General features: G+C 41.2%; 7 protein-coding genes and 1 long non-coding RNA gene across 16 annotated transcripts in view; 5 read left to right on the plus strand and 3 right to left on the minus strand.

The window, feature by feature from the left end:
• The first annotated feature begins 485 nt into the window (after positions 1-485).
• On the plus strand, positions 486-9,246 carry enpp6 (ectonucleotide pyrophosphatase/phosphodiesterase 6). Its single transcript, XM_010898441.3, has 8 exons — positions 486-770; positions 5,474-5,653; positions 5,976-6,087; positions 6,208-6,349; positions 6,578-6,757; positions 6,879-7,016; positions 7,934-8,060; positions 8,457-9,246. The coding sequence occupies exons 1-8, from the start codon at positions 533-535 to the stop codon at positions 8,648-8,650; spliced, it is 1,311 nt and encodes a 436-aa protein (XP_010896743.1). The 5' UTR covers positions 486-532; the 3' UTR covers positions 8,651-9,246.
• A 3,023-nt stretch (positions 9,247-12,269) lies between these two features.
• On the minus strand, positions 12,270-74,642 carry LOC105026767 (storkhead-box protein 2). 5 transcript variants are annotated; one of them, XM_010898453.4, is made up of 4 exons: positions 73,706-74,642; positions 25,879-26,031; positions 18,331-20,644; positions 12,270-12,786 (listed from the first exon to the last, which is right to left on the minus strand). In XM_010898453.4, exons 1-4 carry the CDS (start codon positions 74,031-74,033, stop codon positions 12,582-12,584), a joined length of 3,000 nt encoding a protein of 999 aa, XP_010896755.2. In that variant the 5' UTR covers positions 74,034-74,642; the 3' UTR covers positions 12,270-12,581. The 5 variants fall into 5 exon arrangements, with proteins under 5 accessions (XP_010896755.2, XP_010896760.2, XP_010896768.2 ...); XM_010898458.5 differs by lacking the exon at positions 73,706-74,642 and adding an exon at positions 48,619-49,275; XM_010898466.4 differs by lacking the exon at positions 73,706-74,642 and adding an exon at positions 35,664-35,775.
• Positions 26,443-30,157, plus strand: LOC109615727. Its single transcript, XR_002196705.2, has 4 exons — positions 26,443-26,578; positions 27,197-27,362; positions 29,492-29,637; positions 30,029-30,157. It is a non-coding gene; the product is annotated as an uncharacterized LOC109615727 (long non-coding RNA).
• Positions 74,643-76,739: 2,097 nt separating the features above from the next.
• Positions 76,740-92,623, minus strand: LOC105026785 (solute carrier family 22 member 5). Of its 2 annotated transcripts, XM_010898488.2 has the most exons (10): positions 92,083-92,623; positions 91,891-91,994; positions 86,381-86,535; positions 86,034-86,205; positions 83,192-83,333; positions 82,934-83,022; positions 82,334-82,548; positions 81,718-81,900; positions 78,683-78,818; positions 76,740-78,551 (listed from the first exon to the last, which is right to left on the minus strand). In XM_010898488.2, exons 1-10 carry the CDS (start codon positions 92,440-92,442, stop codon positions 78,464-78,466), a joined length of 1,644 nt encoding a protein of 547 aa, XP_010896790.2. In that variant the 5' UTR covers positions 92,443-92,623; the 3' UTR covers positions 76,740-78,463. The 2 variants fall into 2 exon arrangements, with proteins under 2 accessions (XP_010896790.2, XP_010896799.2); XM_010898497.2 differs by lacking the exon at positions 78,683-78,818 and having other exon boundaries at positions 78,507-78,551.
• An 8,560-nt stretch (positions 92,624-101,183) lies between these two features.
• Positions 101,184-116,923, minus strand: trappc11 (trafficking protein particle complex 11). Its single transcript, XM_013133505.4, has 30 exons — positions 116,658-116,923; positions 114,771-115,001; positions 114,510-114,679; positions 114,342-114,412; positions 114,089-114,203; positions 113,383-113,482; positions 113,160-113,233; positions 112,954-113,050; positions 112,687-112,820; positions 112,448-112,595; positions 112,216-112,309; positions 112,009-112,088; positions 109,377-109,455; positions 109,196-109,250; positions 108,804-108,949; positions 108,648-108,709; positions 108,425-108,557; positions 108,132-108,262; positions 107,846-108,001; positions 107,430-107,617; positions 106,979-107,127; positions 105,553-105,674; positions 105,240-105,359; positions 105,064-105,129; positions 104,729-104,885; positions 104,380-104,491; positions 104,175-104,266; positions 103,915-104,048; positions 102,611-102,778; positions 101,184-102,466 (listed from the first exon to the last, which is right to left on the minus strand). The coding sequence occupies exons 2-30, from the start codon at positions 114,975-114,977 to the stop codon at positions 102,422-102,424; spliced, it is 3,405 nt and encodes a 1,134-aa protein (XP_012988959.2). The 5' UTR covers positions 114,978-115,001; positions 116,658-116,923; the 3' UTR covers positions 101,184-102,421.
• Positions 116,924-117,463: 540 nt separating this feature from the next.
• abhd18 (abhydrolase domain containing 18) lies at positions 117,464-125,920 on the plus strand. Its single transcript, XM_010898510.3, has 13 exons — positions 117,464-117,570; positions 118,254-118,362; positions 118,459-118,543; positions 119,072-119,172; positions 119,344-119,419; positions 119,649-119,733; positions 121,261-121,288; positions 121,385-121,523; positions 121,626-121,715; positions 121,881-121,982; positions 123,359-123,722; positions 124,826-124,988; positions 125,081-125,920. The coding sequence occupies exons 2-13, from the start codon at positions 118,271-118,273 to the stop codon at positions 125,133-125,135; spliced, it is 1,380 nt and encodes a 459-aa protein (XP_010896812.1). The 5' UTR covers positions 117,464-117,570; positions 118,254-118,270; the 3' UTR covers positions 125,136-125,920.
• A 2,313-nt stretch (positions 125,921-128,233) lies between these two features.
• Positions 128,234-132,412, plus strand: rnf103 (ring finger protein 103). Its single transcript, XM_010898525.4, has 4 exons — positions 128,234-129,046; positions 129,158-129,306; positions 129,717-129,832; positions 129,964-132,412. Exons 1-4 carry the CDS (start codon positions 128,821-128,823, stop codon positions 131,489-131,491), a joined length of 2,019 nt encoding a protein of 672 aa, XP_010896827.1. The 5' UTR covers positions 128,234-128,820; the 3' UTR covers positions 131,492-132,412.
• A 4,014-nt stretch (positions 132,413-136,426) lies between these two features.
• immt (inner membrane protein, mitochondrial (mitofilin)) overlaps positions 136,427-144,179 on the plus strand; it is a 12,910-nt gene continuing 5,157 nt past the window's right edge. The window contains exons 1-9 of one of the 4 annotated variants that reach the window (XM_020046087.2): positions 136,427-136,631; positions 137,483-137,556; positions 137,722-137,908; positions 138,850-139,012; positions 141,289-141,411; positions 141,854-141,973; positions 142,081-142,214; positions 142,507-142,610; positions 142,812-142,947. In XM_020046087.2, the coding sequence (XP_019901646.2) occupies positions 136,590-136,631; positions 137,483-137,556; positions 137,722-137,908; positions 138,850-139,012; positions 141,289-141,411; positions 141,854-141,973; positions 142,081-142,214; positions 142,507-142,610; positions 142,812-142,947 (1,083 nt within the window). In that variant the 5' untranslated portion in view covers positions 136,427-136,589. The remainder of the gene's footprint in view (positions 136,632-137,482; positions 137,557-137,721; positions 137,909-138,849; positions 139,013-141,288; positions 141,412-141,853; positions 141,974-142,080; positions 142,215-142,506; positions 142,611-142,811; positions 142,948-144,179) is intronic. The other 3 variants (XM_010898538.3, XM_020046088.2, XM_010898547.4) reach the window with 3 other exon arrangements.

The raw sequence follows: 144,179 nt of genomic DNA on the forward strand, positions 1-144,179 counted from the left end.
TTTGTCTGTCTAATAGCCTAGTGTTTTTCGTTTAAATCTGCATTTTAACTGTTTTGAAAACGTGAATTCTGCATGGAGAAAAGTCCTTAGGTAATCGAGAGAAACTGTAAGGATAGCCTATAGTGCAGTCTGCTGGTCATTATTCGTATTACGGATTTAGTCACGATGTATTCCCGTTTTCGTGATTTCGAAGATTTGTGGACATGACACGTCCATATAAGACAAAGGAAAAAGTGGTTCAGCTTTTTCGGGACCGAATGGTAGTGTAGCCTAATAATATAGCCTACATTTGTTAAAAAGAGTTAAAGTTTTTGAATTTCCCCCTGTACAATGTATAGTCCTACATAAAATAGCGTACAAACATATCGTGTTTTTTCTTAAGACCTTACATATAAGTTTTACTCTCAAACTGCATCCCTACAGTAATGCTATTGGCTCCTCCCATACTCATGTGTCTGCCTCTGTCCTCGTCTTCAAAGGCCCACGGTTACATGAGTTTCATCAAACGGAGCACGGTCATAAACGAGGAATCATGTTCAGACCGACCCTAACGTGGGCTACTGCCATTCTTACATTGCTTTTGTCAGTAAACTGCCTTGCCAGCCGCAAACTTTTAGTTTTTCTAATTGATGGCTTTCGATATGATTATATGGACGACCTGCAAAACTTGCCTGGATTTAAAGAGATTGTGGATAACGGGGTCAAAGTGGATTACTTGACCCCCGACTTCCCCAGCCTCTCATACCCCAATTACTACTCACTAATGACAGGTGAGATGGTTTTATTTTTGGCGAATTGCATCTCTCAAAGTTGGAGCCAAGACAAAAAATATGTATTACTGCAGGAAACAAAGTTTATGAACATGATTGATCAGCAAATATCATTGAATGTACTAGGACCCCTGGGGGTACTTGGCCTCTCCACAGGGGGTACTTGAAAACACTCATGACACCATAGACTTACTAATGAAATTAACATTAGGGGGTACTTCAGGGGTACTGAAAGCAGTGCAAAAACATTTTGGGGGTACAGTAACTGAAAAAGGTTGGGAGACACTGTTTTAGACATACTGGCTGAAAAAAAAAATCCACAGCTGGCCTATATTTATTGCTTTTTTAAGTGATAGTGGAGTTTGAGCTTTCATGAACTCTGTAATGTGGCCAAGTTCTTGCAACACTGAAAAAAACAATAAATGGTAATATACAGTCCTGGCGAAATATTGTCACCTTTGCACTTTCTTGAAATATGTCACATTGTCTCCAAAAAATTATTTGAAATTGATCAAAGTTATTCATCTCCAGAATTCTTTGTGTCACTATTAATATTACAGAACCTTTTTTTTCAGAACCTAATGTATCCTTTAATATTAGAAAGAGATTGTGGCGTGTCCAGTTGTGTTTTGGCAAATAGCAATTTGGCTTTCTTATGTCTCTCCCCCAGTAAGTGCTGACTAATTCTGAACAAAAGACTGCAGGTTGGACAGGTGATGCCTTTTACTAATGGGCCCCATGCATTTTAACCATACCACCTGCTAGGAATTATGTATGTGTCTGTCATGGATGTCACCATATGTCTATGAATATACCCGAGGACACAGGTACTCCACGCTGATTGGAGGAGAACAGACTGTGTTTCTCTGACCGCCTCCCATGTGTTCTGGCATAAAAGACTGTGTTAACTTTGTAATTACTGGAGAACATGTATGACCTAAAGATCAACATCTTGGACTCATGCTAATAAAGAAACCTCTCCCCTGACCTCCGGTTTTATGATTTTGTTCATGGATCAAACGTGGTCCCAACATCTCCTCAGACTAATCTCCGGTCTGGATAATATTCTCTGTGCTCGTTATGCTACACACAGTGACAAACAGGAGAATGAGTGCTTCACAGAAACCAGCCCTGAGCGTTGTAACCAGCCCAGTAACATGTACGGCTTGCCAAAAACGTCCCAAGTTACTGTGGGGGTTTCTCAGAGATAGTGCAGTGGATCAATCTAAGAGAGGGCCAGCCAACTTCCAACAATTTTGTTGTCAAGTGATTTGATAACTTGATACATGATTAACACAACAGCCACTAACATAAACCTTTACACCATGGAATGGAAGACAGACCAAATACATTTTTATAAGAGAGCCATACTCTGTAATGAATAATACTTCTATTGATGGACAAGAGCCTGGCACTGCTGTCCTGGGTCCACGCACGGGACTCGGCCTGGTCAGTAACAGAGCCTCGTCCTCGGCAGCCACACTGTCTCTATTGTCTAACTCACAGTGTCTGGCTGAGAACAAGGGAAAACTAGTTATGTTTAACTCACTTTACCCACTGAAAAGCAACAAGAACAGTAGGAATTCCATACTCAATCCATCAGTGTCGACAATAACAATAACCAAACCACACATACACTGCTTTAGCCAGGGTTGGTTCTCTCAGCCCACAACTGGACCTCTTCAGAGTCCTGAAAGCAAACGACGTGACTACAGACAGTGTAATAACGGGTGAGTGTGTAGTGGTGGTCTTATAAGCTTAGCAAAAACCAAACATGCTCATTTAAAAAATTGCCTACTCTCTTCAGCAATATCAGCCCTAGCCTGTAGTGGCCCATCAGTCAGTGTCTGTAGTGGCCCATCAGTCAGTGTCTGTAGTGGCCCATCAGTCAGTGTCTGTATGGCCCATCAGTCAGTGTCTGTATGGCCCATCAGTCAGTGTCTGTATGGCCCATCAGTCAGTGTCTGTAGTGGCCCATCAGTCAGTGCCTGTATGGCCCATCAGTCAGTGTCTGTAGTGGCCCATCAGTCAATGTCTGTAGTGGCCCATCAGTCAGTGTCTGTAGTGGCCCATCAGTCAGTGTCTGTAGTGGCCCATCAGTCAGTGTCTGGAGGCCATCTCCACTCCAGGCTGAATGGACCTCTGGCAGGGAGAGAGCAGAGCACCAAATCCCCAAACACAACAGCTTCTGTCAAATCCCTCCCGATCACTGGATCACGGTGTGGCTGATTTGCTGATGTACGTTGTTTTGGTAGGGCACATTCCCCTCAACAAAGCCACAGCCCCCGCTAGCACCAGTTTGTGCACTGGCATTAGCAATGTAACCAAAACAAAGCTAACAAAGGGTGTCTGACACTGGGCCCTCTAGTTACCCTGTCCTAGTCATGCAGAAGAGGCTATTTTCAAAGCTGATGGAGTGTCAATGAGGCGCTCATTTGCAAGAGGTCTGGAATGAAGGACACTGTTGTAGAGCCAAGTCACGCAACTGATAGAATTATCTGTGACAATACATATTGTACAAGCCGCAGAGAGAGAGTGATATTGGTAATGTAGTGCCTTGGCTCTGATGAATGGCCTCATTTAGATATGTTTTGGGAATGTGTATACTTGGAAATTTGGGAACAGAGGGGATGCTCATTATTTGGAGAAAGAAACACGCTGTACTGTGAATGCATACTGCGAATTGCAGGAAATTCTATTCACCATACTTTGATCAATGGGTAATCTATGAAGCACGTGATAGAGGACTGATTGAGTGCGGAGAGGTTCAGGTGTATTGGGAGCTCAACTTCAACCAAATCTCACATGCTTGGGGTTACCCATGATTTACTATATTGATTCATTAAAGAATGTGTTCCTTTTTGCAACTGTTATATATGTGTTTGTGTGTGGGTGTGTGTGTTGTGTAGAGATATCCACTCTATTAAAAGAGAGACTAAACCTATAAAGGTCTAAACCTGTACAGACTTTGAATCATCGTCACAGTGCAATTCAAACAGCACTAAAGTTATAGATCCTATTGCAGGCAGCTGCAGTTTTTATATATATACTTTTTTCCCCAGAGCAGATCTGTCATGCTCAGCACCAAAGGTTTCAGGACATTTATTATTTCTTTAATATAGTAACTCTGCTAACTACCTCTGGCTCCTGAGGCAAATAGTGAAACAAAAGCCTGCTACTACTGCTTTGCCCTGGGCTATAACCTGCACAACTATTCATCTGGACTGTTTAAGATTCTCTTGGAAGTCCTTGAGAATATGTTTGATTACCCTGGGAGTCTCAGAGGCCTTGAACAGATTTGCCAAGCCTCGTCAACAGATAATACCTTACAGTATCATTTATTGTTCACCTATAAAAAATGTTATCTTGATATATTGGTAATGGAATGAGGTGCCATCAACTAAACCATGTCTCAGTGAGGTGACTAACACCCTATATTTAGAGAGAATTTGATATATGCTCAGTAACAGTTCAACCAAATTTGAAAAGATCTGTCATAATCTCCTCCCCTATTTGGAACATTCCGTTCTAATAAGTCACGTTCTAGAATGTGCTTTCCATGAATTCATCTTCTTTTCATTTTATTTATATGTTTGTTTGTCTCAGTTCTTTCACCCAGTACTTGTGTTTTGTGTTAGTGTGTCCAACAAAATATTTGAAACAGAAAAAGCCACAATTACATTCCGGGTATCAGTTGAATTCAGAATCACATTGTTGTATGAAAGCTTATAAAAACAAACAGCATTGCTCAAATTAAAGATTTCTTTTTCTCATCTCTTAATAGAAAAACATACTGGATGTATGTATGTGTTTGTGACCTTGAGTCTTTGTGTGCTTTGTAGAGGTGGGGGGAAGGCACTCGCTGTCTAAACTGAAGTTAATCTAGATAATTTAGTACATTTAAAAACTTGCTTTAAATCAAGTTATTATTTTACGTACAAATCTGAAGCAATTAGCTTTTGTAGACTGTTGTGTAATTCGTTTTAGGTATTCCTGTGGTAAATATTTCCATGCTTCTTGCAGAATTTGTCATAATTCTTCTTTTAAATTTGACAGATTTTTGTTATTTTCCTTGCCCATGTGATTCTACCTAGCAATTACTGTATGTTAAGGTCGGGACTCTAAAGTGGCCAATCTGATAAATCAGGCATATCAGCAGGCAGGCCCTGCCAGTTGCTGGCCAAGCACTTTACTGGATTTCCTGTCAAGGAACTGACATTTAAGTTCTGTTTGTCAGGTGTAGACCACCTTTTGGGTCTTCCACTGCATTTTTCTCCTTCAGCTTGCCCAGTAAATTGTTACTTTTTATTGTGTTAACGTTGATTTATATTGATTGGAATGTTATATTGTTTTTTCCCAGCAAATAAACATTTACTGCCCAGATTAATAACTTTAAACAATGTTTCTCATGTGGCCTAAAGCTTTATCAGGGTAATCTACATAACTGTTATGTAGTTTTATGCCAACGTGTCAGTATATTTTATAGTTAGTACACTGATATCAATTATTCTGTATGTTGTTTTATTGAACATTTAAGCAGTGGGACCAGAAGGCCAAAGTAACATGACCTAACATAACAGCTGTTGTCTGTGTCATCCAATGGTTTCCAATACTTGAAATCTCTACATTTTCTTTCCACAGAAAAAGTATTATGAATGTACATGTCCAACTTGACAGAAATGTTAATATTTCTGGACTTTCAGGTCGGTATTGTGAAGTGCACCAAATGACAGGGAATTACATGTGGGATCAGGGGTCCCTGAAGGAGTTCATAATTGGCACAAACCAAGACAGCCGGCTGCCAATGTGGTGGGAGGGGTCAGAGCCCATCTGGGTAACCATGCAGAAACTGGGGAAGAAAGTCTTCATGTACTATTGGCCCGGTAAGAACAATTGCAGTACATTAAGAAATAAACAAAGCTTTAGAAGGAAATAATGACGGAAATTAAGGCCACCAGTGCTTTGAAATGCATTTTGATTAATATAATAATTATAATTATTCAAGCATGTTTTATTTTTTGTCAAATTGCCACTCATATCAAAAGCACAGGTTTCAGATGCTGCGGAATAGAGAGTTATTCTGGAAATCAGTTAATTGATTCACATTCCAATAGTAGATTAACTAAATTAGATGAACTCAAGTGTGAACCTTCTAAAAACATTGACTGGCGATGGAAAAAGTGTCATCTGCTGTTTTGTTACCAGGTTGTGAGGTAAAGATTCTGGGTGTAAGATCTTCGTACTGTGAGGAGTATGTCTACAATCCCACAGAGAAAAATCTATCAGACTCTATTGACAATGCTCTCAATGCTTTACGGTAAGAAATGGAGATGGCTTTGTCTCAGCACATAGACCAGGTCCAAACCTTGGATATGGAATGTAGTGGTATTCTGTTGTGTTGTAACACTGTGTAAAAAAAACGTGTCGACTTCATCAGTAGTGGCAAGGCAGACATGGCTGCTGTGTACTATGAGAAGATTGACGTAGAGGGGCATCACCATGGACCCATGTCTTCTCAGGTGAAGACCGCTGTTCAGAGGCTGGACGTGGCCTTCCAAGCACTAAACCAAAAAATCAAGGTTAAGCCCTATACTTGTTTTCAAAGTGAAGTAGAAAGAGGGTAGGACACAAATGACTGAATGTGGCAGCCATTGAAAAAAGTATTCTACAATGATTTGTACATAGCCTTTGCAGCTTATTGATTGTAGTCAGGATGTTGAGTGTGCCTTGTGCCCCGAGGGCCCTGGTTAATAGTGTGAGACCCAGGCCTTGATCTGAACAGGGAACCAACATCCAATGTATTTCAGGAGAAGAACCTGCGCGACGAACTCAACGTCATCATGTTCTCCGATCACGGGATGACGGACCTCGAGTGGATGGAGAAAGTAATTGAGCTGGACAGGACCATAAACATGTCTGACATTGTCAAGATGATGGATCGAGGTCCTGTCGTCAGTTTGTGGCCAAAAAAAGCCAAGTATGAGGAGGTGAGTTGTCATCCACACTGATCAACTCCGAGGCAGGCTTTCAACCAGCCACACACGCTGGAAAAACACGGGCCACAGCAGAAACAAACATGTGGCACTGACAGGCTTGTGTTGATGGCAGGTCTACAGAGCACTGAGCAGTGTCCGAAACATGAATGTCTACAGAAAGAATGAGATCCCTGATCGCTTCCATTACAAGGGTGGGAAGTTTGTTTCCAGTCTGACCCTGGTGGCTGACCCTGGCTGGTTCATAACAGAGGTATGGCCCCATCACACCTAGGCTGCTTTCCACATAGAATGCCTAATCAGCGCACTATTTATTTGCCTTGGTCAATAGTAGTGTACTACATAGGGGATAGTGTGCCATTCTGGATGAAACCTTACACATTAAAGGATCCTTCTCATCCTTTGTGTGTGTAATGTTCATGTGTAGTATTTATATGTGTAGTGTGTGTGTGTATTTTCTATTGTCTTTACACTATGTTGGTTTTATCTAGATGAACAAGGATTGTGACCAGATTTGTGTGCCACAATCTTAATCGTACCACTCTGCTTTTCTTGGGTTACATTGTGCAGCTACCAGGTTGACACACCCCGCGATGATGTCTTGTGTATTGTTGTGGACTGAGCGGTGACATGTTAAGACTGGTCCTTCTCTATGTAGAAACCAATGTTTGGTTGTTGGAAAGCTACTGAAAACTTTTTTCACTGGCACCTAATTAATTGCAGTCTCACCTGCAACAACACTTTTTTCAATGGAGAGTGCCATGTTTGTTACCAGGTAAACAGCAATGTAGTCCGAGAGTTAATTTGGCTTCCAGGACAGGAGGTTTGGAAAGGTGCTGTGGCCGCATGTGTTGAGCCTTAACTCTCACTTCTGGCCAAGTGAGAGTTTTGTTATATAGTGTGTATAGAAAATCTATCTATTATGTAAATGTTATTCACATTAATTTGTCATCAGGACATTTGTTGTTCTCTAAACGCAGTGGATGTGTGTAATATCAAAATAAGTAGTATGTGTGTGTATGTGTAGTGTCTGTGTAATATCTATTTGTGTGTAGTGTCTATGTTCATATTCTATACTGTACAACAAATGAACACCACTGGAAGAAGTAGGGCAACATCTCAGTGTCTTTTAACTCAATTCTGCTTTACCCTGGCTGCCTCTGTTTTCAGAGCAAGTCCAAACTGCCCTTCTGGCAGAACAACAGTTCACCAGAACCTGAAGGATGGCAGCATGGTTGGCACGGCTATGACAATGAGTTTGTGGACATGAGGGGCTTCTTCCTAGCACAGGGACCAGGTAACAACTCTTTGACCAGTAGGCCTACATAGTAATAATGACATATGTAAACTCCCAGTATCTTTGCACTGCATCACCAATCTCTTAAGTTTGAACTGAGCTTTACTGCCTAGGATTTTTGGATTATATTAAAATCTGTTTTATTATTGTCATTGTCCTGAGGCAACCACCTCAAATACCACATCCATATTTATTAGTGTCCCTGCAAATGTACATAATTTTTACTCTATGCCGCTGGGCAGTAGGCTGCAGAATTTTTGTGAGAATGTAAATTTGTGACTTGTAAACGAAGTATCCTGTTTTCTATATTCCATGTATGCTATTGTGTTTGTATTTGTATGCTGACATCACAATAAGATAGCTATATTTATGAAAACATTGTCATGCTGCCTTCAGATTTCAAGAAGAATGTGCGCGCGGCCCCTATCAGAGCAGTGGATGTCTACAACCTGATGTGTAAAACCCTGGGGATCCGGCCTCTACCCAACAATGGTTCCTGGTCCCGGGTGGAGTACTTGCTCAATGGCTCTGTGAGCCTGGCCTGTTCTATCTGGACTTTTATTCTACTAGTATTGGTATGGTCACTTTAGGCTTAGAACCACAGAGATTATATCGTTCTATTCAGGGGATGATGTCGTAGTCTAGTCCAGGGCCTGTTTTCCCAGAAGCATCTTGAGTTCATGGTTAAAACCATCGGAACCAATTGTGAAAATGATTTCAAGTCCAAAACAAAAATGTTTCTGTGTCATTAGAACTAACATTCCGTTATGAAAATGTAATAGCTCCTTAGAATACATTTAATTGGTCCTTTAGTCATGAACATTTCAGACCCCACTGAAGGGAGTGTCTGCTATTAGTGTTTTGAAAATAAAAATTGGTTGTAAAACCATTGACATGGTTTTCATCTGATGGAAACGCTACACAAGACAGGATCCTACCTATGAACTTAGCAATAAAATGCCTTTGGGAAATAAGACAAAGGGCTTTCAAACCCATTTACTTTATAAGTACTCTGGAAAAACCTTCCTAGTTACCTCTACCCTAATTCACTGCTGCCAAAGGATGAAACATGTCAGTTCCTCTATTCATTGTTTTATGTATGAAATACTTCCAAAATGAATTGTCACTTGGTCTGTTTAAGGGGGGTTAAATAAAAGGATGAGGTTTTGAATCTCTACACATTGTTCCGAACTGTCTTGAATCAAATGTTATGTAATGGAAATATAGTTTTGTAATTGTTGTTTCCTTTGTTTATGGAGTTTCTACTAATTACATTTATCAATAAAACCTTTTATATAATTCTCAGATCTGGTTTGCTGGACTGTGTGATAAACACAGACATTTATTCTGACACATTTATTGATTTTGGATAGGCTCACCAAACCTGCAAAGTAGTTTTGATTTCCATGATTTTCTGAATCATTGTTTTGGGTCACTCAAAGTTCACAGTGAACTCCCTTCCATATTCTGTTCCGTTTCAAATATATGGCCTTGACATTAGACCTTGGAAGGTAGATCATTATCTCCAAATCATGGGTCCATTGTGAGTACGTTAGTGCTTGTGAACTTTAACATAATCTAGAGATGTTTTCATATTAATGCATAAGCAACTCATGGGAGGAGTGCATAAAATATGCTCAGAACAAACCCAGCTGCTGTAACTTAAGTGAGGCCACACCTCCATCTAGTGGAGAACAGCTGAGGCATGTTGGAGACTCTTTGGCAGAGGGCTGTTCAGCAGCAGTCCAGGTACTTCATTGTATTCACCTGGTGTCCCAGCACTGACTCAGTCCTTTATTAGAAGAGGATAAACATCTTCAAGACCAGAGTTCAATAAGCCAGGAGCCAGATCTAAGCTCCTGGCTTATTAAATAAGCTCTATTAGGGGCATTATGTAACATTCTCTACCTGGGGCCTCATGTATGCATGCACCAAGCTCTATCTGGGGCTGTGTATGCATGCTCCCAGCTCTAACTGGAGCTGTGTATGCACGCACCCAGCTCTAACTGGAGCTGTGTATGCATGCACCAAGCACTAACTAGATGCACCAATGCATGCATCTCAGTGGCAGCCCCTCCAGTCAATATCATCATAATAATTTGGGATTTTATAAGTATTCCCATTATCAATGCTATGACAAGCAAACTGACTGCACCCAAGCAGCCTTATCTGATAGAAATAAGCCATAGTCTCAGATAAAAAAGATATTCAAAACATGTAACCAAACATGTTATTTTATTATCTTAAAAAGTAACACAATCCCCAAAGGGTATATCACATACACTACAACAACAGTAAACACCATTACTACACAAAAAAGGGACTTTCAGATATAGACATAAAAAATCCCTCTTATTAAATTATTTTACTAGGCATGACAGATAAACATCATTTACAGTATGACATACCGTCACAATTAGAAACAATGTTATTGAACTCCATTATAAATCCGCAATGTTAAGGGAAGACATTTCATGGACCGTCAGCATTTCATATGAAACACTTTCAATATAAACAGAACATCCTTCTTGGATGGATTTTTACAGCAACCAGAGACCAGGCATTTATTTCAGTGCAAACGTGATAATACAAGGCAGTCTTGGCTGCAATTCTCCCTTTTGATTTCAGAGGGAATTGATGATGTTGATCATTATTCGAAATGAGCTCACAAAAACCAAAAATGGACCTGGATCTTTTCACACCACTACACTACCTTCATAGGCTTGTGCCCCCCCCCCCCCCCCGTCTGACCTAGGTGGTGACGGTACGGAGTGCTGAGATGACCGAGGTCCATGTAACAGACGTCAAAAAAGGGTGTGCTAGAAGAGGTCACCACTGACTGAGCAGGAGAGAAACGACTCCCCTCTACTCGAACTGCACAGAAGCAATTACATTTCTGTTGAGGGGGGAGAGAGACAGAGAGACATCAGAGACAGACAGAGAGAGTGAATAAGTGAGAACTGTGTGAGAAGAACACCACTAATAACCATACAGGGGCCTAATAGACAAGTAGCACATACCGGTTAGCTCAGCTGTCTAAGAATGACAATAGGAGAGTAAGTCCAGCACTTTGACATAGTCTTCATATGTGAGTCATTTCCAGAGCTTTTACATTGACATTCACAGGATACAGGCTAATGACAGTGTGATCTGTAGGAGGAAAGCCACTACTCGTTGTCTTTTTGCTGTTGTGGAGGTAGTTGTATAAGAGTATCTGAGAACGCAAGTGTTTAAATATGAATCTGAAACTGAATGTAGAAATCAGATGGTTTGGGGATTGAAGAGGCCTCTGTAAAGGGGATGGTTTTCCATGTAGTCCATATTCAAAAGTCCCTCGTTAATTTGAACATCAAATGCATTCAACAGGAAAATACCACAGGTAATAGCACCAGGAGTCATGTTTCTCCATTATTATCCATGACTGCCATGTAGTGCCTCTTTGAAACTCTGAAACCCTGTCGGGCAGAGGCCTTTCACAAATCTGTATTTACAATGTGCAGAGCGACCTGATTCCTATGTAAACATTAGCTCTAAGAGTTCCCAGTTCTTCAAACACTTGAATGTTTTTAATCAAGTAATGCAAAAAGACTAAAGCAGCATTGGAGCTGGGTTCAAAACCATGAAACACTCGGTCAGTCTGACACACTACAGTAGCCTACAGGGGGAGGACATGGCACACCCTTTAACATCACAAGGAGAACATGTCACTTGAACCTTACGAAAAACTATAATATTATAGCACTGTAAACCCAGATGACAGCTGTGTATGTCTGCTTAGAGCACTTAAAAGAGGCATTACAAAGAATGACTTGCTAGCTGTATGTACAGACTATTTGCCGGCGCAAATAACGGTTTCCATTATGACAGTGATGAATCAGTTGTCATAAACTCACATCAGCTGTTATAATGGTTTATTACATATTATATTATCATGATGAGAGCATTATGTTGTCCTTAGCTAGCAGAGGGCTATATGCCTGGCACTGTTAGGACTCCATGTGAGCCAGTAGAGGGGGATAAAGAGTATGTTAAAACGCTGAACAGCCACACATAGCCAAACAATGGTAAGTGTAATTACGCGTGACCTGAGATTATAAGATTAAAAACAAAAAATTGACACCAAAATAAATTACAGATGTTAACTGGCAGGTTTAAGTCAAATCCCTCACATAAAAGAAAGAAAAACCTAAACTGACCTGTAGTATTACATTTTTTTTTTCCAAGGTTAAGAATGGGTTTGAAAAAGATCAATGCCTTTCAATCTTTTAAAAACGTCCTTGTGGGAGGAAGTGGTGTTACAATGTAGTGGTGAGTATCACAAATTCAACTATTACTCAACAGAAGATGAGGAAAACAAATCCATAACCATTGAATGACGGATTGAGAATGTAGTACCAGTCCTCGAGCTGGCTAGTGTATGTTGTGAAGATCCATCAGTTTGTATGCTGTAACAGTCCAAGTGAGGTGGAGGGTATACATCCAAACCCAACACTTCAGTACTCCGGTCACCCCCAGCCAACGTCACACACTGGTGATAGAGGCCAAACAGTTTGAGGGTTTCTGGAGTTTCTCAGGTTGGGCGGTGGGTGGCTCTGGAATGGTCCGGAAGGTGAAAGGTGGACCGTTGCCCGTGGCGACTCCCAGATGTCCTGGACTTAGAGCCAGGTTCTGACGTCTGTTGCTCTCCACGATGCTGGAGGTGTTCGAGGCCAAGCTCTCTCGTGTGCTGATTTAGAGGGGAAAGAGAAGAGGGAGAGAAAGAGAATGGTGAAGGAAAGGAAAAGAACGAGGTCGTTGCTCACAGAGGACCGAAACATTGGATGCTGTCTGGGTTTTCCATGCTTGTGTGGAATAGAGAAAGCAGAACATATTGGAGCGATTGTTGACACATGTCTATAACATTTCCCAGTTACTGGCAGCAATTTAGATTAGGGAGTTTCCTTCCAGGAAAACAAAACTGGATATCCTCTTTATATTTTAACCACTAACTGCTGTAACCAATGCCCTAACATAGGAATAACAAGAAGTGAGAAGACAGAAAAATTAGAAGGGAGAATGAGATTAGGGGCTCTGTATAAGATTGCTGTTTATTGTAAAACACATGTTGGTATTTATTACCTATTAAGGCTGAAAATAAGTCATTTTCTAACCACAGTGCCATGATTGGTAATTTGTGGATTTGATATTATTTGAGTTTGCTTGCATTAAGGTGCAATATCTAAGGTGTTCTTAAAATAATATATGCTCCAAAGTGCTAAGTGCAGGAGCCTTGTAGTGGAGTGGGGCGAGCATTGTGCTTGCAATGTGTTATGGGAATTTAATGAACTGTATTAATGAATTCTACAATGTATATTTCTAGTACAGTATTGAGACAGAGTCTGTGTTTAGACAAGAGGAATGCCAGATGGGCTGAGAGTGTCGTAAATGTAGGAGGGGGGACCAGGCCTTTGTTTATTTGTTCATGGCACAACATCTTTGAATTGTATCAGTAGATCATTAGGTCCTCTGTCAAAATGCCAGAGTTGTGGGTGATTCCCCCAGGAGGGTCAATACCGATACAAAAAAAAAACATTTAACTGAAAGTTGCTCTGGATAAGAGAATCTGCTAAATGATGAACTTGTACACATTTGATTCAAATCAGTGTTGGTGGGGATATTTAAGGCTCAACGCTGGTGTTAGCAGTATGGTAGATGAACGCTGAAAGTGGAAGCAGAGTTGGTACAGTCTGGAGACACTGCCCATATGAACATGAAGAGAATGTGCTTTTTGCGTCATAAACTTAGCAGTTACATCTATTAGCTAAAAATACATGCAAGCAGCTTTCCCTTTTTGGGCCCAATACCTTTGTTAACTAGTCAAGGTTATCAAGAATGGGTTTCTTATGGCACCGCTTTGAAACAATTTAATAAAAAAAAAAAGTTTGCATAATGTTTAGCTACCCTAAGCTTATTAGAATGGTAGGCATGTCCATGGCTAGGCCCAGCAATTGACTATGGAAATATGAATGCAGATTTCCCATGCAAAATTCCCAAACATAGTTTTTTTATCTGAGTAAACCTACATGTTAATTACAATTGGGCATATTACAGTAAATGTTCTTGATGTTAACATGATCCCTTCAGTAGTTCACTGTATTTGGAGGACCAACTATGCCTTCCTGATGAATTGCAATTGCAGAAGACAAGAGCATCAGTACAACTTGAATCCCACTAACAACTCGTTTTGTTATGAAAACTCACCTCTTTGTGCCCCCAGCAACTACAGCTGCTGCACCAGCAAAAGCCTATAGTGCCATCTCCAGATATAACTTACCGAACACTGAATCATAGTGGGGTACTCAATCATGGTGTCTCATGTTCTCACATTCAAACATTGTACAATAGAGAATAACAATCACATTATCAACAATGCGAGGTATAAGCCTATGACAAGACAGAAATTCAAAATGGTGTCTTTACTGGTTTATCCAGTGACAGCATGTCAGATCAGTTTACCACCAGCTAGACCAGGTCACCCATAAAAGGTAAATGTCCTTCTGGTCTGGGTCTCCATCTCCCTAGTTACAGAGCTGCGGACCGATGCCCTTTCCAAAAGCAGTCACACAGGAGATTATGGAGATCTGCCCTGATTGACTCCACATGGCTCATGGTTACATCACTAGTGTGATCCCAAGCCAACATTATCAGCGTAAAACCACATTTTATTTTCTTCGAAGGGCAGGAACGAAACGTTTGTGGGAGACGATGAAAAAGGCAACAGAGACTACAAAGGAAGACCGCCACTCCAATACAACCACAATTTTACATTTTCAGCAGACACGGTTTCACGTTCCACAATCACTTCCATGATAGGTTGCCCATCTTGTTTGAATAAGTTGGCTGAGGAGGAAGGTCAGGCTGCTGAGGAGCAGTAGCGAGCGACGGCCACATCTCTGCTGAACACAGAGATATTATTTTCCATTACAGGCCACTGGGGAGAGTGGGAGGCTGGGCCTGGAAACGTGGAAGAGGCTGAGGGGAAGGTGGGGTCTCAGCCAGAAAACAAATGAGCCGATGGTCCCAGATGTTCCGAGCTGCAAACCTAAGCGTGATACAAACCAATCAAAGATGAGCGGTGCTAGAATAGGCATCCATCTTGTTAAGAGGCTGGAGCATGTGGTCGGGGTTAGACACAGGAAGACACATGTGACCCTAATGAAGCATCACACACTTCTACCACGCCAGAGGGGACCGACTGAAAAGGATTTGGCAAAAACAGGAACAGCTCTCTAATGCACAACAGAACTTGGGGGTTAGTAACCATCAATGTGATATAGAACTTTAAAAAGACCTGGAATACAATTCATTACGTCATATTTAAGTGCATTTCAAAAACTGTGAGGTCAGATTTTCACAGTATATTAGATTCAGACATGCCCTAAAGACTTAATCCCATTTTGAACAGTGTTTATAGGTATGGCTTTTAGGACTCAAGAGGCCCAAGTGTTCTGTTATGAAAAGAAATGAGCACTGTGTGTCAGCTGGGATAGGTCTGGCTCCACAGATAAACTACATACACACTTTAACAGAGAAAAGCCTGAGCAGAAGTATAACTCTTTCAGCACCGAAAACGAAAACCCTCAATCTGTTGCTTATGGGACCAAATTTTTTACATACTTTATCAGCTGAAGGTAAAGCCATTTAAATGGTTGCCTTAAATGGACATTGTCCTGTCACAGACATGTATCAGGAACAAAAAAGTCTGCAAAACAAATGTCTGTTTATTCTCAAGAGATTCAAGTAAGGGGAGAGACAAATTGAGAGATTCTGGTTAAAGAGTAATTTTTTCAGGTTTAGCCCCACATTTCATTTTTAAATGTTAAATAACAACTGTATATGAAATGACTGTGTTAATTTCACCATTGAAATGCTGCCTTGGGTATTAGGCTATAGTGCAGAAACATCAATGTTGTCTTACCTGTAAAAGGAACCAGAAAATGACCACGCACCACACTCATGGAATGCCTGCAGAGTAACCTTAAGATAGAGGTCTTACCTGTGAAGAATTTTATTTATGGGTTTGTAATTAAAACCTGTCCGTTTGTCATTTCCATTTTTATTTGAATATTGCAGTAATCCAGGGAGATACGTCTCAGCCTCGACTAGTATAAAGATCAAATCCATAAATAAAAATGTGTTGTAGTGGTTGGGCGTTTAACATGCCGATCTAGTCCCAAAGGATTGCAAGTTTAACTTTTGTGAGGCCCTTGTTTTTCCATTTAATACATTCCCCAACCTTAAACTACTTTTGGTTTCACCTATGCAGACTTTGACTAAAAGCTTAGGAGAAAAGATTTAAATGCTGATTAGAATGTAATTTGGGAAACTGAAAGGTATCATAACTCTTTCCTGCACACATGCTTTCCTAATTTAAAAAGTAATGCTAGAAGTAATCTAGTTTTTTAAAGTACCTGTAGTATGATTGTAAGATTTCTGGTGGTAATGAAATAGATAAGTTAGATTTTACATTACATTAAGTTAAAAAAGAGCACCAGGGTGTAGTCTTAAAATAAATGTAATGCATTGTGCTTTGAATCAAGATAATATCAGTCTGACTGACCTTTATGAATTATTATTGGTCTACTGCAAACATGTTGCTTACTTTTGGAAATACAACTTTGTATCATTACACAGACCATCAAATGACCAAGTTATTATAAGTGCAAATGCAGGCTTTCTGGACAAGAGCTTGAAATAGGACTTCTCAGAGGGAAGTTACAACAAATACCTGCCTGAATTTGTAGTTTATTATTATTCCTGCTAGCTTTTTAAACATTTTGATTACAGAAAGGCTAATAAATTCAAAAATGGACCAAATTATGAAAATTCTCTTTAAACACAATTCATAAGATCTCTTCAGCCTTTGTTTACAAAATACCAAATTTTCAGGGTTCATCCAAAAACCCAAATTTATTTCAAATTCGGAAAATATTAATTATTTCAAGCAAATAGAGATTATGGCATTTGTTAATGCCTTTAAGTCTATGACAGTCAGTCAAAAATGGATATAGATGGATATCTCATAGTATAATGTACATGTGAAATATGGTTTGAAATGCACCAAAAAGATCTCGGGAATTTCAGACAAATCATCAAGCAATCATCTTAAAATTGTCTGTGTAGGCAAGATCATAATTATTTTTCTCCCCCCAGTACCTGGTTCTGTCCACTTTGTTGTAATAGGTATGTAGGATATAAAACCTAGTGCAATGTTGCAATTACCTTTTTGTCACAAAAGGTTTGGCTCCTTGTGCTGTGCTGAACATGGTTGCAGACAATCTTAAGAATTTGAAGTCCGAGTAAATAAAAAGAAAACATTCAGTGAAGCAATGTCTGCTTTTAGAACTAAAAATGATTATTTCACAGGATGTTGGATGCTAAAAGGCTAACTCAGTCTGACATGTTTTAAGAAAAGATATAAAGCGATTAGTAAGGGAAGACAACTTTTCTCTACAAATGAGACAAAAAACACTGCTATTGCCCTCTAGGGAGTGGGACCAGCAAGAATATTTTTTTACCCAAGGGTGTCCTACACTCTAAACATCTGATGTGACTTTTGCCCAGACCCATTTGATCTCCAATCCTGACCTGCATTTCTTAGTTACCTGTATCTGTCAACATCTTAACCAAAAGTAGCCAAAATGTCACCTCTTCAACTGATTTTATTTACATTTCACAATGTTCCCCAGGCGTTTATACTGCAAACAAAATGGCACTGTATTTTTAAATTGTGATAAAAAAAAAAAACATAGTTTAACAATCCCACATTAACAATCCCAATTTTGTTGAACTGCTTAAACGATCATACCCTTAATTCAAGACACTACGAAGAATATCGGAGTTCACACAAAGGTGAATTATTGACTGAAGAACAGACATCAGAAACTTAAAGGAACGAACAAAACAAACCAAATCCATTCAGAGCAAAAAGGTTGTCAGGTTTTGTAAACAGACAAGCATAGACATGAACGACAGCCAATAGGGTAACACTGCCCATCCTGTCTCTAGTACACGGATATAACCCATGATAGGTTGTTGCACCTCAGGTACTAGAATCAACAGCACCCGCAGGAATGAACAGTACCAGTCCATGCCCCCTCCCCAATGAGACAAATAACCCCACCATTAGTCTATTCACAAAATAAGAAGCCTCTCCCTCTTGTAATCACTGACCACACAGAGAGACTGGCTGTGTGTGTGAATGTGCTGTTGTGACCAGACCAAGGCTTACCGTGGAGAATTAAATCCACTGTCCACCGTAACGCTGCTGCTGTCCATGCTGTCCAGCCTGGCTGAGTGGGCCGACGGCTGGCTCTGGTGGTTGTGGTCACTCTCCTTGGGGTTAGGGAAGGTCAGGTTCCTCTCAAACCTGCGCTGGAGGTCCCTCTCCTTCTCCCTCTCCAGCAACCACTGCATGGTGCCCCCTCCTCCCCGGCCACCGCCGCAGCCCTCCGGCACCTTCGGCTCCTGCTCCGGCTGTTTGGCGGACGCGGCGTCCTCCAGCTCGTCGTCGTCCGACACGTTGTAGTAGTCGAAGGAGGCCTCCCCGGCCGGGCACGGTCCGGTCTGGTCCATCCCCGATGGGCTTGAGGACGGGGGCCGGGGCGTGGCCAGCAGGGGGCCTGGCGGCTCAAAGTGCTCCTGGCCGTCCAGCACCTCGGCCGACGACATGACCGGGGTCTTCCGCAGCGTACTTGACCTGGAGTAGCTCCCGTCCCCGTAGCCACCGGGCAGAGCGTTGGGCGGAGGTTTGAACAGAGTATCTTTGCTGAAGATCTCTTTCCTCTTGTCTATGCTACCGGGGTTGGCGGTGTGGTGCTGTGCTGAACGTCCATTCGGCAAAGGCTCGGTCATCTGGCAGGGGATGGATAAACTAACGCTGTTCTGTCCCTTTGGAGTGTCCTCTTTATACTCTGGGGGGTGAGGAGTCTGTCTGTCGGACGGACAGCCCACCTTCACCTTAGGCAGGCTGTCAGGATTGGGTTTCCCTAGGGGGCTGGGGGCTGTGAGGACCGACTCATTGCCGCACTGGAAATAGTCCTCGGCCGTGGGTTTGGGAGAGTAAGCCTTCAGGCTGCCGTAGGCAGGTAAACTGTCTCTACTTTTGCTCTTTTCAAGCGTCCTCCCTCCTTCAGGCCCACAGATGTCAGAGGTTAACTTAGCAGCAGGGGGTGTGGCCCGCGAGTGGGAATAGTGCGAGGCCTGTGCTGAGGCCCGCAGGGTCCCGTTGTCAGTGTAATAGCGGCTCCTGTCTCGGTCTCTTTCATCCGGGCTTCGCTCAAAGTAATCCGGGGGCCCAATCAGCCCAGCCCCCAAGGGCCCTTTGGAGTTGTCCATGGAGCGGGACCTCTCTTTGGCCTTGTTGTCCGAGTGCTCATTGCGAGACTTCCTCTCCTGCGTGTGGCTGTGGCTGCGGTGAACCTTGGAGTGGGAGGGGCCGTGCGAGGGCTCGGGGAAGGGCATCTCAGTCCTCCTCTTGGCCAGTTCCCCTGACACGTCCCACTCCGGGGTGACGGGCAGGTGGGACTCCACGATGTTGGGGTTACTGTGGGTCAGGTGGCGTCCACGGCTGCGCTCCACGGACAAGGACGCGTCCCGCGGCGAGCGCGCCAGGGAGGAGCTGTAGGCCCGGTAGTCCCGCTCCGCCGCCACGTCCAGGTTGGATCCCTCGGAGGGGTCCCCCCGGGAGGCGCGGGTCTTGCTGTGGGAGCGCGAGGGCTTGGCCTGGGGCTTGCGGTGGCCGCGGCTCCGTCTGCTGCGCCCGCTGTGCTGGGCTGACGAGCTGGCCTTGCTCCTCTGGGCCCTCTCCTCCTCCAGCCTCTTCATCACGGCCGTGTGCCTCGCCACGTTCTCCACCGTCAGGTCCGGGTTGATGCGCCGGATGATCTCCATCTCCACATCGCGCGGCACGGCCGTCGGGGTCTCTTCGTCGCGCAGGGGCCACTCCTCCGGGGGGAACTGGGCCGAGAAGGTGGCCAGCTGCTTGATCTTGTCCTTCTTGAAGCTCAGTCGGAACAGCTTGAGGCCAAACTTCTTGGACTGCTTCTCCCCGCTGCTGCCGCCCTCTCGGTGCTTGGTCAGGGAGTCCGACTTGAACGGGAAGCTGAGGGTGCTGCGCGTCTTCTCGGTTGACGTGGGCTGGGGCTGTGTGGGCGTGTGAGGAGAGTGAGGTGAGTGAGGCGAGTAGGCCTCTCTGTGCTCCTTGGGGGACTTCCTGGTGAGGGTGGTGTGGTGGCTGGGGGGGTCGTCGCGGTAGCTGTTGTAGGAGTCTCCGTGGTTCTTGGGATGGGGTCGGTCCCGGACACAGCCAGAGGTGGAGGGGGTGATGGTTCCAGACAGGGGGGAGGTACACTGCTGCTGGGACCGGTCTGGTATCCTCTCGTCCAGGTGGTACCATTTGGAACTGGTCCTGATGAGGGATGGCGTGATGAAGTAGGTCTGTGGCGTGACCACAAAGTAGCCCTCCGGCGTGGGGTAGATCTTCCTCTCTCGGACCAGCATGCTCAGCGTGTGATGGAGGATCTCTGCTGTTGGCGTGGGCACACCTACGACACAGAGAGGAGCATGTCAGAAATAGCCTATCTGCGCCTAAAAAAAAACCCTAAACATTATTAGTTATTAAGTCTGCAGACTAAACCAGTGCATTGCATAGTGAGCTTATGGGCCAGGGTCCAACGGAGGGACCTATGTAGGGAATAGGGAGCCATTTGGGAGCCAGAGCCAGAGGGAGATGGATGTTACAGCAGCTCCCCCTTCCACTCCTCAATGCCACACACAGCACAGCACTGAGCGGCTTCACTTCACTGGAGGTAGTATTACTCACAGTTACATCATGGTGCCCCTTCAGCCTGACCAGCATGACGCAATCCACCAGCCAGCCAGACAACCAGCCAGCCAGACAGCCAGCCAACCAGACAGACAACCAGACAGACAACCGGCCGCATATGCAGGCGGAGGCTGCAGCAAAACACACAGGCGAGGGAGTGAGCGGTCACACCCATCTCAGACACACAGCAGCCAACCACCACTACGCACTTCCCATACCAATACAACCTGCTCCAGAACACACAGAAACACGGGCACGCGCACACACACACACACACACACACACACACAGGAGGGAGCACAGACACAAACACCCAGGAGTACATACACAACTACAGGACACTAACACACGGAGGAGCGAACAAACAAACACACGAGCATGTGCACACGAGCGAGCGCACGTGCGCACACACACTCAGGAGCACACACCTTTGGCAATACTGGTTGGACTGGTTGCCCCTGAATAGTCCACACACAAACACACTCATATCTATTGGTAAACTGGTAGGCAGGCAGGCAGTTACGCGCCTACACACGTCTGTACGACAGATAAGCCTTGACTCGCTGGGGTTGCCTGCCATTACATCATACTGGTTTAGGTGCCGACCAAAGTGACGCAACTTCCTCCTATTTCTCTGAAGAGAGGAGGGAAGCCCTGTTCTTATGCTTCAAGTGTCTGGACGGAGGGGCAGTGTAGAGAATAAGAGTGCATCTGTGCCCGGTTTAAAAGAGATGCGCCATAAAAGGATTATGGCATGGCTCGGGCAAGTATCGGTCATGTCTGCTTGACACTGACAGAACATGACACCTACCACCTACATAAACCCACCACACAGTTCAACTAGTCCATGTTCCTCTGTGTCCACCCCTCCAACACACAGTCACACACAGGTCTGAGGTGAATGATAAGCTACCTGGTGGGAAGGGGCCATAGGATGGGGCAGATGTGATCAGTGTGGTGAGGTAGGTTACACATGACTGAGGGGCTTTTTGGTATTCAAATGTCTTTGAGGGAGAGGAAGAAAGAGAGGGGAGGAGAGGGAGTACGAGAGGGGATGAGAGGGAGTGAGGCAAGAGAGAAGGGCCGAGGCTGAGTTACCAGCTAACAGGATCAGCTCCTCCTCATCTTAATCCTCCCAGCACTGGCTCTGACCTTCCACAGGGGAGAGGGGGGCTGTGTCTGGGGGGCATGGGCGGGGTAGGGGCTGCGGAAGATGCAGAGTCAGCACTGAGATGAGGACCGGGATAGGGACAGGAACGTGTCCGGATCTGACGGTCGACGAGGAGGCAGATGGGGCATACCATACGATGGCTCAATACCCTGAACATCGCAGAATGTAATCCATTGAATAAAGAAACACAATACGCCAGCACTGCATTGGTGGAATGGAGCCGCTGCCCAGTACTTGACATTGCTATCTGCAGGGTCAGCTCTGAAGGGTCAAGGTTGATTAACCCTTGAACCCCAGGCATATAGTAGAACAGGTCATCTATGTTGTTCAAGTGTAAAGCCTGGATTATTTTGAGGTTTCTCAGTGCATGTGGATATCCAAAAGCAGACGAGGGGAGACTTAGCAATCGTTCAACACATTTACTGTCTGCCAATCATATCTGCCCAGGGAGGCAGCCTAGCACTACAACTAATAACAAACAATTAAATGACTGTCATATACTTTAATTTCCAAGGATAGTGAGACAGACACAGACAAAGACACCAAGAGACAGCCAGAGAGAGAGACAAGAGACAGCCAGAGAGAGAGACAAGAGACAGCCAGAGAGAGAGACAAGAGGAGAGACAAGAGGAGAGACAGAGACACAGAGACACAGAGACACAGAGACACAGAGAGAGAGAGAGAGAGAGAGAGAGAGAGAGACGGCCGCGGGGGGATTGGGGGGGGGGCAGAGACCTGTCATCATAAATAACAACATTCCCCACTCACCTTTCTCAGAACAGCAGACCTTTCCATAATATAATCAGAAGATAGTGTGTCCATCCCAAATGGCACCACATAATCAATTTAGGGCACCTCTTTTGCCCAGAGCCGTATGGACCCTGGTCAAAAGTAGTTAACTATAAGGAATAGGGTGAATAGAATGAATACCCTTGCTTGCAAGGAGAAGATTTAGTTGACCAGCAGCACGTTTTGCTGTGCAAGACACAAACAAGCTAACTAAGAGGTAAAACAGATCAATATCTGACAGTCTTTAGGATATTTTATTAAATATACAGAGGCCTCACACTTGACTGTATTCAACTCTATTTCACTACCAATAGCTTTCAATTCTTCACTAAACGCGTGCTAGGCCTATGTCATGAAAAAGACACTGTTATTGCAGGAGTAATGGAAAACAATAGCTAATCCATTATACAAATAACACTTCCCCATTCAACACTGATTGTTGCATGCCTCTTCTCGCTAAGCTCTTCTCTGAGCCAGCTTTCCATGATTTTAAGCTTTAGTAAAAAAAAAAAAATAATGCATATGTTGTGACGTTATTTTGGACGATACAGCAATATAACCCAGTTTTGCACTAGTTGTCTATACCTGCACACAAACTCCACTATTTTTAATTCTTGGCTTGTGCTAGAACCTTTTAAATAGGGTTTTCAGCACTTTCATCTCACTGCCCATTTAAAACCTGTCCCCCAAGGCTCCATTAATTCCAACTCCTAAGAAAAAGATCATGGTTCACAATAAAGCAGAGCCATATTTATTGGTCTTCACATATACCTTCAACTACTTAGCTGTGACTTTTAAAAGGCCCCTAAATCCCCGATTTATCATCCACACGTTAAATTTGTTCTAATTTATAAATTCAGACAGAGCACTGGGACATTGAGACTGACTAGAGCATTGACTGACCAGCAGACCAACCAATCCTATCAGTTGTACTTGTGTGATAGTGTCACCCCTGACCTTGGACCCCACGGCCACAACCGTGACACCCACACTGCATAAATCTGGTTTTTGCTCTCACCTTGTACTTGATTGACTAATTAGTTTACTAATTGGTTAGTTTCTACCCTCAACTGGTTGTGTAGGTGTGAACTGGGAACCAATTTATAGGAAAAACCCTCCGTGGAATGGTTTGGACACTCCTGGTCTAAACAATTTAGCAAACACAGTAGTCTAACATCGGTTGAGTAAGCTGTCTATGAGGAGCTGTCTATGACCTACTCAATGTCTTGATTTTTTCTAGGTTTCTAAGATAATATACACTAAGGAATAAAGGTTAAAGATCAAGATTCAATTTAACTTGTTGTCAACTGATCAAAGGTTCAATCAAAATTTGACTTAACCCAATCCCTCGAAATATTTCACTTTTGCCAAAACAGTAGTATTTAGTTACAGTAGCTGGTCTTTAAAAGTCTAACATAACTTTAAGTGAAGAAGAATACTACCAGAACAGCTCTCTCAACCAGTTGGTTTCCATACACACATAGAAATTAATGACCTACTACAACACTGCACATTTACCTGCTAGTCAAAGTTATTTCTCAAGTGAAAAAAAGGCAGACGGAAGCCTACACATCAAGCCCAGGTGAACATAAACACAAGACAGGATGCTTATTTCAAAGCAAAGCAAAATATGTTGCCTGTAACCAAGGCATTTTCAATTACCCAGTGTAGTATCAGGATACTCTGACTTAAACTGACTTGAAGTGTGTACATGGATCTCAAGATGTGTACAGGTTAGCAGGACCAGACCAATGGTCATGAAAAAACATCTGAACAGAGATATTCCAGGAGTAGGCCCCTTGTCTTCTTCACCAGAGTCAGTGGAAAATGTGTATACCATCTTCATGAAGTCAACTTATTTTACAAATCCCTTTTTACAGCAGTGGTTATCATAAAGTGCTTGCACAGATACCCAGTGCAAAACAGGAAGCAGTTATAGGTAGTTTGGCACACCAATTCTCATGAATATAATGAAAGCAGTGACTGGAAGCATGCTAGCAGATACTAAAGACATCCAGTGATTGGCCTTTAGTTAGAAACTGCTCTACAACTAGTTAGCAAACTTCCTTCATACACTATTCTGAAGGAAATATAATAAAGGATCTCTTTGCTAAAATCCTGAAGATTATCTTGAAACTCAGGTTCACAAAAACACAGAAGTGCAGTATCTGCCTTTATGTACAGTGCATTCAGAAAGTACCAAGACCCCTTCACATTTTCCCACAATGTTAGATTGCATTATTCTACGTTTTCCTTTATAATCTACACACAACAACCTAAGATAACAAAGCAAAAACAAGTTCAGAGCGTATGGCTGTGGGGATGTTTTTCACCGGCAGGGACTGGGAGACTAGTCAAGATTGAGAACATAGCAAGATACAGCCAGATCCTTGATGAAAACCTGCCCTAAAGCGATCAAGACTTCAGAGTGGGGTGATGGTTGAACTTCTAAAAGGACTAGAACGCTAAGCACACAGCCAAGAAAACACAGGAGTGGCTTCGGGACAAGTCTGTGAATGTTCTGGAGTTGCCCAGCCGGAGTCCAGAATTAAAACTGATTGAACATTTCTGGAGTGACCTAAAAATGGCTGTGTAGCCATGTTCCCGATCCAACCTGACAGACATCGAGAGGATCACCATACAAGAATAGGACAAACGTCCCAAATACAGGTGGGCTAAGGTTGTACCGTCACAACCAAGACTCAAGGCTGTAATCACTTGCAAATCTGCAGCAACAAAGTACAGAGTGAAGGGGTCTGGATACTTACGGAAATGTCATATTTGCACTTCTAAAACCTGTTTTGGCTGGGTTATTATGGGGTGCAAATTGTTGAGGGGAAAAAATCTATGAAATGCATTGCAAAATAAGGCTATACTGTCAAAAGATGGAGAAATTGAAGGGGTCTGAATACTTTCCGAATGCACTGTATGCTACTGGAGAGGAGAAATTAGAAGACAAATGTCTGTTTGCATTTAATGTGTATTGTTGTTACCTGGGAAACATGTTGCCAGGTGTTCTGTCAGGGCCTCCTGGGTGACAGGCTTGCGGGCAGAGTTCATGGCTGAGATTGCCAGGCACAGCACCTCCCCCAGAGGGATAAACTGTGACTGGCTGATGGGTGACATACTGATGGGAGACACATCACCTGAGAGATGAGGGAAGTAAACAAGAAACACAATCAATCAAATATATTTTATCAACACAGTTTTACATGAAATGTTGTCCCAATGGGCTTAACAATAACCTAGCCTAGACCCCAAAGAGCAACCAAAGCATAAGAGCAGAGTGGCCAGGAAAAACTCCCTAAAATGAAGGAAGAACCTTAAAAAATACAGAAAACGCTGTGAAATATGCAAAAAAGGTTGTCTGCATCTGATCAACAGTACCTAAAAGTAAATTCCTTGTGTAAACCATCTAATTTATACCAGCACATAAAAGGTTAATACTCCCATGCTGAAGATGATATGACGTTGTAATTGCCTCTTGTCACCCTAGAGGGCGCAGGAGAGCACCATATAATAAGGAGGATGGAGAAAGTTCTAGAAAAATACACCTAGCTACGTCATGTTTTAATAAGCTGACATTTTGAACCTAAGTAAAAGAAAATTGCTTTACTTCATACCCTTTCAACAAACATAAGTTCCAACATCACTATTTTGATCATTCTGTGTTTTTACCCTCCCGAATCTCTGGTAGGTTTCTTAACATTAGGATATCGTTTTGTTGATCTCTACAGCTAACAATTCAGTTAGCAAGCCATAGACTTCGTCTTATTTTAGAATTAATGTGAAATGTATAAGATGTAAACTGCATTAAGAATATCAAGAAAAATTCAGAGATGAGCATGTAGCTAAATATATTTTTATTTTACGGACCAATGTAATTGGAATTTTTTCAAATGGAAGTTGCAAGCCAACCTGTCGCATGTGAGGTACATGGTGTGGTGTCTTAGAATTGCACTCTTGTTAAATACGTCAAATACAGTCCGTGGTTTTCGAAAGATTCATTATAACTGCTTATTTCCAAAGCTAACACTTAAAATGTTTAGTGTTACAGTATTTTATGCTTGATATTTTATGGTCTTACTAGTGTTAGCCTAAGCGCAGTTATCAGACATTTTAGTTATGCCATTCTGTAGTCCTTTTGACCGCCACGTGTCGTTGCGGTGATACCATGGACATTGGATGGATGTTGGTAAAACTGATATAAAAGTTAGAATACCGAATTTGAGCTCAAGTAATATAGAAAGACATTGATATATGCATATATAGTAATTAGTAACTAATGGTGAATGTTATTACTGTATGCAGATTGGTTTTGTTTGTACCCTTTGATTCTACGATCTACTGTGAGCCAGCGATCCCAATTCCTCACTGACACTTCCCGTCGTTACCAGTCAATGGTTTGAGGAAGTTGGATTCAGATAAGACTTTCCCTTTTTTTTTGAGAGCTCCAACGATTACACACACTACCCAGGTAGACAAAACATGTGATACACTATTGACTTTTGTACATATTCCATACATATATTTTGTGTATTAGTAATTATTTTATTAATTGGATACTCATTGCGTTATTTCATTTTTCATTGGGATATTAATCCTTACAATAGATTTTTGTTGCTGTTGTGAATGAATATAAATACTCAAAGGGTTTGAACAGTGAGAATAAATGCCGGCCTGTTCCTACATTGTCTTTTCAGTCCAAGATCTCTGCCTAACATTATGCTTCCTTCCCGTACCTAGATGAGCAGTAAATCTGTCTACTCCGTTATAAGAGCTAGATCGAATCGGTGACACTTGCACAGCATCTGGCGCTAAAGTACACACGTTTGACTATTTACAAAAACTTTATCGCTATTATGACCCCAAACACTCAAAAGACAATTAAGACTCAAAGTACTTGAAGCGGAGGTCTGCAGATGAAACTCTCCCAGTATTAGATTGACCCCCTCAGAACTAAACCTCAACATACTTGAAGATATGTTGAATCAATTATGAAAAAAAATAAAAAGCAATTAAAGTCAAAGTAAGTCATGATAAATTTGGTAAAATGCATGTTTTTGGGAGGCCACATGAAATACACATTTATTACATTTAATTGTATTAATGTTTACTTGTGTTTACATTTTTCAACAACAACAGCAGCAGAAACAATTCTCAGATAAATGGCATTTAACAAATTTTCTTTACCTAAGCCTTGCACAGTGCAGTATGTATGGCTATTCTCTAAGTATTACAAATAGATTTTGCAATTTATTTGCATATTTGTTATCGTTGGATCACAGCTCATCTCGTTCCCAGACACTTATGCCCATATGCACCATGCGTAACTGCCTGGGGAGGAAGTTAGACCATGACAAACAGTTCAGTCGTGTTCCAGGCATATAGCTTACTGTCTGCGGCAGATTGTTTGGGCTCAGCTTTTAGTGCTACTTCACATTCACTTTTTGTGGGGTGGGGTGATACTCTATATTAATGTATAACTAATAAGAAGGAGGTGTCATGTCATATCTAGTGTATTAAAAACAGTCCGTAGAATTTGACCTCTAACCCCACTACTAGTATGGCCACAGATCGGTTTGGAACACACATGCACAGACGGCGACATAGACAGGATGTAAGCAAGCTATTTCCGGGTGAGGATGAAGCTGCTTGCTCTGCCAAGCATATAATGCTACATGAGAAAGGTCAGACGGACAGCAAGTGGAGGTACCCACTCGCACCTTGCTTTGGTCCTGCTAGTGGGGAGCCAGCAGAAAGAAGCGACAGCAAGTCAAGAAAATAAGAACTCAAACTGAGAACAACTGGAAAAGAAAACAGGCCATCGGACGTGGTAGTTTGGCAAAACAATTAACTTGACGCCGATCTGCATCTATGGAGACGTTATGCTAAACACTTAGCTTGTTTCTATGTGTTGCAATACTTATGCATATGTATGCATATCACTGCCTCATCACAGGATACAACAGGGTTGATGCAGGCCAAACACTGTAGGACAACAGATCTGATCTGATCCCCAAATGGCTCCCTGCACACAACACAGGAAACATGGTACCACTGTTGACCCAGATCATGTCACACAGGTGGTTTGAGTCCTCATTTCAACTGGGATGGAAAATGGCACGACTCATGACAATAAGTACTTATATTACTGATATTACAGATATTACGGCCAAAGCAGAAAAAGATGAACCACCCGAACCCTTTAATATATTTTGGAGACGGGTGTTGGGAATGTGAACCAATGAGATTCTGTTATATTAACATGCCACAACCCCCGCCTCACATTTTTCTGAACTAGTTTTTGTACTTAGAGATAACATTTTAGTTCCCGCAATATTATTTTGGTGAAATGTAGAATAGCGACAAACATCTGATATTGACCAAACATCATTATACCATTGTGCAATCCAAACACAGTGTTAAATACCACCCATGGAGTCCCCTCCACCCACACCAATTCCACTCCAACAACTAGTATACAGCATCAGTTCCTGCTGACAAATGGCGTGTCAGGCCTTTGTTATGAATTTCCCCGCGAATTGGGGAAACATCCCCTTTTGTCCCTTCATCTGAGAAATCCAGTTCTTTTGTCCCTTCCAGTTTTGGCCAATCAAACAACTAGATCCCAAATGCCGACCATTCAGACCAGAAGTGAAAAGGTATGCTCTTGTAAGCACCCCTGTGCAATTCAAAAGCTGCCCCACAGCTTCAGAATGGAAGCATCACTGGGTAGACCGCTGGTTCAGGTGAGATGTACATGCATGGGTGTATGAGTTAGTAAGAACAATGCATTAGTCCAAACACAAATATTATTTATTTAATCCTATCACTTTGTTCATTGTTCATATTCTATTGCAATGATTGCAGTTGCTACATTCAAAATTATATGGGTGACCAGTAGCTGTGGCAGGTAATCTCTGTTTGGCTGAAACACTGATCTTGCTGAATGACTCCGATGCATGAATTACACTTTTATGTTTTGATCAACTCCAATCCAGTGGCCATCATCAAAGCGGCACTCTGAACTTGAGCCTTTAGAATGTATGATCCACGCTGTCCCCATATTATTCATGTTACTAATTCTGGTCTATCAAAATATGTCCACTGTTAAAAACAGACCTTCCGTTTCTTCAACAGGATCTTCCGATCGCGAGAGTAGCTGTTTGAAATATCTTCGGACCTTAGTAACAAGAATTTATCATATCTAAGCACCATGTATCTCTGTTCTCTGTACGTCATAAACCATTGGTCAACAAGTGCATCTTACATGAGTAGTCCTTGTGTACCTTTATTTCATTATGCCTTAGATTACAGTGACATGTTGGTCTATTCTACACACAGTGTTTCATGATCCTTATGGGAAACTAGTTTGGACACAGATTACAGAACTTGAAAAACTACAGTGGATATAAAAAGTATACACACCCCTGTTAAAATGCCAGGTTTTGTGATGTAAAATAATGAGACAAAGATAAATCATGTCAGAACTTTTTCCACTTTTAACATGACATAATGTGAACAAATCAATTGAAAAACAAACTGAAATCTTCAAGGGGGAAAAATGAAAAATAAAAACCTTACAATAACCTGGTTGCATAAGTGGGCACACCCTCTTATAACCGGGAATGTGGCTATGTTCAGAATTAACCAATCACATTCAAACTCATGTTAAATAGAAGTCATTACACACCTGACATCATTTAAAGTGATGCTGATTAATCACAAATAAAGTTCAGCAGTTCTAGTAGGATTTTACTGACATTTTCTTAGTTGCATCTCAGAGCAAAAGCCATGGTCCACAGAGATTCCAAAGCACCAGAGGGATCTCATTGTTGAAAGATATAAGTCAGGAGAAGGGTACAAAAGAATTTCCAAAGCATTAGATATACCATGGAACGCAGTGAAGACAGTCATCAAGTGGAGAAAATATGGCACAACAGAGACATTACCAAGAACTGGACGTCCCTCCAAAATGTATGAAAAGACAAGAAGAAAACTGGTCAGGGAGGCTTCCAAGAGGCCTACAGCAACATTAAAGGAACTGCAGGAATTTATGGCAAGCACTGGCTGTGTGCTACATGTGACAACAATCTCCCATTTTCTTCATATAAATGGGCTATGGGGTAGACGGAAGACGGAAGCCTTTTCTTACAAAAAAAACATCCAAGCCCGGCTGACGTTTGCAAAAACAAACATCAAGTCTCCCAAAAGCACGTGGGAAAATCTGTTATGATCTGATGAAACTAAGGTTGAACTTTTTGGCCATAATTCCAAAAGGTATGTTTGGTGCCAAAACAACTCTGCACATCACCCAAAGAACACCATACCCACAGTGAAGCATGATGGTGGCAGCTTTGGGGCTGTTTTTCTTCAGCTGGAACCGGGGCCTTAGTCAGGGTGGAGGGAATTATGAACAGTTCCAAATACCAGGCAATTTTGGCACAAAACCTTCAGGCATCCATTAGAAAGCTGAAGATGAAGAGGAAGTTCACCTTTCAGAATGACAATGACCCAAAGCACACATCCAAATACACAAAAGCATGGCTTCACCAGAAGAAGATTAGCGTTTTGGAATGGCCCAGACCTAAATCCAATTGAACATCTGTAGGGTGATCTGAAGAGGGCTGTGCACAGGAGATGTCCTTGCAATCTAACAGATTTGGAGCGCTTTTGCAAAGAAGAGTGGGCAAATATTGCCACGTCAAGATGTGCCGTAGACTCCTACCCAAAAAGACTGTGTTGTAATAAAATCAAAAGGTACTTCAACAAAGTATTAGTTTAAGGGTGTGCACACTTATGCAACCAGGTTATTATGAGTTTTTTATTTTTCAATTTGTTTTTCAATTGAATTGTTCACATTATAGGTCACATTAAAAGGTGGAAAAAGTTCTGACATGATTTATCTTTGTCTCATTCTTTTACATCACAAGAACCTGGCATTTTAACAGATGTGTGTAGACTTTTTATATCCACTGTACATTTTGTGTCATAGGAATATTTAGCAGTGATCATTATGATTCATTCATGGATTTTTTTGTTAATCATGGCATTATAAGGATTAATTTAGAATTAAATCTCTAGTGAATAGATTCTCACGGACTGATTAAACAGTGAGAATTTGTCAAAACCACGGAATTGTATTACTTACAAGCAGCAGCAGTTTCTGGTTTGGGGTTTTTGTCCTACATTATTTGGACAAACCAGGATTAGGCAAAGGTGGTGCTTAAACTACAACAGTGATTAAACCAATGAGCAGATGATCAACCGTTTCTACTAGATTCCAAAGCAGCAAAGTAAAAATGGGCTAGCGTACTAAAACAAAAATTACTAACACAGGTTAAAAAAGTTAATTGGTAGGGTTTGGCAAACATATTCACATTTTAAGGTAGGAGACATTGCACGACAATGCTAACATTTTCACAGAATATGGAGACAGTACTTCCCTTTGGAAAACTTCAATACACTTCACTGAGCTAATACATTTGGAGGTTTAAATTAAGTTTATTTGTTGAATAAGAACTTTAGATACATCTGCTCAATAAAGCAATGAAAAGGGACACTTTTTGGCTAATTTGTTAAATTTATCTATAATTAGGGCTGAATTGTTTATTTTCTATTCATGGGTTTACAAAGTCTCTCTGAACCTTGTACATGTATAGAAAAAAAAATCTGTCAATATTTGTGCAGACAGACACCACCATTTCCACCAAATAAATTGACACAATTCCACCGTGTCAAAAGAAATTTGAACACAGGCGCATAATCAGATTTTGCCAATCACAAGCAAAGATAACCAAAAGCTTGCATACAAAAGAAATGGTGCAACAACACGGCAAGTCAACTAACTGAATTACTTCAAGGTGTGTGCAAACAGCTGGGAAAGTGCTTGTAAACGTTTCCCACTGATTTGAATAGCTTTGATCTCCACAATTTATCAGACAAAAATTACCCAACTTATATTTTAGCGGTCAGTATTACTATAAACAAACTCAAAAAAACAGTAAGGATCTTAAAAATCAATGGAGAATGCTGAAAATATGAAAGTATGGAACTGTAGGTCTATGAAAGAAATTCAATGGAAAGCCTTGCAAAATAAAACAAATGTAGAACTCGGCTGCCAGCCATTCGAATGAATGAAACCAACGTTCAAATGATCTGAGAATCGGAGCGTGTCAGTCGTTCACGTTCAGTCTTTTTTTAACAAAACCTCTGTTTACATATAAACATGTGCGTATCTTCACAACCAATCATCTGCATTCATGATTTCAACCTGAATTCAATTATCAGTTATATACATGTATTTATAATTCTGCTGGGCTTTATCTATTTTCTCTGTGAACGTAAAAAGCCGTTGGTCAGAGCTCTAGATGGAGGACAGCATACAAAACCAAAGATGTTGTAGAATTCCACAAACATTAAAAAGGACTAGTTACTCTCAAGTCAGTAAAACGTTGTTCAAAAAGAGCTAGCGTTACAAAACTACACATTAGTAGTGACAGCAGAGAATCGATTTCAGATCACAACGATAATGTTTTTTTTATCCAGCCCTACTCAGGATACTGTAGCCAGTTCTAGTCCCAATTAAATGTTTTCCATTTCAACCCTCTAATCAGGGACGGGTTTAGACCAAGGACACCAGGAGGGTGCAATAAATAAGGTAGGAAACAGAAAACCAGCAGGCTCTGAACACTGAGAATTCAAGCAAGATCGTAATATTTTGTAAGATTTTAACTGAAAACCATTATCTCTTAATTGTATTGTTCTGAAGTTACTTGTATTTGTGAAATGTGACCTAATATACAGCATACTGAAGGAACGGCATAGCATAAAGACAATACTTGAAACCTGGAAATAAGTAGTTGCCATAAGTCTTGTAATTTATCTTATACATGTTTTAGAATTAAAAAGAACAAATTAATATACTGTGATAATGTCAGACATAAAACCATTACACAAACTTTCTGTTGTGTACCAGCTAAATTGCTGGGATCTGTCCATTCTGTATTGTTATTATAATTAAAAACATGCCCAGCCTGTATTCAAAAGACTGACCTGAACAACACAAACACAGACAATGTAAAATGGGTAATCCTTTACCAACTGTCTCCTGAATGTTTAGGCATTCAGTTCCAACACCTCACATTGTGTCCACTTCCACCATGGGCAGTTTTTTGGGGGAGGGTTTAATAAAAATCATGAAAGTGATTGAACTAATATGGAAAAACTCAAACAATTAACAAAATGTATAGACAGAAGTTCAAGGACTAAGTTAGAGCCTATAAGGGAACCACCAATAGATCCCAAGGGGTTTGAAATGACTAATGCATTCACTTGAATTTTTTCCTATTTTCTTCCATCACTTTTCCAACTGGTTGTCCTTCATTTCATAGTTATTGGGTTGTTTTGAATCATCAGTGACCACAACCAAGGAAGCAAAGCACAACAATTTTAACCCAATTTGCACAAATCTTCAGCAATATCTTCTCCTGAAGCATTAACCGATCTTATGTCCTGCCCTTAAAACAACTCAAACCAGGTGCCAAGAATGACATCAGAATAACATTAGAAACCCCTATTTAATAACAGAAGAAGAAGAACCTTACAGTACCCTCATACAAGGCTACACTATGATCACATCTATCTGGGCTCCATCTTGCCAAGCCTCCGAGCTGGGAGTGGAGGAAGTGACCTCATTCCCATATACCCATAAGTAATGAGTGAGACAGCGACACAGAGCCAGAGAGTGAGTAAGAGAGAAGGGAGAACTGTGAAGATAGTCCTCTCTTGCTTCACTGTGATATAGAAATCAGCAGACATTTTTAAATAGCTGAAGTAATCGACACCGGGCTGTCACAACATCCCTGTCTGCCTGCCGCGGTGTCATGGGAAGCACAGAGCAAACAGGGTTGTTCCAGGAGGAGAAAGAGGAGTGAAAGAAAGAGACTGAGCAGTTGGAAGATGAAAAGGGAGAGAGCACAGCTGCAGAGGCCTAGTGGGAACAGCTTCAGCCAGTACCCCCACGGACAACAGTTGTGCAGCCCGCCACCCCCACTGAGAAGGTGACCAAAGACTGAACCCCAAAACAGACCAAGGCACAGTGGAAGGCATGCCTTTATGAAAGACGAGCTGCGTAAAAAGATGGAGTGTGACAATCCCAAAAATACATTTAAAAAAAGCATAGCGGGGCATTAAAAGTAGTAGCCTACATTCTTATTTTGAGAAACTGTAAGTGGAGCACTTCTTGAGTGACCAAAGCATTTACATTTTACTAATTTAATAGATGCCCTCATCCGGAGCGACTGAATACTCAGTGCATACATATTTTTTGTACTGGTCCCCCATGGGAATCAAACCCACAATTGCAAGCAGCATTCTCGACCAACGCAGTCACACAGGAGCCCTGTTATTACTATTATTAGTAGTAAGCTTCAGTATTGGGTCTGGGGTATTTCACAGAGAATCTACTAGAGCAAAAGTGGCTTGCTACTGTTCGTCCCTCCATTAACATGGACGCTGTCCTATGGGGGAGAGGAGGAACTCTCATGCCTGCCTGCTGCAGTGGTAGTAAACAATTCACTCAGCCAGCCAGTGAGAGACTGTCCTTTGTCCATGCACCTCCTGCTAAACCCCACCCCCTTCTTTTGTGATTCATTCCGGCAAAGCTACGCAACACCATCTACAGCATTTACACACGCTATCTAGACCAGGAGCAAAAAGAAGAGAGTGAGAACGAGAGAGCGATGGAGAGATAGAGGAATGAGATGGGCAGTACCTTGGCTGATTCTGTCGACTCCTCCGCTTTTATCCAAGCAGATTCGGAGGCAGCACTTTTAGCTGCAGCCTTCAGACAAATGAGCATTCACTCAAGGGCCTTACCCAGCATGCTCCACTCCACACAAAGACAAGGGGGTGTGACCAATCACATTGTGCTTCAGTATGCACTCTGCTTTTTACCCTCTCTCTCTCTCTGCTCCCTCCCCTTAATGCCCACTGACATACAAGCTTGTGGGCGGCCTGCCGAAAGCGTTGTTATGGCAACGCATCCCCAGTTGCACCCAGCGCCTGCTCTGCAAGCTTTTTCACCCTCCCCCTCTTCAAGTCTTTCTACCCCTCCGCTCCAATGAAAACTTAAGAGCTGCTCACCGCAGGTTGGGCTCAGAAGCACGTCCAGTCATGTGTCAGATAAGATGGGTGATACGCTGCTCTTCCCCTCTCCCTCCATGGGGGGGGAAGGGGGGTAGGGGGGGTCCTCTTTGTGACCCAATTAGAAAAGGACAGCCCAGAACGCTACATTTCAGGAGGTTTGCAGTCCAGGATATAGGGCAAGTTCATTTGAATGAGTAAATAAAACTGAACACTCACTAGGGGTATATACACATTTGGTAACATTCAGTCCATTCTAGAGAATTCTGTATGGTTCACTGAAAGGGGGGGGGGGGGGTGACTGCTCTAAAAGGAGCTCCCGACCCCTTAACAGCGCCTGTACATAAGTGACCAGCTCAACAAGTTGTTAATGTTTGGTTCACTTGGAATCCACGATCTGGTTCCCTTTTAACTGTCACATGAACACACATTTTGCCAGATACACTAATCCTTCCCCACCAAGCACACTGACTGTTTTTAATGCCTTCACCCCTCACTTTAGTGTCACTAACTAAAAACAGATGACATGCAGGTTGGCAGTAGAATTTTGGCTACATAATTTTAATTGAAAGGCTTATTTCCTTCTGCCAATCATTTAAAAAAGTAAACATATTGTATAGTACGTATTCCACTTAAAAATGCAAATCCTTAGCTTCTAAAATGTAACAAGTGACATCCCTAGCAGTCCGATAGCAGGTTCTGATCTTGGTTCATTTTTAAACATAGCAATGTGAACGCAAAGAGGAATGCGAAACAGGACGCAGAAGTGGCGTGAGTGCTGAGTCGTCACTCAAATGCCGGGGCAGTGTGAATGCATTTTGAATGATTTAAATTTTACGACCTCATTTTAAAAACAGCCAAGACTAGGACTGTGGGTGAAAACCACCCTTTGAGACTTCTCTGTACCTGGAAATGTATCTTATGCTGCCAAGGAAGTCTCTATTGGCAATGACGTGGTGCTGATCTTGATACAAACCTGCTAATGTGACAAGTAGGTGTAAGGGGGGGTGGGACATTGTGAATGGGGGAGGGGTAGACATTCACAGGGGCCTCCTTGGGTCCCACAAAATGGAACTGGAGTTGGTCCAAAATTAGATGCTATAGGTTTCACTAACAAAATAAGCCTTGTTAGGCTCCATAATATCAAATGAAAGTGACACGTCCTATGCCAGACTTCTGAAATCATCTCTTCTGACTGGGATTAAAGATTACCTAATCAAAGTCCTGCATAAAGTGTGTATTTGTATATTAATCTTCCTTATAGACAATGTTTTTTATCAGAATATTAGAAGCTCAAGAGGTAAGACACTGGCAAGAGAAAAGACTAATTCAAATTAATTGAACTAACTTGCAGCTTCCTCAAGCATGCCTGGCTTTACAGAGTGGTATCAAGTTTTTTGTTATAGTCCATTTGATGAGTTATTAGGTTACACTTCTTCACTGAAGGTTGACAGCCAGTACAGTTTTAAAAAGGCAAAATAACATTACTTTGTAAACAGGTGAGCTGTTGAAAGATAGAGGAACTACAACTGCCACCTTGTGCAATTGTAGTTGTAAAAAAGATTCTCATAACTTTTTGGGCTTTTTGCTTCTGCTTGCCCCTCAAATACACTGAAAAACAAGCAAATAAGAGAACTTGCACAGGAACAAACATGTATTAATATAGATGATGTGAGTTTTACTACACAAATTTCAAGCCTTGATCTATAAAGACATGATCCAAGACACAGCATGATTATCAAATGATAATTGTAAAACTGTATTTAAATGTAAGCAATGTAGCTCTTTATCCCAAGGGATTGACAGTACAGTGTGCATATATGTTCATATTGATATTCCTCCAACTGTAGGCCAAACTATTGACCTGAGAGATGTGCCTTTAATAACGTGTTCTGTTGCCAACAGCAAGTTCCCAAGTGAAATATGAGAGACCAATGTCCAGGTGGCGCTGCTGTAAATTCACACTCCAGACCACCCTCCAGGTTCTGGGAAAGTACCACAGAAGACCACAAAGAATGTCAGAAACCTTTCACACCGATACAGGTGGCACGTCACAACACTGAAGAAACAGGCCATACAATGGTAACAGGTTAGACTTATGGACACAATCATTTTATTTAAACTACTTGTTACTATAGTATGACCATGCAATCACACCTACAACAAAATTCATACTTTGAAAGAATAAATAACAACAACAACAACATCTCAGGGAATAGGTTTGTATGAATACTTAATATTCTCAAACCCTGATTGACATAAGCATCAGGTCCCTTCTCATTGTGACCTGCTAGAGGGTCACTGAAAGAGGCACTTGCCAATGACCCCCAGGTCAGCTGGGCTGTAAATTCCAACCCTGCTTTCCCTGGCTGCCTTATAAATCTGGTGACAAAAATCAAGCTGTCACAACACACAGAAGCCCTAACACTGGACTGTTACTGACCAAAGATGCTATTAGGCCACCACCTGTTTGTTAGGCTACTTCACATGCCTTAACACTAGATGGGGGTAAGAGACTGACTGAAAAGTGCAAATTGGAGACAAAAAAACAACACTCAAAACCCCACCTAAAACCTACATGTCAGAAAGTTTAAAAACTCCAGCTATTTCTATGAGGAGGATGAGCTGGCTAATTAGTCAACGTACATGAACGTTTTTAATGACCAGTATACGCCCACACAACTGCACCATCATATAAGTTATTTAATGCATAAAAACAAAACAATTGATGGATAAGATACTTGGCTTCATTAAAGCTACAATTCTTGCCAATCTCTAACGCTACCTGTGAAATAGACATTAACAGATACTGGAGAAGTTAATAAGCAGCAAAACCTGCTTTATGTCTCCATCTATACTCAGATACTAGAGCAGTGGGAGTAGCGTTTTGACTATGGTCGTCCAAATTACTTTGCCACATCGGAATGAGGTATCGGTTGCTGCTCAGGGGTGAAGTATGCTGGTTACAGTGAGAGGATTCATACATCATAAACTAGACCGGACGATAATGAATTAGTCGGTCTACCTTCAACTGTTACTTTTTGAACTTTCATTAGCCTTCAATGTTTTGTTCTGGTTAAAGGAATGTCAGGTGAGCGGCAGCGGTAAGCCCTAAGATACGGCCATAAATGCCCCTTGGTAATTCAAGAGATCAGCCAATATGTTGCAATAAATTACAGTATTTACCAATGTTTACAGGAAACTATGAGTTGAAGAAGATCCAGCCTGGGTCTAACGCCTCAGGAAGTTGCCAGTGCGGGATGAGACAAGAAAATCCCTGCTGCCGATGTCAACCCCACCCCATGCAGTGCCTGGCTAATATGTAGCATCCGATGGAGCTCCCGGCCACTCCAGCCAGCGGCACCGTCACGGCTCATACCTAAACTGTGGTGGAGAGCTTTGCACTATGGGAAAAAAAAGCACCTTAGGACAATAATTATTTTATTGCGTCCTAATACTTTAATTTGACCTTTTGCTATTACACTAGTACACAGTCATTTTGTAGAAACTCTCATCCAGACCTACCTATAGGAGCAATTAGAGTTATTATTAATATTATAAATACAAATGAGATCATAAACACACATCTAAGACCAGGTAATACACAATAAGAAGAGGGACACTAATCCATGAATAGGGCCTTTCCTATTTACCTGCATTAACATGAAATCAAACTTAGCAATTTGACAGTAGAAATATGTGATTGCAGAAATTTCAATGCTTAAAACAGCATATCAATTCCTGTTTAAAGATTTTAACCTGCAGTAGGCTATTATTTATTTTCTAATGTCAGAGCAGGTGGTTGAGCCTGAAAGAAACGTATAATAAAAGTTATATGTAGCAAATTGACAGCAACCAAACCCCAAAATAAATGCTATGTCAATATAATGTCATATCTTGATTACATTGACACGATCAGAATGCATCATTTTATTCCGAGGAATACCTGGGAACAGATTTCCTAAATTAAATCCACTTCTCAGAATCTCTGGTGATTTAACAGCCCAAAACGAGAGCCAGGCAGTATTGAGCCCCGGCACTTACAGATATGCAAATTCTGCCTAAAAAGTAATATTTGATTATGTGCTAAATCCACAGATTATGAAGCACTTTTGAAGAAAGCACACATTTGTTATAATTTTCTCTCTATCATGAAACAGGACATCGTGTATCAAGTTCAGCCTAAATCACAAGTGCAACAAACAGCATAGTGCTGAGTTGAGGTCCTGAAAGAAGCCTTTGCAATATACAGAAACACAATCACAGAAAAAATACTTTGAAAACAAAATACCAAGAAAAATACCATGGGAAATTAATATATTAGCAAAACCTCCATGTTTTCCCACTGTCACCATTAATAAAGCATGAAAAATCTATATACGCAGTAAATATACAAACATTCACAGTGGTGCATATTTTGAATGCTGAAATTATTTTTAGCCAGGCAAGCAACAGGGGGGGATCCTTTTTGGTGACTGACCATCACATGAAAACACCATGATAAAAAGATATCCCAATTAGAGTGTTAGAAGTGGAGCCCCATGTGTGACTGGCCCTTTATCAGCAACTATCAGTCCTGTACAGAGATCGAACAAAATCACTCTAAAACTAGCAACAACTAAAAAAGGTTTTATGCACAGGGCGAGGGGGCACAATACTTACATTTTGGGATAATCATTTTGACAATGTTATGTTTTGAAATTATTCAAATAGTTGTTTGTGCTAGTGGGCGGTACCTATACCAAATGTGTCTTCATCATTTTAAATAAATTGTTTTTTAGCTCCTTCTTTTCCCCTCTTAACATCAAAAGATTGCAATAGCATCGAAGAACCGAATCACCACACAAATACAATGAGAACTGCAGCACATTTAGTATCGGAATTCCCAGCCCTAACATCTACTATTAGCATATTGCTTTAGCCAAACTGAACTGATGCCTTGCTGACAAAAAGCAGCCTAAAGCTTTATGAGTCAGCAGGTGGTCTGGCAGTAAGGCCATACGCTACCCTAGTGCACAGAGCAGAAACGGGTGTAGTTTTGTTTCGTCAACTCTCAAGTTCTTATTTATTCAATTTCCTACTTAGCAACAGTTTGTGTCTATCTACAAACACCCATTTGCCTGTGGCCCTGCTGCACACGCCAGAGATTCTACAGAGGTTGGACACTTAAGTTCCACAGCACCTGATAAGCTAAGAGAACACCCGCTAATGAATAACAACATTGTTTAATGGGATTCTGGATTTAACCAAAGCCAGTGTAGAGGGGATGGCAGGGGTGTTGCGCGTTGTGTGGCTGCACCCTTAAGCACAAACCATCAGACTTGTCCTATTATGAACTGATAATAAGCCATAGCTTTTTGGTTTAAGCTCCATTATTTTTTCCAGAATTTAGGATTATCAAGCCAACTAATCTGGGCTACTAATGCCTCTTGTTTTTTGTATTTTTTATTAACTCTGCCTTGAGGCCCCGGCACTTTGATAAGCAGCAATCAAACAGCCAAGTGCATTACAAGCCGGGATGTGCCTGAGGTTTCACTGAGGTTCACTGCTGTAGAGCGAATGTTGTTGAGAGATTTGTCTTTAAAGATCCTAAGCTGCATTAGCCTATACTAGCATTCACTCTCACTCATGTGCCAGCACACGCACCCACACACGCACACACGATTTTCATACATCATTAAACAAACGTGCCACAGTGTGTAAAAGAACAGAAATAGCCCTGGCCGAGTCAGACGCCTGTGAGTACTACTAGAAGAGGATCCGCGAGGAAAACCAGGCCGGGGCTCCTGCACTGCAGACAGGTGCAGAGTTCTGTGATTAGCCACAGGAGAGCGAGGAGCTGCGACCTCCCTCAAGGTGTGGAAACCAGAGCGACCATGACGACCCTTCATCCACATGACTGCGTGGCGGTGGGCATCCCAGGCCAGACGAAGAGGGGAGCGTGACTGACTGGGTTTGCGTGAGGACGGACATTGTGTGGGGGGGGGCACAGAATTGTGTCAGGCAGCCAGGCGGGGGGCCACGGGGAGCAGGCAGGGGCGCTGCTTGACTGTCGAAGGCACCTGGTTAACGAGTTCACACGGGTCCGTGCATGCCGCCAGCCAGGGATCAGACAGGGAGTTCCGGTGACACTTGTTCCCGGGCCGGCCAGCGTGTCAGTCCACGTCAGGGATGTGTGCCAAGCCAGAGAAGCAACAGCAACATATACAACCAGTACAATGCAGAAGGCTGCTCAACTAAAAGATGGCTGATCCTCTGACCTATTCCATGGGATAGCTGAAAACCACACTATGCAGTCGCCATAGAGATTATATTGCCAACACACACACACCCACACACACACACACACTCAAAGGAGTCCTTTGGACTCAATTAAGGACTTAATTAACTTGAATTGTTCCTGACAAAAGGAAAATAGTTTATATACAGTGCAAAAATGATTCACATGGAACTACATGGATAAAGAAATCCAATGCCAATTCCAATGTCTCACAAAGTGAGCGGGGGCCCAGTTCATAAGGCCTCACTAGAGGTCACCAAAGTCAAGTTGGTCACATACCTTCTCTGACCCTTCATGCCAAAACAACACAGCTTTCATAACAGTATCACCACCACCTGAAGGAACTGGGAGAAACCTTCCCAAGGCGTTAAATCTGTAAGTCAGAATGGGCTCTGGGTTCTGACTGATGAAGCCAGTCTAGCCAACCAGCACGTTCCGTAGAAGCCAGTCTAGCCAACCAGCACGTTCCGTAGAAGCCAGTCTAGCCAACCAGCACGTTCCGTAGAAGCCAGTCCTTCCACACAATAAATCTGCGGTGGAAATAGAGCTTAGCGGCAGGCTAGCCGGCAGACAGACATACGTGTCGCCCGTTATTGGCAAGCTCCACAAGAAAGGGTGGGAGATAGAGTCTTGACCAAATAACACAAGTCCTTGCCAGGATAAAGACCAGGGGTCTACCTGGGGCCCGGTTAGTCTGGTTTGGCCTGACAGAGGAGATGGTTGTGCTCTCCCACTGAGGAACACACACAGAGGAGAGGTGTGAGGCACAGGGCCCAGCGTCAGGCTTACAGCAGGGCTTTGTGGAACAGTATGTACAGGGCCATGTGTAGACTTAAAAAGGTTGTGGGGCTTAAAAGCAGCTTATCTTGAAACCTAAAGTTCCTCTGTGGGATCCATTAAGTTCAACACCTTGATACCTCCAAGATGAAACAAGATACCGAGCACATGACAAACGGTGGGAGTCCAAGTGTGATAAATCAAAATGGCTTCCTAGACTTCCATCCTAGAGGCTCAGTATGATTTATGATGTGACAGAAGCCTGCAGGTTGACAGTAAGACAACAGGGGTAAAAAGAGCTCAGAGCTACAGGGCAGGAAAACAGCGAGAGGATGAACTTTTCTGAGGATATGGGTAGAAAACACAAAACAGTTAAGGCTCTGTGGAGCAGTGTACGTGACAGTTTTATGACGCCAAGGTCAAGAATATGTAAAAGGTCATAAAAACCACTAGATGTCCAAACAAGTTTATTGGTAACAAAGCAAATGCTTAAAATTACTTCCAGCTGGCCGACAGGACACATCCAAATGCTGAGAAGAAATGAATAGGTGGGAAAGTCTGAGTTGGGAGATCTGGGTAGGGCAAAGATTTCAGTAGTTTATGGGTATATTGGCTAGAAGGATGGAAGAGGAGTTCTATTAACTAAATCTCTAGACCTGGTTGACCAAGAACCTTTAGCTAAACCCTACATGCTGTTGATGGGGCTGAAGGTCGGCGGGGGCTAGTAACTCCATGAAAACAAGACAACACATACTTCACAAGAAGAGCTTCTCTGAATTCTGGAGAAGTAAAACAGTACGCCCTTATTTGGCTTCAAATAATACAACAGACCCAAAAAATAAGAAGCCCTTCAGTGGCTTATCAAAAAAAGTATTTTGAGTCACAACAATTAGCGCTCTGAGGATTTCTGATTCACGATAACATTGGAGATCAACAAATACCAGACTTTCAAGGCAACAATCTGAAATATTTTATGGCTAAATAGCATTTCCTTTTTTACAGTTTGCTAGTTGTTAGTGAGGGAAATGGTTCTGAGACATGTATTGATTATGAAAATAACGAAATGTTATAAAAAGTAATAACGTCTTACCCCTTAAAGAGAGAATCAGCATCTAGCATGCCTTCATGGATATTCATCTTCAGAGATCTATTCAGAAAAGCCTACTGTGTCATTTGAGTTGTTCCACCCGAGGCAAAGTCAGTACAGACATCCTCACTGACAGGACATTAATAAAAATATCAAGTCAAGTCATGCCAATTTTATTAAAACCATTTATAGGGACATGTTTTCTTTGACAATAGCTTTGAGGTATTTTTAAAGAATGTAGCTTTCGAATGGGTTGGGGATTTGGTTTGGTTTAGTTTCTTTAAAATACTTTGTAACGCTTTAGCTATATGGTTGGTATTGCTCCTTGACATCACATGCTTGTATAAAAACAGATTATGTTGCTGAAAAGAGCTAGGTATAGACTATGTTGTTGCATTATTGCTAATCATCCGGTTGTGACAGAAAGGCTTAAGGCTCGATAGATTGCTGCTTTAAGTGAGTTTTCTCCAAGAGCAAGCCTAGTAGGCATAGGGTAGTTTAGCACACTAGATGCTCACATGCTCCATTTTCCCCAATCATCTAGAGTAAATCTGCTAGAGCCAGTTTGTGATGTCAGCATCTGGGATTCCAGAAGGTGACTGTTTATTTTTAGCTGGCACAATGCGTGTGCAGTGCAATGACAGATTACGTGTGTATGTCAGCGAACGATTCAGTTAGCGGTGGAAGCAGAGAGGAGAAACAGGGGAGGGAAAGAGAAATCTATTACATTCAATCATATTAAAAAAGAAATCCAGTGGCCTAGGGTGTCCCAGCAGTCTAGGTTGTTGCCAATGCTGTACATGTACTGCTGCAGCATGGGTTCAAATCCAGTTTCCCACTGTCTAAAAATGCAGTTAACGCATAAAGAGAAATCCACAAGTCTGTTGAATATAAAATAAAAACAAGTTCCACTGATAAAGAAAAGCTAATAGAAGCAGTGATATTATACAATACCAAATTCAACTAGATGTGGAGATATTAAAAGAAGACAACTATATTTGTTGATACTGAAAGAGGGAACACTAAAAGGGCTGAAGATCCAGCAAACATGCTCTATGAGCATGTGTAACCACACACCATGCAAATTTGTGCGTCAGTGTTGTGGGACTGCCATGTATCATCATGCATACATCATTCTCTACATCCAGCCAACAAAAATATTTGTTTCAGGGAAGTTTAATCTTTAGATACGCACGCAAGACCAATAAATATACAAATGGCAGATTGGGAACATTACCCACAGAAAAAAAACCAGTATTGTCACTATCACCATATCTTCACTGCTTCTGAGGCTACATAACAGACTACATCTGGCAGAAAATAATACTAACCGCTAACCACTGTGACGGGTTAACTTGCCAAGTGTTCTTAAAGCGCTCCTTATAACAACAAGCTGACATTGCAAACCAATGAACAAAGCAAAATAAAAGCTTCTCTTTAGAGGTTTTTATATATTAGCCTCATTGACAGTTTACCGACAATGACTTATACCTCGGTTCACCAAAAACAAATTATAATTATATTTTGCTAATGGTGAAATAGTAAAAAACTTCAACAAACCCCAAACCCTTCCTAATTCTTCATGAATGTTATGATTTTCCACTTTAAAAAAAATAAGAAATTGGAGAGGCTATTTGTGTTAAGGTCCTAATTTGTGTGAAGGTCAATGACATAATTCCTTGGGTACAAGGGATTTTCACAACAACTTTGCAACCCAGTAAGAACCAAATTAACAGACCACAAACAGTGCCATCCTTAAGTATCTGAACAGCAACATATTTTGTTGTTTTGGCTACTCCAGCATATTGGATTTGTTATTAAAACAAAGGAAACAGTCTGAAAAAGGACTTGGCCAGACAAGAACATGTTGGAGTATTGGTCCTGCTGCATGGTGCCATCCAAAAGGACGAGGCGTTTAGTTGGACCAGAGGAGATAAGATATTTCTGCACAGTTCAGAATTTCCAGATGCAGCCATACATATCCAAGTCATGGCACCACCTCCACTATGTTTCACAGATGAGATGGATCCCTAAAATGGCCTTTCCCACAGGCCAAATGGAAATACCCTTACAATAAAGCTGAGAAAAGAAATCGGATATCTTAGTCATTGTACATCTTTGGGCTGGAAAACAAAATTGAAAACACAAAAGGCATGCTTAGGAAAAACCCTTGAGAGAACTAATAACATTAGAGAACACTGATAAGACTGAGCACAGGGTGCGGCTTAGCTGCAGGTCCCCCCCTGCATCCAAAATGGCACCCTATTCCCTACACAGAAAACCTCCCTACATTGAGAACATCTTTTGGAGTGCACTACATAGGGAATTGGCCGTCATTTGGACAAGGCCTTAATCTGAGGGTGTTTATCTCCAAACAATGCCTGTGATTGTGAGTGAACCCCTAATGCAGGAGCTGAGATCCCCAGCAGTGAAAGGCCATACGTTAGCCACTTACTACAATCCACCATCTTATTATTCCTACTGGTTTACTAGTGCTAGGCTACTAATCCATACATCCACATGCCGTCTTCACACCAGAGAATATGTACCTCAGTTTGCTGAGCATGTCTCTTGCAATGCAAGGGTTTTCAGTTCGATTCCCATATTGCACTAGCATGAAAAATTAGACCAATGTATGTAGTCACTACCTTAAGTTGTCCTGGATAACAGTGTCTGCTAAAGGACATCAATAGTTTTGTCACGGTTGCTTTGTCAAATGGCTGAGATTAGGCCTTGTTGATATCCATGAAAATGCTTCACAGTAAAAAAATAAAAAATCTAACCATCCTTAATAAATAAGGTACATTTTCTTAACAAGGTAGAGTTGTATTAGATAATACCGATTGGTTTTAGAAATATGCCTTGAATATCAAATAATTTGTCTTGTTCCACTGGCAGATTATTTCACTTATTTCAATCAAATATCTCCTCAAATATAGTTACATTTTCTTATTTTTTATAAAGACATTTGCAGTGTTGTTATTATCTAGATGGATCATCTGACTGAACTGTTAGGATGTACTATTCTTCCAATTGGAGAAGCTAACTGTTAGGATGTACTATTCTTCCAATTGGAGAAGCTAACTGTTAGGATGTACTATTCTTCCTATAGGAGAAGCTAACTGTTAGGATGTGCTATTCTTCATATTGGAGAAGCTAACTGTTAGGATGTACTATTCTTCCTATAGGAGAAGCTAACTGTTAGGATGTACTATTCTTCCTATAGGAGAAGCTAACTGTTAGGATGTACTATTCTTCCTATAGGAGAAGCTAACTGTTAGGATGTACTATTCTTCATATTGGAGAAGCTAACTGTTAGGATGCACTATTCTTCCTATAGGAGAAGCGAACTGTTAGGATGTACTATTCTTCCTATTGGAGAAGCTAACTGTTAGGATGTACTATTCTTCCTATTGGAGAAGCTAACTGTTAGGATGTACTATTCTTCCTATTGGAGAAGCTAGTTTCTGGCTCTTTACTGCTGACACACTGAAAACCATTGACCAACAAAATTGAGCAGAAATGTCCCAGGCACTATCTCCCTGGTCATTTATTCTAATTTGAGGTAGTTTCCTCCAATTCATATTCATTTCCAACAATGGCCATATCATTTACCCTCTGACCCGCTGTGTTGCTAGGAAACATGAAGAGGCCTTGAATCAATGCGCGGCTGTGCAGTCCACGGTTCGGCCTCCATTCAGCCCTTCTCTATGGGCTTCTTCAGGCTGAAAATACTCCGCCTCTCATTTTCTGGTTAAGCAAACTGACATACATGCATCCCATCTTTTGTGGGCTGGTATCAGTTCTACTTCCCACATTAATCAACATTAATAAAATCAAGCATTAGGTTTGGTACACTTAAATGATTTGGATGGAGGAAACAAAACAGACCATCCTGGAACAGCTCGATGCGTCGTGGCATTGCATTCTGGGATTTGTGGTTCTCTGGGGACTAAAATCTTATACAGAAAAAAATGCAGAAGACTGACCTTTTCCTTTGATTAGCTATAATGAGGACTACTGCTGAATATTAATTAAACTAGGTCAATATTGCCTTTTCACTCGGTCTTTTCATGGTCAAATTCAGCAGTTTTATCAACAACAAAAGACAAATAATTAAACTCCTGCATATTTTAGTCTATTTTCTCTCTGGCACAAGTGAGTAGCAATCCTGACTGACGCTCAACCGACTGTCTACTCATGGTGGTCAATGAATCTATACAATGATGTCATCATGTGACATATTGCTAGGCCCAATCTTGAATAATGGAGAGATATTGTAATACACATAAAAAAATAGGCAACAAATTGAGACCAAAAAGCACCAGCTTTTCCTGAAAAATAATCCTGTCAACATCACAATATAAACAGTGATACACACAGAGGGTGCCATAGAAACAGGCTCCATGGTGACCAAACAGAGTGGAGACAGAGACCCACCTGATGTCATGTAACCCCGGGGGGACTGGCAGATGTACTGAGGGGGGTAGTGTTTGTGGAGGCGGTAGTCCTTCTCGCTGCGGGACCGGGTGCGCTCCGAAGCCCGGTCTGAGAAATCTGAACTGGGCCAGGCCCGGCGCAGGGTGGTGCTCCGTGTCTTCTTCATGGGGAGGCTAGGCTGACCTCCGGAGGGGGGGTTGTTGTTACCCCTGTCCCCACATCTACCCTTGGGGAGGGCCCTCCACCCACACCTCTGTGGTCCAGATGCACCTCAGCCGAGGTCAGGCTGGAGGCATGGCAGCAGGCAGCTACAGCTAGGACACTGACGTAGTATTACGCTGCCTGCTCTATCGCGCCGCCTCCCTCCCTGCTATACACACGCACACACACACGGCACGATCTCAAACACACACACACACGCACACACTCACACACAGTGGTGATGCTAGCACTGCTGCTCCGGTAGAAAAACAAGCCTTTGGGAATGTCCCCTTCCTATTCTTTTACCCGAGTGATCCAAAAGCAGAAGCAGCGTCCAGTGATGCATCACCCTCCACCGTCAGCCATTAATCCCAGCTTACAGCCTGCAGCTTCACGTGCGACCAAAGACAAACCCGTACTCCAGAGCGGGAACGATAGGCAGGGGGTGGGGGTATGGGGGGGGGGGGCAGCGTGAGACCCCGAGATCTAGACAATAGCTCAATTCAGCGTGGGAGTGAAGGCTTGGCTAACCACAAGCCTAGAACACAAGAGGCCAAACAAATGAGAGCTGCAGCCAAGGGAGGGCTGTGCTGAGCCTGTGTCACTCACCGTCTCCCTGGGCTCCCAGAGGAAGGGAAGCTCCGTGCTATGCCGTGGGCCCTGCGCCAAGCCAAACGGCAAAGGGACAAACAAAAAAAAAACGCCAAACCCTCCCTCTAATCAAAATCCAATCAGGGAAATCAGCGAGGCAAGAAAGACAACAACAACAAAACGTTAACGCTCCATCAATACCACGCTATCCTCGGTAAAAAGCGGCCCATCCGTGGACGCATCTCCCTCGTTCAGAAAGGGTGTGTAGTGAGCGAGCGCCGCGACACTCTCAGTGCGTTTGTGGATGGATGGATGATGGAGGACGGGCGCTTGATTCCAGCGAGAGGATAATAAAAAATAAAAAAACACACGGTTGCGCAGGAAAAAAAACAACTAAAAAAAAAAAGAAACACCCGGCCAGTGTGCACAAGCTGAAAGCGATGCGTCTCCTTCCCTTTGTTTTCCGGTTTTTCCCTCCTCCAACCGTCAGTGTGGTGGTCGTCCGCTCTCTCCACCGCTGCTGGCTTGCCGGCTGTGCCGTAGTCCTGAACGTCTCCTCTGCTCACAGATCCGGTGCTCTGGAAGCAGAGCGGGTGAGGGAGGGAGGGGGGAGCAGGAAGCCAGTCCGTCAGCCCCTCTGTCCCATGCTAATGGAGGAGCTGTCTCACGTTAGACACACTGATCCTCTCAGGCTTTGCATTTCAAATGTTGAAACCTCCTTTAGGCTTCCACAGCCCACCTGGCTCCCGGCCCAGGCTATGAGTGAGGAGCTGGCCGTTTATTTACATACAAAGCCACACAATTTATGGCAGCTCGGCCTCGAGTCGCAGCCTCTTCTACCTTAGGAGAGTGAGAAAGACAAGGTCTTATCAGTTGCTCTCGCTACAAGACAGCGTCCTGTTGCTTCTGCTTTCTCTCCGCCCTGAGCGCCAATGCTCTTTTCTCTGCTCTTTCTCAACTTTCTCCCCGTTCTTCATAACCTTCCTCCGCAGTGCAAGGTCATCCACAGGGTCCCCAAGATTTCCACTCACTCGTTAAGAGTCCGACAGCTGCAGCAGTGATTCCTCAGGAATGCAAATTCGAAAGCAGACAGCAAGACGGGGAGTTGAGCGGGCTGGTTGGAAAGAGTTGGAGCTCTCCTCTCCCTCTCCCCCATTCCCCCTGTCTCCGTGAGCTTGATCGGTAACCTCCTGTCCCCAGGATGTTGTCTCCCAGCTGTTGAGTTTGTTTTGTTCCAGCCAGCCCACAATTTCAGCGTGAGAGCAGAATACCTCCAACTCTACAGTCGCAAACCAAACTCTCCTATCTTCCCAACCATGTCGGGAATAGGACCACAGCTATTCAACCATGTCGGGAATAGGACCACAGCTAACAAGAGACAAAAATAAATTAAGAATGCTGAAAATATAAATCATTGTGCACCTAAGTGCACAATGTTCACAGATGTTCATATAAAAGTGCAGCCAGGACAGGGTAACTTTATTTTATTTTTTTACAGAGGGGTATTACAGAGTTAGCCTGGATTGTGGGATAGTCCGTGTCATTGAAATCCATTGAAGAGACATGAGAAACTGTTATTATTATTTTCCCCTCTGAGCCGACCATTAATCTCTCTCCCTCTGTCCAGCTGGAGGTGACGAGCAATGATGCCAGAGAGTAATGTTTTTCCAATAAAGTTTAGGTCAGAGGTCGCTAGTTCGGAACAATGACACATCACCTCCACCGTTTCCTCATTCAGTCCCTGTAGGGCTACAGGACAGCCCGGTAGGACACTAACGTGGGATGAGAATGATTTTAGGGTCTGGGGGGGGAGCAGACTGCTCAACAGGCCACAGGCAAAAGATTAAAGTCAGATTAGGATAAGGAGTAGAAATACACCAATCAAATCAAATAATAGGGCTATAAATTGCAAAAAACTACTCTGTAAATAAAGACTGGTCTAGGTTTAAAAATGTTGCAAAAAGAAAATGACATGAACAGAAAATATGTAACTTGCCTTAAGCTTCGAGGAAACATGTTTCTGCTGTGCCATCCTAATAAGTGGACTCAGAGTTGATGCTAAGCAGACGTGGTTTTAAATTACGTTTCCTTGAAATGGGACACAATGGAGCCACGGAGGGATAAAACCAGTCGAAGGTAAATGTCATTCACCCTCCCAAAACTGTGGTTTAACACAGCAATTGGAATCTCAAATTCTAAATTCAGCCCACTCATTGAATAAATGATTCCACCATTTGCTGAAGTTAAGAGTAAAAGCATCATATCAAAACCATGGTGTTGATTCAAACTGTAGCAGACTCATTTGCCACACTCCCATGTGCAAACGTGTGTTTGTTTCCCGATATAATAATAATACTCTCTGAAGTTACTGCCTGAGCTAAATGTTTTCACCGGTCCAATAGTGGTCTGGGCCCATTTTACGGAACTGCACTCCTGGAATGTAACTCCACTTGCAAAAACAAACACAAACACACACACAGCGCATAGGAGTCTTTCAAAAACTACAATACAAGTTAGCATTGCATTGTAGTATTTCCATGTGACTACCTGAACATAAGTTACATATTCTCAGTGGCCTCTATTAGGTACACCCATCTAGTATCCAGCAGCACCCCTTTTGACTATAGAAAAGTCAGAATTCTTAGCAGCATGGATTCAACAAGGTCCTGGAAACGTTCCTTGGAGATTCTGTTCCATGCTAACTCGACAGCATCACACAGTTCCTGCAGATTTCCCCATTTCACCTCATCACAAAGATGCTGGAAATAACATGTGCAGGCCCTTTGAGTAAACTAAAGTCACTGTCATGTTGGTGAAACCAGCTTGTGATGATGCATGCTTTGTGACATGGTTATTATATGGTAAAAAATATCCATTTGAAAATGGGTAGACGGTGGCCATAAACGGATGCATGCGGTCAGCAACAATGCTTAGGTATGCTGTGGCATTCAAATGATGCCCAATTAGGCCTCATGTGAGAACATTCCCCACACTATTACACACCAGCAGCCTGGTGCGTAACAGCAGGATGGATCCATGCGGTTTATGCCAAATTTTGATGCCACCATCTGCAAGTAACTGCAGAAATCGAGATGTGTCAGACCAGGACAGGGTTTTTCCATTATAACGTCATCAGGTTTTGGGGATCACATGACCACTGCAGCCCCATCTTCTGATTCTTAGCTGACAGGAGTGGAACTCGGTGTGGTCTTTCAGCTTCTGTAGCTCCAGCCAGGAGTGGAAGTCAGCATGGTCTCCTGCTCCTGTATGCCCATCCGCTTAAAGGTTTGATGCGTTGTGTATTCAGAGAAGGCCTTCTGCAGAACACTGCTGTAAAGAGTGATTATTTGTGTATTTGTGGCCTTTCAGTCAGCTTGAACGAGGCTGGCCATTCCTCTCTGATCTCTCTTCTTAAGTCGTTTCTGCCCACAGAGCCGGCAGGTTCTGTTCTAACTCATTATTAATTGGGTTGCGTTTGAAGGCTGTAGTGTATAAAAACCTTAGGTCAGCTGTTTTTGAGATGCTGGAACCACCATGTCTGGCACCAACAATCATACCATGGCTTTGATCAAGTGTCTTCCCCCATTCTAATGTTTGGTGACATTAATCCTCATGAAAATGTCTGTATGCTTTATCTATGAAGTTGCAGCTCCATGATTTGCAGTTTGACTATTGGTGCTAACGAGCAGGTGTGCCTAATAGTGTGGTGTGCTTGGTTAGTTTACAAAATATGCAAAACACTGGCTCAGTTGTATCATTCAGGCCATTGGCTTCCACCCATTATTGGATAATACAATAGCTGTTTGTACTAGAGTAGCTCTCAAAGGTTTTCACCCTACTTTTCCAAATTTGATTGTGTTACAATATGAAATCAAAATAGATTTTCCACTGATCAACACAAACAGATCCATAATGTCAAAGCGAAAAGCAAACCCACAAATTTTTTAAAATTATTTACAAATACAAAACAGAAAATAAGTATTCGGCCTGTTTAGTCGATATTTATGGCACTTTTGGCAGCAAATTTAGCCATAGATTTGTGTCTACCAGCTTAGCACATTTGAACAGAGCGATTTTTACCCATTCTTCTTTCTAAGCTTCAAACTTGGTCAAGGTGGATGGGGACCTTTGGTGAAGAGCAATGTTCAAATCTTGCCACATAGTCAAAACTGGATTGAGATACAGGCTTGGACTAGACCACTCCAGACCAGACCACTTTGTGAAGCACCCGAGCTGTGTTGTAGAATAAACAGTGTCTCCCAGCTCAGACGTGGAACACTAATTTATTTAGAATTGCCCTAAGCCTCTTGGTGGTCGCCATGACCATTGGCTTACTCATCAGGAACCCACTGAACAAGTGCTGTTGCTGGTGATAGGAGAATTTTTTAGGGGCCATTGCGATATTTTTTGTTACCTCCGAATGATGAAATACACATTGTTCATGTTTCTACATGGAGCCGGAGCAGCCTTCATACGCCGTCGCTCATTCCAGTCCAACACACACTGATAAAGACCTGGTCTTTAGACATCAGTACCTGCGTGGAGTCAGGAACGTGTCCCACATAACATCTGTAATGTAGCGTGTGACAATTAAGAATTTCACTTGTTTACACAAAAACATCTCAGCGGGGGTCCTTGTATGCTCACCACCAACACCCATCATTCTCCAAGGCGGACAAGCCTGAGAACCTCTCCTAGGACAGGCTGAGCTCCCATACTGCAGATCCATGGTGTAAACATGGACCACTCGGTCGTGTATGTCACGAGATTCCACTGACAAAGCCAGTGTTCTTCGAGGCGCAGCCAAACACTGTCTTCATTATAAGCCAGTCTCCCACCCCCTGCTACCATGATCCCCTTTGTCATCAGAGTCCTCCTCCACCCCTCAGAAAATAACACTGGACCAAAGAGCTGGCGGCTCCGCTGCTGCTGCTCACCCGTTTGCCAATATGACCACAGTAAAATAATGCCCAGCACTAAAAAGAGCTTCCAAAAACAGTAGCTAGTCATTTCTCAAAGTCCCTCAAAAGACCATCTCAAAATCTCCCACCAACACATTGTTAGTTAAGTTACAGCACCAATGCTGGGTGGGCAGTAATATGGTGCTGTGCATGCAGCCATGCCATTAGCAGGTCAGGACATGAGAAAGTGCAGGTCCCCTCTTTATTCCTCTCCTCTGCACCACAACCCCGGCAAGGCAGGGAACACGGGGGGGGGGGGGGGCCAGCTGGAATAACATTGGAGCCGTCCTCAGGGTAGCGGATCTGAGTGGATTCATGGTCCATGGGGGCACATAGAGAGCTCTGAGAGAATCAAGCTGTTTTGGTGCCCCATCTTAACCAGCTGGACCAAGTAATCACAAGTGCCGCCCTCCTATAGAATACATTTTTATAAAGACAGCATAATTACAGTTTTGTTCTGGCTGAAATGCACAGCAGCGGATCTAGACTGCTGCCAACCCGCGGTTGCATGGACCTGGTCCAAACCTGGTTCTCTGCATCACAGAACTTCAGGCTTTAGTATGGGACTCCATGGCTCCAAGCACAAACAGGAGTCAGACAGCCCGATTCTTCTCGGAGTGTCCTCATAATAACTTATCATAGATCACCAATAACTAATGGTTAATTGTAACATAGCATATATTTTTCTATTTTTCATGACATTATTATATTAAAGGTTTGTATCTGGAATAGATTATAGAAAATGCTAGGTTACAGAGAAATAAATGTAAATTTAAGCTAACTGCTTCCCAATACAATCACTTTTGGACTATTTGAGCTTTGATTGTTTGATCGCTGACAATTTTCTACATCTCTGTGTGGTACTTGCCTGAATCAATGGTGAGTTATATTTCTACTGTTCTGGTTAAACAGTCTATTCAGTATACCCTTCACTGTTCAGGGCTATTGGCCACTGGCCCAGGGACAAAAACATTGTCACGGTTTCAGACAGAAATATGTATTCCAACTGCTCCAGTCATAGGCCTACATCTTCATCAGATTTAAGAGTCCCTCCTTGGCTGTAAGTCTGCAAGACAGAATACTGTAGGGAGGTGGAGTTATTGGATCGGAACAGTCTGAGGTCTGGAACTGAAAAATCCTGCCATTTGGGCAGCAGGCAACTTTTTTCTGAGCTGCAAGGAAACAGTCAGCCAGAATTTAAAATAACATAACAGTTTTCATGGCAATGTGGTCAAAACATGTGCGATCACTTAATATTAAAATGTATTCCATTTCCAACAAGGCCGGCTCCCAGCGATGAGGCATGATAACGGAATACATGGTAATTAACCAGTTGACATGATGAAATGTTTAGGGCTGTCCACTCCTTGGCCTTCCAGAAGGCCACCTGCCATCCACATATGTAGAAGGAACGGCTACAGAACCGGCAATCCCCGCCAGCCAACTGGCACAGTGAGTGTCCAGTACACCACGCAATCACTCTCCAATTAACTAAAACAACATTCCTCACACAGCTATGACCCCTTCAGCTGCCCGTCTCTCTCGGTGTGCATGTACATTCTACTAAACTTGCGGGGGGGAAAAGAAATAGACTGTAAAAGAGGGAAAAAAACGTTTACTTAACGCCAGCCCCTGTGAAATATAAAGGTTATATTCGCTTGAGGGGTTAGGTTCAGGGTAAAATGTATAATTCTGGTTGTTTTTTTGGGGTTATGCTAAGAGTTAAAAGGTTATAGAAAAGGATTTTCCATTTTTGAGAGAGGGGAAAAAAAAAAAGCCCTTATTGCCCTGTTACTTAATATGGCTGGACAGCAAGATGCAGAGAAAGTAAAGGGGTCTCAATACGTTCCAGATTCACTGTAGGCCATTTTATAACTATGCATAGATTGTGTATTCTGTCCCTAGGTGTTGTCGATCACTAGAGGCAGGTTTTACTAGCAGCACCTATGCCACATTTATTCAGTTAATGCAAAACAATATTTTCTCAAATTCAGGAACATCCCTTCCTGTTTCAGGCCGAATATTCATTGGACAAATTCAGGTAGTTCCCTTCCAGTTTTATTCTGTTGGACAAACCGTTTGGAACTAAAGCATTGTGTTTCCCGGAATGAATACAGCCCTGGCACTTCACACTGTTGGTCATGCTCATAGGCTTACAGTGTGTAATGTTCTGACCTCTAAAAGTCATTATAGAGAAAGTACTGCGATTTGTCAGAGGTCATAGGGAACCTGGCAGTACGGAAGACATACTGCTCAGTGTCTGAGGTCATGGGCAACCTGGCAGTACAGAAGACATACTGCCCTGTGTCTGAGGTCATGGGCAACCTGGCAGTACGGAAGACATACTGCCCTGTGTCTGAGGTCATGGGCAACCTGGCAGTACAGAAGACATACTGCCCTGTGTCTGAGGTCATGGGCAACCTGGCAGTACAGAAGACATACTGCCCTGTGTCTGAGGTCATGGGCAACCTGGCAGTACAGAAGACATACTGCCCTGTGTCTGAGGTCAGGGGCAACCTGGCAGTACAGAAGACATACTGCTCTGTGTCTGAGGTCATGGGCAACCTGGCAGTATAGAAGACATACTGCTCAGTGTCTGAGCAACCTAGCAGTATAGAAGACATACTGCCCTGTGTCTGAGGTCATGGGCAACCTGGCAGTATAGAAGACATACTGCTTTGTGTCTGAGGTCATGGGCAACCTGGCAGTACAGAAAACATTGCGCAACGTCTAAACTTTTTATAAAACAGAGAGCAGAGTGCCTAAGTAGCAATACTGTATATGCAATATTTGTATTACCCTTATTTTATCAAGGAGGATGAAAATCTCATTCACAGCAATGACCTAGGAGTAAATATGGTTAAGTGCCTTGCGCCAGGACAAATACAGATTGTACCTTTCCAGGCAAGGAGATTAAATCCAGAAAACATTTGCATAGTGGTCAGACTTTCTAACCACTAGTCTACCTGCTGCCCCCAATATTAATTGCCATTTTACCACAATCACCAACCCTGATAAGCATGAAAGTTTAAACTGAAGTTCATAAACAGCTTATGGTCAAATGTTACTGGGATCAAAGCATTTGCTTTGCAGGGCAAATGACAAGAAGTGACACCATACAACAAAAACACAGAAGAAAATTGTTAGGAACCCCAAGCTTGCGCAAACCACAGCAGTATTTATTTTTTTAAACATAAGGAAAACCTGATAACTGTCCATATTAGTCCACCCAATAAGACAAACTTTGTGGTGGCAGAGTTGAGTCTCTGCCAAATGGTTTGAATTATGCTCAAGCTGTGGCTGGATGTAGCATGATAACTATTGGCCACATTCCAATAACAACTAGAAAGTGTTGCCATTGATGCTATAAATTGAGACTCGCAAACCACAGCAATATTTATGGTCCAGACAGAAAACGCCACGTTTTAGTCTAACCATTTATTAGAAACATGCAAGAAAACTTTAAACAGGTTCTGGCGTTAGGTTCTGCTTCTTCGGGGTAACTCACTGCAATCACATGATCGTGTATATGATACTACAAATAACAATATGAACACCCTAATATCATTACTAGCAATCCCCATAGGCAATGAGCAAGTAACTCAGTACTGATCCCCCAATGAAAAGAAAAAAAAAACAAACAGGTGGAGGCAGGGGTGGTAGGTGTGTTTCCACCCGCATGCTAGTGAGACCAGCGCACATCAGACCGAGTGACTAACCTGATGATTAAACAGTCAGTATCAAATCTGATATTGTGATTAGAGCGATCCCAGGTGTCAGCTGATACATCACTGACCAATGACCACTCATTATCCTGTCCAAACTGGCTATGTTAATTTATAGCGTTCATATTGGTTACCTATAAACACATTGATAAAGAATTTGAAAGCATTGGAAAAAGCACTAAGCTCTTAGTTTAATTTTGACTGCTTAGGATTATTTGTTTTCTAAATGACTGCACATTGTTTGGTGTTTTAGAATGGAATTCTGGCTATTTTAACACACCACCTCAGGCAAAAATAAATGAACTAAGGTAAAAAAGGAACAAAAAAGTAAAGACAGACTTTATACCAAATTTGGTGTGATCCTATGAACTTCACATGTTTATGCTCAGGGGTCCCTTTACATGGAAATGTGGCTTTACAGATTCTTCATCCTTTTAAGGCCAAATCTCACATTAAAATATCACCAGTACAAGTCACTCAATAACTCACTCAAAAGGCTTCACGCTACACTAGGTTGAACAGAATAACACTAGCAGACCCAAAACACACAAAACAGAAAACTACCCACAATGCTCCAATGGCAACAGATATCCTATTTTACAGAAGGCAAATCAGATTCTCTTCAGGAGGTGCTGAGAAAACAACAGGGGGGAGGAGAGGGCTGCCACACCCCCAGAAACCATGCGACAGGTGGGTATGGACCAGGGAGCATTTATAGGTAAATAGAGCAGCAGTGAAGTACAGAATCAACTACAAAGACAACGGACATTTTTTGAATGTTCAATTGTTCAGTTGTTTTCAAACCAGATGGATCGACCACATTGTAGTGATAATAATGACTTAAATGGAAAAGTTAATGAAGAATACAAAAACAAAAGGCCAATAATTCAGAACACACATTTAACCCTGAATATCAAACATTACACATGCTAACTGAAATGAGGGCTCTGGTCAGAACAGAGGGGACAATGAATAGCTCCAAATATTAGGGCCCTTTAATTTCCGTTTTGCAGAGATCATTGAGAGAATCACGGAATCCAGACATAAACATGGAATTCAACAAAATATATTTTCTTGCACGCAATGTGTGTATGTGTGTGGGTATACATCCACATAGCGTTGTTTAGATCAAGCACTTCACACTGTTTGCGAGATAGAGGCGTGTCCTGGTAGCTATAAACAAGAGCCAAGGGCTCGAAAAACCAAAACATTCACCTCAGGAGTTTAGGAGGTATCTAGGGGTACTACCTAGTAGTGATGGGCATTACTATTCGTTAACGCGTCCCGCATGGCTCTACTGACTAAAAGAGCCATCTCATCCTGAACGATGAATCCCCAGTAATAAGCGAGAGAACAGTGTCTTTAGGTAGGGATTTTTTTTAAAAGGCATTACCCTTTTTTCTAATAGTGCGACCAGTTTAAAAGTTTGCCATAGATACAGATTAGCCCCAGCTACAGCAGTCGAAAGTTGGCCCTAGAGCTAACATACAGACGAGAACTCAACAATCAGTCAGAAATATGGTGAATTTGTACATGTATACCAGTTTTGCACCATTTCATATGAATCAATAGCAATCTAGCATATGGAACTACTGCCTTGATACATTGTAAAACTGAATACCTCTGCCCAGTGATTCGTTGGGCTGTCAATGGCTCTCTCACTCACTCTCGTGACTCTAAATAATTGCTAGCTCAAATAGTTTTCTAGGCAGAAAAATGAGAGTGTCACAAAGGGTCATAGAAATTACCTTACTTTTTTTTTTTTTTTTACATGCCTCAAGAAAAATCATAAAATATGCACAAACCAGTTCAGTTGGGAAGCAAATTGACAGCTGAAGTTAATCCTGGATTAACACATCTGTTTATTCAGCCGGAGCTCTATAAGTGTTACAAGATGATGCGATTGATTTGAATAGCAAGGGAGAACGGTTGTCAAAAACATTTGTGGATAAAAATGTTAGTAATTCAGGAGGGCTGCAACAAAGCTTAGCCAACACCTAAGCTGAGGCAATGGGAGATGGTACTGCATTTACAAAAATAAATAAGGTGCTGTATACAAGCCCCTTAAAACTATCCAATGACATCAGAAGACATGTCCAATATAAGTGGACTTTACCTGACAAAATAACAGAAGTCTAAACATGATATTTGCAAATAGCCAACAGGATGGGGGATGCCTGAAAAAAGGATTACAGCCCCTGGTCTACTACCTAGCAGAATCATTGTTTTTTACAAACAATATTTACTCACCAGGTCAGTCTTTATTCATTAAGGTTCCAGACATCCTGGTATAAATAGGACATTGTCAAAATGGTGGGGAGGTATTCTTTGCTATGCAACTGTGGCCCCTAGTGGACAAATATTTACAATAACTTACCTCATTTTCTCACCCCATGAATACCATTACGCTTAAACTAGAGAATACCACCATCAATAAGGTTTTCTGGGTGCTGCATTGGGTGTGAGATGAGATTTATGGCAACAGAGAAGCAGTTGAGGTGTTCCCTGGTTTCACCTGTAGATATTACATTCTCGACTACACCCAAAAGTCATGCATTGACAGCAGAAATAGGACTGCCCTTGGCAAAGTCAAAACATGGTTAGTATCTACACCATGAAAAAAAACTAAAAAAACATCTGTGCCTTGAAAGGGCGTTTATTCGTTTATTAAGGAGTAAACTGAAACATAGTTTTGTTGTACAACATTAAGAATGACTGTTGCAATCCAAAAAAAAAATGTGACAACATGTGAAGTGTTGTTCCCATGTTTCATGAGACGCCTGACCAAGTCCCTTGTGGCCCAGGTATTTAGTTCGGGCAGCTCTGAGAACAGTCTTAATGGTTCCAAACGTCTTCCATTTCACCAAGATGGAGCCCACTGTGCTCCTGGGAACTTTCAATGCTTCAGTAACGTCCGATTGTATTTATTTTTAATACCTTGGCCATGGTATGTAACTCTGCAAACTGCTGATTAGCTGTAAACCAATCCCAATGGCCATAAGTGATTGTAAAAAAAATTATACTGACCCATGTCTGGCTGAGAATTTCTTTTGTAGAGAAGAATAGAATGTTCAGAGTTGCTTACCCATACAGTTTTGAAATGACAATCTGGGTAATTCATAAATTAAGCGCATCTGCATATGGCACTATTTTCTATTTAAAATAATATTTCAAAATATACCCTATATACACACACCTTATATATACACAAGTTCTCCATGTTTGATATAGCCCTGCTGATCATTATGATATCCACAAGCACTAACCAAGTAATCTATTGCAATTTCCTGTGAAAAGAAAAGCTTAACCTTCTCCAGATATCAAACATAGGCTCCCCCCTGCTGCTCCATTTTAGGCTGTTCGTTTGTAACTAAAACAAAAGGTATTTCTTTATGTTCTCATTTCAACTACCCTCCTCTGATAGACGCTCCCCAAAACAGGAAGAACACAATAACAATTAATTCCACCATTCTAAAATTATTCCAGTTATATTATGAAAATTGACAAATTCCTAAAGCAACACTTTTACCCACCTAGCCCAAACCAGCTGATTACTTTAAAATGGTGGTAGTCGTCAGTGGCGATATCAAAGTCCTCTATCCATCTCTGCAATTCATTTGTGCCCTCCCCTACAACAGTAGAGGGCACCATTGCTGGAGTTAGCCATCCAAAAACAGTTTTATTGGGGGATGATCCTGCTTAAATGGATTTGAGCACCTTCCAAACTGGAAATACCTCAGAGATCAGAAAGCAATGCCATGACCACCACCTAATGACTCCCACAGGCATTTCTACACGTGAGTAATCCGACAGGGCGGGAGGGTGTTTGGAGCACTCATTCCATCCTGCTGACCCATTCTGCATCTAGACTCTAGGTCTAAAGACATTGCTAGTGATACCTCTTCAAATTCAGACTTAACATAAATCTACCTCATGTTCCAGCGCTGAATAAAACAAGACCAAAGAACACCAGTGGGTGGCAGCACTGAACCAGGTGGTAAAAACTACCTGGGAATGTTAAAGACAATGGTGAAAGTAGAGCGGTGAATGGTGCCTTTGTGTGTCACGGAACAGTTCTTCAAAGCGTGTGTGTCTGTCTGTGTTCAGGAGAGGGGCTAAGGGAGGAATACAACCTGCCTGGAGGTGAGCAAAGCACAGCTGGCAGTGAAACAGTGCTCTGATGAGAGGAGGAGAGGAGATTTACGAGGAGCGGTGACACGTAGGGTCCTCCTCCTGCCTGCACAGACAGAGTTCACACCATATACACACCACCCTAACACCACCATGCCCAGGAACATAAGCAAAAGAACTACCTCCCCACCCTTATAAACTCACAACACCACCAGTTTCCTTTATTGAAGTCTGCTTCAAGCAGTACTGCTTTTCATCTTTGAAGAAACCAAGGGTGTTTCTTTTATATTTGATGTGTTGAGGGAGAGCTAGCTTTGTAGATGAATGTGTGTCACGGGACTGGGTAATTTGATAACTGTAATTTGATACTCCAAATTACAACTACAAAGGGTCCAGACATTCCAAGACCTTCAAGTTACCATAGGTGGTTGAGAGAAACCAGACAAGGGAACCGTGTATGATTGTTGCTGCAAGGATCCCCTTACTGATTACAGCTGCTTCTTACTGGCAGTCAACAACAAAACAGTAATATTCCTCTCAGACAGGAAATGCAGGACTGTTGTGGTGTATTTTCGGAAAATAATCAGTAATGTTTGCATGGTACCCTTTGATGCACACAAACGTCTTCTCTAATGCAGGCAGTATGCACATTTTATACAGATAGTGCTGTACACAGGACTCAGGGCTCAGTGTGGGCTAACATTGGCTTGCATGTACTACGATAAAAGTTGGACTTTTGAAAGAGTTACAGCACTTGAAAGATAATAGAAAGGAAGTAAAATTCTCATGCAGTAAAAAAATCTGATAGAGTTAATGTTGGACTCTTAATGATGACTATATTGGAGTTGGCAGTGATCTGAACCTGGAGTCAAAAACCATACTGTCCTTGACAAATAGTGATTCAGCAGCAGTAGCAGAATATTCTGTCAATTTCAATACCATATTTCTTCCAACTGCTTCCAAATCCAAACAGGGCCATCTTTCTTTCTCCAGGTAGGCCAATACCTAAATGAGACCCAAGGAAGTGTAGCTGCTGCTTAGAAAGTCGCTAATGTGAATCATAATAAAATATTAAGGCCACTACCGCTTCCAGCTGTAACTGAAAGAAACAAAAAGAAGTTCAAGATCAGGAATGCAAATCCCTATTCCATGTTTCAGATAAATCACAAAGTTAGTGTAATAATACAGGTACTTGGGATATTACCTTGATTTGGCTATCATTTGAGACAGATTTACACATCCTAAAAAGCTCAAACTTAAGCTGGGCTTTTATTTACAAGGTAATACGTGAATTGTCAATTGTGTACACATCAACTGACTAGAAATGTTATGGTTGTCTAGACCTGCATTCTGATATTTAGCACCAAGTCATTTCTATCATTCCAATAGACTAGTTCCACCTTGATCTGTTGACTTGCTCCTGGCAAACCTAAAATATCAACTAGGTTTAGAGGCAATTAGTCATTGCTAGGTAATCAGTGCCAGGATTAGAGGGGAGTGGTTTCACCTCTACTAGGCATCATGAATTCAAAAGCCTTCACAGTTCTTATATCAGCAGCTGTGAATAGCATTCTTATCAAGTGGCGTTACTGTTGCTGAAACAGAGACCGTTTTTACCAAGTTGTTCTGTGGCAAAGAAAGGAAGGCCCCATACCACACTCAAACATGAACATTTTACCGGGTCATATTACTTAAAAACAAAAAATCGGTTACATTTGTCACTTTTAAGTATGGAAAACTGTGTTTTTAATGCCTGTTTGTTCTCCTTGAAGTTTGTAGACATACCCCACCCAGAGGCCTAAAACCCTTTTAATCTTGAGTTCCCTGCTCCCAAAATCAATATGGAATACCTCTCTGGCAGCGTTTGGAACTATTGATCTGCACAAGAATGTATACGCCGTGGCTAGCACTGTGACACAAAGCCCAGTAAGCAACTACTATTAAGTACATTAAGTCCGGCTTGTTCCATATGTTTTATCAGAAACTGTGGCATATTAATAGATCGCCCCATCCACCCAGCTATTTAGCTACGGTGTTCAGTGAGACAACTAATCAGCCTTGCAAAGTGTGATAATGGAAATTCTCAGTTGTTACATACATTTGTCTACCTCGGGTACATCATTGCTCCCATCTCTGCATCCCAGTTGCACATGCTACCTTACAGATTTGCCTCGATTGCACATCTAGAATGACATTTGCCATTTGTACACGCACAACTATTTATCCCACTTGTAACATACACTATACTTAATACTTGCACATTTTCTGCCCTCCTCTATTAGCCTTAATTGCACATTTAGTATTGCCATTTGTACTGCATTTGCCTTCATTGCACATTTATACATTCCACTTGTAATATACATAATAATACTTGTAGATTATCTGCCCTCTTCTATTTGCATTTCTGGTTAGATGCTAACTGCATTTCGTTGTACTGTACTTGTACAATGACAATAAAGTTGAATCTAATCTCAATCTAATCTAACCTGAAATTCCAGGATGGAAGAACTTGCTAGTGAGTAAGAGTACATGTTCTAGAGTATGGGTCGACTGATTATCAGTCAGATCAATAATCGGACCCGATATTCATACTTTTTACAATAATCAGAATTGTTAATTTGTCTGATAAACTGCCGATAAAATACTTAGCATTAAATGCGCTTCTCTGGCAGCCGCAACTCTCTGAAAGGTTTCTGCTTGTATCGCTCAATGTCCTGCCTGCAGAATTATCAGTTTGGTTATACATCACAAATTAACAGCTAATCAACACTGTCATATTTGTGAGAGAGACATGGTAAAGAAGAACGCAGAAAGATGCATGGCTGAGACGAGAGGTAGGAATACTGATGTTGCTATCACAATAATCTAAACTGATGTTGCAACAAACGTTAACCTCAATATGATCTTTTTCTATGATGACAATACCCATTTTTTTTGTGGACTGACGTTACTCCACTGAAAATGCCTGAACGAATGACTTCAAATTGACAGTAAAAACATTCATTTTTACCAGAAATATAAATCGGACCCAAATAACAGTCATCGGACTCCTTGATCACTAATAATCGGTATCGGAATCGCCCCTGAAAAAAATTTATCGGTCCACCCCTACTCTACACTGTAAAACAAAAACAAAAAAATTACAGACTTTAATTGTTATACAGTGGATATAAAAAGTCTACATACCCCTGTTAAAATGGCAGGTTTTTGTGATGTAAAATCAGACAAAGATAAATCATGTCAGAACTTTTTCCACTTTTAATTTGACCTATAATGTGAACAATTCAATTGAAAAAAAAAACTGCACATCACCCAACGAACACCATACCCACAGTGAACATGGTAATGGCAGCATCATGCTTTGGGGCTGTTTTTTTCAGCTGGAACCGGGGCCTTAATCAGGGTGGAGGGAATTATGAACAGTTCCAAATACCAGGCAATTTTGGCACAAAACCTTTAGGCGTCCATTAGAAAGCTGAAGATGAAGTTCACCTTTCAGCACGACAATGACCCAAAGCACACATCCAAATCCACAAAAGCATGGCTTCACCAGAAGATTAACATTTTGGAATGGCCCAGCCAGAGCCCAGACCTGAATCCAATTGAACATCTGTGGGGTGATATGAAGAGGGCTGTGCACAGGAGGAGATGTCCTCGCAATCTGACAGATTTGGAGCGCCTTTGCAAAGAAGAGTGGGCAAATATTGCCACGTCAAGATGTGCCATGCTAATACACTCCTACTCAAAAAGATTGATGGCTGTTATAAAATCACAAGGTGCTTCAACAAAGTATTAGTTTAAGGGTGTGCACACTTATGCAACCAGGTTATTGTGAGCTTTTTATTTTTCAATTGAACTGTTCATGTTATAGGTCACATTAAATGTGGGAAAAGTTCTGACATGATTTCTCTTCGTCTCGTTCTTTTACATCACAAGAACCTGACATTTTAACAGGGGTGTGTAGACTTTGTATATTCACTGTACTATCAAAGATCCTGCCAATTTAAGTGGTATTGAATGGCAAAAACAGTGAATTGTCTTGTTAAAACATGGATGAAACACCTTAGTAGATGGCACATCACCACTAAAATGAGGATGTTAGCCATTAATTTACAGATTAATTCATATTTACTGTGCAATTATGTACTTAAAATCTGGTAAAAATCTAGTAAAAGGTCTGGCAGCACAGTCGCCAGTTCAAAGCTGTAAAAGTACAGGAAAATTTTGTAAGAACAAACACATTGTCATTCTCCTAAAAAATAGAATTTCTGGTGATGAATGTCAAAGTTATGAATTGTGTTGCAATGAAAGAAATATTGAGCAAACAGACTTCAAATTGCTTTTACAAGTTAATTTGCCATATTCAAGTCATAGTACAGGACAAACAAATTGAATGTCAACTTCAATAATGGTTCTCACCCCAATAAAACACAAGCAGATTATTATTCACTAATGATCTAAAACATTGTTCTCAACAATAATGCCCAGAATTAGGAGCTGACAGAAAATGTGTCACATGTAAATACTTTGCACCCATTCAAGAATCATTCTGTAGCAAACTTTCGGTCCACTAAAGTTTCCAAATTAAAGAGCTTCAGGGTCACCAACTGTATACCCATATTCCATGTTTCCCTTCATATTTCTCACAGCCATAACAGCATCAGAGACTAAGAAAGTTACATTGCAGTCTCATTATTCACAATCATAGCCAATCAGGTTTTAATTTTAAAATAAAAGGCATTCAATTAAATGTTTCCCTACAGTGTAAGTTAGGGAACATTTTCCAAATGAATAAACAAGCATGTATTCACACCCCATGTAAATACTTAGTGGAGGCACTTTGGTAAATTCTTAGAGCAACATCAATCGTTTTTTTAATAATTGCTCGAGCTTAGTAAATTTGGTCAGGAATCATTGTTGGACAGCAATATTTAAGGTCTCAGATTATTTGAGCCTGAGTCATTCTGGTGAATCTTTTAATGTGTGTAATTGTCCAATGGAAAAGGGCTAGAGTTTTAAATGGGCTTTGCTCACTGCATATTTCTTTTGATCTTACGATACACTTCATTGGTAGGGGATGGGGGTAACAGAATAAGAATAAATATCCTGTTTTCCTATATTTTAATATAATCATATCCAAAGTTGGTATGAACTGTTACCACATAATGAAACTTAGTGCATCTTTAACATGTCAGTAGCTAGTTGGCAATCTATTCCCTTGTTGAAAGCACAGAGTACTTTTGCATTGCTACACTGGTCTCAAAAGACTTGGTTTTTGACCATTGCTCCTGTTTCTGGGACAAATTGCATTTGTAAAAAAATAATACATTTGCTTTTGTTTTGAATGGTTAGATGACAAAGCAGAAGAGCTGTGCATTATGGTTCTAATGCAGACGAGATACAGCTTTTTATTCAATCCAAACTGCTTCAATCAACCACTTCCTTCACCTAGATTCACCTCTAATTTATTTTCGTCAGTACACTGATGAGCCAAAACATTGACCACTCAGAGGTGAAGTGAATAACGAATAGGGCAAATGTCAAGGTCTGAGGAGATTAAATGGTAAGCAAACAGTCAGTTCTCTTAATCAACGTGTTGGATGCAGAGAAATAGGCAGGGGTAAAGACCTGAGCGAATTGTTATGGCTGGACGACCGGGTCAGAGAATCTCTGAAACGACAAGGCTCCTGGGGTGCTTCCATTCAGCAGTGGTGAGTTCGGACAGTTGTCCAAGGAGGGACAGACCACAAACCAGTGAAAGGGGGTTGGTCACGAGGGCAATGAAGGCTATCCCGTCTGATCCAAATCAACAGAAGGTCTACTGTGGCACAAGTGATATTGGAGGAAAGTGTCAACACACAGGTCATAGCACCCTGCTGCGTAGACGGAGTGCCCATGCTGTCCCTTGTCCACCGTTGAAAGCACCTACAATGGGCATGCAAGCGTCAGAGCTGGACCTTGAAGCAGTGGAAGGTCGTCTGGTCCGATGAGTCCAGTTGTTTACGTCACCTGGATGGCCGTGTATGTGTGCGCTGTTTACCTGGGGAAGTGATGGCACCAGGATGGCACCAGGATGTACTCTGGGAAGAAGACAAGCAGGTAGAGGGAGTGCGATGCTCAGGGCAATGTTCTGTTGGGAAACCCTGGGTCCGGGCATTCATGTCATTTTTTATTTGACACATGCCATTTACCTAAACATCATTCTAGCCCAGGTACACTGCTTCATGGCAATGGTATTCCAGTGGCCTCTTTCAGTAGGATAATGCACCAATGCTAAACTGCACACATAATTTGTGAATGGATAGAGGAACATGATTAAATGTTCAAGGTGTTGCCCTGGCCTCCAAATTCCCCAGATCTCAATCTGATAGAGCATCTGTGGGATGTGTTGGACCAACAAATCTAATCCACAATGGCTCCACTTGGCAACTTACAGGACTGGAAGGATTTGCTTCTAATATATTGGTGCCAGATACCACAGGACACCTTTAGGGGTTTTGTATAGTCCGTGCCTTGGTGGGTTAGAACTACCAACAGCACATTAGGCAGGTGGTCATGTTTTGGCTCAGCAGTGTATAGTATAATTGAAATTTTTGCTGCAAATGTGTACTCATTCAAATAAACCTTAGTATAATACTAAAAATGGATTGTTTTTCAGTGGGATAATTACACAATTGGTTATTATGGCAAAGACACCAGGAGTGGCTATGGCTGACAAGTGCTTTGAACAAGTATTAGTTCAGTGGCGTGACATTCCCAATCACTACATCTTTATCAAAAGGTTGCTCATCTAGAATAGACTTTCTCAATTCTCACTCACACATTCAAATTCTAAATTCAGTCAACGAGTTTAAACAAAGTACAAACAAGTCTTCATTTACACCTGGATGTCAGATATAAACCACATTGTTTATGATAGGTCAAGGGTCCCCAACTCTGATCTTGAACTTTAAAGTTAATAATGTAGACTGAACACTTTAGTGTGGTACACTCGGGTGTGAATCCCAATATGCTCTTTACATGTCATCTTTAGCAATCAATTAATTCCCTTTTGGCTTTAAGCCTCTGTGTCACACACTTTTCTGTTGCAGATGCAAGTTGCAGATGACATTACAAATTAAACAAGCGATTTTGTTGATCACTTCACCGTAATGTTAGCTAACGTGAAGCAATGTCATAAAAGATGTTATATTTCAATAAATAATTTGTTAATTCAAACATTTGGTCATGTTAACAGCGCCAACATATACAAAACGTTATCTGTATATCAGTCATCAGATCTAGAGTGTACCCTTACCGTGGTCGGATTTTTTAAATATTCCATTTTAAAGGGGTTTCAATAGAGTTCATTAAACAAAGCGTTGCTGTACTGTCACGTTACAGTGCAGTTTCAAAAATGCTGCGCTTTTCTGTGTACCAGTCATCCGAAATAATGGGTTGAAAATTCAAGTTTTGAAATATTGTTCTGTCAAAACACTTCAATTTGGTTTACTGAATCATATTTACGGATATTAGTTATATTAATAAATTAATCAGCATTACATGGACTGTTTGGTAACATTGTTGACATGAGTAACTTGGCTGATGGTACGGATATTAATAAGATTAATAAACTGAAAAGCATCACACAGTCCCATATGTTTGCATTACATCAGTTCATCATTTACTTTTTCCCAGTTTTTGTTGAACATCATACAGTTTAATGTCCTAATTTACAGCTGCAGCTCAAAAAAACAGAATATCGTGAGAAGATTTCAGTTTGTTTTTCAATTGAATTGTTCAAGTTATAGGTCACATTAAAAGGTGGAAAAAGTCCTGACATGATTTATCTTTGTCTCATTCTTTTACATCACAAGAATCTGGCATTTTAACAGGGGTGTGTAGACTTTTTATATCCACTGCATAAAGACTTTTTTGTTTCAATCTTGATGATTACGGCTTACACCTCATGGAAATAAAAAATCCAGTATCTCGTAATATTAGAATAGAAAATGTATAATACAGAAAGCCGACAACAGCTCCCTGTAAGCATGTGTTCACACATTAAAACTGAAAAACATAATGAGAATATCCTGATACACATTTAAAATGACTATTTCCTTCAAAATTCTCATTCATGTTTGTCCTACTCGGTCCTGTTACCCTTAATTTGAGTAACAGGACTGGAACTAATTGGACTGACTTTTTAGCATAGCATTAGAAAATACATGAAACATAGCCACATGACATCAATGCTAATAGCATGAGAACACCAAAAAGTTAAATACTGTATTTCTCCAGCTTATTGTTGGAAAAAAGGATGCATGTCTGTAAAAAACAGAAATATTAATGTTTTTGAATTTACTGACATTTCCTGTTATTCTACATGATTAAAGTTAAAAATAAGTCCCTGTAATTTCATTATATTCTACCATTATTCATGAATACAGAAACATTTACATGCTCTCCATGTCAAAATGTTTGCATGTTCAGAAGACCAGACAGTCAAAAACTAATTGTATCCATAGTCTTTAGGCAACATACAGATCAGCTGCACAACCAGGTGGACAAGAACAGAGATGACCAGGTGGGCTTTGGGCAGTTACAGCAGGAATTATCAGGCAGAAATTAGATCTGCAACACAGCCTGGAGGCCTTTGACAGGGGCAGCTAGGAGTTGTCAGGCCACGTAGTCCTAAGGTAGTCCAAGGACTCAAATCCTCCTAAGATTCAACAGGACACCAGAGACAATAAAAGGGAGCATTCCTTATACCCAAAAGGATACATCAGCACAGAATTCTGACTGACCCTTGTCCCCTGGCACAAACAACAGCAGCATTAGAACTAAAGACTGAGACAGAGGGGTCTGGGGACAATGTTATCACTGCCGAACCTAATTATGGACTGGGCCAAACAGACAGGAAATAGCTCCACCAACATTGCCAAACACCTAAAGGGACACTATTAAACCACAAATCACTCTGAGACAGGACTGAAAATATGCCACAGAGCTCTCCCATTGCATGAGAGTTAGAGACGGAATGGAGTGACTTCAACCAACCGCCTTCTACGACTCGTTTTCTTTCTAATTTCCCTTGCCTGATCTCACCATTGCCCATTCCACTCAGGCTGGTAACACACTTGACCTGATATCTGATAGATGTTGCATGTCATTTTATCACAGCAACCCCCCTCTAGGTCTCTGATCATCATTTTAGCTCCTGGTTTTCCTCTCTCCCCCAACCGTACGTTCCAAGCCACTACACTGAAGAGAATGTCCTCCCAGCCAGCTCATCTGTGACTCCCGGCTCGCCCCCACCACCACTTGTCCCCTGCACTCTTCAGATGAAATGTTTGGTTGCCCCACATCCTGCCCCCTCAGACATAACCCATCCTACAGATCATCTCTGGAGACCTCCTGTTCTTCACCAGCATAAACCAGGTAAGCATTAAGACGGATCACTCAGAGTCCGTTGCCCCCTGTCAGTGTTTTCGTTCATTTTCATCCACCTTGATTTATCTGCTGTTGACACTGAAGAATCGGATCATTCTATTCCCCCACTCTCGGCTAAGAATCTCTGTTTCTGCACACTCTCAGATGTCAGTCCCCCACTTCAAGCAAAAACATTAATGGAGTTACTCACTCCTGCAGGTTTATGCTCGCCAACATTCAGAGGCCAAGGAAGACCTCTACAGTAAATGCTCACCATTTGTGAACGCTCACAAGATGCAGTGCAACCAATGGGCATGATTTTGTTTTGGAGAATGTCTGTCGGGTCATCAAGAATAAAGTTACAAGTGTGTAAATCAATGTGTGTGATATTTCTGCTCTGATAGGAGAAAAGAAAAGGGATGTATGGTGTTGACAAAGCAGTTCCTCTACAAAAGCAAATGCACACAGCAATGGCTAAATGTAAAAAATATATAACTTCCATATTATACAGCAAGATATGGCCTCTGTGATTTCTTTAGGCTGTACACTGTTTACTAAAGATCTCTCACACTGATCCTCCCAGGCTTATTCAAGGTCTTTTTGTAATGGTGAACAAAGGTAGGTTAACTAAACTCCTCAGATTGTGTTAAGATGAACAATCATTGATAGAATCAAAATATACAACATTTTAAAACTGTATAAATTCTTTGTTTTTCATGTAGGTCTATTAATGGGGAAGGCCTAGTGTAATCTTCTATAAATTACACAAAATCCACATTAGGTCATTCCTACCAAAGGAGTACATTTGGACTGGTCACCAATTTCACATAAAATAGCATTTGAAAAATCCCATTCACGTTTATGAGCTGCACTGCAAATAGGTATTATGAACTGCTTAAGTGCGCCAATGTGGATATACAGTGAAAATGTGGTGAAATCAATGTGGATATACAGTGAAAATGTGGTGAAATCAATGTGGATATACAGTGAAAATGTGGTGAAATCAATGTGGATATACAGTGAAAATGTGGTGAAATCAATGTGAATACTGACTATGTGATAATCAACAAACATACCGGTGTGATATATAAACTAGTAACAACCACTATTCAATAAAAATATCACTAAGCTGTAAAAAGAAAGTTGACTTAACTTCTGTTATTTACCCATTTCAGTGAACTAGGCAAATATCTGTAGGCCTTCATTCTAAAGAAAATATATTAATTGCAGTACCAAAGAGGGGAAAAAAAACTCTGCATTGCAGCCAGCCTCAGCACCAGCGTCCATCATCTCTGTCTGTCTTACTATCCTCTGTAAAGCAAAGTTGGAAATTATACATTTATTGGCATTGCCTATTTGTTTTGTATTTCATTCTACTCAATTCACTGATTAAACAGATAAAATATTAGTTACTGGAGTTATACCCAAACTGATCAGACCAGATGTAGGCTAAACTGATTTGAGAATGACATAGCAAGATAAACCTATTATTTACTTATATAATAATTACTCTGGGCTCATAGAACCAGGGTTACATTAGATGTGTTTTTTCAACAGTTTAAGCAAGATAATATAAAACCCTCACCACTGACAAGATTTCTCCATCCCTCTGCAATGCCCACAAGCCCAGCTGAACAGTAGACTGGACATGACCAAATAATATTTCAGAATGTATGCAAAACAAAAACAATGCTTAAGTTGTTTTCTACACATAAGATCATTTAAAATGATTGCCTGAGGATCGTGAGAATCCCAATTTTCCAATACATTTCAGTCAATTCAAACTATATCTTTCAACTGTCAGACTAACTCAATACTAGTTAGTTGGTCAGACAGTTAGTGTGTGTGTTTGTTGCATGACAAATTCCCAGCGTTTTGTGCATTGTAGGCGAATGTCTAAATGTGCTGTAAAATGAACACCAACGTGTGGTGATCAACATGCTACTGATGTGCATGCATTGGTAAATCGATGCTGGTGTTTGCACACAACGTTAAAATAAAAACATCACACTTAGTCAGCAACATTTTGCATCCAATGCTCTCAAATATACAATTACATTAGCTTACCTAAATATTTGATATGGAACCCTCGCGGCGGATTTAGAGATCTCCTCATCCATCCCTCTCTGAGAACCTCCAGGTGATCCTCTTTACCCTGGATCAACAGCACGTGCTCATCAATCCAGCCCAAGAAAAATGTATCCGATATAGCGTCTGAGATTCTTTGATTCCAAACGTGCTGTGTGTTCTCTGCTTTAAAATCCGCAAAAATCTCATAGCCGGTGTGATGGCGCGGCAATTCCTCGCTCTCCGACACACCAGTAGAATCACCCGTGCCTACCCGAGTCAATACGATAGCTAGGGAGTGAGGTGCTATCTGTAGGAAAGACTCCATTGTCGATTTTTTGTCCTAGGTTGTAAACTTGAAGTCATGAACAGTATCAAACATGACACCATTCAATTTAATAAATACAATCCATAAGTAGGGTAGAGAGTCTGAAGACTGTCCCGCAACAAAAGCATACCAGACATTCCACAGTAGGCTGCAATACAGCACCTATTTTTGGATATGCATCTCGCCAAGGCAACGTACCTGTCAGATGTTTAATGTATGCAGGCCTACTATCCCGAGGTGCCGAAATTACATTCACGTCTCAAACCAAGTTAACGGCATGCATTGTATCGAAATCGATTGTAAATTGGTAGCTCAACCAGATCATTCTTCCAGCAGAAAGGTTTCCGAGGATTTTGTCAGCCACAGAAGGAGGATAAGGATTTGGTCTCGTGGGACACCTGTCCCTACCACTCCGCAGCATAAACTCGCGTGATTCCCTAAAGGTAATTAAATCCTTCGTACCTTGCTGACACAGATGTTCCACTTTATAGGTATCAGTGATCTTTCTGCAACAGTCACGGTATTACAGTCTACTTGTAGTCCTCCGATATATTTGATAGGTTTTTTACGCCACCTGCAGTTCTTTTTTTATTTTTCTTCTTCGTCTTCTTCTTCTTCTTCTTCTGAATGTATTGGCGGATCGTAACCAACTGAAAGGTGCATACACTGCCACCTACTGTACTGGAATGTACGATTTGCTCATGAAAGATTTTTGGTGCGCTGTATAACCGCTGTTGCTCCTAACAAATGATTTCCTTCACCGGATTGCTATGACACAAGATAATTTTCAGTAACACCATGTATGGATATGGATCGTTTCAAAATGCACTAAAGGTTTTCCATCGGTGACGGGTCTGGATAGCAGGGAGGCCAGTTTAGCACCCACACTATTTTACTATGGTGCCATGCTGTTGTAATACGTGCAGAATGTGGTTTGGCATTGTCTTGCAGAAATAAGCAAGGCCTTCCCTGAAAAATACGCTTCCATCCAGACAACATATGTTGCACCAAAACCTGTATATTTTGTTCAGCATTAATGGTGCCTTCACAGACCTTCACAACTCACCCATGTCATGTGCACTAATGCACCTCCATACCGTTAGGGATGCTGGTTTTTTAACTGTGTGCTGATAAGAAGCCGGATGGTCCCTCTTCCATGATTCCCAAAAATAATTTCACCACAGGACGTTGTCCACTTTGCCTCAGTCAATCTTAAATGGAGCTTGGGCCCAGAGATCTTGTCCCGTGCATACAGAGATTTCTCCGGATTTCTCCGTAGATGATGAGATCCCCAAACTCTTTGCAATTTTATGTTGAGAAACAATATTCTTCAATTGTTGCACTATTTGCCTGCACAGTCTTTCATAGAGTGGTGAACCCATTCACTCCTGACAGACCCATCCTCTAATTTTTTAATACCCATCATCTTTTATTACCCAGTCATGTTACTGACCTGTTGGCAATTAACCTAATTAGTTGTGTGTTATTCCACCATGATTAGTCTTTCAGCATTATACAATGTTTCCAGACTTTTTTTGCATGTGTCCCAACTTTATTGAAAATTTTGCTGACATCAAATCCAAAGTGGGCATATATTTTTCAAGAAGTATATTGGGTTCAGGTATGGAGACTGGCTAGGCCACTCCAGGACTTTGAGATGCTTCTTAGGGAGTCACTCCTTGGTTTCCCTGGCTATGTGTTTCGGGTCCTTGTTATGCTGGAAGACCTAGCCACGACCCATCTTCAATGCTCTTACTGAGGGAAGGAGATTGTTGGCCAAGATCTCGCGATACATGGCCCCATCCATCCTCCCCTCAATACGGTGCAGTCGTCCTGTCCCCTTTGCAGAAAAGCATCCCCAAAGAATGATGTTTCCACCTCCATGCTTCACTGTTGGGATGGTGTTCATGGGGTTGTACTCATCCTTCTTCTTCCTCCAAACACGGCAAGTGGAGTTTAGACCAAAAAGCTCTATTTTGGTCCCATCAGACCACATGACCTTCTCTCTGGACTTGTGCTGGCTTGAGCAGGGGGACCTTGCGTGCGCTGCAGGATTTTAATCCATGACGGCGTAGTGTGTTACTAATGGTTTTCTTTGAAACTGTGGTCCCAACTCTCTTCAGGTCATTGACCAGGTCCTGCCGTGTAGTTCTGGGCTGATCCCTCACCTTCCTAATGATCATTGATGCCCCACGAGGTGAGATCTTGCATGGAGCCCCAGACCGAAGGAGATTGACTGTCATCTTGAACTTCTTCCATTTTATAATATTTGCGCCAACAGTTGTTGCCTTCTCACTAAGCTGTTTGCCTATTGTCCTGTAGCCCATCCCAGCCTTGTGCAGGTCTACAATTTTATCCTTGATGTCCTTACACAGCTCTCTGGTCTTTGCCATTGTGGAGAGGTTGGAGTCTGTTTGATTGAGTGTGTGGACAGGTGTCTTTTATACAGGTAACAAGTTCAAACAGGTGCAGTTAATACAGGTAATGAGTGGAGAACCGGAGGGCTTCTTAATGAAAAACTAACAGGTCTGTGAGAGCCGGAATTCTTACTGGTTGGTAGGTGATCAAATACTTATGTCACAATTGAAGTGTACCTATGATAAAAATTACAGACTTCTAAATGCTTTGTAAGTGTATCAAATACTTGTTCTCCCCACTGTATGTAAATGTGTGAGCAAAATATGTTACAAAACACATTTCCAGTTTGTATGTGTATTTATTGTTGTAATAAAGGGCTCAAGTTCAAAAGAAACATTGGTCTCAGTTAATTTCTCTGTATGAATAAAGATAAATAAAAATAAATAAATTCAGTTAGATTCAGTCTGGCTGCCAACCCTCAGCCAAGTGTTTACCATCCCTCTTTGTCAACACAGATAATAACATTCTAAAAACTCTCAAAATAAACAATTACAATAGAATTAGTAAAATACACTATTTGGATTAATTGATTGTCCAACTTCGTTCTCAATAGATGATGCACGTTCCAGCCCCTTTTCTGCAGTGGAGATTATCTTTAACATTTTCACATCATTTCTGTTGAAGTAATGCTTTAATTTGTACAAGACAGCCTAAGAGTTTCAAAGGCAGAAACTCTTACAGTCCCTGATTAGACAAAAGGGAGAAATTGTGGAAAATTAATGTATTCTTATATCCTTATTTTTATTTTGTTAGACCAGACATGAATTTGACCAGACTGTTCATGGATCCCAAGGATAGGAGAAGACCCAGGTCAGTATGCCCTGTTCTCAGAAGTGATTATGGCCACAACCGAAGGTACCAGGCCTTAACCTATCTTATCTATAGCCCAGCTGCAGATGGCTCCAAGGTGAAGTTGCCTGTGTCTCCACTCTTTCTTCCATTCGGGCAGGACAGAGACTAGGGGTAGCTCAGATCAGGAGGTCTGTTAACTCTGAACTACGGTTACCATAACGGCGTAGAGTTCTATCTTGTTTTCCTGTTAGTATGATGACTTCTTTTCTTATATGTATCTTATAGCATAAGAGATAATATTTTGGGAGCTGACAAAGAGGGGTACAAAGAGGTGAAAGCAATAATGTATGATCAGAATAATTGTCATGACACTACTCTGTTGGTGTCTGTACTTGTACTCTGTCTTGTTTTGATGATTGTCCCTGAGGATCCACGAAATTAAACCTGAAGTAAACAACTGTTAGACTGTTGAGCCTCTCATAATAAATTGCAAATATTTTAAATCTTCCACAGAACACTGGTTAATTTATATTCCTTAATTTAGACTAGTATTCTGGCAAGGTTTCCCCAAAAATATATTCCTATTTGAAGCTATTCCTTTTCCCCTGTATTCTGACTAGAACCCCTGTTCCCCGTTCCCCAGGAAGAGAAGCAGCCCAATAGCACGATGCTGCTGCCAACAATCTTGGTGATGAGCCAAGTTGGCTTTGTACCAAACATCTTTCTCATTAGATCATAATATCTTTTCATTGTTTTGTAAGATTTTTTTATGCCATCTTTAAAAATGTATAGTACTGTCAATCATCACTGTCAATGAGATAAAGGATACGTCTCTCAAGAAATGTAACATGAAATCGTAAATTCTGAAGTCCAACCAAATGATTTTTATCAGAGTTCACAAACAAAATTCAAGACTATAATCTCCTTTCATTCCACATACCAAAATAAACCAAAAACACTATTCATGTAGTTAATTCAGCCAAATGTTTACAGACACTGCCCAAATGCAATTTAAATCATTGTGTTTTGAAGAAGTCTTACATTTCACCAGACTGAAATTCTGTTGAGTTAATCCTTACAATGAATCATATACATTACAAACCTATTAAAATGTAAGACGATAACTAGACAGAATTTAGTTAACATCAGGGCATTATCAGGGTTTTGTCATGGCAGCTTGCCTCTGCCATTTGAGCTACCGTGAATTGTAGGAGCAGTTATTACTCTTGTATGGTGTCCACTCCATTCTCCACTTGTACGTTTCCTTTCTGCCTCTGGCCTTTCTGAGAATCCTGCTTCATGGTGATGCTAGGGGATAGAGTTATTTTGTTCAAAGATGGTGGTACAACAAACTTAAACAGAGAAACAGTAAGTATTCTCACCTAACTATCCACTCTGCCACTTTAACTAAACTAAAGTTTAGTTAGCAAAAAACTTGCCATCTGATAGGTTTGACCTGGTTGATGAATTCTGGTAGTTTCTCTCCTTTTGTTTCTGGTAGAAAAAAGGCCAGCACACCAGCAGCTATGGTGCTGCCTCCCATTACAATATAGGGTAGTATCTTGTTGTACGTACCTTCAATCAGAAGGAAGTTGTGACACGTTTGAATACACGAATACACAATGTAGACAGAAACTGTATTTGAAATTAATTTATGATGGGTGTTTTATTCAAATGATATCCAAACTTAAACAAATAAGATAAATAATGAGCAAGATTGAAGCTGTCAGTGTTGACAGTGACACTGAAACAGAAACAGGAGTATAATCACATATTTCAGTCATATTTAACTTTTTAGCTTCCCAATTCTTAGTTAAACTGTTAACCACTGACCTAGCATAACTTGCTACTTGTTTTACTAATCAGTGTCAGGAGTGAAAGGGATTGGTTTCACCTCATCCTCAGTATATATACTATATATCAAGCTATTATTGTGCTGCATTTATAGCTGGACTATGGCTGCTCATATTCTTTTTCCTCACTTTAATCATCTTAACCGCCAATGTATTTTATTTATTTAGAATCATTGAATCTGCTGTCTTTAGGGGATGTTTCCCTATTTACAAATGTTTCCCTATCACGGATGCTGGCTTTTGAACTGTGCGCTAATACAAACCTGATTCCAAAAAAGTTGGGACACTGTACAAATTGGGAGTAAAAAAGGAAAGGAATAAATTAGCAAATCTCAAAAACATATATTTAATTCACAATAGAATATAGATAACATATCGAATGTTGAAAGTGAGACATTTTGTAATGTCATGCCAAATATTGGCTCATTTTGGATTTCATGAGAGCTACACATTCCAAAAAAGTTGAGACAGGTAGCAATAAGAGGCCGGAAAAGTTGAACGTACAGATAAGGAACAGCTAGAGGACCAATTTGCAACTTATTATGTCAATTGGCAACATGATTGGGTATAAAAAAAAGCCTCTCAGAGTGGCAGTGTCTCTCAGAAGTCAAGATGGGCAAAGGATCATCAATTCCCCCAATGCAAAAAATTGTAGAGCAATATCAGAAAGGAGTTTCTCAGAGAAAAATTGCAAAGAGTTTGAAGTTATCATCATCTACAGTGCATAATATCATCCAAAGATTCAGAGAATCTGGAACAATCTATGTGCGTAAGGGTCAAGGCCGGAAAACCATACTGGATGCCCCTGATCTTCGGGCCCTCAGGCGGCACTACATCACATACAGGAATGATACTGTAATGGAAATCACAACATGGGCTCAGGAATACTTCCAGAAAAAATTGTCAGTGAACACAATCCACCGTGCCATTCGCCGTTGCCGGCTAAAACTCTATAGGTCAAAAAATAAGCCCTATCTAAACAGTCGTTTTCTCTGGGCCAAGGATCATTTAAAATGGACTGTGGCAAAGTGGAAAAGTGTTCTGTGGTCAGACAAATAAAAATTTGAAGTTCATTTTGGAAAACAGGGACGCCATGTCATCCGGACTACAGAGGACAAGGACAACCCAAGTTGTTATCAGCGCTCAGTTCCGAAGCCTGCATCTCTGATGGTATGGGGTTGCATGAGTGCGTGTGGCATGGGCAGCCTACACATCTGGAAAGGCACCATCAATGCTGACAGTTATATCCAAGTTCTAGAACAACATATGCTCCCATCCAGACGTCGTCTCTTTCAGGGAAGACCTTGCATTTTCCAACATGACAATGCCAGACCACATACTGCATCAATTACAATGTCATGGCTGCATAGAAGAAGGATCCGGGTACTGAAATGGCCAGCCTGCAGTCCAGATCTTTCACCCATAGAAAACATTTGGCGCATCATAAAGAGGAAGGTGCGACAAAGAAGACCTAAGACAGTTGAGCTGCTAAAAGCCTGTATTAGACAAGAATGGGACAACATTCCTATTCATAAACTTGAGCAACTTGTCTCCTCAGTCCCCGGACGTTTGCAGTCTGTTATAGAAAGAAGAGGAGATGCCACACAGTGGTAAACATGGCCTTGTCCCAACTTTTTTGAGATGTGTTGATGCCATGAAATTTAAAATCAACTTATTTTTCCCTTAAAGTGATACATTTTCTCAGTTTAAACATTTGATACGTCATCTATGTTGTATTCTGAATAAAATATTGCAATTTGAAACTTCCACATCATTGCATTCTGTTTTTATTCACAATTGTACAGTGTCCCAAATTTTTTGGAATCAGGTTTGTAAGAAGCCCATATTTTGATATGTCAGATGACCAGAGAATCCAGTGCAGCCTGAGGGCCCGAAGTTCACGGCCATCCAATATTGGTTTTTGGTTTTGTCCCTTGCATACAGAGATTGGGGGTAGGTAACTGAATATAGGTTCCTTGCCTTGTTACAGTGTAGCCACTTCTTTTTAACAACTTTGGCGTCTGTGATATAAAACTGCCATCTTTATGTTGATCTGGGGACGATAGTCAGGCCCTGGCAGATGGGATACATCTAGGCATCTCTGCACGTTACTTTTGGGTGACCCCAGTTAGAGGCAGCTACCCCGCGTTGCCTCTAATTGGGTATCCTATTAAGTTGAGTTTGTCCACTCCACAGTGCGGATCATTGTTTATGCCAATTGCATTTCAGTTCATGGTAGACCTCTCCTTTTGTTATTTTGTTTGGGAACTAACAAAATGACTTCCCACTCCTGCTCAGAGCCTCATGTCCAGCTTACCCCTGACCGTGACACTCCCTTTAGAATATTAAATAAATCCTATAAAGGTGGATGAAAAAGGGCTTACAGTTACAGTTACTGTGTATCTAGATTAAACAGTGTAAGAGTAGCATGCCAAGTAACAACTACAAGTAATTTAAACATTTAATCTAGGGCTTCTTGCTTCACAAGTTACAATAATTGAGGTATACAAATAAAAAAATATCAAATTCAACACTAAAATTGCTTCATACAAATAACATACATTTTAGATTTTTTTGGTTGAGAAAAGCATACATTTTGTACACACACACACAAGACTCACCCATGTAGGCGATGTAGGGTGACACAGTGCTACCTAATCTGGAAGACATGGAGGTGGCACCCAAGGCCATATTGCGCACCACTGTGGGGAAGAGTTCGGTGCTGTACAAATAGAGGAATCCAAATGCTCCTGTGACTCCTGTCTTCCCAATCATCACCAGGGTCGTATACAAGGCATGTAGGTCTAAAAAGGCACCAGAACATGAATCACGCTGTAGGCCGATGAGAAGCATGAATATACAGGGACAGTGCAACTTGGGGGTGAAAATTAAGCTGTATTCAGCATTTCAGGGTCTTAGCCAAAGAACAAAGCCTATATGTATTTTACAGCTAGCTCAATCATCCAGAATGTGTTGACCTAAGTGTAAAGCACCATCAACCATCTTTAGTCACACCAATTATCTTTTTCACAAGTCATTTGAGCATAGATATCAACTAATGTACTTATATAAAGAAATATAAAGGAATTGTGAAAATGACTAAACATAGGTAGTATAATTGTTTCAGATCTTAACAATGTAATTCTGCGGACTGACATAAAAACACATTAAAAACTTAAAGGCACTTGACCCTTGGTCACTTGCTTTCTTAATATGCTCAGCTGAAGTAAGACATACCTTCAGGGATGAACTTGACGAGTAAAAGCATGATCCCAGACAAGATCAAGGTGCAGGGAAGAGTGCATCGCCGTGGAACGTAGTGTACAAAAACCCAGATATATCCATAACCCAAAAACTCAGAGGATGCAGCAACTAAACAATTTAAATAAGGATCTCCTTCCATGTTGGCCGTGTTTAAGGACATCCCATAGTAAGTCATGGATATGACAACCCTGGATTGAAAATTTTTTACAGAAAACTTGGTAACAACAAAATATAAAATCATTGAAATTGTTACCTTCATATTTTTCTTCAATTTATTTACAAGTAATGTGTTTGATTTAATGGTCTACCTTAGGTAGTAGGTTTTGTGGGTCATGACATGTTTATGTAGTATCATAAACAAAAAATATATTTCACAAATATTTGTCACAACAAGTTTACATGTGTCATAAGTGTTATGACAATATTATAACAGTTTTTGACAAGTTATGTCTGCTGTTATTACATGTCATGACATGGTTAATGCAGCTTCATAACATGTTATGACATTATCCACCATACAGAGTGTTACCGAATAGTGTAAGTAAAAAAAAATTGTTAACATGAGATTGTTACCAAACTGCAATAACGATGAAAGTGATGTTCCTTATGTTTCTTGTTTTTACAAGATCCAGCCATGAGTACATTTCCTTGTTTTTATGTTCCTAGAAACACACACAAATAAATATTATAATGCTGTTGGTATTAGATTTTTGTACCAAATTTAACCTACAGAAACGAATAAGTTTTTTTATTCTCTCATCTTTGATTAAACATAAACTATACACACTTCTAAAGAGCCGCACATTTCAAACATTCTATATCTAAATGTACCGTGAGTTGTTCACAGGCTTCCTGTTGGAAAATGCAGTCTGGAGGAGTAATGCCATTCTTCTTGGCTGCAATTCTTATTATGTCCTCTGCCTCCTTCACTCTACCCTGAGACAAGAGCCATTGTGGAGACTCAGGGACATACCTCAAAGAGAAAATGTTATAAAGAAGTTCCAGTTGAAACTGTATCATTGCCTGAACAAAAAATATCACGTACAGTTAAGCCCAAAGTATTCATACCCATGCCAAATTTTGAGCCACAGTGATTTTTTATTTGACCAATAGGTTTCTTCTGGCTGGAAATGACATAAACAAGTGACAAAATACGGTAAGACATTGTGCTGGAGATACAAATGTATAACATAACTATTTCTGTTTTTTAAAAAAATGTTATGAAAAATGCCATGTCCAACATTATTCATACCCCTTGAAATTGTTGCAAATTTTTTACAAAATGCATGTTTCTATACCATTTAAAATGGTCTTGTAATTTCCACGATGAAAGAGCAGTCTAATCACCAATAAATTTAGAACAGCTGAACAGAAGTAGTTCTCTAGTCAATTACTAGACTGTAAACCCTAACGTATTTCTTATTCAAATGTTTCTACTAAGTGTGACTCAAAGTTAGATAAATGTTCCCAATAACTTAAAACGTTTATGTTTTACTGACTTTTACTAAACTTTTACTAAAGTTTAAAATGAAAGTTTTCCCAGCATGCTCTGCTTCAAGTTGATATTTTGGAAACGTTTTATTATCCTTTTTTTGCATGTACTTTGACTGATTAATTCATCTTAGCTACATAAACACCAAACACATTTGTCTAAAGTAATCCATATTTTGCACCCCCTACTGAAATGATTGTAACAATGACATAAAATATCCATCTTTGTGTCAGATGATTTGGTTCCACTAGGAATTATGCATTCCTTTGCAAGCCAATGCCTTTTTATTTAGAAAATCTGGGAATTTCCTTTAAGTTATCTTTCTAGCCACTCTGCTTGGATTTCAGTATGACATTTCACAGAATAATTTGACAGCATCTGAAATGAACAGTCCATGAGCTCATGGTGGGGGGCTTATAAGACTTCAAAATAAGTATTTATCAATATGTTAAGTATTCACAGTTTAAAATGTTCTAACTGTTGGCAAGGAATTGACTAAAGGAATAAATGTGTTCAATAACCATGTCTCAGGCATTAACAAATACAGACATGGGTGGTAACTCTTGAGTTAATTTAAAGGGCAATGTACACTCACCTAAAGGATTATTAGGAACACCATACTAATACAGTGTTTGACCCCCATTCGCCTTCAGAACTTAATTCTACGTGGCATTGATTCAACAAGGTGCTGAAAGCATTCTTTAGAAATGTTGGCCCATATTGATAGGATAGCATCTTGCAGTTGATGGAGATTTGTGGGATGCACATCCAGGGCACGAAGCTCCCGATCCACCACATCCCAAAAATGCTCTATTGGGTTGAGATCTGGTGACTGTGGGGGCCATTGTCATGTGAACTACAGTGAACTCATTGTCATGTTCAAGAAACCAATTTGAAATGATTCGAGCTTTGTGACATGGTGCATTATCCTGCTGGAAGTAGCCATCAGAGGATGGGTACATGGTGGTCATAAAGGGATGGACATGGTCAGAAACAATGCTCAGGTAGGCCGTGGCATTTAAACGATGCCCAATTGGCACTAAGGGGCCTAAAGTGTGCCAAGAAAACATCCCCCACACCATTACACCACCACCACCAGCCTGCACAGTGGTAACACGGCATGATGGATCCATGTTCTCATTCTGTTTACGCCAAATTCTGACTCTACCATCTGAATGTCTCAACAGAAATCGAGACTCATCAGACCAGGCAACATTCTTCCAGTCTTCAACTGTCCAATTTTGGTGAGCTTGTGCAAATTGTAGCCTCTTTTTCCTATTTGTAAGGTAAAAGGTTGTGCGTGTTGTGGCTTCACAAATGCTTTCCTGCATACCTCGGTTGTAACGAGTGGTTATTTCAGTCAAAGTTGCTCTTCTATCAGCTTGAATCAGTCGGCCCATTCTCCTCTGACCTCTAACATCAACAAGGCATTTTCGCCTACAGGACTGCCGCATTCTGGAGGTTTTTCCCTTTTCACACCATTCTTTGTAAACCCTAGAAATGGTTGTGCGTGAAAATCCTAGTAACTGAGCAGATTGTGAAATACTCAGACCGGCCCGTCTGGCACCAACAACCATGCCACGCTCAAAATTGCTTAAATCAACTTTCTTTCACATTCTGACATTCCGTTTGGAGTTCAGGAGATTGTCTTGACCAGGACCACACCCCTAAATTCATTGAAGCAACTGCCATGTGATTGGTTGATTAGATAATTGCATTAATGAGAAATTGAACAGGTGTTCCTAATAATCCTTTAGGTGAGTGTATATTGGGAAATAATGTTCTAATTTTTTTGTATAGTTTACTTGAAATAAATATTTAAAAAATCTTAACTATTATTTCCAATAAATTGTAATTTTTAAGTTAGTTGACTTAAATATTTTGATGTAATCAGTTTCCACAAAAGTTGAATATTCTGAACTTATTAGGTTTTACAGTGTAGTCAACTGCAAGTCATGGCTAAAACCAGAAATTGTTAAGTTATTCATTTGTATCTCTAGCACAATGTCTTACCGTGTTTTGTCACTTGTTTATTTCATTTCCAGCCAGAAAAAACCTATTGGTCAAAAAAAAAATCACTATGGCTCAAAACTTTGCATGGGTATGAATGCTTTTGGGCTTAACTGTATAATATTAGATTTGGAAATTGGATGTACATACAACTGTAAATTTCATACTCACCACCAGAGAGGAATATAAAGAAACCCAGGTAAAGACAGAGCTATAAGCAGTATCCTCCAGCTCCGGATAAACCAGGCAAAAATTGGTAGAGCAGTGTATCCCAATGCATAGGATATAGGGACTCCCAGTAACGCAAAGTTAACGCGCACATTTTTGATGAGAAGCTCAGAACCTGAAGATAGAGGACATAAACACAGAAAATGCTTAGTGAGTTATGACTTCACCCAGCAGCTAAAAGTGTCTAAAATCATTCCCTGTATTAATGAAAACAATGAATTATTTGCTTCTGCTCTGTCCTTGTATTGTACACAACACGTTTTGGTGACATTGTATATGTCTCCACTCACCAAGGATGATAGCACTACAATAATTGGCAATCTGTCCCATTCCACTGATAAAGTAGAAGACACAGAACATCTCCCAGCTGTTGGAAGTTGCCTGCAGTATACTAAATATAGTCTGGACGGCCATAGTAACAAAGAATATTAACCTCCTCCCATACCTGTGGAAAAAAGAAAAAAGTTACACTTTGCGGTGGTGTAAACCTTTGCAGCCTACATCCTGTATTCACAAACCTCTTTACAGGGTTTTGCTAGCCTGTAAAATACAGTGTTAAGACCCTTCTAACCATCATGTGTGAAGTGTGGCCTTCTGCTGCGTAGGATCACCGTTCCTAGTGTTGTCGGTATCCTTGTGAAGTTACATTTACCACTGTTGTCTGTTTTTGCAATCCATTTCAATGATGAAAACATGACATCTCCACTTTTCGTTTTTGTTGACATTGAGCAAGTTGACTTGCCACCGAGAGGTGGTGATTTAGATCTTAGACGTGACGTGTTTTGGATTTCAACACAAAATACAATTTCCCCTAGCGGTCTAAATTATGAGTTATTATTTAATATCATGCTTTAATATTTACGTTTAATACTTATTCAGATGTTAGCCTCTCTCTGGTTGACTCATTGTCTCTTTTTTGCATCTATAAATGTAATGTCTCTCCAGTTGGTGTTTTCATTTATTTGGTGTTGGAGTTTTCAATTATTTATATTTTCTAACTGGTGTTCTATGAGGTGTCTTACTTGTTTGTATACTACAGTAGTTCTATACCATCATGATTGGTCTTTGTTAATTTAGTATTGTGTCTTTTTGTCATTCTTGAATTGTTTAACTATGTAATGCAATTGTGTTTACTCATGTTTATCCGATTACTGCAATTATATCATTCTGATGTCATGATTGTTTTGTGCAGTCTTTTAATTAATTATAACACTTGTAAGCATTATCAGTGTGCGAGAATAATAAAATAAACATTAACATGTGATGTTATAAGGATTTTCCACATGAGTCTCAATGTACTCTTAAGAGATTTCATTAGGGTGTCTCTTGGTTTTAATTCGAATTAGTTTGTGTTTGGACAGAGTGTGAGAGCTATGAGGTCCTATAGGATACAAAAAAATTGTAGTCTGAATATACATAAGTGAAAATAAATGTTGCAAACCAACTAATAAGTTAGTAATGAAATCAGTATTGATCATTTGCCTGCAGCCAAGACAATCACAGAAGAACAAGAAACCAGGTAAGCCTAGTTCAGCCGGCCCGCAATACAAAATGTTCCTACCTCGAGTTTCTTACATACACTATTAATTTCTTGCCTTAAAAGAAATGTGTTACGGGCAACATCTTTATCTGATTTCAAGAATGTGTTTTGAGACAGGTGATCTGATGAAATTTGGCACTGTTGGAGTCATCTCATTTAGTCAGCCGCTAAAATCCCAAATAAGTCCTTATGCCCCCAGCCTTCCATTTACTCTTCAACTGCCCCAAAGCATAGGGAGAATGATGCAGCCTCCAAAAAAAAAAAAAGAGTATAATTACAAACGCAATAAGGTTAGTTTTAAGCTTGTTACATTCCTCAGGAAAGAATGTATAGGTGGGCTAAGTCTTGCACATGTTCATTTCTGATTCTCAAGACCTGACGGTATAGTTTCTTAAATAGATATCTGATTTACTGTAGGCGTCCTTGAAAACCTCCAAATTTTATAGCATTCAGTTACATGTTAGAAGAGTTCTGGTGTACTGTTTTTGAAAGTAATTTTTCAGATGTTTAATGCAGTCCAGCCTGTCCTTCTCCTGGTATGGCCCTACCTGACTTGCACATTGATTTAATCTATATTTGTGATTTACAAGGCTTTGACAGTGGGAGCTGAGTGAAATAAAACATGTTTACTTTTACAATTTCATGATATACAGTTCTTGATAAAAGCCATGCATCATCGAAACATATCCTAGCAGACTTGACACGTCTTCCGAAGCACCTCAAATTATAACTCTGCTCTCAACCAGAAGGTCTATACCAGAATCCTTACACACCAGAAAGGAAAGGCTCTCTGGCCTTTTTCTGCAATCAAGCTCAGTTATTAGAAGCATGCCAGCCATATTGAGAAGATTACATTGTCAATAGTTTTCCCTTAGCTAAATGTTTATGTATGCCATGTGAAATATGTAATCATTAGTCAAGTTAGGCTGTTGATTTCCACAGTTGGTTTGAAAGTGCTGAAATGTTCATATACCACAAATAATTGCTTTACATGCACTAAAACAGTCTGCAAGTCCCAGTAAAAAGGTTTTCTGTAGAAGTGATAACACCAACATCCTAAATAATACGACATCCTAAATAAGAACAAATAGTAGTTAAATAGAATTTGGAGCAGTGTTTTTTTAAAATATTTTGTGTAATGTTCAAGGTAGCTATTAATAAGCAAGAGATGATAGAAGATTGCAGGGATATGTAGTCTTGCAAGATCATTCTCTGTTGCTAATTAAGGAAAATGTTGCAGCATTAAGGAAAATGTTTAACATTAATTTAGGCAAACATATTGGCCTACACATTTTTGATTAACACTTGTTTTGGACGATCTGAAATTGATTCTTAAAATCCAGAAATCAGGCAACAGACAATGCAATAAAATGCAAATTAATTATTAAAAAATCATACAATGTGATTTTCTGGATTTTTTAGATTCTGTCTCTCACAGTTGTAGTGTACCTATGATAAAAATGACAGACCTCTACATGCTTTGTAAGTAGGAAAACCTGTAAAATTGGCAGTGTATCAAATACTTGTTCTCCCCTCTATTAAATCAGATAAACGTTTATTTAAACCCATAATGGTATTGGGCGATTTTCGGCCGGATGTTATGACTTGACATTTTGGGTCCTATATTAATTTCTGTAACAGGTATTATGAAGTATTGTATATCTATGTAATCACTACTCTCTCAGATACAATATAAACACATGAAAACTGATTCTGGGACACTGTTTAGAAAATACATGTGTTGAAAAGGCAAAAACAATGCAATATGGTATGATGAAATGTTACTGAAACCATAAAGAAGTTTAGTTTCAATGGTTTTTCTGATACCCCCATGCCTTTACTGTCATATTAGTGTTTTAAGCTGTAACTAATAAAAGTTATTAGTTAAGGTGGGTTCTCCATCAAACCTTATTTCATTATTTTGATAGATGCTCGTCATTCTTTTTTGATGTAATTACACCAAACGGCCACCGGATGGAAACATATGTTTGATGTGTCATTACAGGTATTATGTGGGGCATGTGGTTGCATAACCAATCAAGCAACGGCAGTCAACTGCATTTATTTTTGAGGAATACCAGCAGTTCTGAGAAACCAACAAAGGAGCATAGGGAACTACCAAAACATTCAGCCTTCAAGGGGCAGCAGAGTGTGTCCTGGCCACTTTGTTCAAGGTAAATTTACAGGTGCTGGTCATATAATTAGAATATCATCAGAAAGTTGATTTATGTCAATAATTCCATTCAAAAACTGAAACTTGTATATTATATTCATTCACTACACACAGACTGATATATTTCAAATGTTAATTATTTTAATTGTGATGATTATAACTGACAACTAATGAAAATCCCAAATTCAGTATCTCTGAAAATTTGAATATTACTTAAGACCAATACAAAAAAAGGATTTTTAGAAATGTTGGCCAACTGAAAAGTATGAACGTGACAAGTATGAGCATGTACAGCACTTAAAACTTAGTTGGGGCTCCTTTTGCCTGAATTACTGCAGCAATGCGGCGTGGCATGGAGTCGATCAGTCTGTGGCACTGCTCAGGTGTTATGAGAGCCAAGGTTGCTCTGATAGTGGCCTTCAGCTCTTCTGCATTGTTGGGTCTGGCGTATTGCATCTTCCTCGTCACAATACCCTATAGATTTTCTGTAGGGTTAAGATCAGGCAAGTTTGCTGGCCAATTAAGAACAGGGATACCATGGTCCTTAAACCAGGTACTGGTAGCTTTGGCACTGTGTGCCAAATCCTGTTGGAAAATGAAATCTGCATCTCCATAAAGTTGGTCAGCAGTAGGAAGCATGAAGTGCTTCTAAAACTTCCTGGTAGACGGCTGCGTTGACTTTGGACCTCAGAAAACACAGTGGACCAATACCAGCAGATGACATGGCACCCCAAACCATCACTGACTGTGGAAACTTTACACTGGACTTCAAGCAATGTGGATTCTGTGCCTCTCCTCTATTCCTCCAGACTCTGGGACCTTGATTTCCAAAGGAAATGCAAAATCTACTTATCAGAGAACATAACTTTGGACCACTCAGCAGTAGTCCAGTCCTTTTTGTCTTTAGCCCAGGTGAGACGCTTCTGACGCTGTGGCTTGTTCAGGAGTGGCTTGACACAATGAATGCGACCGCTGAAATCCATGTCTTGCATACGTCTGCGCGTGGTGGTTCTTGAAGCACTGACTCCAGCTGTAGTCCACTCTTTGTGAATCTCCCCCACATTTTTGAATGGGTTTTGTTTCACAATCCTCTCCAGGGTGCCAATTGCTTGTACACTTTTTTCTACCACATCTTTTCCTTCCTTTCGCCTCTCTATTAATGTGCTTGGACACAGAGCTCTGTGAACAGCCAGCCTTTTTAGCAATGACCTTTTGTGTCTTGCCCTCCTTGTGCAAGGTGTCAATAGTCGTCTTTTGGACAGCTATCAAGTCAGCAGTCTTCCCCATGATTGAATAGCCTACAGAACTAGATTGAGAGACCATTTAAAGGCCTTTGAGGTGGTTTGAGTTAATTGGCTGATTAGAGTGTGGCACCAGGTGTCTTCAAAATTGAACCTTTTCACAATATTCACATTTTCTGAGATACTGAATTTGGGGTTTTCATTAGTTGTCAGTTATAATCATCACAATTAATAGAAATAAACAATTGAAATATATCAGTTTGTGTGGAATGAATGTACACATCATGCAAGTTTCACTTTTTGAATGGAATTACTGAAATAAATAAACTTTTTGATGATATTCTAATTATATGACCAGCACCTGTAGTTTTATTTATTAAAGTGCACTTTTCTGGAACTATTTGCACTATTTCTAAAGACAAAAAATGTCAAAGCCTATAAGCTATTTTGCCAATATTTCATGATTAGTTTCTAAATAAGGAACTTTTTATTTTCAATTATTGATAAAAAAAATATTTCAACGTAAAAAGCTATTTATTTTGGTTATTTATATTTGTTAAATAAAAAGCTATTCAATGTAATGTTGTGAGCCAGGTCCTCCATGTTTAACAATAATCTTTAATAATCTACCATGTTATACAAGCTAGAGGGTTCCCAGTGAAGTTGGTAGCTTTAATTCTTAAAGAATGAGCAATATTGGTATTGTAATTATGAACAAATCCAAATTAAATCAAAACCGGTGCCAATACCAGCCTTAGTAGAAAGACTGAAATAAATACTTGAAAAGGATTCTCAAGTGGTAGTCAGGCCTTCTGCATTGCTAGTTCAGACATGCACAACACCTACCTATCAGAGATGATCCCAGAAAAGAAAGATCCAGACACGACTCCCAAAAAGAATATTGTTACGGTAAATGGGGCTTTCCATGCATCGTCACACACTAGATCCCACTGTGGGAAGACAGAATATGAGAATGGAAATTAAGACATTTTCAAAGACATTTTCAAGATGAAAATAAAAATGATCTATTTGTTTCACCTCTGTCACAATGGTAGATGTGTATTGTTCCTGGCTGAATTCCCATCCATCTAGGCATCCCTCAGTCTGATTCCTATAGCTGGTATTGGAGTCCACATGTCCTTTAAACCGAGTACAACGACTTAAAATAATCTCTCCATTCAGCTCCTGTAAGGGTATGGAGTGATTCAAGTCCAGGCTAAAACTACTTGTGTTCAGCCAGGGAATCCTACACCGATGTGGAGGAATATCTGCCACAAAAACCATGGCCATCCCAACATACCCATTAGGAATAGAGCTCAAACTGAGGAGAAAAAAAATAAGCTTTTGGAAAGGCCCCCATTCACCGATGAAGGAAGTGATTTCATCATAGTCCCTCATTCCCAGTTATGCACGGCTGAACTATTGTATCTATGAATGAGTCTGGCATAAAAACAAAAACAATCCTCAGATATGTTGCACTGATAATCTGCTCAAATGTTGCAGATGAGATGAGATCAGAAAAACATGACACACCCAGGGGATGTGGTGTTGCAAAATTAAATAATGGCTGAGCTAACAAAAACACTGCTCACAATGGAATAGCCTAAGAGAACTGAGCAGTCATGCAAGTTGAACTTGTATGACTGCTCAGTTCCCTTGCCCTAGGCAGTAATAGGGTTATGTATAAAAAGTGCTACACATTAAATGAGTCCACCATGTGGAAGATGGGTAAATTAAAAGAGCATTACACTTAATATAAACACATATTCTCCTCCCTTGCTCCCCATCCTCCATATAGACCACCGACTTTTAACCCTTTACTGTCTATCTGTTGTTTGTCCAGACATTGTGACTCCTTGATTTTGAGTTGAGTTGATTTTTGAAGGAGTAAAAAGAGATGAATGTGTCAAATTGATATTCTTTTGCAGTTGTTCCAGCTATTGGTGTCAGAGAACAGACATGAATGACAGCAAAAGATGTTGATTTTTTAAAATTGTAGTTTAAGATATGTAGCAAATTGCAGCTTTTTATTGGGTAGTAATTTCTTCTGACTTTTCCTGACTGGAGCATTTTGTAAGACTACACGAAAGTGTTAAGTGATATGTGTGTTATTAAAAATAATGTCAAAAAGAGTGTTCAAATTCTTAGATATGTTTGTATCTGGAGTGCACTAAATAAACAAAATAGTTTTGGGAATCATGTTTTCATCTAAACATATTTTCTACAACAAAACTTCTTATTTTACAGATTGTTAAAAACATTGGATTTAAACAGATTTACTGATTTACGAGTAACCCTCTAATCCGCTGGTGTCGGTCAAGGATGCCCCCTATGCAAACACCAGATCCCTCTCTAGCTACATTCCTTTTCTCATCCAAACATGGGGGGCTTGGTACCTTTAACTAGTAACCCATTTATACATGTATAGGACCAAATATACATGAGTTCAAGAATTTCCACAACAATAGCAGAGAAGCAATCAACTTGCTAGCCCCAAAGAAACCGATGCAGAGTATAACCCGAATCCATCAACTACCCCAGGTTATGTTGGCACGGGAATGGAAGTTGGACGATGGTCGGATCGGTGGATACATTTTCAACCCAGAGGTACCGGAGGTTGCATTTTATGAATCACCCGAAGGCCAAGTGTTTAGGGCCAGTGTGACTGATCAAATGGATTTTAATGCCAGTTTATGAAACACCTTTCGGAAAGTGATTTATGTGGGGCCAAAACAGGGCACACATAATACAGTAGATGTAATGTTAAAGTTGTTGAGGGAATGAAGCAGAATGACTCTGTTAGATTGGAACTATTTCCCACAATGCTGTAGACTTCTACGGTACCCCGGACCCCGACAGCTCGATTCCACAGGCATACACAACAAGTAGCTACAATTGCCTTGACCGGTTTGGTGATCAGCAAGAACAAGGGTTATTACAAAATGGATAAACGCCTTGCACCACAAGTTTTAAAGATCGTCAAAGCAACATTGGGTATGATTCTGGAAAATGTTGTCGCAGCTATTCTCCACAAAGCATGCATCGGATGTGAAGTGGACCACCCGAGCCAGAGAAGACATTCTTGTCTCAATCCGCCTGTTTATTTTTTTGAGAAATGATGATGACATCGTGGAGACAGTTTTAACACCGTGACTGAAACATGTGTTGGTTAAGGCTTTGAAAGCAACTAGTGGCAGAGATCAACATTTATATAAAACAACACGGTGTGTGGGCGTGGCAAGTCCCATTTTAGTTTGAAATTTAGTGCAAAACTGGAACAGATATTAGGCTTAAAGCCAGGCGATCAGTGGTACGCCCCATGGTACGGTCCATTCCCCACAGATATTCTGGCTGGGTTTAACACCCTATACATCTACAGATATAATTGATTATCAACGAGTTGGTGACAGTCATGTCCCGCTGTACTGTACATATTGCAGAGAAAAAGAACGAAGTTGTCACAGTGATGTATGACAAGCCACACTACATACCTCTTTGTAAGAGTCAGTTTGATGAGATCTGTATTGAAGTAAAATCTGATCAGAATCAGCTGGTTTTATTCATAGTGGGGAAGGTGATTACAGAATTACACTTCAGACCCGTCAAACAATCTATTAGACTATAAGAGGCAGCCTCAGAAACTCTACGATGATCCTCAAAGGTATGTTGAATGCTACACAACACAGGCCGGTAACAGTTTACCGGGGTATCATGGTAGCGCTGCAATGTATGGGGCTGGTCTAGGGGGCCTTTTCCGAGGGTTTTTCCGGATGGCAATACCTTTGTTGAAGCGTGGGTTCTCACTGGCAAAACCACATCTGAAAAATGCAGCGAGGAATATAGTTGGCGATGTTGTCAGCAGTGTTATGTCACGACAAACAAAACAGCAGGACGGATCAGGATGGATGGTTATGACTGGAGGTGTTAGAAAGAGACCATCTGGTAGGAGGAGCCTACCAGAGAGTAAAACGCAAGTAGACAAAAACAAGAGCCACGGTTAAAAGAAGGCATACAGATTGTAGGACACTCAAAGGGAACACCGGAAAGTTGATTAAGAATATATTTTAGCAAGATGGCACTCCTACACCGTATGTCTAGTGAATGTATGAAAACAGAGTTGGATTTATTCTCAGTTCCTTTCACACAGACATCTATTGAGAAAAAACATACATTGAAATCCTGACCCTATCAGCAATATCAGACGCAGCCCTTCTGGAGTTCTTTATTGCAAGAAATGGCGAAGACTACGTTGAGCTAAACCATACTTTGTTGTACCTACGTGTAAGTAACTAAACCGGATGGAATTTGTGTTGGGGTTATCAACCACCCTATAGCCACCCTATTTTCACAAGTGGATTTCTCCTTGGGTGACCGTTTAATTAGCCAGAGTAGCAACACATACCCCTACAGAGCTGTTATAGAGAGCATTCTGAATTATGGATGTGATACATTAAAGACAGTTTTCAGCTGGTTTGTTTTACAAGGATACCGCAGGTCACAGGTCGCAGGAGAGTTTGTAGATAGCTGGCTTTCTTTTTGGGACTCTCCCAGAAATAGGGCCAGGCCTGATCTGCTGAGGAGCGACGGACTCCATCCTAGCTGGGGTGGTGCTCTTCTTTTATCTAGGAACATTGACAGGAGTCTCACTCCTATAGCCTCACCATGAGATAGGGTGCAGGTCAGGCCTAAGGCTGTTAGCCAGCCTGCTAGCATAGTGGAGTCTGTCGATAAGATAGCTAGAGTAGTTAGTACAGCTTTACCTATTGCCACTGTGACTCGTTCCAGGCTGAGAAAAGTTAAACAAGGTAGTGCTAACAAAAACAACCTTATTAAGATAAAGCCTTCCTCCACCTCGGTCAAAAATAAAAATAAAGATGACGGTATCACCTCGCATCTCAAAATGGGACTCCTAAATGTTAGATCCCTTGCTCCAAAGGCAGTTGCAGTAAATGAATTAATCTCTGATCATAAACTAGATGTTATTGGTTTATGTGAAACGTGGCTAAAGCCTAATGAATTAATTGCCTTAAATGAGACCTTTCCTCCTGGTTATACTAGTGATCATATCCCTCGTGCATCCCGAAAAGGAGGGGGTGTTGCAAATATTTATGACAGTACTCTCAAACATATCACTGAGTTTCATTCTTTTTAAGTTTTACTCATTAAAGTTAACCAGGCCAATAAATCGTTTTACATAGCTACTATTTATAGGCCCCTCGGGCCATACACAATGTTCCTCAATGAGTTTCCAGAATTCTTGTCTAACCTTGTAGTCAATGCAGATAGTATTCTAATTTGTGGCGATTTCAATATTCATATGGAAAAGTCCAATGATCCTCTTCAAAAAGCCCTTGAAGCCATAATTGACTCAATGGGTTTTATCCAACATGTCTCAGGTCCAACACACTGCCACAATCACACCTTAGATTTAGTCCTGTCACAAGAAATAGATATTGTAGATCTAATAATTTCCCCCAAAAATCCTGGATTATCGGATCACTGTCTTATGACATTTGCCGTTAAAACAAGAAATCCACTTGCTCCACAAACAATGAGTTTCAAAAGCTGTCCTATAAATTCTCGGACTACAAATAAATTCCTTGATATTCTTACAAGTTCGCTCATTAACGACAGAGTAAATAAATCTGTAATCTGTATATGAAATGTCACCTATATTGAAATGTTAGTCTGTTTAACACAATGCTTAACGGTGTCTTGTGTTTAACATCATGCCAAATGTTCATACTTGGTGTGATTGTTATACCCTTCTTTAGCCATCAGCACGTGGCCTTGCCACCCATAGCACGTGACAAGGCCGCCAGCTTCATCGGTAGGAAGCAATGAATATCAATGTATCTCTGATTGAATGTGCTGTCTGTAAAAACCATGAGCTTGCTACCATTAGCAATAAGTGTCATGCCAATACCATTGTTAGCAAGGTACTGCATCAAGATGTAACCATTGAAACCTTTAGAGTTGTTTGCTATTAATGTGTAGTCATTGTATTTCGGTTGCCTAAACCTTTGGAAAAAGCGACACAACCATCTCCGGCTAAACACCACGTCTCGTTATCAAAGCTTATTTGCTGTGTGTACACCATTTACCGGATTGGCAATTGTCTCAAAATCATAAAATATGTAGCGCACACTTGGGTCCTCGGGCTTGGAGGGTTTTATGAAACACGGATGATTCCAACCGCCAGATCCACGTTACAATTGGGACACATGTTAGCCGTGCACGCTTTATAGTTGGTAATACTAACGTTGTAATGACAGCTGCAATCAACACAGTATTTCTTCTGGTCACACCTGCTAACCTAACAACCCACACCTTTGTGGTGCTTCAAGCGTTTATGCTGTCTGTAACAAAAGTCCGAATAACATATCTGCTTACAGTCCTGGCACTGCTTTGCGTTATGGGGTTGAGTATGACAGTCTTCGTGAAGACAGACACTACAGCTATGTTTACAGCCATGATGTATAACACCACTCACAAACATGTGACACACCCAGAAAACCCTTCAGATTCAGGATGCCATAGAAATGGTTATTGTGTAAGTACATAAATACGGTTCTAGGGTGGGTGTCCTCGCTGTTTTGAAACTTGGTAAAGTGACCATCCCGTGTTCGGTGAAAGACAATTTTATACCCTGTAATTTCTTCAAACCGAACAATATCTGTGAATGCCACACAATCATCTAACGCTAAACCAGCTCCCATATGTAACTCACAACCACTAACCAGGGCCTCAGCATGTGTACTGTGGGTTCAACATACCAATAAAAACAAACAGAAAAACATGTAGAATCATTATTCACAGCCACATATATCTTTTTTTATTGATAATCTGCTCTATCAACAGTGTTTGAGCTTTACGTCGCAGGGCACCACCCTCACGGTTGTTGACAATTTGTACCACCAGCTCTAGTGATTCATCAATCATAATCTCAGCATTACTCTACATAACACTTTCAAGTAAATTACCAAACATGCATTCTTTATATTAATCTTCTCTCATGGTAATATGTACAGGGGATATCAGAGATTCACCAATCAACTCAATCTGCAGACGATCACCAGACCTGTGTACAAAGTCTGAAGCTCAAACAATCCAAGTATCCAAGCCTGCCATAATGATTGTATTGAATGTGCCAAAATCCCCAACTGTCTAAATTCAACATTGTCAAACGCATTATGTTGTATAACTCTTATATTGCTATCATTGCAATGAGTTTGCACCAGAGAGCTAGGAGGAGAGTCAACTAGATCATGTGAAAAACAGGGGCTGCTAAGCTCAGTTAACAAACCTTGCATCTGAGGATTATTGTGTACATCGCTGTGAAACAAAGTAATGGCCGGTTCACTTGTATTTTGGGGTGTGGTCTGTTGATTATGTGTGTATGTTGTTGGTTGTTCCGTGTCTGGTCTGTTAGCATTATCTTTTGCCATTTCTGTAGCTTAACATGTAAATAACCATCCACTTACAGGTTAAAATTCATACATACATTTACATACATCACAGTTTTGATGAGTTGACGGTAAAATATGTATTACCTTCAGCTTTCAAGCATGAAACAAAACAATGAAACAAAAATCCCTTGACGCTGTGCAGCCACAAGGTGGGGTCTCCATAACTGAAGCCATTATGATGATGTACTCTGAATCATCACCGGGGGTCCTCAATCTGTTGGTTGGTTAATTGAGTACAAAGGTTCAGTTGTATGCATATTGTCGTAATGTTAATAACATTTTAGTACAAGACTAAACATTTCTGTAAATAATTAGACTTACACAAAAAGTATCTGTTCAGGCTATGTAAGATCACAACCGCCCAAGTCCAACTGACACTGATCCTGTTCACTTGGTCTGAAATAAATACAAAGAGGGTTAACAAGCGTATACAGGTAATTAAAGCTGGTTAACAATAATGTCAAAATTCTACTTACCAAGATTTGAAGGCCCAAAGATTTGTTTACCAAACATGGCTGGGTTTAATTCTGCTCAACCTAAACCAGAGATTTAAACAGACAATATGAAAGACAAATAAAAGTGCATGGATTGCTCAATTTTAAAATTGATTTACACATTCTTAAAAAGTTAAAATGTGTTGTTTGTTAGCGTTTGTAATTGCAACACAATTCAAATCAATTACTTCAAATAAAATAACTTGTACTTACAACGTAAACTGCAAACTCTGCGCTGGAAACAACAGCTGACTTCTGTGGAAGCCACGGATTTAATATTGTCAATTTGCAATTTGCATGTCATTTTGCACATTTGTTGAAAATGTGCAATTTGCATGTCATTTTGATTCGGTAAAATATTTTAACATGCAGTTGTGCTCAAAAGTTTGTATACCCTTGGAGAATTGGTAATATATGTAAAAAAAATTTAAGGAAACATGAGTGAGTAGGCAAAACACGTCTTTTATTTCTGATGGGATTCACATTTAACTGTAGGTCACAACAGAATGGCACAAATATAAAACAAAAAATGGCTACAAAGAAAAAAATGAACTGAAATTTTTTCAAAAGTCTGCATACCCTTAGTTCTTAATACTGTGTATTGCCCCCTTTAGCATCAATGACAGCATGCAGTCTTTTGTAATAGTTGTCTGTGGGGCCCAAAATGCTTGCAGGTGGTATAGCTGCTCATTCGTTTTGGCAAAATGCCTCCAGGTCATGCAAAGTCTTTGGTCGTCTTGCATGAACCGCACGTTTGAGATCACCCCAGAGTGGCTTGATAATATTAAGTTCAAGAGGTTTGTGATAGCCACTCCAGAACCTTCACCTTTTTCTCCTGTAACTACTGGAGGGTCAACTTGGCCTTGTGCTGCGGGTCATTGTCATGCTGGAAAGTCCAAGAGTCCCGTGTGCAGCTTTTCGCGCATCAACTTTCATAAGATTGCCTTTAGAGCTCACACACCCCAAAAACATCAGTGAGCCACCACCAAGCTTCCCAGTGGGGGAGCTAAACAACTATGTGATAATAAATGGCTCCATGTGATCACTTATTTTCTAAATCAATGCCACAATTTCTTCTAGGGTATGCAAACTTATGAGCACAACTGAGCATTAATTATCATTATTTCTACCCTTGTCAAGGACTATATTTCCTATTGATTTAGCTATATTTCCTATTCAAATTAATTTAATGGAATGTTTTCTATTTGTTTCACCTCTGTCACAATGGTAGATGTGTATTGTTCCTGGCTGAATTCCCATCCATCTAGGCATCCCTCAGTCTGATTCCTATAGCTGGTATTGGAGTCCACATGTCCTTTAAACCGAGTACAACGACTTAAAATAATCTCTCCATTCAGCTCCTGTAAGGGTATGGAGTGATTCAAGTCCAGGCTAAAACTACTTGTGTTCAGCCAGGGAATCCTACACCGATGTGGAGGAATATCTGCCACAAAAACCATGGCCATCCCAACATACCCATTAGGAATAGAGCTCAAACTGAGGAGAAAAAAATATGACACCCTGTGGGTATTGTCTTGGACTGGTTAAGAAAAAGTTAATAAATAGACCATGCCTAACCTAGCATGAAGAAGTCTACAGCCAAATTTCACAGTGGCTCATCTCCCTATTGAACAGCCTAATGGAGCAGCATCAGAGCAGACTGAACTTGGCTCAACTTTTAGCAGTGCTTAATTCCCCTTTGCTAGGCAATAGTAGGTAAATTCTAAAAGGTGAAAGACATGGTAGTTTTCCTCAATCTAGAAGATGAATGGTGAATGGCAAGAGCATAATATTTTTATATTCAACTAGTTGGCTGAATAGCATTTACTGGTCCTAGCGTAAAATAGTACAGTAAAACATTTATATCTGTAGTACCTTTTGTTTGAATTGCCATTGGCTTGATTGGTAGTAGGTTGATTGGATGCAAAGGACTAGACAATGAAAGGGGACACTGTGTCAGCCTATACATGTGGAAGTTAAAACGCAATAATCTATACAAAATTAGTAATTTAAAGGGAACATTTTGTGATGTCCAATTCAAGATTATGGACTTGGCCTTATCACAATAATCTCCAAAGCAGGTTCAATAGAGTCGACAATTAAGATGTGTCCTCCAATGGACATGTTGCCAATGAAAAAGGAGGGATGACAGACACAGATGACAGACACACCCGGCCTGTTTTATGACGTATGTCTTTTATTTGGACTGTTATTTAGCGACATAATATGCTTGATATCCTGACTAATCTACACTGAAGTTGTAGAACATACTAATTCACACATTCTCTGTAGAATTCTCTGATGCTGATGTTAGCTAGCTTGCTACTTTCCTTTTTTCACAGCACTGTCTGCAGCAGTGGACCCCAGCTATCAAACAATGGGGACATTGTCAATCCAACTCAAATCTGACTTACTGTTTTGCAGTCCAGGTGCCTTAATAGCTCCTGCCTCCCCCCATCTTCCCATGCTAAATAAACATGACTGAGCTTGGAAAATCAGTTATTGTCACCTATATTGAAAGGTTAGTCAGTTTAACACAATGCTTAATGGTGTCTAGCGTTTAACATCACGCCAAATTTTCATACTTGCCGTGATATTAATGCGTGACAAAATGTCGTTAACCATGGTGTAGTGATTAAAGACAAACTCTCACATGGGTAACAAGTAACTTCCCTCTAGTAAATGCATATGCTTATGTCGTTGTTTGTAGGCTATACAGTGATATAAGTGGGAATAAACTCCTCCGTTCTGTACATAACTTTGGAAAATTTGCGTTGTCCATTATTCCATGGTATTTTCTGTTAATCCCTTGCATATTTTTTTTATATCATTTGTGTGGTTCGGGGTCTTGTTGTCCTGTCCTTTTGCACAAATAGGCTATGCCTTTGGCTAGGACAATTGGTTTTCAATCGACTTGGCTCGTTGAATAACCTAACAGTGACATTAAAATGTAGCCACAACAACAACTTTTTCAACAGTTCCTCTGCTCCCATATGTTTTCATTCTTTATTGCAGACAAAGCAGAAACAGTGGGAGACGGGTGAAGGGGAGCCATAGTCATAAGGGAACACATGTTTATGTGCATGGAGCTGGGAGTGCTATCAATGGACTGCAGCTCTGTAACAAATGTTGAAGTTTTGAGATAAACGACAAACCCTACTATTGACCAAGCACATTTCGTGGACTGTTTACTGCGCACAATTAGGTAGAAGACATGAAAACAGCACTTGGTTTTAGGTCAGCAAACAACCACATACACGTCAACCAAAACGATATTGTTAAACCATTGTAGTTAATTAACATGGAATCTTTTTAAAAGCATGCAGAAGGTCAGAAATGTAATGCGTTGGTGGTACTGGAACGTTTTCAGTTACACTGGTACACAGTCGGGGGGGGGGGGGGTTGATACGGTTCTCAAGCAGCTGCAATGGAGGCATCTTCTGCTTGTCTGCCCTGGGGCTGAAACGATAACAAGGAACAGTCAGCACACCCGATTTCACACTACTCACAAAAAAGAAAACCAATAATACGTGAATGCCTTTCAATGTGATGGACAGCCACTTTATTTCATTAACATTCATGTTAATCAATAGTCCTGCGTACCTTGACAAAGATGCGCGAGGGGAGGAAGCGTCGAAGCAGCTGCCCAGACACGGTGGGGAAGCGCAGTAGGCTGATGTTGAGCAGGGGAAGATTTTGGTATCCTGCCATCAGAGGGTAGAAGTTATAGAGCATCTCATGCTCTGCCCCAGGGAGAATCCTCAGACGCACCTGCAAAGGGGAACAAACAGTCACAGGACTTGTAGGCCAAGGAACTAGAGACCATGTATCAAATGCTAGAAACTATTCCAGTCTGTTGTATAAATCAACAGTACCTTTAAAAGGTTTGGACACACCTCATTCAAGGGTATTTATTTTTGAGAGAATGCCAAGTGTGGAAAGCTGTCATCAAGGTTATGCTGCCTGCAACGTCACCCAGCATGACCGGTTTGGTCGGGAGTGAATACAGGCACGTGGGGTGCACACTACGGAGTCACACTGAGTTGCCATGATAAAATTCACGCAAGTTGGAACAGCCGGTGATTTCAAAAGTTTACTTTGATTTCTGTTTGAATACAGCCCTCAATTAGTTGGTGATTTTGGTTTCCAGTGATAGTTATATATATATATAGATATTTCATTAATCAAGATCCAATTTGTGAAGAAGTGTTCCCTTCATTTATTTGAGCAGTGTAAACATTTATTTTTAATTGTTTAACACTTTTTTCATCCATATGTGTTTTTTTATAGCTTTGATGTCTTTACTATTGTTATACAAAGTGAAAATAGTTAAAATAAATGAATACCCTTGAATGAGTAGATGTGTCAAACTTTTGTCTGATACTGTATATTGTTTTCTTTTAGATTTGTTGCAGGCAGCAGTTCACATTTAAATCTAGGTAATGGTGGTAATTACAGCCTTAAACTGAACAGAAAGAATACAGTTAATAATCATAAAGATGCAATAAAAGGTGGCACTAAAAGGGGCTCATGATATACGGATTCAATCAAAATTAACACAGTAGATAAATGTTGATAGTTTCAACAAGTGGTACAACTCCACTTGAGTGATGTTCAATTTTGTGCATGATCTGGTATTTCCTCTGTGTGGCAGTGCTTGGTGGAGCTGCATGACCAAAACCAGCTACAACCGGCTTGGAGCTCTATTGATTCTCCTGCACTCAGTTTGGCTTACGCTTTATGCCATCTTATAATGGATGAGTAGGAGGCTCAAAGCAAACTGATCTCTGAATGGCAATAAAGTCAAGTCAAGTTTAAACCGAGTGCCTTTTCTTTTTAACATGTCTATGTTTGTACTTCATTTAAGCTTGTTTAATGTGTCACCAAAGCAGGAGCTGGAGACCTACCTGCTTGAGGCCTGAGAACATGAAGGCATCGCTGGGTTCCACAGACATCTCCACGTCCTGGACCAGACCTGTGCGGTTCTGGATGTGGTACCTCACTGGCAGAGATTCCCGCACACGTCCAAACGACGGTAGCTCTGTAGTCACCAAACAACAACCACTGTTATGTAGTATATCTATACTGAATTGAACAGAAACGGACAGTATTTCCATTATGTTTCGACTCAAATCAAACCATATTCATGATATAAACCAAAACACACCTGCATGTACATATAAAGGGATGGTCTCCACCATCACATGGGAGAGGGTGACAACCGTGGTCACAACAGGAGCATCCGCGCACGACGACTTCCTGAAAGAGGAATACACACAAGTTAAAGCTTGCAGAAAAGAAAAGGACAGATTTCCTTTTGTGCTTGTGAATGGAGCATTAAAGAGCGCCAGGCAGGAGTTGTGCAGACACACCTCTTCCAGGAGATGAGGTACTGTCCCGACGCAACGCTGCTCGTCCCATTGAGCACTGGGGGACATTGGAGGCTAAAACACTCGCTGGCGCACTCGCCCGTCTGCAGCACCACTAAAAGATAAGATACCAAACCCCTGGTGGTTGAGCTACAGGGAACTGAGAGGGGACCGTGTGTTTCTGCGTTGCAAACTAATAGCACACACTCTGTTGGCGCTGACGCCAATCCAGTGCAACTGTTACTCTAAAACCACTGTCTCTGCTTAGAGCACCATTTCTGACCAGCCCAGTCAAAAAGTAGCACGCAACATGAAATAGGGCTGTCAACTGGGTGAGCCGCAGGTCTCCTACCGTGTTCCACCTGGGACTGGGGCTCGTCCAAGGCAACCATGGTGGGGGCTAAAAGCAGCTGACTGCTGACCAGGTGCAGAGGCCAGGGGGACGCGCTCAGGATGTCCGTCATCAGCAGGAAGGGCACGTCCACGTACACCCTCTCCAGGTGCTCAAACTGGCACACAGAACACAGATGTCTGCAGTTACATTAACCTGTAGCCATGAGCCTGGACTTAACACCATTTAACCCACTTAGTGTGTGTGTCTGTGTGTGTGTTGAAACTGCACTCGAAACAACCTTAGCACAACAGTGGCGAAATCAGAAGGAAAACAAAGAAGAAAAAGCTATGGACCTTTGTGGATACAAACTTCATAGCGACGTCAAATGGAACAACGGTTTCTATGGTTACCGTTTCATCCTGCAAAACAGAAAGCCAAGCGACAGTTCGCGTCACACAAAACAAGAACACAGGTGAGAATTAGACAGACGGAACTTTCAGTGTGAGGTCAACAGGTTGAGAACACTCGCCTTGTGACACTTGCAGGTGATGTCTGTCCCTTCTGCCTGGGTAGTCATGGTATAGGCTACGTGGAACAGGAAGATTCTGGGTCCGGTGGTAACACAACAGACATACAGAGACTTCTCAACCTATTTAACAGAGAAACAAAAAAAATCTATCTGACTGCTGTTGTTAAACAACTGGGGCTGGTTTAACAGACCGACGAAGCCTGATTCAGGCCTAAAATGCTATTTTAATGGACAGCCTCTGTTGACCGTGTTTTTTCCCTGATGGAGTGAGAGGTCGTGAAGGCCTGAGGGCGGATATGAGGAGAGGATGTACCTTTTCTCCCGGCTGGAGGTCTCCAATGGCAATGTCTGGAAGCAGTGCAGGATGGGACTCGTCACAGACCTCCAAACCGTTCAGGGTCACTTGGGTGGACTGAGTGAGGTTTGCATCCTGGCCTAAACAAAGCGGTGCAGGCCAATATCAAATTAAGAATGTCTGCCCAAAGGGGATGCACACAATTTAGTAGCAGAACACATAGGAGTCCCCATTAAGGGGAACGTTAAGGCTTGTATGAATATCCTGCTTTATATAATGTTAGTGTCATTTCAAATCAGCACCATAAAAACTGCATCTTAAATCACTTCAACCGCTAAAATTACTCCTTGACTAACACTGCTATGTCAGTGAGTGTCGACATTCTTGGAAACAACTGCGACATCCAAAATATCCAGAACTTGAACACAAAAAAAAAACACACAAAAAAATGCGCGCACATAACCCAATTATCTTAGGGGCAGTTCAAACAGTAATCAAAAAACAACATAAAAATACATTGTTCTAGTTACACCAACTTATGAGTATTTCTTAAGGGCACTGAAATCTGACTGTAGATTAATACCAGATTTCTTTCTGCATCCTATGACTGTGTGCTGTGTAAAAGGGAGCCCAGAAACTATATAGTGTCTATAATAGACACCTTTTGTGTTAGCAAACAGTGATGACATAGTTTTTGGGGCGGAGCCGAACTGATGGCAGAAAGTGACAGTAACCTCATATAGGACATGTGGATCATCCGGATGCCTTCTCCAATTACTTTGTAAAGTAAATGTCATATCACATATATAATATTACCGTATATCCCATTCATTCATTAAATGCTTGCAGAAATACTGAGTGACGTAAGCTAAACTGTCTACGTATGAGCAATTTGGTTTCTTTGCATGCTAATTCTGCTTACATGCTAGCTAATGTTGCTAACGTGGGTCCATGGTGTTTACCATTATGAAATACTGAGAATGTCAGCTTTGTGGTTACTGCTGTTACTCATTTATCGTTATTATTATAACTACATGATTGTTTTTGCCTGTGGACAAATCTTTGCCTGATATGAAATGGGCCCTGCAGAGACAAGCATTCCAGATGATTTCATCAGTCCAGTCTGTTTAATGGCTTGCAAACATGAAGGTCTGCATTTAGCTTCAGAGTGCGGCTTCGACAACAGTATTCTATAAAAAGGCCTTATTTTTTTGCATTCCTATTCTGACAACCAACGGCACAACAATACTTTTTTCCTTCAGTCTGAGGATCTTGCTCGTTTCCCTTCCAGCAGTTTTCTGCCACCACCAAACTTTAGTAGCGTAACCGTGACGTTCACTCCAAATGGGTCTATAACTTCACTCACAGAAACTGTATTCCCCATTCAAGTATGAATTTGGGTTCTACAGTTTTATACTGGTCTATAAATTGAACTTCATGTTACCTGGTTTGAGTCCGGCAGTGAGTTTGACATCCTTGGCCACTGTCTTCTCGTTAGACTGGATGGAGACACAGATGCAGTACATCTCGTTGCTCAGAGCAGGTGGCTTGTGACTCAGCTGAACAGAGATCTTAGGAACGCGAGAGATTATCCTGAGGAACCAAACACAACGGGGAGACTAAGATGACAAACTGGTTCTTCCCCAAACACATTTTATTTTCAACTTGTGCGGAAGAAAAACTAAAAAGGCAACATTTCCTTAGACACCTGTGATTTGAATATATATCAAGGCTACTTACATGCTGTAAGTGCATAGCTTTACGTAGAACTAGTCTTTAACTGGTAAATATATGCAACAAACAGTGTGTCAAAAACCCCGGCAGTTAGAATGTTGGAGTCCTAAGGGGAAATGACACCCTTATCTGGGTGTGCAGAGCACACTGCCGAGTCTCACATGGTGCTGGCTTGGATGGACACCGTATCCCACTGGGCGTGCTGCTCTGGGACACGCCCCCTGCTCCTAAACGACCGGGCTGCTTGAATGGCCTCGTGGGAGGAGGCCGCATCTCCTCCGCCTCCTCGCCAGTTGAGGAGGACACACCGGCCATTATCTGTGCCCAGCATCAGGTCCACCGCCGTGATCTGACACACACCGAATGTCGGTTACACACAAAGACACAGCGCAGAGACACCGTGAGATCCTACCGCGAGATCACAGTGCAGAGATACCGTGAGATCCTACCGCGAGATCACAGTGAAGAGATACCATGAGGTCACAAGTGAAAGCACCGGGTGATCTTCAGCACTATGGCAAATCTGTGTGAACCCATATGGCTGCACAATATTGTTTAGGAAACCCTCTTTCCTTACCTCTATCTTCTTGCCCACATCCTCAGTTTTAGCCACAAACTTGAAGCTGTATTTGCGAGTCTTTCCAGGGACCAGACACATGTTTTCCTGACTCAAGGGCTCCAGGATATCCTGAGACTTACACGACTCCTCCACCACACAGAATTGGTTATACTCCTTAAGAAAGACATTCAGCAAAGATTCAGTAAAAAAAAACACAACGCAATCGTGCAGCTCCAACAAAAAGACAACTGTATCCACCGCGCGGGTCAGTAGCCGCCGGGGAGTTGAAACGGCGGGCCAGCACCTGGTTACTGAGGCTGACGCAAAGCTTAGAGAAGCGGACAGGGTGGGGGCAGTCAGCTTTCAGGTAGAGATGCAGCTGCACCGGGTCGTCCAGGTGGAAACTAGGCGACAGGAACCTGGCCTTGCACTGCACTGGAAAGACAACCACATGGGCGGATTGAGGGCACATGTCGGGCAGATTGAGGGCACATGTCAGGTGGAGCACGCGCAGAATCCCCACATTTAACAGCTCTGGTACATTTTGAAGAGCTCAGCGTGTCTCTAGGGGGGGGGTACACAGCAGAATGAACTGACCGAAAGGCACGTAGTCCTGCACCTCGATAGTGAACCGGTTGCTGCCAGCCAGGGACACGCGGTCACTCCACAGGGCCTGAGCTGCCTTGGCTGAAGCCGGGTCACAGTCGGGCTCGGCCTCGGGGACCTCGTTCTGTGGACACGGACACAGACTAGGCTTTACCATGGACAGAACCCGGGGGGGATTTCAACACGACGGCTGCCGCCCACCCACTCAACTCACCATCAGGACCTTTATGAGGTTCTTCTCGATCCTGGATTTCTGATCCTCCCAGAGCGTAGACGCTGCGGAGGAACAGGGATGTGGGAATTTGACGAAAATGGAATGGGAATGACCACGGGACGTATTTTAACTGGGGGGTCCTTTTCCACATTGTACCTCGTCCAATGAGCTCCATGGAGTAGGTGATGTAGTCCTTGACATGGGCCATCAGGTAAGAGCATCGTAGTGCCGTGCCTAGGATGGAGGTCAGGAGGCTCCACCAGCGTTCTGTACGGTAGTCACACATCACGTAGTCTAGCAGCCTACACACACACACACACACACACACACACACACACACACACACACACACACACACACACACACGCACACACGCACGCACGCATTAAAAAAACAATACTAACACAGAGAATCTTTCAGGACCAAACTAATTAAAAAATTAATAGAATTCACAGGCATGAGGTCCATGACAGATTTGTTACTACATTCTAATTTACTTAGTAACACATTTGACTTATGTCCCACTGTGTTGTCTGATGAAGTCTTACTTCAGTGCTTTGGTGTAGTCCTTTGCATGGTAGTACTCCTCTCCCATTTGCACCACTGGAGACAGACATACATTCATGAGTAAATAGGTGTGGTACATGGACACACGTTTGATAAATACTCATGGTAACAATGTGTTCCCAATGCACTCTCTTTCCCCATCCAGTCATATATAGAACTCACTCAGGTGGCTCTTCATCCGGGGACACTTGTATTTCTTGAACTGAGCGACAGCGTTGCTGAGCAGAGCAATGATCAGCTCCTTTAATACAGCAAACAGAAGAATCACTCTCTCACACATATTCAATACACACAAATAGCTTGGAATAGAAATACTGAATAAAGATAATCGGATTTGCTAAGCTTATCATAATGGAACCTGGGTCCTTCAGGGCTTGTGCAGAACAACCCTATTTCCAAAGAAGTTGGGACACTGCGTAAGGTGAAAACAGAATGCAAATATATCTCCATATTTTATTGAAAATAGTACAAAGAGAACATATCAAATGTTGAAACTGAGAAATGATATTGTTTTCGGAAAAATACATGCCCATTTTGAATTTGATGCCAGCAACAATTTTCAAAAAAGTTGGCATGGGCATGTTTACCACTGTCACAAGTGTATTCTCATTCTTGCTTGATATTGGATTTCAGCTGCTCAACTAATCGGGGTCTCCTTTGTTGTATTTTCATTTCATTATCCGCCAAATGTTTTCAATGGGTGACAGGTCTGGACTGCAGGAAGGCCAGTTTAGCACCTAGACTCTTTTACTACAGAGCCATGCTGAAATGCCATGCTGAAATAAGCAATTCCTTCCCTGAAAAAGAAGTCTGGATGACAGCATATATTGTTCAGCATTAAGGGTGCCAGATGTGCAAAACACCCATGCCATGTGTACTAATGCACCCCAATACCATCACAAATGTTGGCTTTTGAACTGTGCATTGATAACAAGCCGGATGGTCCCTCTCCTCTTTAGCCCGGAGGGCACAGCGTCCATGATTCCCAAACATAATTTGCATTAGTCACACCACAGGACAGTTTTCCACTTTGCCTCAGTCCATCTTAAATGAGCTTGGGCCCAGAGAAGGTGCCGGCGTTTCTGGATCTTGTTTATGTATGGTTTCTTCTTTGCATGTTACAGATTTAAATCACATTTGTGGATGAATTGACATACTGTGGTCACAGACAGTGGTTTTCAGAAGTGTTCCTGAGCACATGCAGTGATTTCCACTATAGAATAGTGTCTGGTTTTAATGCAGTGCCGCTTGAGGGCCCGAAGATCACTGCCATCCAATACTGATTTTCAGCCTTGTCGCTTGCGTACAGAGATTTCTCAGGATTCTTTTAATTATATTATGTACTGTAGATGGTGAGATCCCCAAACATATTGCAATTTTACATTAAGAAAAATTATTCTTAAAATGTTGCACACTTTCACAGTGGTGAACCCCTCCCCATCTTTACTTATGAAAGACTCATCCTCTCTGGGATGCTCTTTTGATACCTAATCATGTTACTGACCTGTTGCCAATTAACCTAATTAGTTGTGAGATGTTCCACCAGGTACTTTTTTTAGCATTACACAACTTTTCAAGTCTTTTGTTGCCCCCGTCCCAGCTTTTTTTTAAACATGTTGCTGCCACCAAATTAAAGTGGGGATTTATTTTCCAAGAAACAATAAACATTTCCCAGATTCAATATTTATTATGTTATCTTTGTACTATTTTCTATTAAATATAGGATTTAAATGCTTGGTACATCATTACATTCTGTTTGTATTTCTATTTTACACAGCGTCCCAACATTTTTGGAAACAGGGTTGTATTAGGCACACAACTTGAATCTAAGGAAAATGCAGCAAATCGCTTTGAGTAAATTTGGGCTTAAGCCATAATAAGAAAAATATGGATTTTGCTTCGCTTATAAATTAATTTAAGATTCATCTGTATTACCTACTCAGGAAAACTGAGTCATAATAGTTAACGAAAAATGAATATCTGTAATATCCACTACACAAAACATACAGTAATTAATATTCAATCCTTACTGCTCTGCTTTTTAATGTACAGGATCATCAACATCCTAATTACATTGAAATCCAGAATTAAAATATTATGTGCTCTGCGGTTTAATTTTCATAGACCAAAAAAACTTGATCTGGTTTGACCTGAGGCACCTCAAGTCGATAAGTTATTTGGAAGGGGTTGCTAGAAAAACACCTCTGCTCAGCAGTTTGTTACATTTCACTAGCACTTAGATTTTAACCAGGTATTATGGTCTTAAAACTGGGCTATTTGGCAACAAACACTAGAGGTGGGTTTAGGTTTAGATGATGTGGATAGTCCATAAATGAGAAACAAGAACAGAAGGGTCTGGAGCATTTCTGTCCGGGGGAACTGTCTCAAATCCCTTCCTGTGTGTTTTCCCACCTCAGCAAACATTAAAGGAGAGCTGATGTGTGTGTGAGGGAGCACAAAGTAGTGAATGGAAGGGTGCCAATAATTGTGTCATGTTTTTTAATTAAAAAATATATATTTGAATGATTTTCAGTCAAAAGGTTCGACTGAAAATACGGTTAGAGTGTAAGATCAATCTAATGAACCAAAAAAAACATCACTGCTTTTTTTGTTCATATTTACCTAGGCTGTCAATAATTCTGGACGGCACTGCATGTCTAGACTCACTGACTGTGCAATTCCAACCCTGTGGACGCATGCCATGTCACTGTGCCGTGAAAGAAACTAAAGAGCTTGTAGAACAGGAGAACTGCGGTGCCATGTTGAATGACTGAAGTAATGAACGTGGTCTAACCGAGTGAGGGACATCCTTCTCTTTCACTTGCAGCGCCTGGATGCCAACTTTCTCTTTCTCGGCATCTGGGGGATCAATACCTGCAAATACATCAAAATACCTATTTGAAGAGCATTGTCTAAACTGACACCTGAACATCACACCGATACACACACCACCAATCACAATAGTTTGCATAGTTCCGATCTAGGATTCAAAAATGCTCACTCTGGTGGCCCTGCCTCCAGGCTCTCTGCCCATAGAAGTCCAGTGCCCCGCTCAGTGTCTCCAGGGGGTCTGGGGTGGGGTAACTCCCAACGGGCTGTGGGCCGAATACACGTGAAGACTGTCACGGGTGGGGAGGCCCGGGGGTATTTTTCTATGGCCATGGGACGCTTTAATGTTTACAGCGCGTCGAGAATAGATATTACAGACGCAGAGAATGAAAACACTGCCGTACCTCATGGGCACACATGTGAGCCGCTTGCTGCTTGCGTTCCTGGGCATAGTAGGCTGCCTGCTGATAGTAGAAGCCTGGGTTCTGAGTCTGGATGGCCGTAAGACCCAGCTTGATTGCCTCATCAAAAAGGTCACCAAAAGACTGGAACCTGGGAGTGAGGAAATGGGTGGGGAATGGAGCTGGGCTGTAGACACAGATGGCTTCAGGGAAGATTAGTGGGGCAGAGGAGGTATTCTTACTGCTTTGACATCCAAGCTGTGTGCTCGAAAGCCAACTCTGCGCTGCCGATCTTCTTCTTGCACAGATCAATATGCTTCCTGAACTGAGCGATGGCGTCCAAAGGAGTGTTGTGTTGGAAGCATAGACGACATATCTGGAGACAGAAAACAGGATTTATGTTACGCAGATAAACTAAGGTCCACTTGTGCATGTAAGCACAAAGCAAACCGCACTTGTGTGTAACTCAATATCCGCACAAAACTTCTTAAGGTCCCAGAATCAAACACCTTGTAGTTAGTGAATCCAGCCATGGTCTTTATCTCCAGCATGTTTGTCTCATGGGTTCTTAGCTCATGTACAAGGCTGTAGGCGGTCCTGTAGTACCTGCATCACAAATAGTAGGACGGGTTGCACAGTTATGAAAGACACATCGCTAGAAGGATGTATAATAATAGTGCTTGTGTAAAAGACAATAGAGCTGGGTTTGACTTACTTCAGGGCATTCTGTGTGTCCTGCTTGAGCTCACTGAAGAATGCAATCTTAAATTGGTGCCTCACGAACAGCAACTATAACAACAATGATGACAGATTCACATAGTGAAAATAACAGACAGTCTTTGGAAATCAGCCGTCAGAGACAGTGATTAACGGGGTTGTGGTGGAGATCTGAGGAACCATGAAACAACAACATGCACAGTATTTTTGTGAGAACTCACTTGGTGAGTCGTTTTGTTGAGAAACTCTTTGTGGGATTTGACCCGCCTAATCTCAGTGTAGTAGTAGGTCTGGGCATGCTCGTAGAATGCATTCTCCAGTCTAGAGTGAAAAGACAGTAATAAGCAAGATGTAACTCAAACTAGGAAGGCAAACAGACATGTCAAACAAACTGAAGACTATATTTTGATTTACTTTATTTAAATCAGGCAAGTTAAGAACAACATGTTTTTTTTTTATAATTACAGCCTGTACATAAAATACAAATAGTTCAAGTGCCATTGTAAATAAAAAGAAGCAAATGCTTCTCTCGTCTTACATAGAGAGGCTCATCCCACCTTTTCATACAAATTACAATGAGTTCTAAAGCTATGCAGAATGTAGAAGCTGCAGCTTGCATATATATAGTATCCCCACAGTCCAAGACAGAAATTAGTGGTCTAGACCTTTATTATTTACTCTCAATAGACAGACAGGCTCTACTTCTGTAAAGGAGCCCAAGCTGGATTTTAAGTTTAACTAAATCGGTAGTGTGTTTTAAAAGACAACTTGTCATCAAGCCAAAAACCCAGATATTTGTAAGAGGGAACTCATTAATCGGTTCATAGACAATTTAACAATAATAATAGAGGTGGTCAAAGTGTCTAGCAGTGGTGTGGCTATGGGCCTTCGGGCAGAACTTGAGTCTCAGTGAGGAGGAGGACTAACCTGATGATGTATCCCACCAGGTGGTCGGTGTGAGGGAGGACGAAGAGTGACTTCCCAGACAGATCACAGGCATTACACAGGGACGCAGCCCTCTCTGAAGCCACTAGGTCCTCACCTAGACACAGACGTCAGCGAAATGGAGTACTAGCGCAAAGAATCTACAATGTCAGGTCTATATTTTGTATGCCTGTTGATCGTTAAACCTCGCATTGCAACAAACTTGGACGCTCAGTACAAAAGTAGATGCAAATACCTGGAGGAAGAGGTGTTTTCTTCTGAATTAGCACAACTGCAACCTTGGTGTTTCTTCCTTGTAGACTTGTTCTGTGAAAGACGTGACATACTCACAATAAATATCACTTCAACTCAACCAACCACAGAAACAGTTGTACAACCAGGAAAGACAGTAGCAGTAAAGCACCTGACTATCTCTACTTTAGTGGCACATTCCGACTGCTTCTCCTTCCAGACAGGGTCATCCCAGTCCAGCTCATAGAACAGCACCACTAAGGCAGGCACCAGGTTCAGGTGCTTGTTCATCCACCCAGTCTTCAAAATGCCTTTGGGGATGTACCACTCATAGGAAGTTCTCTGAGAAAGCAGCGCATATATTTCTAAGTTAACAATTAGATACTTGTGTTGAACCGAATACAAGACATATTTGCAAGCTGTTAACACTTACCTTGGTCCTACATTTAGGGTATTCGTGGTCTCCTGGGAGGACCTTGAATGAGATGGGCACCCTGTCAGCCCTCCTGTTGGCACAGAAGGCATCCCAGATGGCTCTGTGTATGGCATTGTAAGTTACATCCAGCCCAGTCAGGGCCACAAAGGCCATGGGCCGGCAACAGAGCTCTGGCGGCAGGTCCCATTGGGTAGGACTCATCATTATTGTGGCTGCCTCACTCTGAACCTGGAACAGAAAAGATAGACTGTTAAGATGTGTAGCAAGCTTGAGTATATCTACATTGACCTAATTGTTTTCTATCATTTTAAAATTCAAGAAGACCAAACTACAACTGAAATCAGCAAGCAGAACTGAGAGGTCATTTGTACATTGTGTGAAAATAATATTAAAACACAAGTCAAGCAAATGGTTCCCCTGGGATGATGGTTCCCCTGTTCAAAAAGGGGGACCAGAGGGTGTGTGCCAATTACAGGGGTATCACACTTCTCAGCCTCCCTGGGAAAGTCTACTCCAAGGTACTGGAAAGGAGAGTTCGGCAGACAGTTGAACCTCAGATTGAAGAGGAACAATGCGGATTCCGTCCTGGTCGTGGAACAACCAACCAGCTCTTTGCTCTTGCAAGGATCCTGGAGGGAGCCTGGGAATATGCCCTCCAGTCTACATATTTTTTGTGGATCTGGAGAAGGCCGGGTCCCCCGGGAGATACTGTGGGAGGTGCTGCGGGAGTATGGGGTGAGGAGGTCCCTTCTTAGGGCTATCCAATCCCTGTATGTCCAAAGCAAGAGTTGTGTCCGGGTTCTCGGTAGTAAGTCAAACTTGTTCCAGGTGGGGTTTGGCCTCCGCCAGGGCTGTGCTTTGACACCAATCCTGTTTGTAATGTTCATGGACAGCACCTCTAAAGATTAGCACCTCTAAATCTGAGGCCATGGTTCTCAGCAGGAAACCAATGGAGTGCCTCCTCCGGTAGGGAATGAGGCATTACCCCAAGTGAAGGAGTTCAAGTATCTCTGGGTCTTGTTCGCGAGTGAGGGGACAATGGAGCGGGAGATTGGACGGAGAATCCTTTACCGCACCTTTGAGACAAATGAGACCTGAGCCGGAAGGCAAAGCTCTTAATCTACCGGTCAATTTTTGTTCCTACCCTCACCTATGGTCATGAAGGCTGGGTCATGACCGAAAGAACTAGATCGCATGTACAAGTGGCAGAAATGGGTTTTCTCAGAAAGATGGCTTGGGTCTCCCTTAGAGATAGGGTGAGAAGCTCAGTCATCCGTGAGGAACTCGGAGTAGAGCTGCTGCTCCTTTGCATCGAAAGGAGCCAGTTGAGGTGGTTCGGGGATCTGGTAAGGAAGCCCCCAGGACGTCTCCCTAGGGAGGTGTTCCAGGCACGTCCAGCTGGGAGGAGACTTCAGGGTAGACCCAGGACTTTGTGGAGAGACTATATCTAAACACTGGCCTGGGAACGCCTCAGGATCCACCAGTCAGAGCTGGCTGATGTGGCACGGGAAAGGGAAGTTTGGGGTCCCCTGCTGGAGCTGCTGCCCCCGCGACCCGGATAAGCAGATGAAGATGATGATGATGATCAAATGCAAGCAAATCATTCTACTGGTCATAAGCATTAATCTATAACCCATAACTGCCCTACAGGTTATTACTCATGAGCTTACAATGACAGCACTATTAGCTATTTAAAGTAAACTGGGTCAATTCAGACAGTGTCAACATTATAAACATCGAATTGCATTGGCTCGTAAAAACAGTGACATTAATACATCTATGTTATGACCAATTGTCCACCTGCAGAGTGACAATCAAGTTGTATTTTGTACTGCTTTAAAGGCTTCTGATCGTGAATAATAGCAAGATACAGTAGCTACTTACCAAGCCAGCTGATAATAATAATAGCTAGCAGCAAGCTACCAAGACAACTCGAGTGAGCTAGCTGGCTGAGCGTTAAAGAGTGAGTGAAAAAATGAAATGCTCTTGGCTTAGCAACATTAGTAAAATCCCTCTCTATATATTTAATTCATAATGTATGTATCTGAGCAACCAAAGAGTAAAATTGACGAAGCAAAGAGTCGTAGTGATCTGCTAGCTAGGTAGTAGTAGCAACTTCCTGTCTGCTAGTAACGCCTTCTTTGCTGACTAGTGAAGACATGTGACCGAACCCTGAATATTGAGTGATTCTGCCACCTGCTGGAAAATCAACAACAGTTCACCGCGCAGGGTGTTTCCAGAAGGTCAACGACTGTCATTTCTGCCAGACATCAAAAGCCACACCTATAACGAACAGAGCCATATGCCGACATGTTTTGCTGGATGCTTTTTTATACAAGTTCTCATGTGGCAAGGTCCATCCAGTGCCTATGACCCTGATAACCAAAATGTGTTACGGTGTGGTTAAAAGTTTTTATTTAAAAAATTGTTTGTGTGTGATCAGTGCATTTTTGTTTGCAACCTAACTGATCGTAAGTAGGCAGCGCGCTCCAAGTAAGTAAATAAAAATGCATAAAAACACCGGGGAAAAAAAGAAGAAAAGTTCTAAAAATTGTTGACACACTGTTGGCTATATGGGTTAAAAATAAAATTAAACCAATCGTTTACACACAATATGGAACTTGACTCTTATTCTCAAGGATTACAGAAATACCTGACCCGGAAGTACTTCTTTCCATTTGCTTGTTTCACTTTGTCGGGTTAAGGGGGGGACTCAGCGCCAATGGTATTCGCCCTCTGCGATATACTAAGACTGAGTTATCAGCCCAAAGGCCATCAAACACCGTTTCAATTTGAGGTATATAATCTCCTCTATCTGACTCGTTTTGTTATCTTTCATGTCTGCATTTTACGTCTCTCATACCTTAGTTGTGAGGTCGGCATACAAAATCATAGAGACATTGGATTGAATGACTGACAACCTGTCAGTCCGGCGAAGTTCACTACAGCCGACGTTATCACCTAGGCCTGGTTTTTCCAAAGTTATCTTCCTGGAAATCACGTATCGAATAGGATGATATAGATATAAATAGAATGAATTGAATTCGTGTTTCCATTCAAGTTCATTATTCCTTCTTCCTATTCGTTTGATATGCATTCGATCTCACCCGGTAGTCAACCAGCGGTAGAAGAAATCCAGGTAGATAACGTTGGAAAAACCGGACCGTAAACGTATTGAGACCGGACCGTAAACGTATTGAGAAGTAACTTAGTTAATCGATCACGTTTTCTGTGCTGATTTGGAAAAGTGAGAGAACCATGGCACTTTCTGAATGTATTTTTGCTATGGCATGAATAACAATGTCTGCCAGCATCGCATTTCATTTTTCCATACCTGCATAATACAATAGGAAGTGTTTCATTTGTTGACTCTCAATATTGTACTAAGCCAACATTTCGGTTTATCCAGCCCGTGGTCAAGTGCCATCTGTCAGTGCAATCTGTAAATCTAATGGCATTTTGTTCCGGGCTGTGTTTTAGATGAGAGATCTTTGTCAATGGGTGTCAGCCGGCTGGATATTTTTTACAGAAGGCTTCTCCTCACCAAGCTTTTCATCCAAGGTTGGGGAAAGCCTGATGACTTGAAAAGGTAGCCTAACATATCCTCAGTGTTATTGCACAGATAGTTACATCTTTAGATTATTATTATTGACAGTGTTTATAAACCACCCTTAATTTTTCACAGAATATTTGAGTTCCGGAAAATCATCGGCAATAGGGAGAAGTGTAAGGAACTGGTACCTAAGGACTATCCAGTGTTTATTGACAAGGTAACTCTCTCTGCCTTAAATGTGAATTCAGAAAAAAAAAAATCTGAATTAATTTAAAGGTATTTTGGTATTAACACTCACAGTGCCTTTCTACTTTTGACCGGTAGCCTAATAAGCAGTTTCACATTTGTGTGATAATTTGATTGTCATTGACCGCGTTCTGGCATATACAACCCTATTGAAGGCATGAGCCATTTACAAGTAGCAAACTGGGTGGGACTTCCAGCTTAATTGGCTGATTCCTCCTAATGACCCGGTTGGTCATGTAAGCACAACTCGAATGTGGTCATCAGGAGGAGTCAGTCAGGTAATTATACCAAAATGTTAATGTTTCAATGTTACCCTAGAGAGTGTGGGCAGTGACCTCAATGGCACTGCCCAGACTGGAACAGATACTGTAATGCCATGGATAAACAGATAAAATGTATTTCCATCGACAAACTATGGCATTACAGAACATACTTTCAAACAAATGGAATGCACAGTTTAAGAGTGAAATATCATAGCATTTTTTGCTGTTGTCTTTAGGTTGAAGATCAGTCTGACTGCAGAATCCACAATGGGTATTTCATATCTCCCCTTGAACACATTGTCCCTGGCATCTTGCCAACAGAGTCCGTCAAAGCCCGGTAATGGAAATAACTAGAAAAACATTATGAGTTAAATCACATAAAGATTGGCATATAGTAATAATAGTTGTTTAATAACTGCTAACATAGACATGTTAGGACACATTAATTATAATGTTGTGCTTGGTTAGGACACCTATGTGGATCTTGAACCTGGTTTTTGTTTTAAAGGTTCCAATTTATAGTTCCAAAGAAGTGGAATAAGCACAAGCCAGTATGTATTCACTTGGCTGGGACTGGCGATCATGTAAGTTATGTTACGTACCAAGTTTTACTTGGGAAATTATGTTCATAATATTAATTGCACTGGCATGGTAGCTACATCTGTCCATCAAATGCAAGAACTCTCCCAATCTAAACTGCACAAAACATTGTATCAGCTAGATATATTTTTTTGTTATGCACAGCATATGCAGTAATACTAAAACAAAATGGGTTCATGGCTTCATTTTGTTCTGTTCACACTTATTTTTCAGTTCTTCTGGAGGCGGCGTACACTTATGGCCCGACCCATGATAAAAGAGGCAGGAATGGCATCACTCCTTCTGGAAAACCCTTATTATATCCTTTTACTTTCAACTCTGTTTAGAAGAAAGTTGGGACACTGCGTAAAATGCAAATAAAAATAGAATGCAATGTTGTTCAAATCATGTATCCCTATATTTAACTGAAAATAGTACAAAGGCCACATATCAAATGTTGAAACTGTGAAACGTTATTGGTTTTGGAAAAATACATGCCCATTTTGAATTTGATGCCAGCATGATGATCCCTCTCCTCTTTAGCTTGGAGGACACGGTGTCCATGAATCCTGAAAATCTTACATTTTGAATCGTCAGACCACAGGACAGTTTTCCACTACGCCTTAGTCCATCTTAAATGAGTTTGGGCCCAGAGAAGGCGCGGGCGTTTCTGGATGTTATTTATATATGGTTTCTTCTTTGCATGGTAGAGCTTTAACTTGCATTTATGGATGCAGCGACATGCTGTGTTCACAGACAATGCTTCCTGAGCCCATGCAGTGATTTCCACTACAGAATCGTGTCTGTTTTTAAAGCAGTGCCGCCTGAAGACCATGGCCATCCAGCATTGGTTTTCGCCTTTGACCCTTGCATACAGAGATTTCTCCAGATTCTCTGAATTGTGTGTCGTAGATGATGAAATCCCCAAACTCTTTGCAATTTTACATTGTTATACATTATTCCTGAATTGTGGCAGTATTTCCCGCACAGTCTTTCACAGAGTGAAAGTCTTTCCCCATCTTTCCCCATCGCAGCGCAGTCTTTCACAGAGTGAAAGTCTTTCCCCATCTTTCCCCATCGCAGCGCAGTCTTTCACAGAGTGAAAGTCTTTCCCCATCTTTCCCCATCGCAGCGCAGTCTTTCACAGAGTGAAAGTCTTTCCCCATCTTTCCCCATCGCAGCGCAGTCTTTCACAGAGTGAAAGTCTTTCCCCATCTTTCCCCATCGCAGCGCAGTCTTTCACAGAGTGAAAGTCTTTCCCCATCTTTCCCCATCGCAGCGCAGTCTTTCACAGAGTGAAAGTCTTTCCCCATCTTTCCCCATCGCAGCGCAGTCTTTCACAGAGTGAAAGTCTTTCCCCATCTTTCCCCATCGCAGCGCAGTCTTTCCCCATCCTCAATTCTGACAGACCCATGCTTTCTGAAATTATCTTTTTAATTCCCAGTCATGTTACTGACCTGTTGCCAATTGACCTAATTAGTTGTGTGATATTCCACCAGGTTTAGTTTCTTAGCATTACACATCTTTTCCAGTCTTTTGTTGCCGCTGTCCCAGATTTTTTGAAACGTGTTGCTGGCATCAAATTTAAAGTGAGCATGTTTCTTTCCAAGAAACAGTAACATTTCTCAGTTTCAACATTTGATATGTTGTCTTGGTGCTATTCTCCATTGAGTATAAAGTATAAATGCGAATTTGCATATCACTGCATTCTGTTTTCTTAAGATTTTACACAGCGTCCCAACTATTTTGGAAACGGGGTTGTAGAAGGTTTGTTAATAATTGGTACTGTGATGGACTTTGCACTGTAAAAAGGAAAAAAATGCATTCCTTAACTGTGGTCATTTACATGGCTACCGGAAACCAAAAGAACAAGTGTAAGTCGTTTCCGTAACTTTCTTAGACATCTTTGTTTAAGTCGCATTGCTTTGTTATGATTTGTCCTTTATTGTCTGTGCTTGCTGTTTGTCCAGTCGTTCTAGTCTGAGGAATGTGTCAGACCTCTTTGTGATGGGAGGCGCACTGATCCTAGAGTCTGCAGTGCTGCTACATTGGCTAGAGAGGGAGGGCTACGGGCCCCTCTGCATGACAGGAATCTCGATGGGAGGCCATGTGAGCACCACTATATGACCAAACATAGATGTCAATGTACTGTCAACTCCTTCCTAAAGGGGACAGATTAATCAATGGAGGCTCTGTCTCATCTTGTCACAGATGGCATCATTAGCTGTAACCAACTGGCCAAAACCCATACCTCTGATTCCCTGTCTCTCTTGGACCACCGCTTCCAATGTTTTTACCACAGTAAGCATTCCTTTATCCATCAACAATTCATCAAGAACATTTATCAGAATGGAAATGGTGTAATTTAAATAAAATAGGCAAAATAAGATAGGCAAATCAGAAAAACTGCCCAAAGTTGTTACGCGTAGTACTCTGATGAAATATGGCATGCTTTGTGTTCTACAGGGTGTTTTGAGCAAAGCTGTGAACTGGAGGGAACTGGAGAAGCAGTATGCCATGCACTCAGTGTACGAGCAAGAAATTATCAGACTGTTGGAGTACTGTGGGGTATGCCATACAAAGCCATTACACAACGATAGGCCTACATATAGTACTATATAGTATGTTTTATGCTTTGAGATAATATTGTCAATGAAACCACGTTTCCCAAAAACGTTGGGTCACTGTTTAAAATATAAAAACAGAATGCAGTGATGTGGAAATCATTAAAACCCTATATTATCTATAAGAAAAGTACAAAGACAACATATCAAATGTTGAAACTGAGAAATTTTATTGTTTTTAGAAAAATATATGCCCACTTTGAATTTGATGCCAGCAACACGTGACACAAAATCTGGGACAGAGGCAACAAAAGACTGGAAACAGTGTGTTATGTTAAAAAGGAAACCTGGTGGAATAACACACAATTAATTAGGTCAATTGGCAACAGGTCAGTAACATGACTGGGTATCAAAAGATCATTCCAGAGAGGATGTGTCTTTCAGAAGTAAAGATGGGGAGGGGTTCACCACTCTGTGAAATACTTCGCAGGCAAATAATGCAACAGTTTAGGAATAATGTTTGGGGATTTCATCGTCTACGGTACATATTATTCATTAAATGTTTCAGCGAATCCGGGAAAATCTCTGTACGCAAGGGACGAGGCCGAAAACCAATATGGGATGGTCGTGATCTTCCGGCCCTCAGACGGCAATGCATTAAAAACAGACACGATTCTGTAATGGGAATCATTATCTGTGAACACAGTACGTCCAAAAAGCATTATCTGTGAACACAATACGTCCAAAAAGCATTATCTGTGAACACAGCACGTCCAAAAAGCATTATCTGTGAACACAGTACGTTAAAACTACCATGCAAAGAAGAAATCATACATAAACAACATCCAGAAACGGCAGTGCCTTCTCTGGGCTTGAGCTCATTGTACATGCACCGAGACAAAGTGGAAAATTGTCCTGTGGTCTGATGAATCAAAATTTTAGATTATTTTCAGGAATCATGGACGCCGCGTCCTAACACTCTACAATTATGGCTTAGGGTGATGGACCATCCGGCTTGTTATCAGCGATGCCAAAACCCAATGCCAAACCCCATTCTGCACATATTACAACATCATGGCTCCGTAGAAAAAGAGTCTGGGTGCTAAACTGGTGGGTCTGCACCCACTACTATTTTCAATTAAATTTAGGGATAAATGATTTGCATCAAGTGTCCCAACTTTTTTGGAAACAGGATTGTAAATGTATTTGATTGATCCGTTTTAAAAGTTGTTAAAATGAATTACTTCGTTTTGCATCATGCCTGAGAACATCCCTAAATAGCTGTGTATCACATCCCCTCGTGCCGTTTTGCTTAAATAATTGGTTCATTGTTGTTTCAGTCAACAGCTTTATTATACATTTGTTTATTCTTAATTTCAGGTTGATTCTTTCAAAATGGGTCAGGAGTTTATAAAAAACTCACTTGACAGTCTTTCTGGTTTTGATCTCTCCACCGACCTCCTGAATCTGCATGGTCCTGAGAGAGACAACATGAGGCTTTGTTCCTCTGCCCTGCACTCCCGTGCTGCAGGAGGAACTAATGGACCGGACCTGTTGATTGGACAAGATCATAATCATGGACTAGACCAGATGATCTCTTCTGTGAGCAGTGGCGGACCTCATGTGAACATGATGCGCACTAACATCAGCCAGGGTGGGCCGCAGCGCAAGTCCATCCACACTGAGTCTCAGGACTTCATGAAGGGTGTCATGGACGAGTGCACACACATCGCTAACTTCTCAGGTGAGTGTTTTCAGATTGTTATTAGGACTGAAGGAAGTAGACCTTCCTACACAATTGGCCGGGTTTAGGTGACGCTATCTCTGCAGTATGCCGATAAACTTTTCTATGCACAATTATTTTTGGAATTGCAGGCTTTAAGTTTGCACATTGCTTGCACTGCTTGAAGCCTAGAATGACAGCGGCTCGTGGTATCTGCGTGATTTGTATGAGATTTGACAACGTTGTTGACCGCACTGGACCCATCAAATCTCGTCTCAACATGTCTATCAACATTTCATTGACGTATCTTTTTTTAAATAGATTGATGTTAGTGGAACAACTCCGGTTCCTCATGATGAGCTATCATATTCTAGCAAAACACTACAGTTGGCATTCCTCATGCTTGTTCAATTATTCTAGATCTTTCTAATTTTCCTACTGTATGTTTTCTTTTTTAATGTCACAGTCCAGTACTGTACATATAGATGAAATGCCTTATTTCATGTTTATTGTAATTCTTATAAACAAGAATAGGCTTTATTGTAATTTTTTTTGTTTGAACAAGCTGAGTAGTTTAAACTACCCCTGTTTTATTTTTTGTGATTTTTCAAATGTTACAATTCCAACTGATAGCCAATTACAAAATGCAGTAAAAAAAAATGAGCTTAACTTTCACTACTACTAGCTTAAAATATCCAAAACCACTCTGGAGACTATCTTTAGAGGACTCTCAGCAGCTCGTACTGAACAAATGTCAGCAACTAGGTATCCTCAAGCACCTATACATTTTTCTTGATATGGGGTGGATTGTGCCTTTGTTTGGAAAACGCATCCCTGGCACAACTTCCTTACAATATTTATTTTAAAGGAATGGTTCACCCAAAAAAATTTGTTTATTTATATTTTATATTTCTATGTTTTAATGTTTATGTCAAAGTGCACTAGTTTGATGTATTTAGCTGTTGAATTAGTTTTGTGCCTTCCAGGGAACAGTTCCTCTGAACCCCTTAGTAGAGTTTGCCTTTGGCATTGGTCTTTATCTGCAGTGTCCTCAAATCCTTGAAGCGCATCTTGCGTTTGACTGAATTGCGTAACACTCAAGTCTTGCTGTCTTTGTTTGGTAGTGCCAGTGGATCCAAGTCTAATCATTGTGGTACAGGCAAAGGAAGACGCTTATATTCCACGCACAGGTGTGCGCAGTCTACAAGAGATCTGGCCAGGCTGTGAGGTGCGCTATCTTAATGGGGGCCACATTAGTGCCTACCTCTTTAAACAGCGAGTTTTTCGGTGAGTTAGTGGTAAATCAGTTTCACAAAAATCAAAATGTCTGTTGTCTATGTATAATATTCTGAATTACTTGGTATCTGTTTGTCTTACAGGCAGGCCATCTATGATGCCTACAACCGGTTTCTTCAAAAGTATTGCAAAACTTAGCCAGAAACTCATCCTCACAGCAAAAGGGTGCCATTTTCTAATATGTAAATAATTTAAAAGTATGCAGTAGAATATAAAGATCTCAAAGAAATTATGAAACATTACAATATAATTGTGGTGCTATGAAAACTAGATCAATGGGAAAAAAGAATATATTTGTATTGTATGGATAAATATCTTCAACACCTCAAATGATCCCATGTGTCCTTCTCAAAATCCTGCCTCATCTAACATACATGTTGTTGCCTTCACCCAATATTCCATGAATGTAGACTGTCAAGAGGTAATCTAAAGTTGCCTCAGACTATCCTACAACATTCATCACATATTGCCTGACCACTCAAACAGAACTGTTTAACTGCTCTATCAACCTCTAAATAGATTTATTTAGACTGCAATAACCAAAGTAATTGGTGGTTACATACAAACTATCTAATCAGAGTATCAAAGCCAATTACAAATTTGAAGAAAAAAAAACTGCTTAACCCACGTTTGTTCGGGCTCTAGGCCATCTATTTGCCTTCTGGGCCAATTCAGAATGGTTTGAATGTGCCCACATTCCAGAAATCATTGGAGAAGGAGTCCACATCCAGATTAATTGTGGTGTTTGATAGAAGCAATGGATTTGAGTAACCAGGCAACCTCATATACACAAAAGTGAATATTTTTGTCAATATTTGCGTATATTTTGTCATGTGACAACAGTGAAGATATGACACTTAACTATAATGTAAAGTAATGAGTGTACAGCTTATAAGTGTACATTTGCTGTCCCCTCAAAATAACACAACACACAGCCATTCATGTCTAAACCGCTGGCAAAAGTGAGTACACCCCTAAGTGAAAATGTCCATAAGAAGCTATAAGAAGCTTGCCAAGACCCTGAAACTGAGCTGCAGCACGGTGGCCAAGAGCATACAGCGGTTTAACAGGACAGGTTCCACTAACAACAGGCCTCGCCATGGTCGACCAAAGAAGTTGAGTGCACATATTCAGCGTCATATCCAGAGGTTGTCTTTGGGAAATAGACGTATGAATGCTACCAGCATGGTCTTGTATGGTCTTGGCCACCATGCTGCAGCTCAGTTTCAGGGTCTTGGCAATCTTATTATAGCCTAGGCCATCTTTATGTAGAGCAACTATTCTTTTTTTCAGATCCTCAGGAGAGTTCTTTGTCTTGAGGTGCCATGTTGAACTTCCAGTGACCAGTATGAGGGAGTGTGAGAGCGATGACACCAAATTTAACACACCTGCTCCCCATTCACACCTGAGACCTTGTAACACTAGTCACATGACACCGGGGAGGGAAAATGGCTGATTGGGCCAAATTTGGACATTTTAATTTAGGGGTGTACTCACTTTTGTTGCCAGCAGTTTAGACATTAATGGCTGTGTTGAGTTATTTTGAGGGGACAGCAAATTTCCACTATTATACAAGCTGTACACTCACTACTTTACATTGTAGCAAAGTGTCATTTCTTCAGCGTTGTCACATGAAAAGATATACTCAAATATTTACAAAAATGTGAGGGGTGTACTCACTTTTGTGAGAGACTGTACGTCCCTCAAACCTTTCCCTTCCCACATCATTCAGAATATTGTTGATACTGCCCTGGTCTAAAATTGACACCAGTAACTTGTAACCATTTTCTAGGCAGGGAAAGTGTATCAGTATTAAGAGTTAACCCTATGTTAATAGTACAGTATATAGTATTATACAGCTCCCTCATCAACCAAACTAGTTTTATAATTGTTAATACCTTTGAATATTCTGACCAAAGATATAGTTGTGCTCCATCTGTTTAACTCTGAAATAAAAAAAATGTCATGCTGAGATTGGCTTGTCTGTTTTTCATTGTGGAATGTTCGTGTAGATCCTGAATGTTCTGTGCATGTTAAATCTAAGATTTGTATTGTACTACTAGTATAAAAACAAGCAAAACTTACCGGTAGACATTTGCAGTTTTCTACAAAATGAATCAGAGTAACTGACATGCCCCATTTAAACTTTCTAGCCGATCTGTCTATAACTTTGCATTGATTTATAATCTCATTATACTTACTTCAGACACTTGCAGTACAGTCCCACCCTAAGCCATCCTGGAGTAGCTAGTCCTATTCGGTAAGGGAAGGAGCGGAGGATACAAGATGCTGTGTTATTGTTTAGAGATTTTACACAGTGCCTCTTCAATGAGCAATTTGTAGTACTGCGTTGATACAGACTTTATCCTATAGTTCCCCTGTGGTAATCCAACCCAGAACCTTGGGATTGCGAGCACCATACTGTACCAACCAAGCTACGGCTGGAATAATAACTGGCAAGCTATTTAGCTTTTATATTACCCTGTTGTTTACCTGAATAGTAGACAAATGGCAAGGAGACATTGTTGGTATTACAGGTTAGCATGTAGAAAAATAATTCGCTAAAATGTCCACTTTTCCAATGTTTCTATTAGATGCCAGCCAAATGATGGACAGATATCATCAGCCAGAAACTAAAGGAGATATTCCAAGAATGATGGTGTTATAACAAAAATAAGACAAACTGGATGGAAAATGGTGAAAACACAACAAAAATGTACCTGTAAAGATATCTACATGAACCTGATACAGACAATGGTGCCATCTAATTTTCTATTAATTATATTTTGAAAGAAGGAAAATAAATATTTTAGGCATATGATAGCTTTAATGTCTTAATTATGTTTTTTGTAATATTTCCCTAATAATAACAAAATCGAACTAACACAGTACAGAAATATATGTGTGAAGGTAAAATTAGATGTGGAATATCATGGACTTGAAGAGGTACAAACCCTTTTGGGTACTCTAAGAAACAATATTAGCATGCCTGAACTACTCTGAAAAAAGACTCTGCAATGTGTGATTTCTCTGGTCTTAAAACAGAATCGAGAAAGTAAATATAAAGACGCAGTCCATGGGAGGCCGATATGTTTTGATGCCATGCTGGGATACCAAAAGAGATGCAAAGGAAGTTACGTAATTATCGGCAGGGACTTTTATTTTGAACCTAGATATGTTAATATTATCGACACAAGGGGCGTTACCGGAAGCATAGATATGACGTGTTATAGTACCAGCGTCACTTAGTTATTACTTTGTTATGTACATCAGCTGATCTAGCCATGAAGACGATCATCTGCAACAATTGCGGTCGATAACACCCGACTGCATCAACATCAATTATCAGATGTTTTTTTCGAAATGAGCTAACGAATGGAGGATCTTATTAGTTCTTCCAACACCACTGGTTTTACTTACATTTTCAGTTGCCTGCGCTACATTTGTTTTCCTGTGCGGTCAGGGCCCAGATACCTGGCAAGCTAAGCTAATTCTCACGTCTCGTTTGCTAGCAATAAAGATGCTTGTATGTAATTAACGTTTTCTTCTACCGAAACAATTTGTGAAAATGGTGGACACTGACAACAACTAGTTGGTCATAAAGGTGTCGGGAAGAGCATTTACTTGTGTGTTTACCCTGGTAAAGTAGTTAGCTTTGTGATTAAGACTGGTAGTCCAAGCAACCTTACTTCTATAAAATTGCATTGAGTGAGAACTGCTACAGTCGAGTAGGCTAAGTCAACTTGAAGACACCAATGAAAAGATACGGGTTCTGACCCTGCAATTTAAACCCCTAACTATAGTAACCCTCTTACAGTGTAAGATGTGGTTAAAATTATTTTTCTTGCTGCTGTACTTTTTGGTGTTATTTGTTTTGGCCCGATTTTTTGAAGCTGTTGTCTGGTATGAAACTGGCCTTTTTGCCACCCAATTGGTTGATCCTGTAACACTGAGTTTTAAAAAGCTGAAAACAATTCTAGAATGTCGAGGACTGGGATACTCTGGGCTTGCAGAGAAGAGAGATGTCAGAGAATTGGTCAAAAATTCAGGTAACAAACGTGCACAAGTTCCTAGAAACAGGGACAAAGTTTTCTTAATACCAGGTGTTGCGATCAGCTAGTACTCCTTGTGTACTTTTTTATGTTTCTTTATTCCCCTAGGTGACCTGATGCAAGGAGAGTTATACTCAGCCATCAATAATGAAAAGGAGCAAGCTGAGTCCAAGTCTGAGTCAAGTACTACCTTTAGTGGCGAGATGCACTTTTATGAGCTGGTGGAGGACACCAAAGATGGCATTTGGTTGGTCCAGGTAGGTGGATATTGTTTAATTGCAATGTTCTTCATTGCAAAGCCTGCAGGCTACTAGTGGCCTTCAGTGCGGCCCATGACGTGTCCCCATTGCATTATTTTTGTATTTTTGGCTAAATAAGACTGATGTCTTATCCACCAATGTCTTATCTCCATTTGAAAATTAGTGAAGAACACTGCTTTATTGATTACACCCTTTATTAAGCGTCTTCCAAAAGTAATACAGAAGCTTAGATAGTACCTCCCAAGTTTTAACATAAAATGTCAGCTTTTTTAGATGGAAGAATTTTGAACATTGAAACTTTTGTTAAATGACTGTAACTTTGTTTCCTCAATGTTGGATTTGTTTCCTATGCAGAATAATGAATATCGAGAAGGAGACACTGACGTTAACATATCTTCTTTGCGCAGGTAATTGCCCAAGATCGAGATGCTCTGTTGAGCAAAGCCAACTGGGTTAAAATGGTCCAAAAGGTTTCTCAGTTTGGGATTCGGACTGGGACTTTTAACTGCTCCAATGACTCAAGGTAAACTGGATGGATACATAATGTAAACTGCATAACACTTCATTATATTTTAGTGCATGGTAATTTTTCAAGTTGCACTCTGGTTTTATAATAAGCATTTTAGTAGCTGATGATCATTTTATCTGTTTCAGGTATTGTCGTAAAAGGGGTTGGATGAAATCCACACTTATAATGTCTGTGCCCCAGACATATTCTTCAAAAGGAAAGGTTATGCTCAAAGAGTACAGTGGCAGACGCATTGAGATAGAGCACATCTTCAAGTGGATGACTGCACATGTAGCATCCCGTATAAAAACTATCAGTGTTTCTCAACAGCTTGTTGAAGAGTGGCACCCAAGTGAGAAGCACCCAGTAAAGATGTTCCTATTTGCCAAGCTTGCCCAACCCCCAGCCTTTTTCTCAGCTCTCAGTGTAAAATTTACAGGTCGGATCGAGTTCATCTTTGTAGATGTTCGAACCTGGGACAATATAACCTCTTTGGAAGAGATGGGTGTGCAACAGATGCCCTCATACATCCTAAAAATGCCAGAGGGCATCTACAAATATGGGAACAGCACAGGAGAGTTCATCTCCCTACAGGCCATGGACAATTTTCTTCGTTCAGTTCAGCCAGAGGTCAATGATCTGTTTGTGCTGAGTTTAGTGATGGTCAACCTCATGGCCTGGATGGACCTGTTCATAACACAGGGTGCTACTATCAAGCGCTTTGTAGTTCTCATCAGCACGCTGGGGACCTATAACTCTCTGCTCATTATCTCCTGGTTGCCCATTCTGGGGTTTCTGCAGTTGCCATATCTGGAGAGCTTTTATGACTACAGCCTCAAGCTTTTGCGTTATGCAGACACCACCACCATTGCCTCCTGGGTGAGGACTGACTGGACCTTCTACTCTTCCCACCCTGCCTTATTCCTTAGCACATACCTGGCGCATGGGCTGCTCATTGACTACTTTGAGAAGAAGAGGAGGTGCAACAATGACGAAGAGAACCCCAATAACTTGGAGTGGCTGTCTAGCCTCTGGGACTGGTACACCAGCTACTTGGTCCATCCAATAACCTCCTTTCATAATTTCCCCAATGAGTCGGACTGGGACGACGACCCAAATTTCCTTCTGGAGAGGTTGGCTTTCCCTGATCTATGGCTTCACCCACTAATCCCCATCGATTACATCAACAACCTTCCAACGTGGAGGTTTAAATGCACACTGGTCTGTCAAGCAAACTCAGACGGGAACGGTGTAGGAGATCGGGAATGCGACACAAAAAACACTACAGGAGGATGGACCGGAGAAACAAAAAATGAGCATGAAGAACATGGCTATGTTATGGAGACACACTGTGCCTCTGATTTGTGTTGTCCTGCGGGAAGTAGAGAGGATCTGCCATGCGTTAAAAGGGAAGAGCAACAGCAGCAGGCGGATTGGTCCCAATGGCCCGATGACATGATCCACTGCACCGAGTGTGTTGTGTGTCTGGAGAACTTTGAGACTGACTGCATCATCATGGGGCTGCCTTGTGCGCATGTGTTCCACCAGCAGTGCATTGTGATCTGGTTAGCTGGTGGACGGCACTGTTGCCCGGTGTGCAGGTGGCCATCCTACAAGAAGAAGCCAGTTAGATCATCTGACCCTGGCCTGGATCAACCCGAACAGCAGGAATAGTAGAATGTTTGTCTGCAAACCTGCATCCAGTCCTGCACTTAACTTATATACATTGTTGATGTGTCAATTGTCAGTCCATAGATTCTTGTATAGCTGGTTTTCATTTTATTTTGTATTAGTGCAAAACAAACCTACACACAAATAGGGTCAATCAGTCAGAGGGGAAAATAATCTTCCAATATGGTTATTCTCATAAATAATAGCTTTATAAGAAAGTGGTGACTCAATCTGCCTTTTTTCAGTAGATAAATATGCATTTACAATATGTCATTTGGAGACCTCTAAATGGTCTTAATGGTTTGCCCTCACCCCTGAAGAAATGCAACATTCAGAGAAAGAGTTTTGTAACTCTTAGGACATAACTCAAAGATGGTATAACGAAGTGAGAAAGATCTTATCTCTTAGCACAATTTTGTCTATCAAAATGTTCTTATTTATTCATTATCAATCTGATATGAAGTTGCTTCAATACTTAAGAACTCTTTTGGTTATTCAAAAAAAGTTGTGGGCCAAGATATGGGCCTGGAAGCCAGGACATTTCTGATATATTTTGAAATCTATATTTCAGGCATGTGATTTGGTTTTTATAGTATGTAAGAACCTAACAATGAAATAACATTTTCTAACTTAATTCCATTAGTGCATTCTCTTACCCTGCAGCACCAGCAAGTTTTGTTGTTCGAAATGGAATGACCCTTGAAATGGTTTGCTATGCAGCTCCGTGGCTGACTTAAGTTTTCATGTGTCGTTGGAGCATGTCAATGCCTCTTATCTGTGTTTGTTAACGGATTAACATTTATTTATGGGTATCCCAACAAATCAATTCACTTATTTTTATCATCAGTGTTGGAGTTTGAAAAGAGAATTGGAATTGTTGACATGTAACATGTTACTCATTTAAATAAATGTTTTCATATGGAATTTCTTGTCAGTTGGTATTTGCCAGATTGCTCATTCCTTAGCCCAAAAAAACAAGTACAGGGCTGCATCTCAAATCACATACTAAGTACTACAATTACGTACTTCACAGGTGAAGTACATACTGTTTAGTATATACAGTGGGGAGAACAAGTATTTGATACACTGCTGATTTTCCAGGTTTTCCCACTTACAAAGCATGTAGAAGTCTGTAATTTTTATCATAGGTATTCTTCAACTGTGAGTGATGGAATCTAAAACAAAAATCCAGAAAATCACATTGTATTATTTTTAAGTAAATTAATTGGCATTTTATTGCATGGCAAGTATTTAATACATCAGAAAAGCAGAATTTAATATTTGGTACAGAAACCTTTGTTTGCAATTACAAAGTTCATACGTTTCCTGTAGTTCTTGACCAGGTTTTGCACACACTGCAGCAGGGATTTTGGCCCACTCCTCCATACAGACCTTCTCCAGATCCTTCAGGTTTTGGGGCTGTCGCAGGGCAATACAGACTTTCAGCTCCCTCCAAAGATTTTCTATTGGGTTCAGGTCTTGAGACTGGCTAGGTCAATCCAGGACCTTGAGATGCTTCTTAGGGAGCCACTCCTTAGTTGCCCTGGCTGTGTGTTTCGGGTCGTTGTCATGCAGGAAGATCCAGCCAGGACCCATCTTCAATGCTCTTAATGAGGGAAGGAGGTTGTTGGCCCCGTCCATCCTCCCCTCAATACGCTACAGTCGTCCTATCCCCTTTGCAGAAAAGCATCCCCAAAGAATGTTTCCACCTCCATGCTTCACGGTTGGGATGGTGTTCTTGGGGTTGAACTGATCCTTCCTCCAAACACGGCAAGTGGAGTTTAGACCAAAAAGCTCTATTTTTGTCTAATCAGACCACATGACCTTCTCCCATTCCTCCTCTGGATCATCCAGATGGTCATTGGCAAACTTCAGATGGGCCTGGACATGCGCTGGCTTGAGCAGGGGGACCTTCCATGCACTGCAGGATTTTAATTAATGACGGCGTAGTGTGTTACTAATGGTTTTCTTTGAGACTGTGGTCCCAGCTCTCTTCAGGTCATTGTCCATGTCCTGCCATGTAGTTCTGGGCTGATCCCTCACCTTCCTTATGATCATTGATGCCCCACGAGGTGAGATCTTGCATGGAGCCCCAGACCGAGGGAGATTGACTGTATGGCTTTTGCCACTGGCCATTTTAGCATACAAGCCAATAAAACTAGTATCTTACTACTTTGAATAGTCAAAAGATTTGAAACCATGCTAGCGAGACTGAAGACGAACTTTACACAGCCAAAGCTATTTCATTTCATTGCACAACAACTTTCGTATTTCATTCATACGTGAATGACATTGATGCAATAACTATCAATATACACTCACCTAAAGGATTATTAGGAATACCTGTTCAATTTCTCATTAATGCAATTGTCTAATCAACCAATCACATGGCAGTTGCTTCAATGCATTTAGGGGTGTGGTCCTGGTCAAGACAATCTCCTGAACTCCAAACTGAATGTCAGAATGGGAAAGAAAGGTGATTTAAGCAATTTTGAGCGTGGCATGGTTGTTGGTGCCAGACGGGCCGGTCTCAGTATTTCACTATCTGCTCAGTTACTGGAATTTCCAAGCACAACTATTTCTAGGGTTTACAAAGAATGGTGTGAAAAGGGAAAAACATCCAGTATGATGCAGTCCTGTGGGTGAAAATGCCTTGTTGATGCTAGAGGTCAGAGGAGAATGGGCCGACTGATTCAAGCTGATAGAAGAGCAACTTTGACTGAAATAACCACTCGTTACAACCGAGGTATGCAGGAAAGCATTTGTGAAGCCACAACACGCACAACCTTGAGGCGGATGGGCTACAACAGCAGAAGACCCCATCGGGTACCACTCATCTCCACTACAAATAGGAAAAAGAGGCTACAATTTGCACGAGCTCACCAAAATTGGACAGTTGAAGAGTCTCGATTTCTGTTGAGACATTCAGATGGTAGAGTCATAATTTGGTGTAAACAGAATGAGAACATGGATCCATCATGCCTTGGTCCATCATGCCACTGTGCAGGCTGGTGGTGGTGGTGTAATGGTGTGGGGGATGTTTTCTTGGCACACTTTAGGCCCCTTAGTGCCAATTGGGCATCCTTTTAATGCCACGGCCTACCTGAGCATTGTTTCTGACCATGTCCATCCCTTTATGACCACCATGTACCCATCCTCTGATGGCTACTTCCAGCAGGATAATGCACCATGTCACAGCACGAATCATTTCAAATTGGTTTCTTGAACATGACAATGAGTTCACTGTACTGAAATGGCCCCCACAGTCACCAGATCTCAACCAAATAGAGCATCTTTGGGATGTGGTGGAACGGGAGCTTTGTGCCCTGGATGTGCATAACACAAATCTCCATCAACTGCAAGATGCTATCCTATAAATATGGGCCAACATTTCTAAAGAATGCTTTCAGCACCTTGTTGAATCAATGCCACGTAGAATTAAGGCAGTTCTGAAGGTGAAAGGGGGTCAAACACAGTATTAATCCTTTAGGTGAGTGTAGGTAACGATAACTGACTTTTTCGTCAAGTGAAAAGACGACAGAATCGTGGAGACCCCTCCTCTTTTAATGCGTAAGGGATTCTATATTACTCCAAAAAGCACGCATGGATACATACTTGGAAAAATATTATAGCAGACCATCCTGGAACTTTAGTCTTACTGTTTTCAGCGTACTATGGTTTGGGATTTACTCATCTTCTTGCATACTATATAGTATGCAGGTATGAGATTTGAGATTCAGCCCATTTTTACATATTTGAGAGTAGTGCGGCAGTGGTCAATAAACGGGAAGTGGCAATTTACCTTGTAGGTAATTAGTAGTAGGAAACTTGATTATTATCTCTGGTCCAACGTCTTGCACCTGCTGACTTCTGGCGCTATACTAAGGAAATTACCTCCATAGCAACATGTTTGGCAATAAAACAGTGATAGGCGAATAACTGCATCCAACTTGTATTACATCTCCCACTCCTTAGGAATGCAGGGTTTCTCGCCAGTTTGTGGGCTGTTCAAACCGGCGAGAAACCCTGTATGTAGTAAAGTCCCAGTTGGTTATGAATGCGGTATATCTTGCAAACATAATTTGCTCTTGTTGTTAAGACTACACCTTTTAGCAGTTTCGGTTCGAACTATGATAACCAAAGATTATTTTTGGCATGTCACGAATAGTTCTCATGTATTATTTGGATGTTTACCATTATATAATAATGGTATAAACCTAATAATTATTATAAGAGAAATATTAACCTCAGTATTCTATGAGAATGAAGGAACGTGCAGCTACAGATGCGTACAAAGCGCGCGTCAATTCCCGTTGAAGTTGTCATGCAGCATCGCGAGGTTGCTAACCACACAAATTATCTCGTGGAAAGCCATGGTATGTCGATACAATGCACATTTGCTTCGAATGAACGAAGTGTTAATATTACGACAATATATTAAATAACATATTACTGAAAACAGTAATATACTTCTTGTCAATTAATGCTACAGGTAGCGCTGTCAATTTGCGTCTACAATATATATTAACATATTTTGGCGGAATATCATCTCAAATAAATACAATAAAATGCAGGTGGTGAGATGTTACAACAACATTTATTAAATGGTTCTTCGACTATATTTTTTCAATTTAATCGTCAAATTTTAATTTAATTTAACAGTTAACAGGGCACAATACAATATACTCACAAATTGTATAATATAATGGAGGGTACAAAACAAAAATAAAAAACAAGAACAAGTGTATATAACTGAACTGTATCAATTTACAATATAAAAATACATTTTACGTTTTCATGGCTTTCAAATTCAAATAACATTTCATCGCAGAAAGATTGTTTTAAAAGATTCTGAAAGATTGAAATATCTTCAGCTATGAATCATGGCGCTTTGAACTCGTGACGTAATATTTTTGGTGTATTCGCAGTTGGGCGTACTCGTTGCGCATGCGTTACCTTCTCCTGTCACCCTCCACGAAAAGGTTCCAGGAGATATCTCGTGTGTCGGGCGGTAGCTTAATGCTTCTGAGTTTGACTGATATTATAATGTTTTGCTGATCTTATCTGTCATAAGTTTCAAAGAAAGGGAGTACCGACAACAATGCTGCGTGTCTGCTTGAAAGGGGCAAATTCTGCAGCGCGGGTAAGGATCACTGTTCTAATTAAAATCTTTACCCCTCTAGCTAGCCGCCTAGCTAGCTAGTTTGCCGAGCGGTCATTCAGTGACCCACAGACTGGGCCCGTTGTACTGCGCTGTGTTTGTGTTATTGATGTTGATCGAAGGAGTCAGTATACCTCCTCGTGCATGTTTTACAACCTCTCCCCGTAACATAGTATACAGAAATGTGTAACTTCACTGTGTTAATATAAACTGTTTGTCTTCATTGAAAGAAAGCTGAGCGTAACTTTACGCAAAGTACGTAAATTCGTAGTGGAAAGAGGCGTATTTCTGTTGATTGACTTCACTGCCCTGCTAATACAACGGCGACTAAAGAGAGTGACATGCGTGTGCACCAATGTACATTCTAGAGCTCAGCAGATACGTGCAATATGAATACAAGTTGTGTACATTAGCAATGATAACACATTTTGTAGTCGTGAAGTTTTCTTGATTTATGTAAACATGTTCATATGTGTTTAGAAGAACAGTGACTCCTTGCACTGATCATTAGCTAAGTTTAATTAGCTAAGTTTAACTAGCTTTGTGAAAAGTAAACGAATACGCATATTTAGTTCAAGGAGACATGACCTTGCCAAACTAAGTTGATAGAGTAATAATATACGGAACGTTTTTTGGTTTTGGAGCAAAAGTTTCTATTGCAGAATTTCCCACAAGTAACATCCAGAACATGTTGTATTAATGAGGAATAGCCTAAGCTTGTTGGTTATCCTCCTTCAGTTAATTAATAAATGTATAGTGTTCTAGTGTGTTTTAAGACCTGTGGTGCTCATATTGATAGCTGGTGTACCCTGATATTATCCTCCTTTCCACAGAAATGCCTCTGTGGTAATGGCTCCCCACTTCACCCCCTGCAGCAATGTCGTCGTTACACTTCTGGAGGGTCAGGGTAGGTGTCTTGTCTCTGCTGTGTTACTGAAGGTTTTTAGTTACCCTAAAGCTTCCCACTTATTCTGAAATACTGAAAACATGATCAGTTGTGTAACTTTGTATTGTTGTAGATGGCTTTTGTTTGTGTTTTTGAATATATCATGAATTTGACTTGTAATTGCAGGTCCTCTGCAGGAAAGATTGTAGCGGCCAGTGTCCTCACTGTGGGTGGAGGAGTTGGTGGTACAATTCTTTACGCCAGTTGGGATCCCAAATTCCGGGCCAGTGTTGAGAAATCTGTACCATATACAGATCAAGTGTTTAGCCTAGCTCTTGGCCCAGCAGCACCACCACCAGTTATAAAGAAGCCAGTAAGTAAATTTTTTCATATTTTGTTAGTTAAATAATTAAAATGTGTCTGTTTTCAAACATCTGCTGGCCTATCCAAACATAAACCAGGCAAGTCTACTTCAGGCGATTGTTGTTACCCTCCCTGGATTCGAACCAGAGTCTCCCACGTTAGATATTGTGTCTTTAACCACTATGCAGCACATCTGCCGAGAGTTGGAATAGCATTTCAACATTAGATCATTAACATCACGTCAAGTTTCAATATGTCACAAGACACCATTCAGTATTGTGTTGAACTGAGTAATGTTTCTTAAGTTTACCTCCACCAAAAATAGCATCTGTGAACTGTATGGCTTTTGCCACTGGCCGTTTTAACAGCTTATTAGCCATTTGTGAATGAAATTGATACAATAACTGTCAATATAGGTGACGATAATTGACTTTTTAATCAAGTGAAAAGACAAGAGTATCGTTTTGCCAGCAAATTTTTGGTCTACCCTGAACAAATCATAAGACATAATTTGAAAATCCTCCAGAAATAGGAATTTTTAAACAGTTTTATTTTAGGCTTCCTATAACCTAGCTACTGATGGTTGTAGCCAGCAAAGTTTTTTTGTCTATCCTGAACAAATCCTCTTTTGCCACTGGCTGTTTTAACAGCTAATTAACCAATTGATGAATTGATATCAGTATAGGTGACGATAACTTACTTTTTTGCCAAGTGAAAAGACGAGAGAATCCTGTTTGTCCATCCTGAACAAATCCTAATATCCACCAGAACTGTTTTATTGTAGGCTTCCTATTACATAGCTACTGAAGGTTGTAGCCTGTGTAGTGTTTGTCTGTCCTGAACAAATCCTAAGGCATAACGTGTTTTACAGTTTTTTACCCTGTCTGGCAAAAAAGAAAAGTGCCCATTCCTTTCAAGCTTGCCTGAAATTATTATTTTATTACTCTTAAGGGAAACGTTGAACCACTTCAGATTTCCTCCGTGTCTGAAGTGTCAAAAGAATCAAAGCAGCCAACGGCCAAAGGGAACAAGGTTGAAAAGAAAGTAGAGGAATCTGCAGAGCAACCAGCCGCGGATGAGCCGTCTTCTCCAGCACCACAGCAGACCTTAGAGGGTGAGTTACAGCTATCACTGACATCTACTTCATTTACAGGCCCTCCTGCAATAATAATAATAATAAAAAATAATGTGACTGTGACACCCTGGTGCTTTTCATGATGTAGTTCAGTGATTAAAGTTAGGAAATTTCCATTTAGGTCAAGACTATATTTTGGTACAGGAAATTACCTTTCCTAAACTCCTCCTAAAACGATTTATCATGTGCCATGGTGTAGATTTGTTTCAGAATTATTTTAAACTCCCAACCTCCTGGAAGTTTGCTATTTTAGAGATGGAAAATGGAGGACAGATATCACCAAAACCAGTTGCTATTACAGAGGCAGTAACGTTCCTGCTAAATCCAATTTTGGGCTGACTGTTTAATATGTTGTTTATATGTGCATACTCTATCAGTACAATCACAGTTATAACTAGCCGAGCCTTAAAAGTCCAAGTTGAGAAGTGAGGTTTTGTTGACATGGGACACAAATTGGCACATTACATGCCTTGGTACACCATTTTAGGGGACCCGTTTTGGCTCCAAATCCTGAAATGCTTTTTAAAATGGGATCATGCAGTTGAGGTGTTTATATGTAAAGACGAATTCACCCTTCTGGGGTCATATCTTCTCCTTCTTTTCATCACACTGACATTATCTGCAATTGTATTGGGAACTAGGGACTGTTTAATTCATTATTCTTGCAAATAGACATTGCTTGGGGGCTAATAATGTTGAAGCCTTCTATTGTTTATGCATGTTTATACACTTCAGGTTAGAAATGAGTGATCATTTTAATCATTTGGCAATTACATTCCCTCAAGATACTTAAATGAGTAATCCACTCACAGAAACAGAAATCATGATATTCATAGGCATTTGGTGAAAGCCATGTTAGTGGGTTGTCTGTCTGTGAAATCTTAAAGATAATGCAGTAAAACATGATGGCTGTAAATTTTTGGGACAGGAGACGGGGAATAACTCACTTCATAACTGACTGTTTTATAAGAACTACCTGCAGTCCAGAATGCCAAATTAGCTAGTAGATGGTATGGTCATACTTGTCTACAACATATCCATCCGTCTATATCTTCATGACAAAATATATATATTTAGTGTACATTTCCTCAAAGTATACACTGCTGTCAAGTTAAAGAGGCATTATGTCAGAATGATCCATTAGCAATACATTTAATGATTATTACTGATGTAGATAAATGGGATGAAGGTCTTGTCAGCCAGGTGTTTTGTGAACACCAGTTGATCAGATGCAGGTTTAGCCCTTACCAAAAATTTGTTGGTCAATCAGTAGTCAAAAGTTCTTGCAACCAATTGATAGCTCACATTTTTTTAAACATGTATTTTTTTTATGAATACACACTATACGTTTTAATAAAAGTCCAGTGGTCTGGATGGCATTTTCACTGTCTACTTTTTCAAAACCAAACATCCAAAAATGTTTGTTTAGTAAGTGCTGACCCAGGTCTATTTCCAGTTAGGCCTGGGTTAACACTTACTAATCATACTTTTGTTTATTCTGTGATTTTAAAAGGGAATTGAGTTCATTTCTGTTGTAATCCCACTTCTGGGCCTACAGCAGCTGTTTTGTTCACCAAGTAGATAACATTGTCTCTTTTTAACCTGTCACTCATAGACATTTGCATAAAACCCCCACATTTATCTCCCCTTTGGCGACGCATCATGTAAGTGGCACTATTGGTCAGTCGTGAAAAATGTGGCCGCCTTTCCCAACCCTGTATCCCTTAGCAACCGGCCATCCGTCTCACAGACCAGCATAAATACTGACACCACCCTGATTCACCTCCAGGCTGTCAGCTAAACTGCTGCACCTTACAGCACCGTAAAACTCTGCTCGTTGCCCGGCGTCTAGATGGATGCATGTACTGAAACTGTCGGATCTGTCAACTGCTCATTCCATTATCTCCTCCTCAGAGTAGGATTTGAATGTAAGCGGTTTGCAAGCGCCTGTTGGGCAAACAGGACTGCAGGCCCTCCTGGCACTGGTGCAGATGGCCAGACAGTGAGCATGTGGTTTGGAGAATGTTTGCTGCGTTGTGGGTTATTTACAGGAACTCTCATGTATTGGGCTTTTGCACAAATGTTTTCCCCAACATGTGGTGGATTAGCCTGGAGACTAGACACGAATCAAACGGCCGTACGGTGCGCCATGAATCAATCAATCAAATATATGTCGGTATGTTCCCGTGATGTGACTGTGTCTCCCAAGGAGACCTGTCAAGCCTCTGATTTTGAGCTCCAATGTGTTGTTGCAGAAGCTTCTGCTCAGGCAGCTCATATCCTTTCAGCCATCAGCGAGGGGGTCTCTGTACCAGCCCCAGGCACCCATGAGGCCCGGGCCGTGGCCCACCCAACCGCTCCTCAAGAGGTCCCTTCAGGTCAGAACTGGGTGGATACAGCCTCCTCTGCATGTGTGGGTGCATGGAGCTCTCCCTCACTGTCTCACTGTAGCTCTGTCTCGTTAATATAGGGGCGTCCCAGGGTGCGTGGCTTTATGCCTGCTCTTGACTAACACTTGTTCTTCCTTCATGATTCTCCTGGTGGTTTATTTGCCATCTCACCCTTTGCGCCTATTTCTCACTGCATGAAAACGCTCCGTTCTGTCCCCTTTCAGATCCAAACCTGTTTGTTCTGTTCCTGATCCCATAACTCATTCCCATGCTGCCTTGTGAGTGTAATCTAAAGAAGGAGGAAGTTGCTACGTGTGTGTGTGTGTGTGTGTGTGTGTGTGTGTGAGAGAGAATGGATTGAAATGTTGTTTTTGTGGGTGTGATTTGTGTCGTCTGAGAGGAATGTGCTCAGAGTGTTCCTTGTCCCTAGCTGCCGCAGAATGCACCAAGTGTGCACATGAGCCTGCGCCTGCGGTGAAAGAGCGTCCTGAAGATGAAGTGGCTGCCCGTCTGGCCGAGCAGGACAAGGCTGAGCAGGACCTCCTGAGAAGTAGGTGTCTCGCGTAGTTCCATCTCACTTTGTTGCTGAGGTTGTTGCAGAGGTCCGTGGAGTTGTCATTGACAGATTGTGGTGACCATATGTATGCTGTTTGGCAGCGCTGTCCGTTGAGCTGGAGGATGCCCTGGGCAGTACAGCCAAGGTGACCCTGCAGGCCATCGGGGCCCAGGAAGCTGCTCTGCACGCCATTGCCCAGCACACCGTGAAGCTGAAGGAGGCCATGGACGCAGAGGTGGGTGGATCACAACATGCCTTTCTAGTCTCTATGAGAATATCAGCTGCACAAACAAAATGCTGATCTGGTGTTTAAGAATGAACTAGCTAGACACTGATTGGAAAGCATCAGACTGGAATCTGTTCTATTGTCAGGCTGCGCGTGCAGCGAGAATACTGAGGCTTTTTGTAATTTTCATATTTTGGATAGTGTTCATATTTTGATAGCTGTTCCATATATTGTGCGGATCAGCTTTAATAAGTGGAATTTGTGTTCTGGATCCTCTATGGTGTGAATGCTTGTTGTTTAGGTGCCTCCAGATAAGAAGTCTGCCCAGTGGAGAGTCCTGGAAGATGCACTTAATGAACGCAGCCGTTCAGTAGATGAAGCTGGTGCAGCGGTCCTCAAGGCCAAGTAAGATCCGCTCTGTGGTTTAATTACAGTATGTGGCGGTTACCTGTCATCACTATTTCAGTTTGTATGATAACACCTTGACTGATGAGCGGGATATTTTCTTATAGTACGATCACTAAATGTCCTTATGTTGGACCAGCAATGAATACTTGCTTTGTTTGGTATTGTGCCACTGGGAGTCATTCTGTATCTCTGGCACAGGGCTGAGCTGGACAGGTTGAGAGGAGTGATCAATGGAGCCAAGGACTCGAAAATCGCTGCAGCCCGGCCATCTATCCTGGCCGCAGAGGAGAACCTTCACAGCATGGTGGTGGATCTGGACAGCGTGGTAACTAAGGTAAACTGGCTGTGGGTCCCAGTAGGGGTTAGCTGTAGCACAGTGTGGTGGCCGGAGTATTGACCAGTAGGTGTGTCAAAAGGGCGATATGAAGTACCACGATATTGTTATCTCCCCAGTCCCCTTTTCCCTGAGATTGTGTCATTGCCCTCTATGGCTGTACAGTTAATCAAATGATGATTTAGGCATGTGCAATATCCAACTTCTGCAATGTTCCGCTCAAAAAATGTTGGAATGTGAATGAGACATGGATTGTCTGTCCGTCATCAGTTTGTATTCATAGCAAACAAAAAGCCTTTCTTAGCGGTTTTGGAAGTATTTGTATGGTTAACTTTCATACCTGGACTAATCTCTTAAATGTATGCAAAGATGCAATAGTGGCAGCTGCAGAGCACATAATGTAGGCTGCCTGACAAGTGAACCCATGTAACATTTATTTTTTTACTATACAATTTCTCTTTACATGAGACTTGCTCTTTGTTTCTTGGCTATTTACATTGGTTTGTTCAAATAGTATGGTTTTTCAAGGTTATAGTTTACATTGCAACTACTAGCAAAGACTTCTAGTTTAATTTAGTGAGTGGAACCAAGATACTGCCTCACAAACACAACTGCATGGTTAGTTTCAACTTCAAGGTTGTTGCTGGCAAACATACTTGATAGAGAAGAAAATATCACTCAAGGATTGAGAAACTTCCCCTAACTACTAACATGTGTGGAATCTGAGCATGAACAATTACAATGTGAATGTACGTTTCATTGTAGGTGAATGTGCCTAGATGATGAGAACAACAGAAACCTCTCTGTTTAGATTATCTCTCTGTAGGTTGTGCTCTACTAACCCCAGGAATGTTCACATTGACCATTTGGCATGGGGGTTACTGTCTTGGAAACCTGATCTTTGCTAGGTAGACACACCCTCCAATGTATATATCAGCTTGTAACCAACATTACAGTGAGAAGAGATTGAATGAGATGAGATTGAGGTTGTGTAAGGAAGACCAGGTCCGTAACCTCATGAACAAGACTTTCTAATGCTGCAATAAATAATATAATTTCTCTCTCCCTTGACAAACGGGTATGCGATAATTATTACGACCACTATACGAAACGGCCGATTTCTAACACATGCTAGGCTGTCTATTATTAATCGCTGCCTAAGGATGTGCCTTTCTTTTGACAAACGTCTCGTGTGTATGGCGCGTTGCAATGACCAATACATCCAAAACACA

The sequence above is a fragment of the Esox lucius genome, chromosome 4, assembly GCF_011004845.1.
Source record: "Esox lucius isolate fEsoLuc1 chromosome 4, fEsoLuc1.pri, whole genome shotgun sequence".
NCBI lineage: Eukaryota > Metazoa > Chordata > Actinopteri > Esociformes > Esocidae > Esox > Esox lucius.

Excerpts from the sequence above, each read along its gene's own strand:
- enpp6 (XM_010898441.3), top strand. The coding sequence starts at position 533 with ATGTTCAGACCGACCCTAACGTGGGCTACTGCCATTCTTACATTGCTT. Across the intron at positions 5,654-5,975 it reads CTTCATGTACTATTGGCCCG|GTTGTGAGGTAAAGATTCTG; the intron begins GTAAGAACAATT and ends TTTTGTTACCAG. Across the intron at positions 8,061-8,456 it reads CTTCCTAGCACAGGGACCAG|ATTTCAAGAAGAATGTGCGC; the intron begins GTAACAACTCTT and ends TGCTGCCTTCAG.
- LOC105026767 (XM_010898453.4), bottom strand. The coding sequence starts at position 74,033 with ATGGAGTCTTTCCTACAGATAGCACCTCACTCCCTAGCTATCGTATTG. Across the intron at positions 26,032-73,705 it reads GTTCCATATCAAATATTTAG|GTGATGTGTCTCCCATCAGT; the intron begins GTAAGCTAATGT and ends CTCATCTCTCAG. Across the intron at positions 20,645-25,878 it reads CCTGGCAACATGTTTCCCAG|GTGTGCCCACGCCAACAGCA; the intron begins GTAACAACAATA and ends TCTGTGTCGTAG.
- LOC105026785 (XM_010898488.2), bottom strand. The coding sequence starts at position 92,442 with ATGAGGGACTATGATGAAATCACTTCCTTCATCGGTGAATGGGGGCCT. Across the intron at positions 82,549-82,933 it reads TTCATCGTTATTGCAGTTTG|GGTTGTCATATCCATGACTT; the intron begins GTAACAATCTCA and ends TTTTCAATCCAG. Across the intron at positions 78,819-81,717 it reads ACCCTACATCGCCTACATGG|GTACGTACAACAAGATACTA; the intron begins GTGAGTCTTGTG and ends TTCTGATTGAAG.
- trappc11 (XM_013133505.4), bottom strand. The coding sequence starts at position 114,977 with ATGATGAGTCCTACCCAATGGGACCTGCCGCCAGAGCTCTGTTGCCGG. Across the intron at positions 112,089-112,215 it reads CTGGAGGCAGGGCCACCAGA|GTATTGATCCCCCAGATGCC; the intron begins GTGAGCATTTTT and ends ATGTATTTGCAG. Across the intron at positions 104,049-104,174 it reads CCCTTTATATGTACATGCAG|AGCTACCGTCGTTTGGACGT; the intron begins GTGTGTTTTGGT and ends TGGTGACTACAG.
- abhd18 (XM_010898510.3), top strand. The coding sequence starts at position 118,271 with ATGGGTGTCAGCCGGCTGGATATTTTTTACAGAAGGCTTCTCCTCACC. Across the intron at positions 121,983-123,358 it reads GACTGTTGGAGTACTGTGGG|GTTGATTCTTTCAAAATGGG; the intron begins GTATGCCATACA and ends TCTTAATTTCAG. Across the intron at positions 123,723-124,825 it reads ACACATCGCTAACTTCTCAG|TGCCAGTGGATCCAAGTCTA; the intron begins GTGAGTGTTTTC and ends TTTGTTTGGTAG.
- rnf103 (XM_010898525.4), top strand. The coding sequence starts at position 128,821 with ATGTGGTTAAAATTATTTTTCTTGCTGCTGTACTTTTTGGTGTTATTT. Across the intron at positions 129,307-129,716 it reads ATGGCATTTGGTTGGTCCAG|GTAATTGCCCAAGATCGAGA; the intron begins GTAGGTGGATAT and ends TTCTTTGCGCAG. Across the intron at positions 129,833-129,963 it reads AACTGCTCCAATGACTCAAG|GTATTGTCGTAAAAGGGGTT; the intron begins GTAAACTGGATG and ends TATCTGTTTCAG.